Here is a 144,179-nt window from a genome sequence, read left to right as displayed (position 1 = left end):
TTTAAAATTAGAAGCATATAATAGCAAAAATAAAAAAATATGGGCAATTAATAACAATTAGGCATGCAATCACAATGTAAACCAATTAAGGAAAAGTAAGGGGTGGTGAAGGGATTCCCTCTTCACCCATCTCCTTCCCATTAAAAAACCCTAAAAATAAATAATAAAAACAAAACACGATTCTGTCCATTGGCTGGGCCAAAACAACATGGCTACAGAACTTTTTTTTTTTTTAATAACCATAGGGTTGTAAACCCATTAAGCAGGACCATTGATTCCCATAATGATGGCAGAATGATTAAAACCCTTTTGTTTTTTTGTTAAAAAAAAAAATCATTACACCCATAAAGATGGGTAATCATGAAATCCTTTTTTTTTTTCTTCTTTTTTCTTTTTTGTCTTTCTTCTTTTTTTTATTTTTGTGTTGCTTGGCAGCAGCTGCGTGGCTTAGTCAACAGTTACTACCATGAGCATGCCTCAACAGACCGCGGCCACGGCCCGCTGCTGCTGTTGTTGTTTGTGGCCAACGTATACGCACCATGCACACACCCGCGACAGCCACTGGCCGCGGCCTACTGCTGTTGTGGCCATGCGCCATGGGCAGCGTGGCATGGGGAAGAAAAAAATAAAGAGGGGAAAGAGAGAAATAGGGGAGAAGCATGAGCTGTGCTCCATGGGTAGCGCTCATGCTCCTTCCAAACCAGAAAACCGTAATTCCAAAATCCAAAAAATAATAATCTCTTCACCATCAAGGCAAACCATAAACCAATAGCTCTGATACCATTGTTAGTTCACATACATCAAGATCTAAATAAGCTAGGGTTTGGATCATACCTGAATGTGTACGGAAACACAACGGAAGAAGGATTAATAGCCAAGCTTATGGTTTCGAGCTCACGAACAAAGCTCCACGATCTCTACAGGTTTCTCCCTAGAGAAATCCACACCACAAATCCCTGGGCAACAGGGATGGAAACCCAAAAGAAAAACACAGAACTTGAAGAGAGGGAGAGAATAATTTCTTATGCACTGCTCTAGGGTTTTGAGCTATCTTAGATATATAAAGCCAAAACCCTAGACCACCCCTTTTAGATCCCCACTGGGACTCTAACAGAGAGGGGGGAGAGGAGTTGGTCACTTAAGTGACCACCTCCCTCTCCCCTATGCGGGTTTGGCCGGTCTACCCCTTGTGGGTGGTCTGGACCGAGCCCGTGGCCCATATCATTTTACATAATAGAACATAAGGAGACAACGAGATTTCCTCTGTGCACTACATAGATGGGATAAGTAAGGCTTAGTAGACAGTCCTGTCTACTCTCCATAAACCTAAGTGGATCTGTTGCGATGAAGTCTGAACTGTCGCCCACTTGGCCAAACTGATCTACACAGGTAAACAACACAAGGCAAAAGAGTGCCGACCTGAGTCGGTTAGTACACTTTGATGCCTAAGTCAAGACCTTTGTAATAGATAAATTCTCAAATCCAAAGAGTTTGAAAGTGAGAGTCCCCCTTAACTAGAATAGGAGTCACTATATATAGGTTTAAGTTGCTAGATTGATATGGGAATCATCTGTTCGTGGAAAATAATTCGGGTCTCGCGTAGTCGTAGGTGTCATTCTCAGGATTCGACATCTGTCAGATTGGGAGTCACGCAGAAAGCATGACCTTGACCAGACTTGGATCACGGTTAACTTATTTAGCCATATGAGTTTAGGCATTTAGAGTTCTGGGTCCGATCTAAGTAGATCAGGCCGATCCTATACTCGACTCAACGACCGATTCACTATTTCGAGCAAGTCTATTTTGTCACCAGGTTATTGGGCCGGTTCTTCCCGTTGATTGGTCCTTTATGCATCGTCATGGTCCGATTCGGGTTCATTGTTTGGTTCGGCCATAGGCCGGTCTGCAACATGTCATCTTTTGATTGGTTGACCCCAATTATGGTTCATCAGGATCAATCATTTTAACTTCTAATCTGAACAATTAACCATAGGTGATTCTAGTTGAATCATCCTTAATTCCCAATTATCGTACTGATGATGCAGAGCCAAAATTACAAACTTCAAAATATCTCACAATAGATTGATCATCCAAACAACAACAACTAGTAAATACATAATAAGGAGCATAACAGAGGCAAGTGATAACACATAGCTCATTTAATCAATCCATATCATATAATCCATCATTCATAGACCAAACATCTTCGATCTAAAGGAGTATTATCACTGGGTACATAATCCTCAGAACAACAGAATAATACCATCAGTTCATATTTGCCTGAACAAACTCCATCTACTCCATTAATCATACCCAGAATAATTAAGGTTCATGCTTGATACAATCAAAATATTACTCTCTCAGATAGGATCACTAGAATCTCTTCCATTTTTCTTTTATTCACCCCACCAATTTCTACTCTAATCTAAGCGAAAAAAATACCTTGTTGCAAAGTTGAATGAGAGTTCCTCCCCTCTTTTTTGTTTGTCAAACTCAGAATATTGATTGAAACCACAGCATTAAAGACCTGGGAAAATAATTTTGTTCAACAAAACTCCACAACTTTCTGGTTCACAATTCCCTAGTTCAATTTCCTTTCATCGAAACTGGGAAGAAACACTGGGAGCCCCTTTTGAGGCCTGATGCGTGGTCTGGTTCAATTTCCTCTCTCTCTCTCTCTCTCTCTCTCTCTCTCTCTCTCTCTCTCTATATATATATATATATATATATATATATATATATATATATATATATATAGTTAACTTTGCTTTTGGAAAAGCAGAACTGTAATAGCTATTTTTGGAAGATTAGAGCCATCAATAAAGAAATTTTCATTTCAACTAATGTTCAAACTAATACATGCAAGTCTCAACCAAGTCTCAAATACTAAGAATAAGCTTGATTAAAAAATTTATGGCTTTAGTATAGACTTACAAAAGATTCACTGAATCAAGAGGAATTTGATGCATGGTTGTTATGTATATCTTATTTAATATTTAATTAATATTAAGTAGTTAATTAGTAGTAGTAAGTTTATTTAATATTAAGTAGTTAATTAGTAGTAAGTATGTAATTAGTTATTAGTAATCGAACGAGTTGAAAAGAAAATGTAGGAGAAGTTGTAGGAGTGGGAAGTGGGAAGTTGTGATAACCAATTATTCTACGTGTATTTATTTGTGAATGGTGAAATAGCAATTAGACTTGGAAAATTAAAACTAATCTTGAGTTTATCTTGAGAGAGGCCGGCTACCACCCAACAAGTCAGACGCCATTGGTTCGTCTGTAAAGCAAAACTCTATTCCAAATTTATCTCTCTTCCTCCCTTTCTATCCCTATTATTTCTCTTTTATTTTATTTTATTTTCAGATTATCTCGCACATAACAAATGGCATCAGAGTCAGGCACCATGGAGGAAATCAACCGTCCCTGGTCTATACGAGTATATCTTCCTTTGTTCAACGGCTGGATGAAAGTGATTCGTTCAATAGAGATTGATCGTCTCGAGTCCGTACAAGATTTTCATCAGGTTCTTCAAATCTTGTTGGACCGACGAGTTTGTGGGTGTAACATTTTCAATCGACGGAAACAACTTCGGAATTACCCCAACAAGATTTGGGATCCGGGTGGAATTATTTTAATTTTATTTGTAATTTAGTGGTCATGAGGACAAGACCAAATTTAGGGGGAAGCATTGTTACTTATATCTTATTTAATATTTAATTAATATTAAGTAGTTAATTAGTAGTAGTAAGTTTATTTAATATTAAGTAGTCAATTAGTAATAAGTGTGTAATTAGTTATTAGTAACCGGATGAGTTGAAGAGAAAATGTAGGAGAAGTTGTAGGAGTGGGAAGTGGGAAGTTGTGAAAACCAATTATTCTACGTGTATTTATTTGTGAATGGTGAAATAGAAATTAGACTTGAAGGGAAACCATCCGGTCCAAGGGATTTGAGAGGCGCCATAGAAAAAAGGGCGGCACGAATCTCCTCCATCGTTGGAACCAAACATAGTGCTTGAAGAAATAATTGATGGTTTCTTGAGTCTTTGGAGAGAGAATTGTGTTCCCTTTCTTTTATTGGTCTTTCCTGCATTTACGAAAGGTGTTTATTTTTTCAATTTTCTTTCTTTGAACCAAATAACCAATGGTTATTATTCCAAAGCATCAGGCAGTTAGTTTGTTTCTCCTATCATGGATGAGTTGAATATTTGCTTACTAGATGGATGAACAGTGAATTTTATATTGATTTAGAGGGTCTATTAAAAGCTTTGGAAGTGATTCATTGAGTTCAAGATAGCAGTCGCACATGTCGATCGTTAATCATTTGTAACAGAAATAAAGAGTAAAAATTATTTCATAGACCATCTATTATGTCTATTGGTTACCAAACAATTTTTATGCTTTGATAGAAAATGGTTTTCATTAATGATTTTTATTAAATAGACAAAAATCAAAAATAAATATGATACCAAAGAGAGCCTTCAACTATAATTCCAATGCCCCAATCCTGGGATAAGGGATAGGTGCAGCCCTCACAAGTGTTGGTCATATGCCCATATTAATTTACATAATTTATACACAATTAACCCTTTACTTTCATCATTAACAACAATTAACATTTAATGATCCTTCACAATTACATCAGCGTACTCTACGTAGCGGAAAGAAATAAACCTTATAATAAAATATGGTCCTCTCAACAATTTACATACACCCATTCCTACCCCTACTTGAACTTACGCTCTCATTCCTGGCGGCAACTCTACTAGGTACTGTATAGTCTCAACCACAATAAATATAAAATGATAATACGCCATTTACCAAGCGACAACAACTCCTACGATAACCTTGCAAAACCTGAAAAGAGGAGTCCCTAAAGGGGTAAACTACCACAACCTAGTGATATAAATCTACTATGAGACTCTCTCACCAACCACATTACAACAATTAAATAATAATGATTAACAATTAAGTCTCATTTGCATACTCTCAATGTTACACGCGTACCCCAAACCTTATTAATCTAATAACATATGATTGTTTACACCTGTCGCATTGCACCTAGTGATACCCATTTATGATCTCCACATGTGTATGAACACCCTTAGACCCCACCCCAATTGGAGCCCAAAAATGCACAAAATACTTCCAGTGGATCATGCCTAGGAAGTCTGTGGACGATGTGTATGATCCACAGACCCATCGTCCGCAGGGGCTAGAAATAACCTGGTTTTACATTTTTGACTTGCGCTTGAGCCCAAGGCCAAACCCTAGCCTAACCTAGGGTTATTTATGTCCTAATGGACCTAGCAAAACCCTAAGACCAATACCCTACACCCTATTTGGAACCACATGTGTTTAAAACATATTTTGGACATTAAAACACCCTCAAACCAAACACACAATAAGTCACGTAGCTAAGTTAGGATAAGACCCTATCTCTTCATCATGTCATCTCATTTCATGCATAGTTGATTGTTCTACATTTGTGTCAGGTACTATTTCCATTGCATCTATGGATACTTCACACTCTTTTGTGTCTCTCTCTTTCGCCAAGAAGATGGAGATTGCCCTTAAGAGTCTAGCTCGGGGATTGGCCGTTAGCATACCCACTGGGAGTGTGGTCGGCTTGGATGTGGTTTATGAGCCATGCCTCGTATGAATATGTGGACGGCATATGATTGCACACCTTGTTGAGTTGAACATGAAGGATTTCGATGCGATACTGAGTATCGATTGGTTGGCAGCCTACAGGGCCAATCTTGCTTGTGCAAAACAGTAAATTTTTGGGAGATAGAAGGAAGCAGTCCAAGAAGCTTATTATGTTATCTCTCCAAGCCAAGAAGCTCATGGATTAAGGGTGTGAGTGCTATTTGGCCTCGGTAACTCATATGGAAGCCCAAGTGAAATCCTTGGAGGAGTTGAGGATTGTGGAGTTCCTTGATGTTTTCCCAGATGACTTGATAGAGTTACCTCCTGACCAGGAAACTAAGTTTGTTATAGATTTGTTACTTAGGGTTGCATCAGTGTCTAAAGCACCATACCGGATTGCACCGACTGAGTTGAAGGAAATACAAGTTCAACTTCAAGACCTACTAAAGAAGGGATTTATTAGACCTATTGTGTCTCCTTGGGGAGTACCTGTGCTCTTCGTCAAGAAGAAAGATGGAAGCATGTGGATGTGTATTGACTACAGAGAGCTCAACAAGTTAACTATCAAGAACAAGTACACGATGCTGATGATTGATGACTTGTTTGATCAGCTTCAGGGAGCCAAGGTGTTCTCCAAGATTGATTTGAGGTCAGGGTATCACCAGCTGAAGATCAAGGAGGGCGACATTAGCAAGACCGCGTTTAGATCGCACTATGGTCATTATAAGTTTCCAGTGATGTCTTTTGGTTTGACAATTGCCCCGGCGGCATTCATGGAGTGATGAACCGAGTCTTCCAAGATGTCCTAGATAAGTTCGTGATAGTATTTATCGATGATATTCTGATTTACTCTAAATCAAAGGCAGAGCATACAGTGCACCTCAGGATGGTGTTACAGAGTCTGAGAGAGAAGAATTTGTATACTAAGTTTAGTAAATGTGAGTTTTGGCTCACACAGGTTGCCTTCTTGGGTCACGTAGTTTCAACAGAGGGAATCAAAGTTGACCCCGGGAAGGTGAAAGCTATAATGGAGTGGGAATCCCCCAAGAATGTGGGGGAAATTCGTAGCTTCTTGGGATTGGCAGGTTACTATCGGCGCTTCATTGAAAACTTCTCACTAATATCATCTTCGATGACCAAGTTGACCCGAACGGGAGTGAAATTTGTTTGATCTGAAGAATGTGACAAGAGCTTCCAAGAATTGCATCAGAAGTTTGGCACAACCCCAGTTCTAACCCTGCCTGATGGCATTGGAGGAATGACAGTCTACAATGATGCTTCAAGGTTAGGACTAGGATGTGTGTTGATGCAGAATGGGAAGGTAGTGGCCTATGCTTCAAGGTAGTTGAAGGACTATGAGAAGAACTACCCCACTCACGATCTTGAGTTGACGACAGTAGTCTTTGCTTTGAAAATATGGCATCACTATTTATATGGGGAGAAGAGTGAGATCTACAGTGACCATAAGAACCTGAAATACTTCTTCACACAGAAGGAGTTGAACATGAGATAGAGGCAGTGGTTGGAACTGATGAAGGATTATGATTGCACGATCCATTACCACCCAGGCAAGGCAAATGTGGTAGTGGATGCCCTCAGTAGGAAGTCCCAAACTGTATCTTTAGCGGCATTGACTTCATGCAAGAGGTTGATTAAGGAAGCTCGACGAATGGATTTGGAGGTGTTGGTTGATGATACTATCTCGTTCTTGGCAACCCTCACTGTACAACCATCTTTGATTGAGAGAATCAAGGAGACCCAACCCACTGATCCAGAGTTACAGGAGTTGATGGATAGAGTTCGGACCCGTGATCAGCCGGATCCAGATTTCACCATATCCGAGGATGGTATACTTAGATTCTAGGGCAGGATTTGCTTACCCAATGATGAGGATTGAGGAAGGAGGTGTTGAGCGAGGCCCATAGTTCATCGTACTCTGTATACCTTGGTGGTACCAAGATGTACAAGGATCCGAAGAAGTATTATTGGTGGAGCGGCATGAAGACAGATGTGGCCATTCATGTTTCAAGGTGCCTTACTTGTCAGCAAGTCAAGGCAAAGAGGCAGCGACCGCATGGGTTCCTAGAGTGGAAGTGGGATAACATTACCATGGATTTTATTACTGGCTTGCCCAATACAGCCAGGGGTATGGATTCCATTTGAGTAATAGTCGATCGGCTGACCAAGGCAGCGTCTTTTATCCCCATGAATTTGACATTCACCATGGACAAATTAGCCAAGCTTTATGTTGATAATGTTGTTCACCTACATGGAGTACTAGTTAGGATTATTTTAGACCAAGACCCGAAGTTCACATCAAGGTTTTGGGAGGGTTTCTAGAATGCTATGGGCTCTTTGTTGAACTTTAGCACGACCTTCCACCCACAGATTGATGGGCAATCAAAGCGTACTATTTAGACTGTGGAGGATATGCTTCGGGTATGTGCCATAGACATGCAAGGGAGTTGGGATGAGCATATCTCGCTCATTAAATTTTCCTACAATAACAGCTACCAAGCATCCATTGGCATGGCACCATTCAAGGCTCAATATGGTAGGAAATGTTGTATGCCACTATATTGGGATGAGGTAGGCAAGCGATGCATCTTGGGGCCAGAAATAATCCAAGCTACTTGTGAGAAGGCAGACTTGATATAGGAGCGTATCAAGGTGGTTCAGTCAAGGCAGAAGAGCTATGCCGATGCTCAGTGAAAGGATTTAGAGTTCGCAGTTGGAGACAAGGTCTTCCTTTGTGTGTCACCCACTAAAGGGGTGATGAGGTTCGGGAAGAAAGGGAAATTGAGTCTGAGATTCATTAGGCCATATGAGATCTTGGCGCATATTTGATAGGTGGCTTACAGATAGGCACTGCCTCAAACATTAGCGAGAGTACACGATGTGTTTCATGTGTCAATGTTGAGGAAGTACATCCCTGATCCAACACATGTCCTATCTCAAGAGCTACCTGAGCTTGGTGAAGATATGACTTATGAGGAGAAACCTATAGAGATCTTGGAGCATAAGGAGTACCATCTCTGCAACTGCACCATCACATATGTCAAGGTGCGTGGGAGCAACCATTCCGAGCAAGAAGCATCTTGGGAGCTCGAGAGCAAGCTGAAAGTAAAACATCCTCACTTATTCAAATTATCAGGTAAGGAAATTTTGAGGACGAAGTTCTTATAAGGTGGGGGGAATGTTACACCCATACCCCAAACCATACTAATCTAGCAACATATGATTGTTTACACATGTGGCATTGCACCTAGTGATACCCATTTATGTTCCCCACATGTATATGAACACCCTTGAGAAGACCCCACCCCAATTGGAGCCCAAACATGCACATAATACTTCATGCGGATCATGACTGGGAAGTCTACGGACGATGTGCATGATCCGCAGATCCATCATCTGTAGGGACTAAAAACAACCTGGTTTTACATTTTTTACTTGGGCTTGAGCCCAGGGCCAAACCCCAGCCTAACCTAGGGTTATTTATGTCCTAATGGACCTAGCAAAACCCTAAGACCAATACCTACACTCTATTTGGAACCACATATGTTTAAAACATATTTTGGACATTAAAACACCCCCAAACCAAACACACCCTAAGTCACTTAGCTAAGTTAGGACAAGACCCTATCTCTTCCTCATTCTCTCATTTCCAAACCCTAGAGAAGAGAGAAAATGTGGGAAGCAAGAAAGGAAGGAGAAAAAGGAGGAGAAAGGAAGAACAAGAAGATTGAAGGGAGGACTCCATCCTCCATTTGAGCTACACTTGAGCTCACAACACTCCCCCTAGCCGGCTGCCCTCTATTCTTGGACTTGGAGCTCATGGGAATAGTGGATTGGAGCTCAAACTTAGCTTAGAAGGCCTATCCTTGGCTGTCCTAGCCAATGCCTTGGTAAGCCCTTTAACCTATATGATTTCTAAGACTAATTCTACCTGGGTTTGATTAGAATCTATTCAATCTCCTACCAAACCATGGGGTTTTTTATTCTAAATGATTTAATCATCTAAATGGATGCTAGAGGCATCAATTGATACCCTAGAAGTGATCCATTGTCAGCCCTATGCCATAGATGTCTTAAAAACCCCCATTATTGAACTCCAACTTGGAGATTCTTGTAGTTTGGAACCCAATACCCATTATGGAATCTTATTGAATTGAATGCTTGTGATTGTCAACATCTTAGAAGGCCAATTGCACTCCCCAAATAACCTCTCTACTGTCCCATGGCCTTGAGCCAAGGCTGGACTCAATCCATGCTGTAAAACAGCCACAGCGAGCCAGCGAACGATAGGTATCATCTGCTGACCCATCGTCTGCTAAGGCCAAAATGGTGCAGGAATGTTGTATCCTGCGGACGATGTGCATCATCCACTGACCCATTGTCTGTTGTGAACAGAAACAGAACTGTAATTGGATTTGGCCTTGGGACTTAGTTCCAAAACCTGTCTCACCTATTGTACACCTATGGAATGATTTGTTAGGATAATCTACAGTGGTTATGGCAGCGTGCACGTGCACAGGACCCAAGGATACACGTTACGATGATTGTGAGTGGATTGAACACTTGAAATATTTTATGGAATATTTTTCATTAGGCATGTAATTAGGATATGCATAATAATGTGGTGTGATTACTATGCATGATATGTCTTGAGGAATAATGCGATGATGATGAGATATATTTATGCTAGTTAATTCTAGGCTGAAATTCTATTTCGAATTTATGTGATTGATGATATGAATGAAATGGAATGTGACTATGTGTTACAGAATGAGTGATGGGATCCAAGTGTCGTGAGTGGGCACCGGACTTGTGATTGCTATGAGAGTGATGTGAGGAGAATTATGTGAATAAAGAATGATTGTGATGTGTATATGATGGATTGATAGCCGGTGGTGATCGGCCGACCGGTATATCCGTATCACACCCGCCATATTATTATCTTGTGTGTGGGTGTAAGCTAGAGGGGACAAGAGGATAGCCAGGCCACCGTGTTTGACACTATGGACTTGACCTTTAGGCTACACTGACACACACTTTTGCATTGCAGTAGTTGTTTGCTTGCTAGGTTGTAACTTACCTAGTACTACGACCCTTACCGATAGGGGTTTAGGTGTCAGGCAAACCCATAGGTCTCGACCATGTTTTAGGGTAGCCCACCGTGAAGTTTAGATGCCGATCGTATTTTGGGTTGAACACCAAGATGGGGTTTGTATCGGAGGTTTGCGGACAACCTGGTGAGGGGTCCAATCTCGCAAGCTTCCAATGTAGCATGGGTTTGACATTGTCGGAATGCCATCCAGACTTGGGCATTGTTTGCCGATGATGCTACCTGTGTTATAGTAGTACTTGACCCGACATAGAATCTTGTTGTTAGGGGAAAAATGAACAAATGCATTCATGCATCATATGTGATGAGCATACTTTAGCATGCACTATTGATGTATCTATTGTTGTATGATTGTGTATGGTTTAATCGCTTGTTGGGCTTGTGGAAGCTCATCCCTCAAGAACCTTTGTTTTTAGATGATGGTACAGGTACTGCCATGGAAACTGATGAGCAATCCCACTGGCCGTACTTGGCTGGAATTGATGTTTGGGGATATCCTCGATGGACACTCATGCCCGATGATTGCGTTCTTGAGAGACACACCGAGAAAGGACATGATGGCGATCAAACTTGCGAGATGGATGCACACGAAGAGTAGTAGTTTGGGGCTAGAGACCCTATGGTCATGAACATTATGTTATTTTATCTTGAGAGCACTTCGTGGATAACTGTAACTAATGATGAGTTATACTTTGCAACCTTCCTTTATATTTTATTTTGTCTACATGGTAGATGGTACTTGTTGATATTGTGGATATTTGAGATCAATTGCTACTTATATACATATATGATATCATCTTTAGAACTCTTATTCCATGAGATATTAATATTCCTTATTTCTTTCGCTGCGACTCTAGATTTAATTCTTGATCTTTGACTCATGAATGGCGACCATGACATTGCAAAGTGTCGATCCTGTGGTTTAGTGTGGAATATAGGGGTATTCCCATCACAATGCCCTTGTTTCGGGATGGGGGTGTGACACTCAAAGTTATAACTGAATTATTTCCTCCGATACCAATCAAGCTCTTTCAAACATATATTATCTCTTTACGATCTGTATTATCTCCACACTCATGGTGAGGTGGTCTGTCACACCCGTATCCCGACAAGGGATAAAATACAATATCAGGGTATGATTGGGGTGACACGCGTCATCCCACCTCACCGCCAGGATCTCGATGCAGTGGCCAACTCACAGTCATAAACCAATATTACAATACAATAATATCAGAGTGCGAAAGACAAAGGAATATTACATTCCAAGATAGGTCAGAGTTTGTGAAAGCGTAAAAGAAATAACTATAAGATGTTCATTGGCTAATGATAATAAGTAACATAGTTACAAAATTCCTATGACCATCAAGTAGCTACCAAAAAGGTAAAACATAAAAGTTTATACAAAACACAATGCTCAAAAATAATAAAACGGGAACGATCCCAAGTAACAGTATAGCCCGTAGGCACAATCATCATGGGCAACCATCGCCATGATCCTTAGTCACGGTCTCTGGCTCCACAGTATCATCTGCATCCAAATCTAAAAAGAATGTGTACACGGGGGTTAGCTCCACCGAGCTAGTGAGAGAGAAAAGGGGATGCACAATCACACAATCACAAATAGTCAATGGTGCATGCTATTATTAATTCATTTACCACCTAACACACAATGCTAAGTCAATGGGTATATGCTACTGCAATAACTCGAGAAGACATTATGGATCCTTCCATTCTCACCACAATGCCACCTCAATTATTACTATGGAGCCCGCGCCGATCGTAGTCATCACCACCCAGAGGCAGACCCCGATAACCATTACTACCCCTGGCCTGGCCTCTCTAACTCTCCACAGGCAGCAGGTGCTCTAGCTACCCAACACCTAAACCCCTGTTGGTAAGGGTCGTAGCATAGGGAACTGAGCCTAACCACAGATATACTACATGAATCCTATCGTGTTGAGAGGTACATCCGGGTGTGTCAACGTCCCATTCCATCTAACCCCCGGGTACCAGCACAACACGGCGCATACAGGTAAGAATGAGATGCAATATACAATTCCACATAATTCGGGGGTTCCGATGCCAGTACTTCCCGGCACCGTAACCCAACACAAATCCATATCATCCAAATCATCATCATCGAATAAGAATAAATGCAAATATGCAATCATGCTTTAATGATAATGTCACAATATAATTCATAAATGCATGAATAAGCAATAGTAAACAAGCTCAAACAGTCACCCAAACCCACTCACCAATTACTTCAAATGGAATTTGTATAAGCGCAACGATTCCCGCTCAAAATCACCCCATTGCACATATGTTGGCACCTATGGAAGTGAATAAGAGTGTGAGAGAGTGTAGGGGAGGCCTCAATGAGAAACCCCACAGTTTACATAAGTTATAAGCCTTAAAAACTGCATCGGAGGCAACGTCGGACTCAGCAGGCTTGCCTCCGACCTTGCCTCCGACCTTCCTGCAGGCTCAGGCCATATCGGAGGCAAACATCAGACTCACGCAGCCTTGCCTCCGACTTTGCCTCCGACCTTCCCTGCAGGCTCAGGACACATCGGAGGCAAACATCGGACTCACGCAGTCTTGCCTCCGATGCAACCCAAGTGTGATTTCAAGGTCTTTAAAAGCCCAGGGTTGTCCCATTTGGTTCTCTAAGCCTCAAGGGACAAGGGAGGGGTGTCTTGGAGTCTATTTGGGTCTTAGAAACACCCAACATTCAAAGATTTAAGGGGGTTTAACGGATCAAAAGCTCAAAAATCCAGATTTGGGGTTTTCTTTGGTGGTTGAAGCTTTAGAATCAAATAGATTCAGCAAGAGGTCAAAATAGAGGTCTTTATAGGATTGTAATGAAAATAGGAAAGCATCCTACAAGGGGAAACTACACATGACTCGAGCTAACCCTTTGGGTTTCAAAAAGAAATCCCCATCTTGGGGCTGCAACCAAAGAACCACCCAAGCTCAAACGAGCAAGGGGGAAAGAGAGAAAAAGGGGGGGAAAAGGGGCACTTGGCTTACCTGGTCTGAGATACACAAGATGTGCCCTCTTTAAAGCTCCAAACCCAGCAGCCATTTCCTTCTTCTTCTTCCCTTCCTTCTCCTTCTTCTCCTCCTTGCCGCCTCCTCTCTTCAAAGCTCTCCTCCTTTTCACGATTAGGTTAGGAAAGAAAAGAAAAGAAAGACTAAGGAATAGTCTTACCCCTCTCTCTCATATAGAAAATCACTTTTAATGGCCTGTTTGGATAAGGCCTCATAAGTGTAACCTAGGGTCTATTTGGGTAGGGTCAAACATGGCAGGACACCCATAGCACCTTAGCCATAGGGTCTCACCCACAAGAGTCCTTGTCGCGACATTGGATGCGGGGTCGGAGGCAGCCAGTAACCTTGCATCCGATGCGAGTAGGAAGGTGGTTCCCACCATAAGAGGTCAGGGCCTTTGGACCACACTTCGAGGGCTTTGAGAGGGCGTAAGCACACAATAAAATTTGGTCAACTACTTACCCCGACACGTCAAGGGCAACCTCCATGGTCCCGACTAGTTTCCACACAGGCAACCTCGTACTATGGTCAATATAGCTGGGTTTGACCACCAGTGAGAACAACTCACCGGCATACGTGGTAGTGATAACTACACGTCACGGGGAAGAATTAATAATTAATTATACTCCCGGGGTGCGGGTATAACATTCTCCCCACCTTACAAGAAATTTCGTCCCCGAAATTTGAGGCAGCTAGGGTCTCAAGTGATAAGGGTTGTTGGATAACAACATCCCAAGTCACCCACATCTTAAACTAAGTCAAAGGTCGGGTCAAGATGAGGCAGTGCCTAAATGTCACAGCAAGTCAGGTTCCACAACTCTCTTTTTCTTACAGGGTCACATTACCACAGGGGTGTGGTTCACAATAACCCTAGGAAAACAGGGTTCCAACTACTAAGTTAAGTCTCAAGGAACAAAGGTTCCCTAGATCTTCCAGATCGGGTGATACCACTCTAGCCTTCAGTACTCTGGTCATTCTTGGGTTACAGGATTTAACCTGTCCATGACCCAACATAGGGTTTACATTCTGAAGGCTTTCACATCTGGTTGTCTCATTACCTAACCCAACTTTAGAATGATTTGGAATATTGATGGAATCTCCTATTGTTCACTCCTAGTACGGAGGGAACGCATTTGGTGATCCATTACCCCATTCATATCTGTCGTTGGAGAAGGTCTTGTTACATCCTTCAGTTTCAACTTTCGCAACATTTAAACCTACTACACAGTTATCCCACAAGGAAGAGTCCACATCAGTCCTCTTTCGAGAACCAATAACCCTTTAATAGTTTTGGTCCAAGTCAACTCTTCAAGCAGGTCTCAATAAATTAACCTACTCAGTCATTAAATTCATTATTCATTACCCTAAGGTTTGGTCAACCAAGGTCAGGGCTCCAACTAGTTTCACAGCAAGGTCGAGGTAAGTCATACTTATAGTACCAGAGAATCACTCTAGTCACACAAGTCCAAGGTTCTAAGGGATAACTATATATATATATCACACCAATATGTAGGCATAGATTCAATAATTACATTCAAATTCCTATGGACATATCTGTCATCTAGGTCAATCCACCAGAACAAGAAGTTCTCAGTGTACGGTTCGCTAAGTCCTTTCTTTGGAAAGTCGAATCACGGTGTAGGACTTTCTCTATTAGTCTAAACAAGGTTTGGATGGACCAAGTAAAGTCCAAATAGAGTCATCACTAGCTTGAGGTGTTATGAGTGACTTCCAAATACACGTGACCTTCATGGCTTACTCAAATAAACAGCCCAAACCAGCCTATTACTTTCCTTTCCTAGTACCTACCCACAGGTTTAGATTCTACGCACCCCCTTAAGGGTCTCTACCCGCATAGATTTAGGTTTCCCTATCCATAAGGTTTGAGTCCTTACATTCATAGGGTCTAAGGATCTTCATCCTCAAGAGTAACTCTTCTCCTTTTAGGTAAGAGAGGAGTCACAGCGGTTACCAATGCCTGCTAGTTCTTATTAGCTGGCCCAGTCGGGTACAAGTCCTAACCTCTTTCAATTTCAAGGTATTAACTAGACTTATGTGGTCCCCACAAATGGGTCACACAACAGGGGTGTCCGATCTAGGGTATAGGCACATGATCATCACATATAGGTGTGGTCAAAAGGTCTCCAAAATAGGCTCAAAATCTTAAAAGAAAGATCGGGTGGACTCACGAGCGACGTCAGCACTCCGGGTGCATTCGTGGCTCCTCCGTGAAAATAGGTAGAGTGGACTAACGAGCGGATGTGGAATGCAAATCCGTTCGTTCGTTCGGTCTCGGAAGTCTCAAAGGCCGAGAGAGTTGAAGTCAAATGGATCTACGGATGGACGCATGAGTGTGGATCCATTCGTTGATCCGCACAGTTTTAAAATGATAATTTCAAGTTTTGTGCGGAGCGGATTCACAACAAGTGGATCCGTTCGTTCGTTTGTTCGTAGAATTTTAACAAAACAGAGCCACGAGTTTTAAAACGTATTTTTGGCTCCAAAGAAAAGGACATAACCGCAAGGAGAAAAAGCTCTACAGGGACTTTCGTTCAAGCTCCCCTTAGGTGGTTTTCTTGTAATCTTAAGCCTCAAGGTTCAACTCTTACTTGTACATGATATGACTTTCTTCTCATTCCTACTTTCTCTTTCTTGGATTTGGGATGAATCATCTCAAGTTGTGATCATGTCTTGATTTTGCTTGTAATCCCATGGTCATGTACACCAAATTCATATCAAACCGATTGGTCGGAACTAGGGTTTTTAGGTGTAAATCAAGCCCTATTTGATCGATGACACTAAGTTGTTGGATCCTTGTTTGATTATTGCATTTTTTATAAATTTTCAAGTCTTTGCAAGCATTTTAGAGATTGTTGCTATGTTTATTAAGTCTAGTTGAATTTTACTAGGATTATGTTCAGGTTTTGGTTGTGGTAAAGTCCTCAATTCACAATATTTTGGGAAAACTCTCCAAGTTCAAATCTAATTCTTTTTACATGCCATAAAATCTCATAGAAAATTATCACATTGTCTTATCTTCAAACATATTTTCTTGTATACATGATTGTTGATAAAATCCTTAGAATCTTTCCTCTTCTCTTTTGCCATATTTGATTCGGTCTTACTAGATAAGGCTTAGCTTACATTCTCTGAGTTGTCACAAACCATATTTACTTGTTTCCCAAGATTCAAACTTCCAACCACAAAATCTGAAAAATTTCTTTGAAGTTCAAGGCATGCTCCATGATTGAATAAACCTATTTCTTGCTTGAACCCACTGTTTTGTATAAAATATTACTTTCTAGGCATAATATGGCCATTAACCTATATCATGTATGAGTGCATTCACATAGTGGCCATGCATCCCCTTTTTCCCCAACTTCTTAGATCACAATTTGATAAAAAAATAAAAAATTTCTAGCCTAAGAATCCTGCTGTAATTTAATTTGCTTTGAAAGGGAAAATCAAGGGCTAGGTTTTAAACCTCATAACCTTACATTGATCATCTACTCAGGCCTTAGCATTCAAGGTATTAATTTGCTATCTACTTGGCTTTTGGCTGCAGGTTAAAACAATCAATGGCTCCAAGAACACGACGTGCATGCGTTGAACAAATTGCACCAACTGTCCTAGATCCACTATGGTTCCAAAAGATAGAGGACCAAGAGCTTTACCGAGACTACTTCCGCTTCAGAAATATAATGGAAGGGCGGGATGTAGTGTTGGATGATCTCAAGCTTACAAGGTGGGGCAGAGATTTGAGGCATTGGGGTGGACCAACATTCTCAACCTTCCTGAACCATACTACTTGAAACTCATTCGCCATTTCTATACAAATCTGGACACCGAGAACCCGGGCATACAAAATTATCGGGTTGTCTCATATGTCAAGGGGGTTCCTATAGCCTTCACTGCAGCACAGTTGGTCGGCGTTATCAACATGTCCATTGGAGGAGCAAAGACCTATTGTTCACCTAGAAGGAATCCCTATACCTTCATCAGGTGGGAGGTATTGACATTCTGACGACCATCAGGCGGCTGAACCTGCGAGTGGTGGATGGCTTCGATGAGGTCACGAAGCAACTCTTCGACCAGACTCGGCGCCTAGAGGGTATCGAGAGAGGGGTAGATGACATCAACACCTTTCTTGGTTGCGATGGTGGCGGTGGTGCAAATGACTATCCCAACTTTCTTTCAACAAATTGAAGTTATCCCGGATCAGTTCGTCTAGTTCTTGTCTTAGGATGAACAACTGGAAACTTTTAGAAATGGTAGACTTGTATAATTAATCTGAGATAACCAGAATCAAAAGTTTCGAATTGGAACAAATGGGGTCTTGCATTCTGAGTTGGAAAAGGCATAGTTATGCCCAAACAGAGAATCTGAAACAATTACAGTGTTTAGATTGGTATCTTTTGATTGAGCAGGATGGAGTCATATGTTTTTGTTGGAATGGATAAAATCATGAATGTTGAAATGGGAAGGATATGATTGCCTCCCAAGAAGATTTGGAACAATTAGATATTTGTAATTAATCTTATAAGTATCTCGATGTATTTGCTTAATTCTCTCTTGTTTAAATCATTGTTGATATTTGTACTTGGTTATGATTGATTCATTATTGTTTATGAATTTTAACATATAGTTGCTCATTTATGACCTACTTAAGACTCAACCAAGCAATTACTTAGTTGTAGCTTAACAGCCTATGGTTCAAGTCCTAAGTTTCATGTTGCCTATTATCTTCTAAGTTCTTGTTTCACCACAATCAGTCTTCTCCTATGTCTGCACATAATCATTTATGTTCTTGAAGATTTTTTAGTTTAGAACCTAATTGTGGAGAGTAAATTAAGAGTCCGCGAGACTATGGTTGGTGCAGAGCATCATTGCTCTGATACCATGTTGTCACACCCGTATCCCGACAAGGGATAAAATACAATATCAGGGTATGATTGGGGTGACACGCGTCATCCCACCTCACCGCCAGGATCTCGATGCAGTGGCCAACTCACAGTCATAAACCAATATTACAATACAATAATATCAGAGTGCGAAAGACAAAGGAATATTACATTCCAAGATAGGTCAGAGTTTGTGAAAGCGTAAAAGAAATAACTATAAGATGTTCATTGGCTAATGATAATAAGTAACATAGTTACTAAATTCCTATGACCATCAAGTAGCTACCAAAAAGGTAAAACATAAAAGTTTATACAAAACACAATGCTCAAAAATAATAAAACGGGAATGATCCCAAGTAACAGTATAGCCCGTAGGCACAATCATCATGGGCAACCATCGCCATGATCCTTAGTCACGGTCTCTGGCTCCACAGTATCATCTGCATCCAAATCTAAAAAGAATGTGTACACGGGGGTTAGCTCCACCAAGCTAGTGAGAGAGAAAAGGGGATGCACAATCACACAATCACAAATAGTCCATGGTGCATGCTATTATTAATTCATTTACCACCTAACACACAATGCTAAGTCAATGGATATATGCTACTGCAATAACTCGAGAAGACATTATGGATCCTTCCATTCTCACCACAATGCCACCTCAATTATTACTATGGAGCCCGCAGTCGTAGTCATCACCACCCGAGCGAGACCCGATAACCATTACTACCCCCTGGCCTGGCCTCTCTAACTCTCCACAGCAGCAGGTGCTCGGCTACCCAACACCTAAACCCCTGTTGGTAAGGGTCGTAGCATAGGGAACTGAGCCTAACCACAGATATACTACATGAATCCTATCGTGTTGAGAGGTACATCCGGGTGTGTCAACGTCCCATTCCATCTAACCCCCGGGTACCAGCACAACACGGCGCATACAGGTAAGAATGAGATGCAATATACAATTCCACGTAATCCGGGGGTTCCGGTGCCAGTACTTCCCGGCACCGTAACCCAACACAAATCCATATCATCCAAATCATCATCATCGAATAAGAATAAATGCAAATATGCAATCATGCTTTAATGATAATGTCACAATATAATTCATAAATGCATGAATAAGCAATAGTAAACAAGCTCAAACAGTCACCCAAACCCACTCACCAATTACTTCAAATGGAATTTGTATAAGCGCAACGATTCCCGCTCAAAATCACCCCATTGCACATATGTTGGCACCTATGGAAGTGAATAAGAGTGTGAGAGAGTGTAGGGGAGGCCTCAATGAGAAACCCCACAGTTTACATAAGTTATAAGCCTTAAAAACTGCATCAGAGGCAACGTCAGACTCAGCAGGCTTGCCTCCGACCTTGCCTCCGACCTTCCTGCAGGCTCAGGCCACAACGGAGGCAAACATCGGACTCACGCAGTCTTGCCTCCGACCTTGCCTCCGACCTTCCCTGCAGGCTCAGGACACATCGGAGGCAAACATCGGACTCACGCAGTCTTGCCTCCGACCTTCCCTGCAGGCTCAGGACACATCGGAGGCAAACATCGGACTCACGCAGTCTTGCCTCCGATGCAACCCAAGTGTGATTTCAAGGTCTTTAAAAGCCCAGGGTTGTCCCATTTGGTTCTCTAAGCCTCAAGGGACAAGGGAGGGGTGTCTTGGAGTCTATTTGGGTCTTAGAAACACCCAACATTCAAAGATTTAAGGGGGTTTAACGGATCAAAAGCTCAAAAATCCAGATTTGGGGTTTTCTTTGGTGGTTGAAGCTTTAGAATCAAATAGATTCAGCAAGAGGTCAAAATAGAGGTCTTTATAGGATTGTAATGAAAATAGGAAAGCATCCTACAAGGGGAAACTACACATGACTCGAGCTAACCCTTTGGGTTTCAAAAAGAAATCCCCATCTTGGGGCTGCAACCAAAGAACCACCCAAGCTCAAACGAGCAAGGGGGAAAGAGAGAAAAAGGGGGGAAAAGGGGCACTTGGCTTACCTGGTCTGAGATACACAAGATGTGCCCTCTTTAAAGCTCCAAACCCAGCAGCCATTTCCTTCTTCTTCTCCCTTCCTTCTCCTTCTTCTCCTCCTTGCCGCCTCCTCTCTTCAAAGCTCTCCTCCTTTTCACGATTAGGTTAGGAAAGAAAAGAAAAAAAAGACTAAGGAATAGTCTTACCCCTCTCTCTCATATAGAAAATCACTTTTAATGGCCTGTTTGGATAAGGCCTCATAAGTGTAACCTAGGGTCTATTTGGGTAGGGTCAAACATGGCAGGACACCCATAGCACCTTAGCCATAGGGTCTCACCCACAAGAGTCCTTGTCAGCAGCATTGGATGCAGGGTCGGAGGCAGCCAGTAACCTTGCATCCGATGCGAGTAGGAAGGTGGTTCCCACCATAAGAGGTCAGGGCCTTTGGACCACACTTCGAGGGCTTTGAGAGGGCAGTAAGCACACAATAAAATTTGGTCAACTACTTACCCCTGACACGTCAAGGGGCAACCTCCATGGTCCCGACTAGTTTCCACAGGCAACCTCGTACTATGGTCAATATAGCTGGGTTTGACCACCAGTGAGAACAACTCACCGGCATACGTGGTAGTGATAACTACACGTCACGGGGAAGAATTAATAATTAATTATACTCCCGGGGTGCGGGTATAACATGGTCCCACATTATAACTACACACACATTACTTTTTACAATAACAATGACCCAATTAGTTGTCATTCCCACACCTCCCAGTGGAATGGTGTGACAATAACATCAGATTGATGACCAGCCATTACTATACTCACTCTCTGGGCGAGATGGAGCGGTGATGGCATCCAAAACAACATTCATCGAGACCATACATTATTGTACTCTCCACACGTGAGGTACACCAAAATTCTCTCTTGTTACACTTCTCATCTCATATCGACGATCATGCAACCATGTACCATTGTATCCTCCATCCCATAACTTTCCCCGATGGATGAGGTATACCCTGAATACCATCCCCTCCCATAGCTTCCCCCGCTGGATGAGGTAATCTACCATACTCTCTCTCTCTCTCTCTCTCTCTCTCTCATCCCAAAACATCCCCCGTTGGATGAGGAAACCACACGACTATTTCTCATATACATTTCCTACCATTGTCGTATTCACTTCTTGAGTGAAATGGCCTACAACGACATTCATAAAAATAATTATGATCAACACATTTAAATAGCACATGCAAGTAATCTCACATCACATATGTTATAAATAGAAATCACATTGATCATCATACTTAGTCAGTTCTCACCCCTTTCACGTCAATCTCATAGCAATATTCATAATTGTAACTTAACCCAATTGTTCCACACCATGGTCTCATACCATTCATATTTCACATTTCATTTTAACATACTATTCTTACAATGCATGCCATTCAAACCATCTCATGTCCCATGTCCCTACATTTGTTATCCCAGTAATTCACATTATAAATTCCATCATAAATCACTTTATTATTATATTATAACAATATTTATACCAACATGTATACGCACAAGATTGGAAAGATAGTATCAAAGTAGGATCCACTCACATTGGTCTCATTGAAATATTCTCATCATGTTCATCTGTCCACAAAAGGGATTTGAATAAGTTAGTGTCCTCATAGTTATAATCCAACCTTCCTATTGGATCTGCCTGTGAAAATAGGCATAACTAGCTTTCTAAGGCTATCAGACTCGTCGATTCCTTATCGGATTGACTTTCGGACTTGCCAGTTGGCGATCCGATAGTCGTGGATTCATTTTAGAAAAAAGGCTTTATGATTTTAGGGGCTAACGAAGGTCATTGGTACCTATCAGATTCCTTTCCAGACTCGTCGATTAGCTATCTTGTAGTCTCGGTACCAAAAGATGAAAATAGACTTTTACTTTTAGAGCTTACGGAGACATCTGATAAATCAATCAAATCGTCGATTTAGCTATTGGACTCATTGATAACGAATCTGGGTTTGTTCTTCCCTACGGAAGTTCATCCAAACTTTGGGGATATTTTGGAGTTTTCACTCTTGACACCAACTCTTGTTCATGCAACCTAATATAGGGTATAACTTCACCTCCTAGGTGATTTGCACCATATTAAACTAAGAGAACTACCTCTATTCCACAAAATCCATCAAACTCTTTCTTACCTTGAGGATTTTCCCCATTTCAAACCCTAGGTCGAGCTCACCTTCGACTCTTACGTTTCTTCCTCAATAGGAGTTGGAATAGAGTAGTATGTTGTAGACACTGAATTTCGTCACCACCCCCGACAATGATGACAATCGAACACGAACGACTGATGACGTCCCCCAAAGGACTTTTTCCCCTGTACACGAGCCATATCACCCCCTCCATATCCCTAAAAAAAATTTCCAAAACCCTTTTACTTAGTGTTGAAGGAGGTACTACTCACCTTCCCCAGCCCCCATGCAACGCTGCACGACAGCGCCATAAATTCATGCAGCGCCGCAAGGCAGTGCCGCACCTTACGGGGAAAATTTCCCTACGGCACCGCGGGATCCAAAAAATGTTTTTGTTCCACCCAGTGACAATGCCAGATGCAATTTTTTCCTATAAATAACCCCCTCCACCCCTCATTTCCACATTCCAAGTTCCCAAGAGAGGGGGAGCTCCTAGGCTCTAAACCTCTACTCGTTTCCCTTCCCGAAGCCCTACTTTCCTTATCCCGGGGTTCTGCCCCCCCAACTCCTAGCTTTCGAGCTAAGCCTAATCCCTCTGTTTGAAGTCCATCAGCCCAAGCCCAAGTTTCCAACCCTCTGCACTCAATCCCAGAAAAGTCCTTATAGCCTAGTTATTCTGCCCGAGAGCAGAGTGTCCCACTCCCATAACTATCAAAGTAGTTTCCCATTTCACTACCCGACATTGTTACTTTGCTGAAGTAGTTTCCCATTTCACTACCCGACGTTGTTACTCTGCTAAAGTAGTTTTCCATTTCACTACCCGACGCCGTTACTGTCAATCATCGTAAGCCGTTACTCTGTCCGATAAAGGATAAAGTCAGTCGTTTGTCTCCATCTGAGCTAGGGGACGTTGCCCATACTGCACTTCTCATAATCACATTCGTTTAAAGCGTACAAGTATACATTTCTATCGTTAATATTTTATTTCAGCACAATGTAGTCCTTTCAGTATTCTTACGTAGTATACAGTAGTTAGTATAAATTAGTTTAATTTTAATTAAGTAGTTTGTGCATCATTTTAGCATTGCCTGTTGGTATAGGATATTCATAAGGGAGAATATTCAAAAACTAGCATCTTGTAGAAAGATTGGTTTACCCGGGCGAGGTGGGTTCCTAACACCTTCCCACTCTCGTATGGGTCCTAGGCCCTAATCGTAGGTGGTGACTCCATTTCATTTAATTGTATGACCCCCATCCTCCGATAAATCATAACCTTCGAGAAAATGCATTCTTTCTCTCTCCAACTAAGGAGTATAATCCAAACCCCATCCGAACCAAGCGTTAGGGAACGCGCGGTAATGCACGGTTCTGGGAACGGATCTCACACATGTAAGCTAGCCATCTCATACAAGTACTAAATTAGACTCTAGATCTCAAACTTAGAAGTAACCTGGGATTTGGTGGTGATTTTCCTCTAATTCCTCCCACCTTCGAAATGTGACGTGAAGGTTCATCCTACTCCTTAGTGTGGTAGGGAGCTTCTCCCTTCCTAATTCTTGGCTCAAGATGCCAACCACCTTCATGGTTCCTCCCTTATCTAGGTTGTCTTCTCTTTTCTCCTTCTCGTCTTCCTCTCTCTTTTCTCTCCTCTCAAAACCTTCCATTTTGGTGACTAAAAGAAAAGTGAATCCATCTCACCCTTCCTAAGCCTTAAATGGTTAAACATTGGGTCACCATTGAACCGACCCTTACCCATGGTTCAATACAATTCTCATATCTACACTTAATTAGGCACAAGGGTGTGCGAATACAATATTGTTAAAATACCCTTGACATCTAAGGTCCTCCACAAGTTTTCCAGAATATGAAATCTGGGGTCTCACAATAATGAAACCCAATGCCCACTACTTACCAAATTTCTTCACCAATCAATTCACTCGGGCCATTAACTGAATAAAGGTAGTGCATACTAATGCACATATGTGGCATCTTAATCTGCTCAATACATTCCTATCTTCTGTACATAACCATTGTCTACTGACTACTGGTGGTGGTACATTCCTTTGAAATTCACAGTTGCTAGACAAAGCACCAAGGACTATAGGAAGATAAAATTTTAGTTTTTCAAAGGAAACCATAGGGTTCTGATGAAATTGAGGGTGAAGTGTAATAACATAAAGAAAGTAAATGGTTCTTGAAGAACCTAAACAGTTGATATAGAATCTGCATTGTAGTTCCATGGAGATTAAGAAAGTCAAACAATTTCATGGTTATTTGGACTCCAAGAGGAAAGAGCCTATTTAGATCCCATTTAGAGTTAAACGGCTCACTAGCCTGTCTTAGGCCTATTTGGCCCGATTATGGGTGGCCCGACCAACCAAAATTAAATAGGACCACGCCCGCCCAACGCAAACCTAAATGCTTAAATGGTCGAGCACGGTGCAACCTACAAATTTGGTAATGCCCAGCTAGGCCCGACCGAACCCGACGGTTGACACCTGTAACCCAAACTATCCAAAATTAGCTAAAAGTGTATTTGCAATAGAAATGTCCACTCAATAAATGTTACAAATAAAAAAATATTCCAATTAATTTTACAGGAGACACTATGGAAAGAATAAAAATCCTCTAGGCCCTATTTGTTTAGAGGGGAAGGTGGAGTGGGATTGTTGGGAAGATGGGACCCACATGTTGGTGGGGTTTTGTTGGGGTGGAAATGTTGAGGTAAAGTTAATTTTTCCGTGAACAATAACCTTTGGTGGGACTTTTTATAGCAAAGGCTTAGGATCTTGAAGTGCCACATTAGCAGGCAAAGTAATTAATGATGTCCCCTAAGTTTTTGTAAGTTTACCACCCCAAATTAACCAAATAAGGTTGGGGTGGGATTTTGAAGCGCCACATCCGCATTTTCCCACCCACCTAAGTCCCCTCTAAACAAATGGGGCCCTAGGAAATTTTACGTAGAGGTTGTTCATAACAATTATCTTGTCCATGGTAGGCTTCTGTTGCATACACACTTCAATGTAGCTATCCCCACCTTTGAACATGCTATAAAAGTGGATGATCCTTCCAATATAGGTGATAAATTTGATGCACATGAACCATGTCATTGTGAATGTTGTACCTAACAATGGCAATGTATCAATAACGTTAGATATAGATAATGGGAGGTGAAAAAAATGTAATTTTGCATCTAAACAACAAACATAATGCTATCAATTCCATAATATGAAAACAAATTGATAAGGGATAGAATCACCTCACCAATCAGATGCTGCCACCTGGCCGAGCCGAGGTCAATCCGAGGACCAACCTGAACCGAGAGAAGTCGGGCGGACCCAATCCCTGAGAGATCACACGGCCGAGCTGAGCACCACGGCTCAGCCAACAAAGCACCCCCAAATCAGCCATCGACCCCGAGCCGACCTCACACCAGTCAGTCAAGGCCGAGGCCGAGCTCTGAGGCCGACCACTGTGGCCGAGCTTCGAGGCTGAGCCCTCCACAAAAGCCTTTGTAACGGCTCGCCGAGAATCACAGAGCCACGCCAGCACAATCCGAGAATCATGAGATAAGGATCGAGCCACAATCCTACCGCGATACAGAATCACACTTAAATATGAACTCTTACCTTAACAAGAGTCCGACCCCAAAAATAACTCTCTACTTCGCTCTACGTGAGAGAGCCTTCCAAGAGAAGAACTCCTACCATACTAGGACTCTCCCAACCGCCTCACCTCACTCTATAAATACTCAAGTATGGAGCTCAAATGGTCATCTCACTTTTAATAAGCTATTACGTTGTTGCACTTGAAACCTGACTTGAGTGTCGGAGATTCCTAAGCCGGAGCCACACCAGCTCTCTTGCGCTCATCCATCTTTTTGTAGGCTCATCCGTGGGAGAACCGGGCAACGAAGGTTTTCACACGCAACAGATTTGGCATCGTCTATGGGAACGACGTCAGCAAGCCATCGTTGTTTCTACCAACTTCAAGAGCAGGAACAATAGTGCAAACAAGATCAAGACAGCAAGGCTCCGCCTCCCGCGAGGATGAGCCGCAACCTGATAGGCAAGAGAGATGTTCGCCACCCCCTGAGGCATCACAGCAAGGCGCGATCGGAAGACCCCCTCGGGCAAGGGGTGTTCAGCCCAACATGGGCACCGCGGCCAATCCAATTCCCCTGCCTGAGGGTGGGAATGGTGGAAGTGTGCTGGACACACCAGCGGCTGACCAGACACAGGTCGAGCCAAACTTGAACGGGCTGAGCCTACCACCGCTGCCACCCTTATCGAAGAATTTGGATCCGGAAGCCCTAGCGAATAACCGGCAAGTTATGGATTTGCAGCTGCAGATACTCCACACCAATGAGATGCTACGTACTTTCATGGCCCAGATGGCCCGGGGTGGGCTAATGTGTCAACCACTGGTCGCGCCCCCTCCAGTCCCGGTACGCGTAGAGGAAAACTTACAGTAGAATGGTAGCCGGCATCGGGCCGAGCAGGATCGTCACATCCACCTCATCAGAAAACTCCTCCTCCGCGTCCCGATAGGAGCGCTCAACGGGATGAGCAGGAGCATTGTCAGAGCCCGAGGACCGGGCAAGAGATCGAACCAGTGGCATCGGTAGCTAGGAGATCGGTATTTTAGGGTCGACTCAGAGAAGACAGACGGCCAAGGGCACACCGAGAACAACAGGAGGTAGCCCCCCGGCGTCAAAGCCCACTGCCTCTCTGAGAAGAGCAGTCGAGGAGCCCCCGTGGGTCCAACTCCCAGATGGAAATAAGAATAAGGAGGGGTGATGCTGACCGAGCCGACCAGAATGATCGACCTCAATGGGATGACCAAGTGAACCGATCTCGTGCTGAAGGACAAAATTACTTCAATGTCCTCCATAAATTTATAGGAACACGTATCATTTTTCTCTCTCCTTTCCCTTGGGATATTGAAAACCTAAATTTTGTTGTTCTTTTCAAGAAACAAGAACCCAAAAATATCTTCCTTTTCATCCCATGAAAACAAGAAACCTAATCTTTTCTCATAGTGATAAAATATCCTATAGTTTGAAAAAACTAGAAATTTTTGCATACATAACAAATAAATCTTGCTAGCAATAGAATGATAATCATGGGTGGGAAAGTGTGACTTTAATACCACATTGTTGGTGGGATCTCAAGAATCAAGGTTTGTTTGATTAAAATTTTCAAGAAAAAATTACCAAACAAAAGTTTCATTAATAAAATCAAATAGATTTGCTAACTTGTAGAGCCTCAAGTGTTGCCCCTCCTCCAGATAATGGTTCTTCCTCAAACAAACACAATGGGAAAAAATTCATGATCAATTCGCTTTGTTGTAATGAAAGATCTTCAAGTCAACCACCAATATTCCCACGGATATCAAATCCATTAACTCCAAGACTAGGGTTCATCAATCCCAATAAATTCTCAAGATCCCAGAGCAACAAGCAAGAGAACAAGAGAAGAGAGCAAGAGAGGAGATAGAGAATTCGACCAATGGGGAGGGAAGCCATCCAGAGTCATGCAAACGTGACTCCCTCCCCTAGGCGTGGTTTTTTATGAGTGTGGGACTTTTTTGGTCCCCACTAAAAAAAGACCATACCCACTGCACAAGGCTCCCACATTTAGCAGGGTCTAGGGAGGGTCAGATGTACTTAATTGGTTCCCACTCCTTGTGAGAATTTGATTCGCTCTCCTCATGTCGACTTGAGTTCTAGTTCCTGTCCCTATGCGCATCAAATTAGGGAAGAATCATAATCTAAAAGGGAAAGATTATAAAATGATTATTTATTTAATTTTTTTTTTTGGATAGACAGACCCCAAGGAGATTTGAACTCATAACCTCTTAATTATGAGGTGTTGATCTTTGACAACCGAGCTACACCTTGGGGTTATTTATTTAATTTTAATGGACTATTAAATAATTACACCAAATTCATTAAATAAAATAAATCAATTATTTCAATTAGAAAATTCAAATAATAACACTTTATTATGTACCAAACCTCCACTAATCAACATCATCGTTATGGAATCTAGTACATGTATGTAAATACCGTCAAAACCCCATTCCATTGTACATGTCAATGTTAGAGCGTCTGTATACGTGATCGGAATCAACAAAACATGATTAAACATTTTTTATCAATACGTTATGTGAAAATAAGTTTTGCAAAACATTTCCAAAACTGCACAGGATCTTGATTCTTTTCCGACCATCCACAGATATTCTCTCTCTTGGAGTTCCCCAATCGGGCAATGGAGACCTTATTGAGTGACTCTTTCACTCATAAAATGCTCATACATTTCTAGCATATCGGCTTTTGTCCATAGGACCTCAGTCATTGATGTATCAAAGTTCGTGTTCCTATCTTACAGTGACAAGGCCTTCTCATTACTGGGTCTCGGTGACACGTGTCCATCCCAAACCTATATCTAACAACACATGAGGGAATCGACACATAGATTCTCTACCAACATACATCCATATGTATGCTCGCATTTTTACTCTGACATCAACATATCTAGGCGTACCCAATGCGACGACCATATGATAAGGGTGCCCAGCCTAAACCCTAATCATGACTACTATTTAAAGTATTAACTTTAATACACATAATGCTCAAAAAGTTTATATTGCATGTGATAATATTAAACCAAAATAAATAAACGCTTCAATTCAAAATAAACTGGGTTTGATGGACACATAAATCCAGCATAAACCATGATTGAGAGAGTACATTTAAGGTTGTTAAGAATCGTAGAGATCTGTTCCCATCAGTTTTCCATTAAGAAGCTCACTTCTTTCAGATCTAGATCCAGTGTTTTCAATGAAAACTTTGTTCAGAAGCATTGAGTTCTGCCCCCATCAGTTTCCAATGAGAAGCTCACTTCTTCCAAATCCAGTGTTTTCAATGAAAACCCTACTTTTCTCAGTTACGCATGAGAAATTCATGTATATATAAAAGAAGCGAGGGATTAGGGATGTAAGTCCCATAGTCGAAAGTGAAAAAAACATGTTTGCTAGTGTTGTATATGATGGAGAGAGGGAAGTTGAGTGTGGCTTAGCCAAAGAGGGACTATGAGCAGGGAACATTTCAAGCAAGGTTTTCAAAATTAATTGAAAGCGAAGAAGAAAGATTTCGCGAGACTCAGCTTGGTAAATTGGACACGATTATTTGGGGAGGAATAGCCCGAAGGGACTGTTGTGGGAGGTGTTGTTTCACTCGATATGGTTTTGAACAAAAAAATGTGTGGAAGAATAAGTAGCTAATCATCTTCTAATTACAAATAATGCATACCCTTGCTTAGGAAGCTAACCTTACGGTTATCCTAGCATTCCTCCATTTTGAAATCGACATTAATATTTTGTATGATATCTGGTGTAGCTTTGGGGTACTCTTTAGAGAATGAACTTCAATGATGAACTTTACTTTGATCCCTTCGCTCCATTTGTCTCAGTTGTTGGCACAAAATGAGAGAAAAATGATTCCTTGGGAATTTTTTTTAAAAATGATTGTATTGCAAGCCACAAAAAATTTGTAGGAAAAAATAATAATAATGATTTCATTGAAATATAAACAAAAATCGGAAAGCAAGTTATAATTAAAAATTGAATTTTTAGAAAAAAAAATTTATTGAAATAAACGAAACCCATGGAAAATATTTTACAAGAATTGTCTCAAAAACAAAGGAATATGTATAGGCAAAGAAAGAAACATTAATAATTTTAATGATGAAATCTTTTTTTATTGAAATAAATGAAGCCTACGGAAAATATTTTACAAGAATTGTCTCAAAAACAAAAAGGAGAATGTATAGGTAAAGAAAGAAACATTAATAATTTTAAGGGAAAATTATGTGTACACCCCTGTACTTTACCTAAAACAATAATAAGCCTGAGGTTTCCAATAACCACCTTCTACACCCCTTCAATTTAAAAAAAAAAACAAAAAAACATAAAAAAAATGGAATATACTTTGGACATGAAATAACCCTTATACCCTTTCATAACACCCTTAACAAATCCTACAACCATCGTCTTCCCTAAACCTCACCCATTTTCCCTGTCTCCATGCAAAGATACAAGCGAAAGAGAGATTCCTAAGAGCTGATGAAGCCAGAAACTGATGCAAAATCACTCACTGGAAATCTAATCGATCTCTTTCTCAAGATACAGGCAAAAAGTCTTTATACTTGTTTTGCTGGCTAAAAGGAGAAATGAGTCAGAATAAGAAGAATGGATTAACTAAATTGACAAAAAATTTAAGAGTCTTAAACTTTTGGTAAATCTGCTCTGTTCCTACAGCAATTGAAGAGATACACATCACCAACAACAAAAAATCTCATAAAATCTTGGTTGTAATCTCGAAGGATGATACCACCACCTCTAACCTTTGGCAACAATATAAATATGTTAAAAAAATAACCAATCTCGCGTATTGACTATAATCTTAAAGGACGAGACCACCACTTAACTTGTTCCAGCAACCAAAACACTTGCGCATTCTCTCCGTGTCTCTGTGGCCTTGATCTCTCTCATTCATCATTCTACGGTTCTATCCATTCCAATAGCACCTCTTCCATCTTCATCACTGTTGAGAATATTCCCGTTTTCTAGCCGTTGGGCTATTGTGTATAAATAATTGTAGTGTGTGTGTGTGTTACTTCTTATGAATGAAACTCTCCTTTTCCCTCTGTGGATGTAGGTTTAATACCGAACCACGTTAATCTCCCTGTGCCACTTACTCTTCTCAAAATCTATAATCACCTTCAAGCGCTCAACCTATTTGGTAACCAATTTTCAGGACGAATTCTATCACAAATATCACAGCTCACAAATTTGGTTTCTCTTGATCTTTCTTTCAACTGATTTGGGGGCCAAATCCCACCTAAAATATCACAACTGACCAAGCTGGTTTTCGTTGACCTCTCTAACTACAGGTTTTCCCCATTTGAAATCTGTAGAGTCTGGTTTTCCCAACTTAAAATCCCTAATCTAAGAGAATTTGTTCAAAACCTTTCTTGCTTAAGGAATAGGGATGAGAAACAAGGATAGTAACCCTAGTTGGGGAGGACGACGACACAGAGAGAATATGCAAGAGGTCTTCTCTCTGACGGAGGAGGAACAGGGCTGGTTCACCTCCAAAGTATACTCCACGCCATCACTTAACGTTGAGTTTCTAACGGATTGTGTTTTTTTTTTAAAAAGAACGAGGGGATGTACAAGGTGGTTATTAGAAACCACAGGTTTATTATTGTTTTAGGCAAAGTACACGTAATTTTCCCTAATTTTAATGATGCGAAAATGAAATTTCTAATTTCTAATTAGACTTTATGGGTGTTTTAAGTTTTAATAAGACAAAAAAAAATAAGGAAAATTACAATCTACCACCCATGGGTTTTCAAACAATTACAACTACCACCCCTAGGGTTTCATCTATTTCATAAACCACTCCTATATTTTGAAAGATTCTTACAAACGTATCTCTTAGCTGAGAACAGTTAAGTGATGATGTCAACTCCCAAATATTAACTAAATGCCCAGAATACTCTTAATGAAGGTGGTTTTACATCTTTACCCCCATTTGTTTGAAACACTATCATCTCAAAAGAAAAAGAAATTCCCGAACACAAAACTCGCCATCACCATCACTAAACACAGAGAGCTTCTCTGACGGTCTCTGCAAGCACGTTGCCAATGTTTCTCTCTCCAAAAACCCTCCAAAACCCCTTATTGTCTCCTAAAACGTCCTGTTCTCAATACCACTCACATACTCAAGCATACTTTTAAGCTCTCTTCCTAGAATCCCATCTCAGATTTAATCTCTTAACAAAACCTAGATGGGCAGTAATAGGAAAGTGAAACATGTAAAGGAGAAGTGATTAGTGATCCTATGTGTCTTCAGTTTAATTGATTAGTTTAATCTCAGATTTAATCTCTTCAATTTATTAGTTTAAGGTGGAGGCTAAACTTATTTCCCAAATAACCCATGATTCCTCTTCTGACGCAAGAGACCTTCAAATTGGTGATGTGCCAGTTCAGATCAGCTCGCATGCACACGGATAGGACCCCACCATCTGCTTGCTTGCTGCCAAGCAATGACAACCCCCCATTCGATTCCTATTTTCATCCCTAACTCTGTTGCTGCTGCTGCTGCTACTACTGCTCTACCTTCTCCGCGAACCTAGTCAGGATGGGGGGGATGTAGAGATTTATGTGGAGACTTTACTGACGTGTAGCGATGATTTGAAGAAGAGATTGATGAAAGCAGACATTCAGATGGTTTCCTCTTCCTTCTCTCCCTCCAACTTCAAATGATGAAAGAGATTGATGAAGAACGCAAGTAACGACAAAGGAAGAAACTGTAAGAGAAGCTAAAGATTTTGGGAGGTTTATAAGCTACATACGCTATGCCTCTCCGTCTGCAACGCTCTTACCTGTCCACAAAACCTCATTTCCCTAAAAAAATTTCCCTTCTCCATCTGCTATGCCTCAATGTCTGCAACTGTCTTCCCTTCTTCCCTGTTTTGTGTTGCAGGTCGGACAAGAACTCTCAAAAAATTCTCAAAGTGGTGGCAGTCTGCTTGCGGTGGAAAAGGAACGATAGTTATGGGATGTTTTAAATTGAAGATTACAAAAAGGGCAGCATTGTAAGAAATAAGAAAGGGCAAAATTATCATTTCCTTCCAAAACTATTAGAGTTAATACTTAGGGATACGGACATAATTTTTGAAGCCCCATGAGTGACAGACGTAATTGTTTGAAACCTCGGGGGTGGTAGACTTAATTTTCCAAAAAAAATAAAAAGGTTGCGGTAACTTGGGCAATCATACAAATTGGCACTCATGGAGGACACAACCCCAAATGGCCAAATTCTTTTCCTTAATCAAACATACCCAATATGCAAAATGGCAAGGGAATATAGAATAAGTTTTAAAAATAAATTTTAACTTCCAAGAAATGATTTTTCAGATTCAAACAAATTGAACCTAAGAATATTCAATTGAGTAAATGCCTTCATTGCCACCTTGGTGATTTATCCACCTGGTCTAGTGTTGCCCAGAAATAAGAACACAAGATGGATCCTGTTATGCTAAAACAGAAAAGCAAGAACCCATCTAAAAGATCAATTTTCGGCATCCTAAAGAAAATGAGAGAAAATATATAAACACAAATACATAAACTGAAACAGTAAAGAATACAACAACCGTCTGCTCACTCAAAAAATATTGGGGCATAGATGTGGCTATTCCTTTTCCTTGTCCGCAAATCAAAATTTAGTAAAAGTTGATGGAATACACAAGTGGAAACTAAGAATATCGTACAAGGAAGCAATCACCAAAATAAAACAAGCTCTACCTAATTCTACAAAGAACCCCAAGAATATGGAAGATGGATATTGCTGAATATGAAGGAGGAATGGAAGAAGAAGAAGAGAATAGAAAAATACGATAGGAAGGAATCTGATATGCAATTCAAACGCTCAAATGGTTCAACTAACAGATGAATAAAAGTTGCACCCACAAAAGGAAGAAAGCTCTACGAAGAATGAGAACGAAATAAACATGAAGACTGTATAAAAATTGGCCAGAAAATGTAGAATGGGAAGCAGAGGATCAAACTATGATAGAGAAAGTCAACCATATCAAGATTGACTGACATAGAGGACAGGAACCAAACCACCCATTTTTCCATCCCTTCCAGGACGTTTCTTCCTTACCTGCAATTTGCAAAATGTCAATGCATCAGGCATGTTTATTCCAAATTAGACATCATGATATTGACAAATTGCTCAAATGGCATTGTTTCTTTTTCCATTTTTATACTCACATAGTACCAACCATCCACCTCATCCTCAATTTCGACCTCCTCTCCTGCTGTCAGGTTTAGCTGCAAAGAAAAAAACCAAACCAATCATCTCTAAACGTACCTTAAATCATTCAGTTAACCTTTACAGAGGGAAAACTTACTGCAATGACCACATCAACTGTGAATGGTATCCAACAGTGTGTGCATAAGTGGTTCAAGTACAAAGATTCCTAAGTAGCCACTAATTATGAAGGGAATTATGGTAACAGACTGAAACAGGCAAAGGATTTGAAAATGTTGGAAAAAATTCCTTGGCTTTCAAACTAAAGCTAATCTAAAAGAAAACACCACCCCCCCCAAAAAAAAAAAAAAAAAAAAGAAAAGAAAGAAAAGAAAGAAGAAATAGAGTTAACTTGCCTCATCATCACCGCCAGCAGTGAAATCATAGAGTGCCTTTCCAAACTGTGGATTGTCAGAAGCTGGTTCTTCTTCCTGTGATTCAAAACTCTGGGTCCCATAGCTGGCCATAGGGTTCTCAAATGACTCATATCTCTGCATAACAGATGCTGAATATGATGGAGGATCTTCTCTTACCTGAACAGGCTTTAATAATTAGGACTCTAGAAGTTCTAATCAAATTAGGATATACAAAATTAGCTGGATACAGAAAGAATATAATCTCTAACCGGAGAACCATGACTATCAATTGACGAAGAAGCACCAATAGAAGGGCTTCTAAATCTGCTTGCAGATGGTGCTGACGACTTCTCCTGTTATAGTCAATTGCAGTAGTAAGAACAATTTCTCTTTTAAACCCGATGAACCATATGATAAAAGTTCAATAATGACAATGTCAAATAAGGAGGCTATTACCAATTTGTTCTACCACAGAAGAAATTCAGTCTTAGTGGCAAAATAAAAGGGTATGATATGCAGTTATAAGAGAATCAGAAAGCAAACAGGCATACATGTAAAATTGTGCCATATTGGGAAACATACATACTGCCATAGCTTATAACTTTACACTTCGTATATTAATATGTATTTGAATGAAACTAAAAAATATGTAATATATTACTAAAGTATATAGATTATAGCATTAATCATTTTTTTCTTTGACAGTCCAAAAACAGAATTAGATGAGAGCAAGCTATGACATGAGAAAGCAACAGCATTTGAAGTTGAAATTCTAGGTGTTAACTCATCATTGTAATGGTTGTACATGGCAACAGCACAGTGGCTATTTTGCTCTATTTTTTCTCACTTTTATTCTGAAAGTTCTTACATTTTACTGTTTGACCTGAACAAGAATATTTATCATTTTTTTATATTTTTTTATTATTAATTTTTTCGTTGAATACATTAGTATAAGAAGAATATTTATCATCAAAGTAATAATAGACCAAGATGAATCTGAAATGAAGCAATTACAGTATAGGCCATCATCTTTCCAGCATAATTTAGCAACGTAACAAAAACTGGTTTACCCCACTTACCCACTATAATGTTGGTATTAACTTTGTAACAACAACAAAATTTTTAGAAAAATAGTGAATTACAATAAAAGATAAAAAACTGCTACATTATCAAAAGATTGATAAGTGATCCTAGATGTAGAGTAGGAGGGATTTAAACACAAATTCTTCTTGCACCTCAACACACTTCTATATGGACTACAGACAGCTCAAAGTGTAGAATTTGAGCTCAACCATATTACAATCAAGTAGCTTTGAAAGTTGAAAGAAGAGCGAGCAATTTCAAAGTGCATGCAATCAAATACCGATGATTGTGATCCCCCATAGGCAGGTCGTGAACCAAACAAGGAAGGGTAGTTCATGCCACCAAAGTGTGATGATATGGAACTCTCAACAGATCTTGCAGATCCTGGAGAAGATGATCCAGATGACCTTGCATCATCTTCCTGCAAAATTAAGGGAAATGTCAGACTCTCCAGTCACTAGCTAGAGGCAATTATACATTTGAATTATGTTACTTTCTGCTGTATCCAGCACCTAATAGAAGGATACTGTGGCAGCACACACATACCTCAGCATCAGAAGTTTCCAGAAGTGTCTTTGCCCACATATCATCATAACCAACTGACGGTCTAGAGGTAATGTTCTCCTCCTCAACATCTGGGGCATCAGGTCCCGCACCAGCAAGAAATTCATTAACCTACAATGAAGTGGAGAAAGATTAAACTGCATCAGAATTCTGTAAGATAAAATAGGTAAACCATTAATGATGCGCAAAGCTCATATTTATTATAGTACGAGAAGTGAAAAATTAGCTTGAACACTAGTCCAACTTAAAGTCCAGATCCCAGATATTAAAAAAAAAAAAATAGCAAAGCAGAAGTAGCAAGAAAGGATATTTAACTGATTCTTAAAAACTAAAGAAAAAAGTTTAACAGTTATTGTTGAATGATCTAGACAATAATTTCAAGTAGTCAAATTGACCAACTCAACGTGATAAATAATTTCATTGAGAAATAATAGTTAGTGAACAAAAAAGGGAGATGGCTATTGAGTTGCCTGCACCTTGAAGATACCCAGGCTAAAAAAGTGAGCAAGTGGATGACCCTAACCATACAGCCTCCCTAAAAATATCATGGATGGTGCTCCACATTCCCCAAACCCAATCCAAAAAAGGGGGAAAAAAATCTACCTTGAATCATCAAAATGATCCAAACAGGATGCTCTTCATGGTAACCATTAAAAGGAGGATCCAATAGAACAGCACACATGCTCCTATGACTATTGTTAGATTTGAGGACATCATAAGTTTGACATCATGTTCTCCAGTCCATAATTCAAAAGAAAACTAATACAAACAACAGAACTGTAAAAAATTTATGTGCTAAATGATTAGATTTCTTACCCGGTTCATTGCCATCGCATTGTTTCCCAACAAACTATCATCACCTAGGTTTGCTGCCCATGCATTTACTAGGTCATCATCAAGTGCATCTGGTTCAGCAGGTGTTGTCTTCGATTCATAAACAAGGTCAGAAATCCCAGTAGCAACGGCTGGATCATTGAGACCACTTGATGCACTTATATTATGCCGGGTCCGATAGATGTCTATAAGTTTTGCACTGTTACAAGAATTTAGAATATTACCAAGTGGGACTAGAAAATCAATCTCTGAAAGTCCAGATTACCTAATGGACTAGTAACAGCATAAATGAATACAGCATATGTCAAGGATCCACAATAAAATTTGGTTCACAGACAAACAATGTCATTGAAGCTAAGAAAATTATGAGGGAAACAGAAAAGTAGCATAAATGAAGTAAGGAAACAATTTCAAAATCAAAATGGCTTCTTAATGGAACCGAACTAAAAATGTTGCAGAAATTCCTTTCACCTAATTAAGCTAATTCTAAACAAGGTTTTAAGGATTGGCTGATATATGTCTGGATTACCCAATCTGGATCGGGATTTACTGAGACCAATCCAAGTTTAACTTCAGCTAGAATTGGCCAATCTTAGTTAACCTCAGTAGATGAGCAGTCAAGGGTAGGTGGATCCACTGATTGGATTGACTGAACCAAATTGGGATATATCATCCATAGGTACCAATACAATCCCTTCTCCAATCCTTTGACCCTTGAATTTCATCAAAGCAGATTACAAGATGGAAGGAACAGGTAACGGTGAAACCAAGTCTTGGATGAGACCATATACCTGAGATGCAATTGAAGTCATACAAACACATCCCCACTAGCGCAAGGGTGGGTTAAATTCATTAGAAGTAATCCTTCCAACATTAATTGTTGAAAGTTCGTGTTATGCAAGGGAAATAAATTAAGATGAGCTGATTTTCTAGGAGGTTCCACCCTGTCAATAGGTTTACCATTATTCTCCTGTATTCCTCCATGATTCAATTATGCACTTGTTAGAGGGATGCTGTTTGGTAGAGAATTTCATTTCCAGAATTGTAACATACAGGTTTGCCAGACCCTAAATTAATATGACCTATATAAAAACATACTTCCACATACTTGCATGCTTGTGCACAGAGAGATATGTATGGAATGTTGTATGCAAAATGTACATATGTAGATGTAATGTATATAAAGTTATAAATATTCAAATGTGGCAGATTTAATCCAACCGCCATCTTGGGTAATATCATTTTTCAAACAATGTCCAAATGCTTGACCAAAACAGAAGTCGACTAGTTTTCGTACATGCTCCAAGATTTAATTCAGTGAAAAAATCACCTTAAGGCCCAATAACAGAGGAGTGCAGTTTCATACCTGAATCACAAATTTGACTCTGGTTATTAGACAAATGAAATCACTAGAACGTTTTCTTTTCTAGTCCAACTGTACAGACCAGAGGAAAGATACCGGAATTTTATGAATGCCCATTACTAATACAGTTATAATTGTGCAATTGGGCATAGAAAGACTTTATTTTGGCACATGGATGGGTTCTATAGGCCTTGGGCTTCTTATTTTTGAGTTTATTAATGTAATGGACCTCCTTTATAAGCTCATATTTGGGGTTTTAATCCTGTACACGGAATTAAGTATATGGATAAGATTATGTAGGGTCCATTAGTTATTAGTTAGAAGCTTATTTTATTTTAAAAATGTTTTACATAGCAGTCACTAGAAGTCTAAATTTATTTATTTTTTTGATAGGTAAGGTTGTGTATTAAAAGAAAAAGAAAAAAAAATACAAGAAAAAAAAGCAACCCCTAAGAACCCTCATTGGAAGGGGAAAGAGGCTCCTAATCTAGGTAAGACAGGCCCTACCAATCACAATCCGAACAGAAAGAATAAGAAAAGAAAATTACATTCGGACAAATGACATAAAAAAAACTCTCAAATTAAGAGCTCTAAGAAATTATGATGTCACGATCAGTCATCACCTCAAGATCCCCTCTGGATTAATCAAGATTCGCGAGGTCTTTCAAATTGGATTTACTCTTGTCCGGCCTAACCCCATAACCTGGACCAGGCAACCAGCCTTCAGCCTATTCAAATGATTTCTCATCTCATAAAAAAAATGGGAGAACAATTGGAGCTCTCTCCATTTTTTTTAAGAGCCAATTGAGTGTTATTCTCATTCTCCATTGCACTAGTCTTCAAGAGAGCATCATAAGAGACTTTTTTAATCTCACCAACTTGACTTACCCCCTTAGAATTGAGATCCTTCACTTTCAAAGGCCCATTATGAGACAAACTAATGTCATTATTGACAATAGTGCATGGGGCCTTATCGAAAAAGGCCTTGTCCCCTGTGCTCAATACGAGCTTCCTCTCCACCAGTCAATAAAAAATTACTAACTTCTTCACGAGGAAAAGTCTCCTCCATCAAATGGGTACCACCCTCCATCATACCTTCAACTTCCACTCTCTCAAAAGTGTCATCTTTAAGATTTTGTAAAGTAGGCATCGGAATCTGGTTGAAAGGCTCATTTCCTTTTGAATTGCTACTACCATCTTTTAGATTCAATTTTTTAATCTGGTCACCTTGTTCAATAAAGAAATTCTTTTCTCTCTCTAATCACTTCCATAGATTCCTTTTCTATGTTAGAAAGTAGACTGAAAGAATTAGAAATAGCAGCCACTTTGTCTTTACCTTTATTCACTTTATTGCAAGTTGACAAGCCTTTTGAATTTTGAATTCGTTCAAACTGAGGCACCCACTCACCACCAAGATTTGACTTTTTTGCAATTTGCGAATTTGAATTTAAAGTCTGAACTGTAGGTGCAAGAGTAGATTCCACGCAAATTCCTTTAGTACCAACCTTCTCTTTTCCGGTGGCAGCTCCTCCCAAAGTTATAGCTCCTCCTCTAAAGTTACTTATATAATTTGCCACCGTCTTCTTTCCCCATTCCTTGCGCATCAGCTTCTCTTCATTTGGGCTACAGCTAGCAAGAGAATATCTGAATACCTTACAATGAGTACATTGAACAGGTTTCCAATCATAAAGAACCTCTTGTTGAATCATAGCCCCTTCATCATCATAAATTGATATTTTGTTGGGCAGCTCTCTCCCTACATAAACTTCAACACACATTTGAGCAAAAGAATCGCTTCATTGTCATAGTCCTTTGGTCAGTTGTAATGGGATTGCCAATTACACTACCAATGATGCACAAAGCATCAATAGACCAATATTGGAATGGCAGATTGGGTCGACTCACCCAAACAGGGATAAAGCTCAAATCAATTTTCCCAAGTGGAGAAGATGGATTCCAAGGACAAAGAATTAAAGGCTTCTTTTGAACATATCAAGGCCCTCCTTCCAAGACTCTGATTTTATCTTCCTCCATGTTGAATCGAAAGATAAATACCCCTTATCAAGAAGATTAAAATCAAGATGACCCATTATGTTCCATTGCTTTAGAAGAATCTCCTTAGTGAAACTAAACGAGGCTCTTCTGCCAATAAAATGTCCAACTAATGTATTTTTCCATCTTTAAATTTCAATTTGTAAATTCGAGCCGGACATCTTGCAATTGCAACTCCATCAACAAGCTCAGGATCAACGAATTTTAGAGTCATACCTTTTGCTTTGGAGGCTGAACAAGATTAGGGAGAAGATAAAAGTAATGTCCAAGACACCACCTTCGAACCTTCAACAGTAGCACCTTCAAGTGCACCTCCTTGACCATTTGGGATTTGCAACCCCCACATCTCCAATATTTTTCTGACTTGCAGCATCTCTAACAGCTTCGTCAGAATCAAAAGACAAAGGTCCAATAGCCCACGATACTCCTTTACGTGAGGCATTGGCATCAGCATCCTTACAAATATTTGCATCTCTAGAAAATGCATCTTCACCCACTTGAGTATCAGAAGATATACTTCAAGCCTAACGAGTTACCAGTAGCTATAGTAGAGGAAGCACCACCAATACTCGAGCTACCAGTACCAAAACCAGCATTCAAAGCCGAACTAGCAAGAAAATCTCCTCCAGAACCTCTAGGAACTTCTCCTCCCAAGCAAGCCCCAACCTAAGCCCTGGTATCAATCACAACATCACGACCAATAGCGGAAGCTATTGGCTTGGCTGCCATGAAGATGGAAAGGAACTCCTCACCCCTCTCTACGGATCTTTTTCTCTGTACCTTGAGATGGAGAAGATATTTTTTCATGAAGATGGAAAAGAACTCCTCACCCCCTCTCTATCGAGCTCTATCCTTGTTTGGGCGAGTCTACCCAATCTCACATTCCAATATTGGTCTGTTGATGCTTTGAGCATCATTGATAGTGTAATTGGCAATCCCATTACAACTGACCAAAGGACTATGATGATGGAGCAATTATCTTTTGCTCAAATGTTCATTAAAGTTTATGCAGGGAGAGAACTTCCCAACAAAATATCAATTTATGACGATGAAGGGGCTGTGATTCAACAAGAGGTTCTTTATGATTGGAAACCTATTCAATGTACTCATTGTAAAGTATTCGGATATTCTCCTGCTAGTTGTAGCCCCAATGAAGAGAAGCTGATGCGCAAAGAATGGAGAAAGAAGACCGTGGCAAATTATGCAAGTAACTTTGGAGAAGGAGCTACAACTTTGGGAGGAGAAGCCACTAGAAAAGAGAAGGCTGGTACTGAAGGAATTTGCGTAGAATCTACTTCTGCACCTCCAGTTCAAACTTCAAATTCAAATTCAAATTCGCAAATTGCAGAGAAGTCAAATCTTGGTAGTGAGTGGTTGCCTCAATTTGAATGAATTCAAAATTCAAAAGGCTTATCAACTTGCAATAAAGTGAATAAAGGTAAAGACAAAGTGGCTGCTATTTCTAATTCTTTCAGTCTACTATCTGACATAGAGGAGGAATCTATGGAAGTGATTGGAGAGAGAAGAGTTCTTTATTGAACAAGGTGACCAGATTCAAAATTTGAGACTCTACACTAGTGACTGGTTTTAGACAGCCAATTCACATCAGGCAGAATACAGGGTGATGGCACAGGGGGTTTGTGAAATCATGTGGTTAAAGAAACTCCTCCAAGATTTAAAAATAGCTCTGGAAGGGCCTATGAGACTCTACTGTGACAACAAGACTGCAATCAGTATAGCTTATAACCCTGTTCAGCATGTAGAACCACACATGTTGAAATTGGCCGTCACGTCATCAAGGAGAAGATTGAAGATGGTCTGATTTGCACTCCATTTGTTACTACTGAGAACCAACTGGCCGATGTGTTCACTAAAGGCTTAACAGTTAAAACCTTTCATCCTATTGTTTCCAAGTTGGGCATGCATAATATCTATGCACCAACTTGAGGGCGAGTGTTGAAGATTGGTTTGGTTCGGTTTTCTTCTGGTTTGGTTCTCTTGGTAAAGTATGTAACGTAACTAGGTACACTAGAGTGTCAAGATTCATTATGCACATGTGTAATGTGTTAATTGTGTGATTGTAAAATCATACCATATTTGTAATATTGTCAAGATTATAAATAAAGTGGTGACCTCTGTCTCATTGACAAGCCAAATCATTTTCTCTTTTCACTCAACTTGGTATCAGAGCGCAATCCCTTTAGAGATTTTTTTTTTAAAATCCGCCGTCACTACCGCCATCGCCACCACTACTGCCACCGCAGAGGCTTTGGCCTCTTGGTTCAGCATGGTTGATTGAACATGTCGCACCATGGTAAACATTGTTGACCACTAACCACAACCATGCTACCCGTCGTTGTGGCCCTACCATATACCGTTGCCCCCTCTATCGATGCCCTTTTTGCCCTCCTTTAGGACATCCTTTTCTGCACCGATCACATTGGTCTCCCATTGCCACCGCCTACTAGCCCTTCTTAGGCCACCACCAGCCACCGTCGGCCTCTCTGGCCACCTGCCACCCTCCTCTAACTACCACCTGCCACCATCAATGGTTTCTATTACCTTTTAAGGCCCTGCCTGCTTGCTGCCACATCTTCCTGGGCCTCTCCAGCTTTTTCCGGTACATCTCCAGTCCTTGTTGGTGCTGACGTGACAACATCAAATTTTCTAAAAACAATATTAACCAAATGTGAGACTAGGTATACCTGAAAATGAGCAATTCCAAGAACATATAAACCAAATGTGTGTTTTGATTGTTTCACACATATAACTGATATATTAAAAAAATAATATCGGAACGTTATTTAAGCCGCTTAGGCACCGCCAAAGCGCTTAGGGAGGACCTCGAATGCCTTGGTTCGCCTAGCACCTTGACAACTATGGCCCCACTAAGTTGAATGAAACAAGTTACTTAGCTTGGTCTCGTGCATGCCTCCTTACCATTCGTGGAAATCACTTTTTGGGGTATATTAATGGTGACACCCCAATGCCTACTGAAAACAATGCCCTGGTCATGTCGTTCTTTTTGAACTCCATGGAGTCATCCATTAGTTCTAGTTTTGTCCTCCTTAATTCAGCTAAGGAGTTATGGGTTACTGCGAAGCACACTTATGGTCAAGCCAACAACTATGCCCAAATATATGAAATTCGTCGTCAAGCTCAGGAAACTAAATAGAAGGAACTTTTTGTTCTGCCTATAATTTTGTCCTGACGACATTATGGCAACAATTGGACTTCTACCATCCTATCACTATGACTAGCCCAATTGATGCTGCTACATTTGCAAAGGAACGTGGAATGGAACGAGTTTATGCTTTCCTTACTAGCCTTAATCCAGAGTATGATCAGATACGCATTCAAGTTCTCAATAGGAGTACCTTTCCTACTTTACTTGAAGCCTATAATATGATTCAGCATGAGGATCACCGCCGTTCTGTTATGATGCCTCCTACTGCACCTTCCTCGGTTTGCTCTTGTTACTACACCACAGACTTCTTTACCTGTGGACAGTGCTGGTTTAGTCAGTAAAACTAGTTCTACTCGTCCTCCAGTACAATGTGACTAATGTGGCCGCCCTCGTCATACTAGGGAGACTTGCTAGAAATCACATGGCCGCCCCAAGAGGGGCGAAGAGGGAGGAAGAGCTGGTTGTGCTCGTCCTTAGTCTCAAGCTAACTTGAGCGAAACTCTTGCGGTTACTAGTACTTCATCTATGTCTATAGAATAACTTGTGACTCAGCTCTAACATATAATGTCTTAAATGGATACTACATCTTCTACTGTAGCACCTTCCACTTCACCTACCTCCCATCTTGCCCAATCAAGTATATTTCTAGCCTCATCCTAATATAGCTCTTCATGGCTTCCTGATTCTAGAGCCTTAGACCATATGACCGGCTCCACTTACTTGTTTTCTTCTTATCTCCCTTGTTCGGGTAAGGACAAGGTCCGAGAGGCTAATGGTTCTCTCTCAGCTATTTCTGATTAAAGGCTCTATTTCTTAAACCCCAACCATTTCCCTGTCCTCTGTTTTGCATGTCTACTTCACCTACCTACCATCTTGCCCAATCAGGTATATTTCTAGCCTCCTCCTAATATAGCTCTTCATGGCTTTTTGATTCTGGAGCCTTTGACCATATGATCGGCTCCTCTTACCTGTTTTCTTCTTATCTCCCTTGTTCAAGTAAGGATAAGGTCCGAGTGGTTGATGGTTCTCTCTCAGCTATTTCTGATTAAGGGCTCTATTTCTTAAACTCCACCCATTTTCCTGTCCTCCGTTTTGCATGTCCCTAATCTCTATACCAACTTACTTTCTATACATCGTCTTACCACTGATTTAATTGTTCTGTTTACTTTTTTTTCTACTCATTGTGTTTTTTAGGACCTAGAAACGGGGGTAACGATTGGATATGGTAGAGTGCGGGATGGTCTTTACTATTTGGATCCTAGTCTCACTACAACTCCCTCACCAGTTTCAGCTCATATTACTCGAGAAGCAAGTGTTCTCCGACAATTGCATCATGAACACCGCCGTCTTGGTCATCCATCCTTTTATATTTTGCGTCTTTTGTTTCCTTCTTTGGTTAAACAATGTAACTTGGATCATATTAATTGTGATGTTTGTGAGCTTGCTAAGCACACACACTCTTCCTATTTTCCAAAGCCATTCCCTGTTTCTCCCTCCTGTATTTTTTGCTGGAATGACATTGAGGATATCGAACACCTTTTCTTCTCTTGCACCTTTACCTCCACTATCTGGAAAAAAGCCCTTAGTTCCATTTGGCCCAGTTGTAGGAGAGCTCTCCCCTCCACTCGGGAATAGCTTTGGTTGGACATCACTTTTTTTGGTAGCTCTATCTGTGATACAATTGGTAAGCTTGTGTTCGGGGCTGCTTTATCTCACATTTGGATGGAGAGGAATCATAGAAGAATGGACTCCAACTCTCGCTCTTTCGACTTGATTTGGAAAGCCATCTTTTTTAATGTCTCCTCTAAGCTCCATATGCTCCCTCATGGTCCCCTTATTGATACCCCAAGGAATAGGTTCATTGTTGTTTCATGGGGATTAGATGTCTCCCTTTTTAGGTCTTCTAGCCCTCCTTCCTAGGGCTTGAGGCTTGTTTTGCTCCCCCCCCCCTTTTTTTTCCTTCTCTCCTTCGGGAGTTTTGGTAATAAATTTTTTATTGACCAAAAGAAATCTTGAAGAAACAGGGATGCTTGGGTGTAAACCTATTGACTCTGCCATCATAGTTCTAAAACTCGTCTCGACTCGGCGAGATCTCGGCTCTCGTCTCGGTTTTCTGATAAACCGAGACAAGACGGCATACAGTACATAAAAGTGCAATATCTCGTCAATATCTCGGATATCGAGTCGAGATCTCAGGTTGACCCATGGAAATGACCCTTCTACTATGTATGTACTTACCTAACTCGACAGAACTCGACATATCTCGACAAGATCTTTGATCTCGGGTCGAGATCTCGAGTTGACCCATCTACTATGTATTTACTTACCTAACTCGACAGAACTCTTATATGCTTGCTGTGGAGCACTATATGCAATATTATAGCAACACTATGTCAAGGGAAGACTATGTGACACTAGCGAGGATTGAATACTTGATTCAAAGTCATTTTATGTGATGATAGTTGTAACACTGTTAAACAGTTTGATGTATCACTTAAACATTTCTAATTCTTATTTAAGTTGTTTAGCTATTAATTGAATGTTTTGCTTGCTTTCTATTACTAAATTATGTGTAGAGTAGGGTATTTTAGTACGTCATCGCCTACCAACCTATGGTCCGAATTGAAACTCAGATTTGGACTTTGTTTTTGCAAAATCTGATAGTGACATTGTGTTTAAATGGCCTAAAATAGACTGAATACCAAGTTTCAGACCCAAACTAGGTCTAAGACCCACCGAGTTGAGGCTTCGAGTCGAAAAAAAAAATGCACCAACTCGGCAAGATCTCGACTCGACTCGGTTTTTCCAAGGGCCGAGTTGGTACCGAGACCCGAGTTTTAGTACCTTGTCTGCCATTGAAGTTAACCACCAACATGGCAGCCCAGGTGGTGACTCTGTCGACAAAGTGAGGTACCAGCGCCTCGTTGAAAGACTTGTCTATCTCTCCCACAGCAAACCAGACATTGCCTATGCTGTGGGGGTCATTAGTAAGTTTCTTTATGATTCGAAGACCACTCACCTTGAAGCAGTATATAGGATTCTTCGGTTCTTAAAGTCGGCCCCAAGGAAAGGAATCCTGCTCTCAAACAATGGAAGTCTAAAGTTGGATTCCTTTACTGATGCTGACTGGGCTGGCTTTGTTGATGACCGACGATCTACTTCAGGTTACCGTACATTCCTTGGAGGGAATTTGGTGACTAGAGGAGCAAGAAACAATCTATAGTTTCCAGATCCAGTGCTAAGGCAATAATGTAATTCTAGATGGCTACAATACAAACTAGAACCAATAACCAGGATCTGATAAAGGTTGGAGGAATCGACTAGGTTAAAATAGGTGAAATTCTGAAATTAGGGTTAGGGTTAGGGTTAGATGGGATCCAGGGTTTGAAGGTAGGGTTAAGTTAGTTTGGTAAAGGGAAGTCTTCCCGTGAAGGTCCTGAGATGTTTTATGGAAGCTAGGTATGTAAACAAAGTTGATTACTAAATTAGGGTTTGGGAAGGCGATCGAAACTGGAAAGATGGGATTTTGATGAGTGGTTTGGGTTGGATAGGTTTTAGTAGGGGTGCAAGTTTGGCTCTGTTGGCCTGAACCCGCCCTGAGCCCGAACAAGGCCTGGGCTAAAGATTTCTAGCCCTGAGGGTGGGTTAGGATCAGAATTGCCTGGCCCTGAGTCAGGGTCGCGTCGGGTCGGGTCCGGGTTGAGGCCTCTGGCTCAGCCCGACCCTGATTTTGGCTCTGATTTTTTGCTCTGATTTTTTACCCTGAGTTTGGCCCTGATTTTGGCCCTGATTTTGACCCTAAACTTGGCCCTGAACTTGACCCTGATTTTGACCTTGATTTTGACCCTGATCTTGGCCCTGATCTTTGCCCTGATGATGACCCTGATCTTGACCCTGATTTTGAACCTGATTATGTATAATGATAATATGATATTATATTATAGAATAAATTATTAATGTAACAAATAACAACTAACAAGGGTTCATAAATTAGACTTTTAAGTACATTATATATACATATTATATAATCTATAATCAAGATTGGGAAGGATTAATGTGTAAAATGTAACAAATAACAACTAACAAGGTTCATAAATTAGACTTTTAAGTACATTATATATATTATATAATCTATAATCAGGATTGGGAAGGATTAAAGTGTAAATTCATTGAACAAATAAAAGGCTGAGAGAGTGAGTGACTGAGAGGTATTAGAGGTCAGAGAGGGACACAAGAAAAAATTTGACCTCTTAAGTACAAATGCAAAGCAACATCACAATGCAAAGCAAAAACTAAATTAATTAATTCATTATTTGATTGTTATAGTTATAGTTATAAAAGTATTAGCAGTTGGAGTTTGGTTTACTTTCATTAAATTTGTTTTTCTATACCAGTTAACAGGTAATGCATTTTGTTATTTGATAATGAAAAATGTATAACTTTATATCATAAAATGAGAGAGTGCTACCTGCTTGTGTGAAAGCATGCGTGGTCATGGCTTATAGATGTAGTCTGTTTGCACTCTATACAATGAAAGCATATAGTCTATCAGGGCAGGGTCAGGGTCAGGGTCAGGGTCAGGGTCAAGGCCAGGGCCAGGGCTAGGGTCAGGGTCAGGGTCAGGGTTAGGGTCAAGGCCAGGGCCAGGGTCAGGGCCAGGGTCAGGGTTAGTATGTCAAGCCCAGCCCAATCAGGGCCAATCAGGGCGGGCTTGGGCTAGGCTTGGCCCGTCAGGGTTGGGGTCAGGGTCAGGGTTTTTAGGCCCTGAGTCAGGGTCAGGGCGGGTCTGGGCCGAGCTAAGGGGACTCAGGGTTGGGCTAGGGTTTTAAAAAACCCGACCCAACCCGACCCTGTTGCAGCCCTAGGTTTTAGGGTATGGGTCATGAAGTTCGGGTATGGGGGGATGTTAGGGTTAGGTTTTAGAGGATTAGAAGAAGGGTTTGGGATGGGGATATGGACTTACTTGTTAGCTTAGGTATCCTTGAACCTTGAAGCAGAAAACAGAAAATTGATTTAGATCTTCAACTATCGGCTATGGCAGACTTGAATTAGCTTGAACACTTGAGTGCAGATCGATGGAGAGAGAGAGATAGGTAGTGAAGGCTATCTCAGCCTGGGCATCCCACCCTCATAGCCTATCCCAGGACAATGTTGTTTGCAAAACAACTTTTATTTCATTAAATCGTGGGAGGCTCTCAAGAGCTCTTACATATATATAGCTTTAAGGCTGGACAGAATTCAAACTCTAACTATGACTAACTTAACTAGGACTCATAATTGAACTAGGAATACTAACTAGGATTCAAATTTGCATTAGGAATACCAATTAGAATTACAATTCAAATAAAGACTTGACTAAACAAAATAACAAATTAAAAATCCACGATTTTAACTGCTGGTGTAGGGATTCCCCTACACCTACCCGATGGCTACTCATGCCGGTGTGGGAAGAATCTCTACACCTGCGACTGGTTTTAGACAGCCAATTTACATCGGGCAGAATACAGGGTGATGGCACATGGGTTTGTGAACTCACATGGTTAAAGAAACTCCTCCAAGATTTAAAAATAGTTCCTGAAGGGCCTATGAGACTCTACTGTGCCAACAAGACTGCAATCAGTACAGCTCATAACCCTATTCAGCATGATAGAACAACACACGTTGAAATTGACCGTTACTTCATCAAGGAGAAGATTGAAGATGGTCTGATTTGCACTCCATTTGTTACTACTGAGAACCAACTGGCCAATGTGTCCACTAAAGGCTTAACAGTTAAAACCTTTCATCCTATTGTTTCCAAGTTGGGCATGCATGATATCTATGCACCAACTTGAGGGCAAGTGTTGAAGATTGGTTCGGTTCGATTTTCTTTTGGTTTGGTTCTCTTGGTAAAGTGTGTAATATAACTAGGTACATTAGAGTGTCTAGATTCATTATACACATGTTTAATGTGTTAATTGTGTGATTGTAAAATCATACCATATTTGTAATATTGTCAAGATTATCAATAAAGTGGTGGCCTCTGTCTCATTGACAAGCCAAATCATTCTCTCTTTTCTCTATTTCTCTCAACTGATTACAAGATCCAACTTCCAACCATTTGGTCTGCCGGCATCTGAGATCAATAATCTGGATTTTCAGATTGCATTTTTTACTGCCTTTATTCCTACTCAGTCAAATCTGAATAATAGTGTACTCCATACAACCAATCAACCATACTTCCAGTATATTGAAGCATGAGTCCTGAGTTGGTTGGTGAAACACTGACCATCAAAAGGTCTACCATGGTGCAACACGAAAAACCCTCCATAGAAGCAAAATGAAAACTTGGCACATCTTCTCCATTCATCAATTCTTTTGTCATTTCTTGTTGACATCCCATGCAACCCAAATTCCCCCCTAATACCTCACCCATTCAATTCAACCTGAATATCAGCTATCCAGAACGGTCAACCAGGTTCCCTTGCTCTGCTTATCCCCTGTAACACCTCAAGGAAATCTAGAAACCTAGGGCCGAAATTCTTGACCTAACAACCCCAGTGTGGCAATTCAGGGTTCAGGCTGTTACTTTCAGCAGGTACATGATAAACGGTCAGGCTTGGGTTCATTGCTCAGCTTTGGACTTTGACAGTACCCAGCCTAATCCACCCACCCTGACACTTTACTAAAGGACCGGTCAAACAGAACCCAAACCAATCACTTCTTTCCCCGCAATTTGGAGATGGTTTTCTCAATTAATTGGCAGGTTGGGTTCTCGTAGAATGCTCAGCAGTTAACTTTGATGATGAATGCAAACTGATCCATTGCTAATTCTACACTAAACCAAATGAAATATACCAGTTTTATTCTCACACATTAAATTCTTATTCAAGTATATATATGAGAAAAAACCCTGATTCCCAACACCCTGGCTCATCCACGCATCTGTCCCAGATCAATTACCCCACATCAAATCCATATAAAAGAGAAGGAAAGTCTGACTACACAAAACCATGATGAACACATAAATGGACCAAACGCTTCTTTTAACTTTGTGTATCCAGTATATACATATATATACATATGGGAAGTGCCTCATCCAAGGCAACTTCAAATGCAAAGTCCAGTTTTAAGTATCCAGTTGCTGTGTTTCAATCAGAACAAATATTAATAATCATGTAAAACAGCAGAAAAATACAAAGCTAGGACTGAACCTTGAAATTCGAACTGTTAGCCATTGTTTTAGTAATCGGTATCAGATCAGCCGATTCGTATCAGTATCGGCAGAGACTGATACTGATCCCATACCGATTTTTACCTATTATTTATTTATTTTTCAATCCATAATGCCACGTGTTGCTTCCCTATTGACTATACTGATCCGGATCTGTATTGTCAGAGAACGATACCGATTTTTCCTATTTTTTATTTATATTTTAATCCCTAATGCCACATGTTGCTTTCCTATTGACTGTACCATCGATCCGGATTGGTATTGGATCGGTATCGGTTGAGACCGATACTGATCCCGATACAAATTAGTAAAATACTGCTGTTAGCTCCTTAAAGAAGAACCTTGTTAGGAGTGACAAAGTTGGTATACATGGTATCTGAATGAGCCATAGTGATTCTAAAGAATTGAATTGTGCCACAAGATTTGGCCAAACAGGATTTTTCTATAGCAGGGTATGGAGGACAAGACAAGTTGGATCATAGGGATAGATGGGTGGGAAAATAAGGGAAAAGAAGAACAAATATTAAATAAAACCTAAAACTATACTTAAAATTTTCAAATGCCTTAAAAGAATAATAGGATATCTGAAATACTCCACCATAATCTTTTTAAATGACTACATAGTCTTGTCAATTTTAATGCCAACCAATTATCCCTACACTTATACTAACAGTTCCACAGTTTGTACTTTTTAATCCTTGATCAAATTCTCAAATGTTATCCAATTGAAGTACCCTCAAGTAACAACTAGTGACTTTAAACAACTAAGGTACCACAACATGATTGCACCATAGACAAGCTTTAATTTTGAATAAATAAAATTCATCATACAGCCCAAAAATGATCATTGCAATAGAACAGAAAATGTGACACGAGTCATCACAGGACCTTTTCATGGTCCCAGAAGGCTGCCTGCTGGTCTTTGGGATCTTGGGTTAGCAATCCATAATGGTATAGCCTTTTAAAGCCACTGCAAAGAAACTGCATCATCTAGTTTGCCTTGTCTTGCAAAATAGAGCTCAAAGCACCTTAAAGGAAGTGACCCTCATCTTCTTGAAAGTAATATAATCTTGTCACAAGATCTATACCTTTCTTGGCATTCATTACCATTTAGAACTGTCTGTCTCCCAGGGTATCATACAGTCAGAAAGGACACAAATGCCAACATATTTCTCAAATTTTCATCTCTGGGGTACCATCCACACAGGAAACCTAGGCATATGCCCAAAACAATTTCCTTTTACATTAATTACAACAAAGCATGCAGTGTGTTTACAACAAACTTTAGAAAGTAACCCTCAGAAGAAACAACTAAATCCAACAGAAGCATAAATAATTCAAAGAGTTATACTGTGTCCAAAAGAAGCGAAAATTATTCAAGTAGTTATACTAAGACTATCTTCTTCAAATAGAAACAGAGTACAGTTATCAGCATAAAGAAATAATTAGACAAGTTCAATCCGCAGAAAACCATCACTTCAATATGGAACTCTTAGAGGACCACAAAGACATTCAATCTCTTTTACAGGAAGCTCCAGAACATCAAACTTCACGAAGAAGTTAATGACATATCTCCATGTTGAAAGCAATTTATACATGCGAGGAAAATGTACAGAAGAAGAATTTTTCTTTTCAGTTTTTGGAGAAGGGTTGGGGGGGGGGGGGGGGAAGAAACATTGAAAAAGAACTTTCATTAGGAATAAAAGAACTGTACATATACAGAGGTGAACCAGAGAATTAACCATAAGAGAAAAGAAGGGTGGGGAAAGAAAACAAATGAATCCAATGGAATTTGTACCAAACACAACTTAGTCAATTTGGAAAAGCATTCCCATCTCCAGGCAATTTATAGATGTTGAAGACTGAAATAACTAAATGTTTAAATGGAGGAGAGATAAACCAGGTTATCAAGTTCTCTAATTTAGGATAAATTTTAAGGTTTATCCAGTCATTGGGAGATGCATCTATTCATCAAAAGCAAAGGTGGATATAGTCACAATGTCTCGTCAAAAGAGGAATACATGCAATTTCAAGAAAGCATACCTGATAGGCCCTATGGGTAGATATTTTGCTCTTGGAACATAACAAAACAAGGAAACCAGATCAAGCAGCTTCTCATGGGTCTCATAAAGTTTCTTAAGTTCATCATCTGTCCACTCCTTTTTTGCATTATCGTGATTCCGTATTTCCCTGAATATCAGATATTGAATACATTGAAGGGTTAGACCATCAGATTGAAATTAAATATCTTCGATGTAAAGAAGTTACCAAAGCTCTTACTTAATCAGATCATCTTGCGCTTTGTACATTTCATCAAGAACCTTTAACATAGGACTGATTAAGGATCCAAGACCGGTACCACTGGCCCCCTGATCTTCTCCATTACTAAGATGCATTTCTGAAAATTGAGATTGCACCCCACCTTGCGCTAAAGCATGCAAGAATTCATAGATCTGGAGTCTAAAAGGTTCACCAGACCTGATAGCCATGGTAGCAAGCGCTTGAACAGAAACTATGCGAACCTGAGTTGGCATCCATGGAAGAAAAGGATTTATAACCCTTGAAAATAATAAATAAGACTTAGGCTTACTGTTAAAAGGCACAATCAGAAGTCATTCCACCAAATCAACTACGAGAAGTCATGTACAGTTCAATTAGAACTAAAACTAATTGCATGTCGTCGAAATCATCATCTTGTCAAGGATTAAATTTCAGTCCAATCCGACTTCGCAATGTGGCTAAATAATACTTCACTTTTTTAAAACAACTTTGTTGTAAAAATTGAGCTGTTGGTAATGCAGTTCAATGTTCTAGAAGGAATCTGGAGCCTAAAAAACTGCTGTTAGTCAAGGATCGAAGTTGAATCAATAGAACTAAATGTAGGAGCAGAATAGAAGAGTGGTACGAGAAATTAAATAATTCTCAAACTAGTGGTCAGAATAGTCTATAATTCTGGTTGAGTTTAAGAGTTTGACAGCCCAATCCATCACTATTGCTCTTGAAAATCACAGATCAAGAAGAGTTGAAACCTAGGTAGCTTAAATTTCAAGCCACAAATAAGAACTGAGAGAACACTGCATAAATTGATGATCAGATCTGGTAACACAGTTGTAAAAGTTCAGCAAATCAGAAGTAGTAATCATCAAGTATGGTAGAAGAAATTAGATAATGATAGTAGGTACTACAGAAGAAATCAACAGATCAATGGAAGAATAAGGAGGAGACTTAGAGCCCGATAGCAGCAGTCAAACTAAGAAGAATAAGGAGAAATGTAGAGGAAATACCACACCTGATAAGAGCACATCAAAAGAAGGAAAGAAGAAATCAGATTTGGAATACTAATCTCTTATGCAAAGTTCAACAACTCCAAAACTCTTAACTCAATTTTTTTAACTAAAATCATGCTTAATCTCTTATAGCCCTTTGAAATTCCTAATTCCAATCATATTTTGGACTCCAGATTACTCTAACACATTAAATAAAGTAAATAGACTCAAAACAAAACTCTTTCTACTAATAAGTATCCTAATCTAATTCAAAATCTCGTAACTACTAATCTCATGTATTGACCTCGATCCCACTTAATGGGCTTATGAACTCGTGTATTGACCTTGCCCCCACTTTATGGGCTTATGAACTCCCATATTTTAGGTTCGAAATTTTGAATTTCAATAAAAATATTTCAGTTTCGACAAAGGGTCAAAATGAAATGACTAGTGAAACTTACATGTCAAAATTTCTGAAATTACCGAAGTTTTGACTGAAATATTTCAGTTTCAACAAGGGTCTAAATCCCATCGAAATCTGAATATTTAAAGTTGTTCAAAAGCAGGGGGAGTAGATGAAGAGGTAGAACAATAAATCAAGGGGAGATGGAAATTGAAAGAGGAAATGAGAAGAAGAAGCTGTTAGTATAGTTGAAAGGCAAAGAAGACCTGCCAACAGTTCTCTTCAAATCCTCATCCTCCTATTTCAGGTATTACACTATATACATCTGATTTCAATGTTCAAGGTTTCGCCGAAATTTCACAAAATATTTCGGTTTCGCAAGATGTCGAAACAAAACTCCACGGTATATGTAAAAAATAAAAGGTTTCGGTCGAAATATTGACGGTATGTATGGTTCAGTATCGTTTCGACATTTGATAAGCATGAAATGGTTTATAATTTAATTTTTATTCATTTCTAAAGCATATTTCAGTTGTTTTAGTTGAATTATGTGTTCAAGTACTAAATTTTGTGTTGAATAAGCCATAGTAAAGAATGCATACAACAGTGTACAGTGTATACTAGTACTACCAACCTAGGATCCAAAGTCAAACTACCATTTTGGGTGTGTGTTTTGACCTAAGGGTTCCACTATGTTTACAGAGCCTAAAATAGGGTTTGGGCCTCGAAACCATCTAACAAATCCTTCCAGGTATTGACCGAAATTTCGAGGTTTTGACCAAAATTTCGAGGTTTCGCAAAATATTTCGGTTTTGAGCCTGGTTGAAACCAACTACGAAAACGAAACAATTTGAGTCTTCCATTGTTGGGAGAAAAAAAAAAAAAATTTTCTTGTACAAATCATTCTATTTCCATTTGTTTCCTATGATTCTATTTCTCTACAGATCTTGTGTACATAGTTGCCTTATCCTCCATTCCTATTCCTAAGAGCGTCTCTGAGGCTATGGCTGATCCAAACTGAAAGGAAGCTATAAATTAAATATCATTAGATGGCACCATTGAAAGATATAAAGCTAGACTGGTAGCAAAAGGGTACAACCAGGTATATGTGGTTGATTACCAAGAGGATTTTGCTCCAACATCTAAGTTGAACTCTATAAGAGTTCTTTTGTCCTTGATAACAAATCAGGAGGTGCCCCCTTTACTAGTTTGATGTGAAAAATGCATTTCTTCATGGAGTTAGAAGAGGAAGTGAACATGCAAACTTCCGGATTAAGATTTCCTGCAGCTGAAGGAAAGGTGTGTCAACTCAAAAGGACTCTCTATGGTTTAAAACAATCATCAATAGCTTGGTTTGACCGATTCAAACAAGCCGTGTTGGGAAATGAATATACAAAGTCAATCCTCTCACACTCTGTTGATCAAAAGGGACAATAACAAACTTACAACTCTCATTGTTTATGTACATATATTGTGGTGACTAGAAATGATCGAAGCGGAAGTAAAGAAATTTTAAGGCCTATTTAGCGAATTAGCACAACAATCTGAGATTAAAGATCTTGGTACCCTCAAATACTTCATGGGAATTGAAGTATCAAGATCTAATAAGGGAATCCATATAGTCAGAAGAACTATGTTTTGGATCTCTTGGGTGACAGGGACGTCAGATTACAAATCCAAAGATTCCCCTATTGATCAGAACCACAAATTGGGTGAAGAAAGTGGACATCCCATTATTGATGCAGATTGTTATCAGAGACTTGAGGGAAATTCATTTATCTCTCCCTCTCTTCTAGATATAGAAAATGTTATTGGTGTAGTTAGTTGGTTTATGCATGCCCCCAAAACTAGCTACATGGAAGCAATGTATCAACATTCTAAGGTATCTAAAATCAAGTCCAATGAAAAGTTTGTCATTCACCAAAAAAAAATCACTTGAGGATAGAGGCATATACAGATGCAAAATGGGCTAGATCGGTTATCGACAATAGATCAACATTGAGGTATTGCACCTTTGTGGGTGAAAACTACTTGGAGCAAGAAACAGTCTGTTGTTGCCTGATCAAGTGCCATGGCTCATAGAGTTAATGAGCGATTGTGACTGAAGGGATTAATCCAAGAGTTGGGTTTTGAGCACATGGTTCTATGGGTTATATTGTGTAACAAGGCTTCTATTAGCATATCTCACATTCTCACAATCCTATCCAACATGATCACACCAAGCATATCGAAGTTGACCGTCACTTGAGTCAAGGAAAATTTTCAGTCTGGATATATCTGCACACCCTATGTGAAAACAGAACAGTTGACTGATATATTGACAAAGGAATTAATTCCACACATTTTCATACTTTGTTAGGCAAGCTAGGCATATGTGATATGGACATAGAGGAGTGTTGGAATGCTAAATATAGGTACTTTGGTGAGTGTATATCTAACTTAACATGTGGGACAATATGTTAGCTTTACAGGGATAAAAAAGTACTTTCATTTTTGAGTTATTAATAATAGGGTAAATTACAAGGACCTCCCCTGTACTATGTCCCATACTCACAACACCCCCCTTGCGATGTAGATCCAAGCCTCCTCGAGTTGAAGAAGACACCCTAAGCATAGGGTCACATAGTAGGAGCCGTAGTATAGTCTTATACTTAGTTTATTTCAGTTCTATACTTAGTTTTACTTTTGTGTTTTTAATTGAACCGGTTCAAATTGGTTGCATCCAATTGGTTCAATTTAAGTTGGTCTAATCTAAGTGATTTTAATTAGGTGTCTTTTGTTTTAAATTATTAGGGTTAAATTGGTCTTTTAACCTTTTAAAATTTTAAGTTGTTTTAATTAGGTCCCCCCTCCACGCTTTAAGTGAGGGAAGACTTAGATTTGTAATAGGATTGGGCCATTGGCCTCTTACTAATAAATAGAAAACGTGGGAGGCTCCCCCACATTATTCAGAGTTTAAAATTTTCGTTTGTGATTGCTGCCTTTGCTGATGCTGCCATTGCTCCCCTTGTGTGAGTGCTGCCTTGTGGATGAAGGGTTGGTGGATTCCAGTGACTCCTTGCATCTGTTCATGATCGGGAGGTCTTCTTCAATCAACTTTCAAGCTACTGCTGCTGCTGTTCTTCTTCCCAGTAAGTTATTTACAGAATTCTGCAACTCCCTTTTTCTCCTAATCTTCTACAACCTACCCTACAGCCCCACTTTTATTTTTATTTGAATTTCCTGAACCCTAGTTCACTTACAGCCTTAACCATCCATTAAAATCCTTCCATAATTAAATCACAGCACTCCCTCACCAATCCCAATACTCAACTCCAACTTCTGGCCTCTCCCGACAACCAAACCTTAATCCCCCCTCGATCTCCAATAAAACCCAAATCCTAAATTACAGATCAGCCCCTTCCAGCCATCACTTAGACCTTAAACTTTGGCCAAGTGACCTCCTCTGCCATTGGGAGACTCGGCCTAAATCCGTGCCCATAATTCCTAAACTAAACCCTTGATTCCTCCATATTCATCTTCTCCCAAAACCCAAAACCCTAACCCTAGAAATTGCAGAATTTCAAAGCTCATTAAAACCAAATAAAACCTAGTTCAATACACTCCTTGAGACCTGCCTTACTTTATGGTTTATCACAATCACCCATTCCATTCATCTTAACCCTAGTTTTGCCCTAATTTCCCTAATTCTGCCCATTCGAACCAGCAGCCCCTTTTTGATCCTGTTGCTTGGCCTCTAATAGGATCCTCTCCTATTTAGAGCTACATTTCCTTGATTATCAAAAATCACTTCCGTCCCCCTTTTTTAAAGTAACGGCGTTAACTTAAAACACTCAAAAAAAAATGAAAAGACAATTTTAACCTCAACTCATTCCCTGATATAACATCCCTTTCCATAGGTTTTGACACCCATTTACCGTTGGCTGAAGTGAACCCCAGTAAGACATTGAAGACCTGCAAATTGGAGCAGCAAGGGCCTTCTTCTCCTCCAACGGTGACCTGAACAGCTATGGTAAGACCTCCTCTTCTCTCCATTCGATCTGGGTTGAGATGAAGAACCCAACGGCACAATGCACCTGCCTGTACCCCATGTTTCTTCCTCCTAACCCAGCCTCTACAACCCTCTGCATCAGCGCCCCCACCCCTCATGGGATATTTGCAACCTTGATTACCTTTGGAATGAATTGCATTTTGTGAGGCCTGGTGAAGAGATTTTGGATTCATCAAAGAACAAAGTTGAGAAGCAGGTGAGGCCTCGGGGAAACTGAACAAAGTTAAGAAGTACAACTCCTACCAATTGGAATAAAGATTGGAATATAGCATGTCCAATGTTGGCTCACAGCAGAAGGCAATCAAAGAAGAAGATGAACCCAACTGGAAAAAGTTGTTCTTAACTGGAATGAGGATAGAGAAAAGATTCTATTGGTAAGTAGTCCTAGATAGGAGAAATCCCACTAGGAACCAAGGGAATAAGGTTATGTAATAGAGTTGGCCGAATGGGCAGATTTGGTTAATTAGGGCAAAAGTTAGGGTTAGGGTTAGGGTTTCAAACTAGGGTTTATTTGGTAAAGATGTGCAGGTTTTTAGGAGTCTAATGGTGTAGGTTTGGATGGATTTGGATGAAATTGGAAATCTAGGGTTTCGGGTAGGAGGCCTTATGAAAATGGACTGTTTGTAAAATCTAGGGTTTAGGGGCAGATTTTAGGAAAGGGGCTTATAGGGTTTTAATATGCAGGTTTAGGGGATCCTAATGATGTAAAGAGATTAGGGTTTGAAGGGGTTGTAAAATTCTGCTGTTGGGGCAGAATCGGTTGCAGGTTTTAGGGTTTAATGGACTGAGGGAATGGAGGGGTTAGAAGAAGAAATTGGGTGTCAAACTTACTGGAAATTCCACTGGCAGCAGCTAGAACAGATATGAAGGATAGAGCCACCTTCGAATTGAAGAAGATCCTCTCAGCCATCACGGCGTAAGGAGTCAACCGGATTCCACCAGTCCCTTTCCACCTTGATAGAACCATAAGGATGCACACTCACAAGGAGCAACACTCAACAGAGCAGGGCAGCAGCAATGGCAGCAAACAAAAGCTTTTCATTAATCAAATTCGTGTCTAATGCTGGCCTCCCTTACAAACTTATATAGAAGACTCAAAAATAGACTTAGACACTAAAAAGGAATGGCCTAATCCTATCCTTAACCTTATTAGGTAATTTAAATTGACTAGGAAACTAAAATACTAAAAGAAATAGACTCAAAACATGGTTGGACTTATAGAGTCCTAATCCAGCCCAACTTACATCACATGACCACTTAAGTTGTCACATGACCACTTAACCAAGTCACATGATCACTTAAATTGAACCAATTGGATGCAACCAATTTGAACCGGTTCAATTAAAAAACATAAAAATAAACTAAGTATTGGGCTAATCCCGTATGTAACCTATTTACCCTTAATTTAGGCTCATTAAAGTGGCCTATTACATAGAAAACCCTTGGGAACAAAGGCCCAACATGTATATAACCAAACCCTAGACTTATTCCTAAGAAAAGAAGCCCAGTTTGGTAATAAATCTACATCAACTCTCCCCAGCTTGAAAAAATTCGTCCTCGAATTTTGTAATGATAAGGGGGAAGCAACATGTGAGTAGCAACTTTGACCATTCCCCAGCAAAATTCTTGTTGCTTGTAGACTTTAAGGATGTAGTCTTCAAGGTGTGGAGCTTTCTCTTCAAAGACCCATGGTTGCATAACATACTCTATGTGTTCGACCTTTGAATCAATATCAACTGTGTCTGTCGTGTTCATAGAGTCTTCAACATTAATAACCTTCTCATCTAAAACTTGAGGCACAAGCTGTACCTCTTCAAGAACAGCATCTTGAATGCCAACGATTTCCTGTGGAGTATTGTCAACCACCTCTTCATCTTCTGCTGTTTCAGCTTTGTCTACTTTGTTTTCTTCAACAATGACCGCTTTAGTAGAATCTTCTGTTGGTGCATCAGCTGTTGATGAAACTTCAAACACAGTCGATGCCACTTGCGTTTGAGTTGACATGTTTGGCATTCCCTGTGGTTGTACAGTCGATGTGGTCACCTTTGGTTGTAACCCTTTTAGAATAAAACAATGGTATAGACGGTGTCGATCAGGTAGGACACACGAGTTGTTTTCAGGTTCAATCCAACCTTATCACTCGTCCAACCAATTACAACCTACTGCAATAACGCTCCTTGGAGATGGTACCGGCTTACACCAGACACCATCATGGTATGAAGAACACCCAAATTCAACAAAGACTTTACCTGTAGGCATGATGCAAATCTCTCCTGATTGGGACAACATATCCACCACGGATTGTGAAATAATATTTTTACGTCGCCTCTCATCAACAACTAATATGGCTGTACTCCCATTGGGTAGACAAACTCGGGTCTTGAAAACAAAGGGAGGTGGGTCTTTCGAGGCTTGGTTGGAGCTTCCCTCCGCCATAGCTCTGATACCAATTTAATGTAGTCCTAGATAGGAGAAATCCCAGTAGAAACCAGGGGAATAGGGTTATGTAATAGGGTTGGCCGAATGGGAAGATTTGGTTAATTAGGGCAAAAGTTAGGGTTAGGGTTAGGGTTTCAAACTAGGGTTTATTTGGTAAAGATGTGCAGGTTTTTAGGAGTCTAATGGTGTAGGTTTGGATGGATTTGGATGAAATTGGAAATCTAGGGTTTCGGGTAGGAGGCCTTATGAAAATGGACTGTTTGTAAAATCTAGGGTTTAGGGGCAGATTTTAGGAAAGGGGCTTATAGGGTTTTAATATGCAGGTTTAGGGGATCCTAATGATGTAAAGAGATTAGGATTTGAAGGGGTTGCAAAATTCTGCTGTTGGGGCAGAATCGGTTGCAGGTTTTAGGGTTTAATGGAGTGAGGGAATGGAAGGGTTAGAAGAAGAAATTGGGTGTCAAACTTACTAGAGATTCCACTGGCAGCAGCTTGAACAGATGTGAAGGATAGAGCCACCTTCGAATTGAAGAAGATCCTCCCAGCCGCCACGGTGTAAGGAGTCAACCGGATTCCACCAGTCCCTTTCCATCTTGATAGAACCACAAGGATGCACACTCACAAGGAGCAACACTCAACAGAGCAGGGCAGCAGCAATGGCAGCAAACAAAAGTTTTTCATTAATCAAATTCGTGTCCAATACTGGCCTCCCTTACAAACTTATATAGAAGACTCAAAAATAGACTTAGACACTAAAAAAGAATGGCATAATCCTATCCCTAACCTATTAGGTAATTTAAATTGACTAGGAAACTAAAATACTAAAAGAAATAAACTCAAAACATGGCTGGACTTATAGAGTCCTAATCCAGCCCAACTTACATCACATGACCACTTAAGTTGTCACCTGACCACTTAACCAAGTCACATGATCACTTAAATTGAACAAATTGGATGCAACCAATTCGAACCGGTTCAATTAAAAAACATAAAAATAAACTAAGTATTGGGCTAATCCCGTATGCAACCTATGTACCCCTAATTTAAGTTCATTAAAGTGGCCTATTACATAGAAAACCCTTGGGAACAAAAGCCCAACATGTATATAACCAAACCCTAGACTTATTCCTAAGAAAAGAAGCCCAGTTTGGTAATAAATCTGCATCAATTGGTACACTACACTTCAATTCTTTGGAATTATAAGGATGCAAAGAAGAAGCATGCTGAGATAGAGAAGAAAAACCAGGAAAATGCCTTTGAAACAATGGTGCAACTAAGGGACCTGAAGCGTGCTAATGCCATCAAGGATGATGAGATTACATCTTTACGTCAGAAACTACGCTTTCTGCAGACAAGTTTTGAAGGACATCTGGATACCAACATTTCAGAATTTAAAGACACACAACAGGGAAGGCCCCATGGTGACATGACAGAAAAATCAAACTCCCATGTTTCCAATCTCCCGGCTACAAACTCAGACCAGCAGCCAATTTTCAATTTCTTAGATGATCAAAATGTTGGAAATGCAGTAAGAGCCAACAAATCTATTGCAAATCATGGAAACTTACCCAACAGCAGCAGAAGATGAAGAAGAAGAGACCAAGGTGATTCTTTTTAATGAACCTCATGTTTCAACCATTGAAGAGAACTTCCGAAGGGACATTAATGAGCTGTTAGAAGAGAACCTGGAGTTCTAATTAAGGTTCAGCACATTATTCCATCAGATACAGAAATTTGAAACTCCAATCCAGGATCTACAAGCTGAAACCCCAAAATTGAAGGAAGAAGGTTGAAATCAAGGGTTTGCAGAAGGTTGAATCACGGTAGTTCAACTCATTGCAGAAGGGTTGACAAGGATCTACGATTCTTCGCCAATGATTGAAGCAGCAGGTCAGTCGGAGATTGAAGCTTCAGGTCCAGGTCATGCGGAGATTGAAGCTGCAGGTCGGTTGAAGATGGAAGCAGCAGGTCGGTCTTCAGAGCACTTCCTTACCAAGAACGTGAATGGAGTTTTGGGTTTTTTTGATACAACGGTAAAACAGTAAGTACCCTTGTCTGAGGGTAGTTTAGGCATTTAAAAAAATGAACTTGAGACATCATCACTTAACCATAGACAACTAACAGAGTGGACCATTGTGTAATAAACCCCTTTAAGTAGGAGAGGTCCAAGTGATTTTTGATAATGATTTTTGATAATCAAGGGGTTGTTGTTAGTATGGGGCATAGTACAAGGGAGGTCAGTGTAATTTACCCTTAATAATATTAGAGAAAAGAATCGGTCTTCCCTCTCAAGCATTCTCCCATCTTTCTCTCCTTCACTTCTTCACTTCTCCTTCCATCTTCTCTTCTTTTTCTCAGTCTGCTTACTCACTTGTTTCACTCATTCTCCACTGATTACTAACGAACTTAATTGTATGCGCATTCTAGGGGATCTGACTAGTACTTAATACTTATGTATGAGATGGATGAGCAACAAAACAATAAATGATAAGACAAAAATGAAAACACATAGAAAAGAGAAAGATAGAGCAGCTAAGTGGAAATGCATACCTCCCAGCTCCCACTGAAAGCACACCTCTGAAGCCGAGTTAATGCACCTGCTAGAGTAGGATTACGAGAGCTGGCTGCAGCCACCATTTTGTCAGCATCTAACATCATTAATGCAGTACCAGGAGGGGTTGCAGATTCCCAAGCATATTCAGATGCAGCATAGTTTGCATTTTCTCCAAGGAACCATACCTGCAAGTATAGTCACTATAAGATTGAATAAAGTCATAAACACTTCATATGAATACTACCCGACACAAGATTTCTTTTCAGATGTTCTCCTAAATACACAAGAACAAAAAAATAGTGAAGATTATGCTTACAGCTGCCTGCACTAATCTCTGCAATGCTAGTGCTGATTTTGGATCAGATGCATATACCCTATCTACAGATGTAAGTCCTGACATTGATCCAGGCTGTGGTGGTGGTAAATCAAGAACAATTGTGACTGCTTCCAAGGCCGTGTGTTTCCCATCTGGTCCAGCTCCAACAAGGCATGTCTGGAATATAGATTCATGTATAAGATCCATATAAACAAAAAGTCATATGAGCAGTATCAACATCAACAGGTTATAACATTATAACGGAGCACATTTCCTATAAATTATCCTAATATCCTTCATTTATGGAACTTCCAATTTGACAAATTAACCAACTAAAAAATCAATCACAAGAAGAATCTGAGACTTGAAGGTTTAGCAAGGTTGGAAAGAGAACTATAAACGAAAAAGAAAATTAGGACAGGGTCAAGATTGGTGTGCAGCTGCAATTAGATTATCTACCCTTCAGCTAAATAGTCCCAATATTACGAACAATTCATAGCTCGATTACAAATCGTCACACGATATGGGTTGATTTTCTTGAACTTCAGATACATAATACATTCACATAGTAATTGAAATTAAAAAGAGATGCAAATTCCCAGCATGATTCCAAAACACCCAAAAATAAGAAGTTTCTCAAGGAAATTTCAAAAAAAAATGCAGAGATTCAGGTAATAAAGGAAGAAAATATTTTCTTTTTTAAGATCAGCAAAGTCTATGTTAAACACTAAAATAGAATACAGGATTAACATCCTGGCAGGCGCAAACAATCACAAAAAGACTTGATTCCTTCTTCCACCTTCGGCATTGCCATCAGCAGAAGAAAGAACCAACTCATAAATAAATAAAAAAACCCATCAGGGAATCAAGAAAACCAAAACCAATGTCTGCCAGTAGTGTCCCACACAATCTCATTACAACAGAATAAAGGAGGAGAATTCCAAGTCAACAACGCTCTACATTGAGCACAATTTTTAGCTAATAGATCTGGCACCATATTGACCTCCCTATAGCATTTAGAAATCCTCCAAGAAATTAAGCCCAAAACACCATGGAATATTCTGATTTGAATGCTAGTCACCACTGAGATAGAGTCACTTTCAATCCACAGACAATCCCAACCATCATCTTTTGCAATTTTAATCCCTTCAAAGAAAGCAAGAAATTCCGCAGTACATACAAAGAGAATCCTTGAATAGCACCCCTTGAGAAGAACGGAAAATACCACTTGTGCCTAAGTGACCTAGATTTCCAATAGAACACACATCTATATTAAATTTAATCTAGGTCATTGGTTTCTCCCAAAATTCCTCTTTAATATGATCTACAGATGTCATGTTGGATGCTCCTAAGTGCCAAAGGCTAGGACTAACACCATTCCCCCTGTCCCAGCAACCGCAAATGGGATTGTACCGTGTTATGGCATTTTCTCATTAACAAGCTCGCTCAAAGTTTTGTGCTCCCACTCTACTAGTCTCCTCATCGCACACTTCATTAGAAAGCTTTTCAAAACATCCCTCAACAGAAGTGAATTAGCTTCCTTATTACCACCAGTTTTTTCTTATTGTGATTTAGCACTTCAACCTCGGATTTAGAAAATTGCACAAAAAGTTACTCCGAGGAATTGATTTGTTGCACTTTGTCCATAATAAGGCATGGTTGGAAGGAACTTGGAATAATCAACCTTTTCCTTCCTCAATCTAATACCATCCCAGAACTACTTGAAAAGCATCCAAAATAGCAATATTGCACTTGGAATCATTGTGGTCACTTTCATTTGTAAACTGAATAACAAAGCCTTCTTCAAACTATCCACAGTATATGTGATCTAGGGCATCACATACAAGATCTTACTAGATAAATTCATAGGATTCAGATTCCCTTCATGCCTGTCACAGATAGAACTTTAATTGCCTTACCAGATGGTAAAAAAATCTAGCTACAAACATGGTTCAAGATTTCGCGAAATATCACCGATATATCGGGATATTTCGGAAATCTCGACAATACCGAGACGAAATGGCAAGGCGAAATGGAAAAAGTTCATATTTCGGTGATATTTCGGGATATTTCGGGATATTTAGTGATATTTCGGGATATTTTGGCGATATTTCGTGATATTTCTTGCGAGTCTTGCACTCTTGTGAGTTGTGAACTTGTGACTTTGTGTATTGACTATTGAGTAATGAGTATTGACTATGGAGTATTGAACTATTGACTGTTATAGAGTTTATGAGTTATGACTTGTGACTTATGAGTTCTTTTTGTTTCATTACTTTGTTTAAATTTCTTATATGTCTTTTAATACCTAATCAATGTGTATTTAACTATTTATACATCAGGGTCGGCGGCGGTATACTGCCAATCAAGGGTGCAAACTCAAAACCACTTTGAGTTCATTTTTTTTGCAATATGAAGGTTTAAATGTGTTTATTTAGCTTAAATAAGGGTGTACATGAAATATTAGGCCTTAATATGGCCAAAAATCCACCGAGATGGAGTGCCGAAATATAGCAGAAAAAATACCATATTTCGGCGATATTCAATATATTTCGGATATTTCAGCCATCTCGACCAGCCCGAGATACTGAGATATCGCGAGATTTTAAACTATGGCTACAAAGTCAACAACCATATTCTTAGCTCCGCTCTAATACCAATTGAAGTGGGAATATAGGGTACAAAAATAGAAGAGAATGCATATTCTTTCTATAATTAAAAAATACTGTTAAAAACTTATTTATCCACCCGTGTCTCCCTTTGGATAGTCCGCCGTATTAGAGCTCCTGTATGATATACATATTGTTTCTTCCCTTTCCTACAAGGTCGGTTTTTTAGAGGAAGTGGTTCCAACGGTATCAGAGCAGGCAGGGGTCACGGTATAGAGTGCCCCTTGGAGTGGGCAGGTGTTAAAAAATTATATATCCACCCGTGTCCCCCTTTGGATAGTCCGCCGTGTTAGAGCTCCTGTATGATATACATATTGTTTCCTCCCTTTCCTACAAGGTCGGCCTTTTAGAGGAAGCGGTTCCAACAAATACAAACTTAAAAGGGAGCTCAATAAGAAAAATATCGAAGTTAACATGAATTTAAAGAAGAAGGGGAGATAATTATAGGGTCTACAACTCAGATAAGGTTTAAATCAAGTAACAACTTGCACCAGAAACTCAAGGACTAGAACCATAATAGCAGAAAGAAGAGCAATAAGTCCACTTAAATTCACTAAAACAATCTCAATACACTATTTTTTGAAGACTGATGCTCCCACATCACATACAATTCGTACTATTTAATTAATACATTCATTCTTCCCAGTACCACAACCTTAATAAACATAATTATTCTTCCCAGTATCACAACCACCCAGCCACACCTTATATATTATCTACTTCACTCCTTCAAACCCTTATATAAGTTATTAAGACCCCAGCCCTATAATTCCGACTTCTCTCTCATTATAAACCTTAGTTCTGACCTAATTTTCTCAAGTACAAATTAATTTTCCAGCTGGCCTCTGTAGAATAGTGTAACTAAATCAGGTGTTTCATAAATTGACCCCTCCAGATTCTCTATTGTGTAGGCTAAACCAAATTGAGGTATCATGAATTGATGCAACTAGAGATTCTTGCATGAGAGGAGAGAATAAGAAAACAGAAGCGCTTCAGAAAGACGGACACAAGGAGAAAAGGGAAGGAATCCTATGCTGATTTAAGGTTAATTAAATATTCAGTTTGCTACTTTAAAAAGAACATGGTAACATTTTTAGGCTGAAGATTGTCTATAGAAACATGTACTTGCATGAATAAAAAACAAAGCTACATGACCAAACAAAGTGTCACATCGTCTACTTTCCTCTGACCTTTCAAACACTTTCCATGTCCTCATTCGATAGCTAATAAGAATTTGAATGTTAATCTTTTATTTTCTTGATAGCCAGGCCTAATTATCTAAAAAAAGAAAATTTTTCAATATTATAAAAGCCAGAAAAGATGCAAACTATAAACTTTTTCAGCCAGCATATACAACTTGTAGACATCAGTACAAGACCCTAGGAGGAAAAATTATCAATTGCAATTACTAATAAAATTTGAAAATTTGGTATACCCGAAACACCAAATATAGACTAACTGTAGGACAATCAATAATACATAAACACAAAGGAGATAGAAAGTAAACATATTCTCTTAGGTTTGGAGTGAGAATATACACTTACTTTCCACAGAAGCTGTAACACATCTGCATCAATCTTTCCAGGAACCTTGGTTGCAAAAATTCTTGCAATTTCAAGAAGAGTGACGGCCATATCTGGAGTAGCCTGATTAACCAGACACGAACACAATTTAGTAAAGGAAATGCAGCACATTCTAAAGACTTTACATAGAAGTGGTACATATAAATACATGGAAGTTAACTTTACCCATAAAGGCAGGCATAGGAAGATTATCTAAAAGTGATGGGAAAAAGAACTGTCCAGGAGTGTGTGCCTCCTCCCAGACACAGAGGGGGTGAAATAACCACCCTGCCCCCCATGACAGGCAGGAAATGACCACCTTTATGCTTCCACACGCGCTCCCATTGGCCCCCGCCCACATGCAAGGGCCACACTCCCTCACAGAGAACTCTTACTCAAAAATTATTTACATTCTATTAGCAATTACCTTTTCTTATAATTCCTCACTCTCTAAAGGTCAAGTTGGATTATGTCCCAACAATCCAAAAAAAAGACAAATTATTGAACCCTTGGCTCTACTCTACCTAGGGATAGGATTTTCCCATCTGGCACATTCACCATTCTCATAGTAACAATAACATTGATATGACTTTTGCTGGATCTTCTATATGCGACACAGTTGAAAAGTGGCTTTTTGTGCAGTCGTCAGTCATATCAGGATGGAGCGTAACTTAAGGAAATGGACCTCCAAATCTTGGTCTCATGAGCAGATTTGGGACTCCATTTCCTTTGAAATCAAAGCTAGGCTCTCTTCGGCTGCTCCCTCTTTTTGTAATGACACCCCAAGGAACAGATTTATTGTTGTCTCCTGGGGTCTCTCTTCCATCTCCTTCCAAGCCTCCCTAGTTTGAGGCTTTGGTTGTTCTTTTTCTGTTTTCCTCTTTTGCCCCTAAGGGGGCTGCTGTAGTTCTCTCTCTTTGGTAATGAATTTTTTATTCACCAAAAAAAAAAAAAAACATTCATCAATTCAAAATATATATTCTCACGTGAGAACTAATACTGAACAGGAATAGGACAGAAAATGAATGGACATTGAATATATAATAAACAGCAAGGCATATATTTCTGTGCACATACTTATGTACATGCATGCATAACTACACACACACACACATCTCAACTACAGGAGGAAAAGGAAACATTTTTGACTCATGTGGAATACCTTAAACCGAGCATGTAGAGTTAGTAAGACATCATTCAATAGGGTTGATGGCCATGCTGGATCAGAGAGCTCAGATGCGATGATGGATTTTAATTCTTCAAAAGATTCATGTGGACTTTGCATCCAGATCAAAGCCTTAATTACCATCCCTCGAACATAAACACATTCACATGCAACAGTAGTTCGCACTATTTCCATTAAAGAAGCTAGTAGACTTGCAATTGTGTCCTTCCCACCTGTCCCATTAGATAATGTAGAAGTCTTTCTGCTAGCTACACAGAGAGAAAAAATGTTATGAAGAAGACTATGTCTCAAGATAAAATGCATGAAATGCTCCTACATTTTGTACTTGCATTAAAAAATTACTCAGCTTAGAAATGGATGCAGAAAGGATACCTAAAGCTACAATTAATTTGTGGAACGGAAGTTAATCGTCATAAACAATTTATGGGATCACTTAAGATCAACCACCTATTTTTTGAGTGCCTCTTCACCTCCTCTATTTGGTCTGGCATCCTCGCCAAATGCTGGCCTAGAAGTAGAAGGAATCTTCCATTTCACCGTGAATGACTTTGGGTTGACTCGGCTTTTGCAGGGAATATTGTCTGTGATGTAATTGGAAAACTTGCCTTCAAAGCTGCAATCTCTCATATTTGGATGGAGGGCAATCTCAGGAAATGAACCTCCAACTCTAGATCATTTAGTCAGATTTGGGTTTCCATGTTCTTTGAAGTATTAAGCAAAATTTTTAAGTTTTCCCCATGCTATAATCCCACCCCAAGGAACATGCATATTGTTGTATCCTGGGGCCTCCCTCCTCCCCCCTCCCCCCTCCCCCCTTCCTCGTAAGAGGTGCTTTCCCTTGTATTCTTTCATTGTTTCCCCTTCGGGGGGTTTCTTGTCTTTCTCTTTTGGTAATGAATATCTATTCACCCAAAAAGAAAGATCAAGAGGCAATATCATAGCAACATTTCTTGCTTCTTCAATTCCAGGTTTGCAACAATAACCATATTAGGACTTTCTTCTAATTCAGCATCTCAAGAAAATAGCATTCTGACACGGATTCATGAAACAAATTGTGCAAAAAAAATAGTAGAGGTAACAAATTGATGCAGATAAGTCTCCTAGAAGGCTTATTTTAGTGGAAATAAATCTTGGATTGAGTTATGTATACAATGAGCCTTTGATTCTATGCGTTTATTGTAATAGGCCAATTTAGTGAGCCTAAAATATGGGTAGAAAGTAGGAAAAGGGGATTTACTTCATTAGTTAGAGTCCTGTTTTGAGTTTATTTTCTTTAAAATTTCACTTTCCTAGTCAAATTAGGTTACTTTATTAGTTAAGGATTGGGTTAGACCTTTCTATTTTAGTGTTTGAGTCTGTTTATGAGTCTTCTATGTGAGTTTATAAGGGGCTACAGCCTTGTAGACGAATTTGATTAATGAAATTGAGAGAAAAAAAACCATAGTCTTTGTGCTTTGCTCTGTGAGAGAGTATGGTGAGATGCCATTCCATGATCTGCTACAAGTTCTTCAACTGTTGCCTAGCATATTTGAAGACCAAATCAGCATTAAACTTTATTCAAGAAGATCCTGCCTGGGGCTAGGTCCTTCGTGATCCAGCCTTACATTACAAATGAAAAAACACAAATCATTTTCCACAACCAAAACAAGGAATTGTGATGCAATTTGGGGTTCCAAAAACCCAGTTCGGATCGTTTCCCCCCCCCCCATCCAAAAATAAAACTGTTAAACAACTCAAACAATGAGGCTAATGGCAGTTCTGTAATTAACCAGAATTTAAAGGCTTACTTAAGAGGATAAAGAAGGAAAGGATAGAGGAGGGATTACAAATTAAAGAAGAATGGCAATCTAGGCATTAACAAAGAAATAACGACAAAGCAGGAATAAGGATAAAGGGGAGGGTATTCTTGAAAAACAGGGAGACATGGTGACAGTTGAAAGACAAAGAGAGAAGATTTTGGCTTGTCAAGATGACAGAGGCCACCACTTTATTTATAATCTAGTATTATTACAAATATGGAAGATTTACTCAGCACAATTAACATATGCAACATGTGCATAATGAATCTAGACACTCTACTGTACCTAATTACATTACACACTTCAACAAGGGAACTACAGAGAACCGAACCGAACCGAATTGGGTCAATCCCAAATCCTTCAACACTCCCCCTCAAGTTGGTGCATGGATGAAACGCATGCCCAACATGGAAATAATAGAATGGAAGGTCTTCATGGACAAGCAATTAGTAAAGACATCTGCCAATTGGTTCTCTGTAGTAACAAAAGGAGTGCATATCAGACCAGCTTTGATTTTCTCCTAGATAAAATGTCGATCAATTTCAACATGTTTGGTCCTGTAATATTGAACCGGGTTATGGGCTATATTGATTGCAGTTTTGTTGTCGCAGTAGAGCCTCATAGGTCCCTCGGGAGCTATCTTTAGATCACTGAGAAGCATTTTCAGCCAAATAAGTTCACATACTCCTTGAGCCATAGCCCTGTAGTCAGCCTTGGCACTGGATTTGGAAACTACAGTGATGCAGATCCAAGCATCCACGAGCCACCCTAATCATAGGGTCTTAGCTAGGAGCCTTAGTTATTTTAGCCTTAGTTTATTTTCTGTTTTCTATACTTAGTTTTTTTTCAATTCAATTGTAAACTTTAATTGAACCGGTTCATATTTGGTTCAATTTAAGTGAAATGATCCTATTGGCTGTTAGGATTTAAAATCCTATTAGTTACTTAGGAATCTTCTTAGTTTAAGTGTTTTAATTGTTTTTAAGTTGTTTATTCCTACCTCTCCATGATTTCTGAAAGGAGAAAGAATCAGATTTGTATTAGGAATCAGGCCTTAAGCCTATTATTTATAATAAAACGTGGGAGGCTCCCCCACAGAATTTTCAGACTTAAAAATCGAATTTTATTACTGCTGCTTGCTCTTTGAGAGTGTTCCTTGTGGGTAATATCAAGGAGGCCTTGTGAGTCATATCAAGGTGGAAGGGATTGGTGGACTCCGATCGACTCCTTGCATCTGTTAAGATCGGGAGGCCCTGCTCAAGCTCATCTTCAAGCTGCCATTGAAGAACCTACAATCCAGTAAGTTATTTTACTGTTTTAGCATTCCCCTTCTTCTTCTAACCTTCCAACCTAAGCTTCCATTAAAACCCATCGATCCCCATTAAACCCTAGATCATCTAAAGTCTGTCCAGCACAATTCCTTCATTAGAATCCTCCCAAAACTGGATCACAGCTCTCTTACACCACACCCTACACTCGACCTAGCTCCAAGCCCCATCTATCCATAAAAATCCTAATTTCCCCTCACCATCATTGAAACCCAAAACCCTAAAACCTGCCCAGACCTAACCAGCCTTCAGAATTCAACCATATCACGCTCAAACCTTCCCCATACTGCCCTTACCACTCAGCGAGAAGCCCTGTCCAGAATTCCCCCCTCCAAACCCTAAATTCATCTCTTTTCCTAATTTTCAAAACCCGAAACCCTATCCCTAATTTTCTGGAATTTCAATTTCACTTAAACCTAATAAAACCTATATCATTAGCTTCCCCTAGACCTGCCTAGCTTTATCATCTATCACACACATCCATTACCATAACCCTAACCCTAAATCTGACCTAATTCCCCAAGTCTGCCCATTCGGCCAGCTGTTTAGGGAGATCCTGGATCACTTGGTTCCTAGTAGATCTTCTATCTATCTAGAACTACATTATACAGACTGTTTTTTACTTCTCCAGGTGATTAGGTTTCCTCCAACGAATGTGCAGTAACTAGAGGTGGAGTGGCGGTCATCAATGGATCCAGCCCAATCAGTATTAGTAAAGGATTTTTACTTCAGACTTTCATTGTTTGAGAATAGAATACCCTTTCCAGGAGCTGACTTTAAGTACTGTAGAAGTACGTACTGCCTCAAGGTGAATAATCTTCGGATCTTGTAGGAAACAACTAACAATTCCCATAACATAGGCAATGTCCGGCATGGTGTGAGACAAATATATAAGTCTTCCTATGAGACGTTGATATCGCTCTTTATCCACAAACTCACCATTGGTGCTGTTGAGTTGGTGGTTAACTTCAATGGGAGAATTAGCAGGTTTACAACCAAACATCCCAGTTTCCTCAAGAAGATCTAGAACGTACTTCTTTGGGAGATGAAGATCCTTGTATTGGATCTGGCTACTTTGATTCCCAAGAAGTACTTGAGATGTCCTAGGTCTTTAGTTTCGAACTCGATTGCCAGTCGAGTCTTTAAAAGAGAGATTTCTTCCTCATCATCTCCAACGATCACTATATCATCCACGTAAACAATAAGTGTTGCGACCTTGCCAATTCTGTGTTTGATAAACAGGGTATGATCAGCATTACTTTGTTTGAAGCCGAACTTTTGCATAGCCTTCTGAAATCTGCCAAACCAGGCATGGGGGGGCTGTTTCAACTCATAGAGTCATTTTCGAAGTCTACAAACTTTGCCAACTGTAGCAGATGATTCAAAGCCAAGAGGAATGTCCATGTAAACTTCTTCTTCAAGGCCACCAATGAGGAAGGCATTCTTCACATCCAACTGCTGAAGATCCCATCCCATGTTTGCAGCACAAGACAACAAGGTTTAAACAGAGTTCATTTTTGCCACTAGGGCAAATGTTTTTTGGTAATCGATGCAATAGGTCTGAGTGAATCTCTTGGCAACCAGTCTGGCCTTATAGTGAGCAATGGTTCCATCTACATTCTGCTTTATTGTGAATACCCACTTGCATTCAACTGTCTTCTTTCCGTTAGGACAAGGTACAAGCTCCCAAGTATCATTTTTCTTCACGGCCTACAATTCTTCTACTATGACATTCTTCCGTTTTGGGTTTCTGATAGCTTTCATCCAACTCTGTGGAATAGACATAGAATACAGAGAAGAAACAAAGGCATGGTAGGAGGGCACAAGGACTCGTAAGAGATAAAGTTAGAAATAGGGTGTTTGGTGCAAGCCCTTACTCCTTTTCTAAGAGCAATAAGGCAATCATCAAGATCACGAGGAGATTCATTACCTATTGCTTGGATCGATAGAACCTGCTCGGGGGGGGGGGGGGGGGTAGATGAACATGGTATGTTTGGGATAGTCTTTTTCTTATGGAGAGAATAGGTGATGAGATCCTTTTGTTTAGTGACAACATCAATCTCATCTGCTTGCTCGCCTAAAGACGAACAATATCAATGATAAAAGGAGATAAAGGATACTCTTCTTCTAGAGTCTCCCCTTGAAGAGAAGACTGGTAATAAGTTTCATCTTGGTGAAAATTCATATCCAAAACTGAGGGGCTTAATCCTAATTAGTCAATTCTGCCCTTTCTTCAACCTCACGACAAGGCAGCAACCAGCAGAGGAGCGATCTTAATTTCGAGTATTAGTCTCCCGTATTAACTCCTATAGATCTGAAACTTTGAAGGAAGGTCACAAATCCATTAAACTACAGAATCCAAACAATAAATACCCAAAACTGATATAAGAAAAACCACATAAAAGGCTGCAACAGACCCCGGGCAGTTCTTGTAAGTTTAACTCTGAATTATGTTTGATATCACAGAGCACATATGCTTGTAGGAAACAATACTCTAGGTTTTGTCCTGCCTTAGAGGAGAGGATTACCTACAAAAATCTCTGATCAAAGGGTGTGTAAATCAGATAGATCTATCAACTTCTTCCCAGCACAGAGTAAAGCCAACAGCAGGGAAAGGGGATTAGTAGCAGAATATAAGAAGACAGCACTCCAGCAGTGAAGAAGGAGATAACTCTTCAGTAAAGAGAGCAATAGTATATCACATCATGCAGCAACTGACAAGAAACCAGCAGAATTTCATGCGGAAAACAGGGGTGCCACATCCTCAAGCCAATTCAAATAATAACCAGCAAGAACACTTTGTGCTCAGGTAAGAACAACATATTCACCAAAAGACAGTAACTCATATATCACAGCAGAGCAAGGCACCATCAAAAAAACAGAAACTCTTGTTCTTCTTCATATTGGATTAACTAGGATTTCATATATATATATATATATATATATATATATATATATATATATATATGACCATCAGATCCTTGTTATATTTTTAAATGCTGACCTACATTCCAAGGCCTTCCTTCAACCTGAGTTGAAGCTTCATCCATTGTTCCTTTCGACTGTGACAGTAAGCTTTTGTTTTTAGAAACTGCTTTCTATTTTCTGGTCTAGCCCATATCTTCAAATTCAGCCATCAGTTGGCTGAGATATTTGGAGGACTATATTCTTTACTTTAGTCCTATAACTGATCCAAATTGAAGGTCATTGTTGAAGTTGTGGTGATGCTTTAATGTTATTGGTGACATTTATAATTTGTGTTAGTTTTTAGATTTATGTTAATATTCAATGGTGTTGTTAGAAAGTGTGGTGATGTTTAAGTTAGGCGATAAAGTAAGGGTATTTGTGTCATTTTAATAGATTAGGGTTATTATTAATACATGCTACTACTCATGGTTGGACAATAAAGCCAAACTGTGAGCCACTTTTCTCCCTATCTTATCAGTTCCATACAACCAAATCTAGGAGATGGTTATTTGTTACTTGAAACTCCTGCCCAAATATGGTCTGCTGCCAAAGAGACCTATGAACATATAGGGAATGATGCCCAGGTATATGAAATTAGAAAGAAAAGTCATTACACCACTCAGAAAGAGATGTCTGTGTCTCAATATTATGCTACTTTCGGAGTCTATGGCAACAATTGGACCACTACTCTGATATCCAACTTGAACATCCCAAAGATATTGCTACATACAAGAAGAATGTGGACAAGGTTCGAGTATATGATTTCTTAGCTGGCCTGAATGATGAATACGATCAGATCCGTGTTCAAATATTAAGCAGATCTCCCTTCCCTACTCTGAACAATTGAATGCCTTAGTTCACTCTGAAGAAACCAAAAGGGCTGCTATGATGAACAAGACTCCTTCTGATCGATCTTCTCTTCAAGCTACTACCAAAACTGCTCCCATCACTGAAGCACCTTCTAATCAAGGTGATTCCTCCAAGGCTACAATCAGGTGTGAGCATTGCAACAAACCTTACCATACCAAAGCAACCTGTTGGAAAATTCATGGTAAGCCTGCTGATTTTGAAGCAGAGAGCTGCCCATGGAAAATCTAAAAACAAAGCCAATCACACTGAAAGTCTTCTTACTGCACCAGCTAATGAAAATGGTTTTTCTCAAGATGAGTTTCAAGCACTCAGGCATATGATACAGTCTTCCGCTGCAATCACGGGTCCTGCAGTTCTTCCACATCATCAGGTTCATACTTTGCCCAATCAGGTATTGCTTTTTTCAATCACTGTGCATCGGTGGCTTCCACTCCATGGATCATAGACTCTAGCACCACTGATCACATGACAGGTTCTTCTAACCTTTACCATCGTATTTCTCCCACTTCTGGGAAAGACAAAGTCCGAGTAGCAGATGGTTCCCTCTCATCTGTATCTGGGAAGGGATCCATCAGTTGCTCTCCTTCTCTAGCCTTATCTAATGTCTAACATATTCCAATTTTTACCACTAATCTTCTTTCCATTAGTTTTCTGACTCGTGATTTGAATTGTAAAGTCACTTTCTTTCCTTCCCATTGTGTTTTTTAGGAACTAGCAATGGGAAAGACGATTGGATGTGGTACAGTGCATGATGGATTGTATCTGCTTGACGATGGATGTCTTCCAGCTGCATTACCTTCTCCCAATCAAGCATCTACAAACTTTTTTGAACTTCAACAATGGCATGACCGATTGGGTCACCCACCTTGAGGAACTTTATCTACATTATTTCCTAGTTTAGTCAAAAAATCTGATAAACCTAATTTTTTTTGTGAGGCATGTGTTTTAGCCAAACAAACTCGTGTCTCTTATTCAATCTCTAATAAATATAGTTTAATTCCTTTTGAATTAATTCATACTGATGTTTGGGGTCCTACCCAGAAACCGTCTATTTCTGGCCATCGCCGTTTGTTTCCTTTATTGATTGCAAATCCAAGAATACTTTGTTATACCTTTTGCATATCAAGAATGAGGTTTTTTCCTGTTTTCAACACTTCCACCATATGGTTCAGACCCAGTTTAGTGTCACTCTCAAAATATTGAGTGACAATGGGAAGGAATATATGGAAGGAAACTTCCAAAGCTACCTTGCCTCCCATGGGATCCGTCACCAGAATAATTGTGTTGACACCCCAGCCCAAAATGGAGTTGCAAAAAGGAAGAATCGCCACTAGCTAGAGGTGGCCAGAGCAATTATGTTCGCTCGTCATGTTCCTTCCCAATATTGGGGGGATGGTGTTCTTACTGCTGCATACCTAATTGATAGGATGCCCACTAAAACCCTTGACAACCGCTGCCTGGCTGAGATTTTACTTGGCCATAACTCTTTTGTGGTCCCACCTAGAGTGTTTGGTTCTACATGCTATGCGAGGGATACTCACAACCCTGGTAAACTTCAACCCCGTACCAGACGCACTATGGTCATTATGGATGTTACCAGCAACCCAGAAAGGGTACAAGTGTTACCACCCTCCTACCAGACGCACTATGGTCAGTATGGATGTTACCTTTAATGAGAACAGTCCATTTTATTTCTCCCCACCTCTTCAGGGGGAGAATACTAGTGAAGAGATGTTCACTATTGATTATCCTTTACAACTTAGCCCATCAGAGACCGAAAATTCCCCTCAGGGGAGAACATGGAAACTGAAGAAAATTCTCCTTAGGGGTCGAACAGAGAAAACAAAAATTCCCCTCAGGAGGAGAATATGGAAAATAATGAAGATATTGTTCCTATTCAAGGGGAACTTACTCCGGTCCAAAAGACCATTGAGGAATTTCAGAAGAAAAAAAAGTAATGATTCCAATCTGAGAATATATCAGCGGGCACCAAAACATAGCAGCTTTCATCCACCAGAGCACCAGTACTGATCCAAGTGCCATTCCCAAAGCCAGAACCTACTGATAGTGCTCCTTCACCAGACCTTCCCATTGCTATTCAGAAAGGTATAAGAACCTATACTCAACACCCCATTATCTCATGTTGTCTCTTATAACTCTCTTTCTCCATCCTTTCGTGCATTTATTTCTTCTCTTTCTTCTGTTTGTATTCCTCAGAATTGGCAGGAAGCATTGAAAGATGAAAAGTGGAAAGCAGCTATGATAGAAGAAATGAGTGCCCTAAAGAAGAATGAAACATGGGAATTTGTCAATGGTCCTCCAGGAAAAAAACCGGTTGGATGTAAATGAGTGTTTGTGGTAAAACAGAAGGTTGATGGCACTGTGGATAGATACAAAGCACGGCTTGTGGCGAAAGGATTTACTCAGACCTATGGGATCAACTATCAGGAGACATTTGCCCCAGTTGCAAAGTTTAACACTGTCAAAGTTCTATTACCATGTGCGATGAACATGGGATGGGAATTGCAGCAGCTTGATGTGAAGAATGCATTTCTCAATGGAGAACTCGATAAAGAAGTATACATGGACATACCACCAAGATTCTCGTCTGACCAGACCCAAGGTAAAGTGTGCAGATTGAAAAGAGCACTTTATGAGCTGGAGCAATCTCCACGTGCATGGTTTGGGAGGATTCACAAAGCTATGATCTTTGTAGAGTATAAACAAAGTAATGTTGATCACACTCTGTTCATAAAGAGGGCTGGTGATAAGATTACTATACTCATAGTCTAAGTGAATGATATTTGGAATGATACTGGTGAGATCAATCAGCTGAAGAAATTTCTTGGGCAGGAATTTGAAATCAAGGATCTAGGGACGTTAAAGTACTTTCTTGGAATTGAAGTTGCCAGATCAGAAAAAGTCATCTTTCTTTCTCAAAGGAAGTATATCCTAGACCTATTATCTGAAACCGGAATGTTAGGAGGTCATCCTTCGGAATCTATGAACCCCAATGGCAAGTTCAAGGAGAAAGAGGGAGAAGGGTTGATAAAGGTCGATATCAAAGACTTGTAGGCAAGTTAATCTACTTATCTCAAACTCGGCCTAACATTGTTGTTGGTGTGAGTCTAATTAGCCAGTTCATGCATGATCCTTATTCCTCTCATATGGAAGTAGTTCTTCGTATTCTTCGTTACTTGAAGTCTGCTCCAAGAAAAGGAATTCTTTTGTCTCCTCATAACCATTTGCGAGTAGAGGCATATACTGATGTTGATTGGGCAGGATCTCCAAACAGAAAATCTACACCAGATATCGTACCTTTGTGGGAGGTAATCTTGTTACTTGGTGCAGTAAGAAACAAAATGTAGTGGCTAGATCAAGTGTTGAAGCTGAGTTTCGCGCTACGGCACAAGGTATTTGTGAGTTACTTTGGTTGAAAGGTTTGTTGCAAGATCTTGGAATGCCTATTCGACTTCCTATGATGTTATATTGTGACAACAAGGCTGCCATCAGCATTGCTCATAACCCTGTACAGCATGACCGTACAAAGCATGTTGAAGTAGACAAACATTTCATCAAGGAGAAGTTGGAAGAAGGCTTAATTTGTGTTCCTTTTGTGAAGTCTGCAGAACAGTTAGCTGATATCTCCACCAAAGGACTACCAGGAAAGACATTTCACCCTAATTTAGTCAAGTTGGGCATGTTTGATATATATGTGCCAACGTGAGGGGGAGTGCTGAGTTTAGAACTTATACCCGATAGGGGTATTTTTGTCTTTTTGTCCTTTCCTGTAATACCAGAATACCGTGGGGGTATTCTGGTCTTTCTTCCTTTATTTATTTAATTTCTATTTTCCGACATGTAAACCAGAATTTGTGGGGAATTCTGGTATGGGTAGACTTTTATAAGTCTTGTAATCTAACTTGGAGTATGAGATATAGGCTTAGTAGGATTCCTACTTAGAGTAGGATTTCCTTCATCGTTTCTTAGTTTGATTGTTCTTTTCCTTCAATAATAAATAGAGGCTTGCGGTGAGACTATTCTCATCCAAACATTAAGTTCTCTAATTTCTGTTAACAAGTATCAGAGCCATGAAGAATATATATATATATATATATACATATACCAGGAGATATGATAAAAAGATGAATTCTACAGAAAAACAACCAGTAGCTTGTAACCGCATGGTGCAGACTATAAAAGGGATGACTCTAGCAGCACTCTATATCACCAACAGTAGTTCCTTCCACAATAGAACAGAAGAACAATGATTAAAGCTTCAATGACAGGTACTGGACAATAGGCCCAAATTTGCAGAAAAGTTAAAATAGAAAACAAGGAAGAAAAAGGAAGAATAGGGAATATGACCAAGGCTCTCACCTGTGGCCTTCGTCAGTATCCCACTACCCCAATGGCATCTCACCACTCACCATTTCTCACAGAAACTAAGGCACAAAAATCCAAGCTTTCTTCATTCAATAAATCGTTAGAGTGGCTTAAAGCCTTACACTTGCTTATATGGATGTTGCCTACTTCTAGAAAATAGAAGAAACAAACTAAAATAAAAACTAGTAGCAACTAATAGGAACCTTCTCATGGTAGACAGAGAGGTTTCTTTTTTACATAAGCAACCTTAGAAATAGAAAGCTCCTAATCTGAACAACAGAAACAACTAAAATTGAAACTAATTTCTATTTTTGCATAGGCCATAAATCCCTAATGTTTGGGCTTATACAATTGGGCCATTAAAATAGAAAACTCAAAATTACTTAGCTCATGACCCATACAACCTATTAACGACTTAAACTTGGGCTTCTTATTAGTTTGTGGGTTCGATTTGACCCAAAAAACGGAATCAAACCCAAATCCGAAAATTCTTCTTTTTCTTCCATGGGTTGTAATCTGCATCACCAAGACATAGGGGAGGGCTATGATTGATTTTAAATTTAAATTTTGACAAGTGGATAATCTAGACCATGCCCTATCAATCACAGTTGAAATTTCCACATCACCTTGGCATGCGGCAAAAGTAGGTGGGCCGTGAAAAGGACCTTTTTCCCTACTAAATACATTTAAAATTTCTGGTGTCACTTGAAAGGTCACTTAGCTAACTTTCCAATGAGAGCAATGTCTCTCAAATCTGATTTAATTGAGTTGGCCGAAATTATAACAAGGCATCCTTTTTTATTTCTTTTTTTTTTTTCTCCTCCTTTTGAGTTTTAAAATAGGAACTCAGGATAGACTTCTACAGGGGGGGAAAAAGGGATGTATCCATCCCTTCCCTTTACAATTAGGACATATTATTGTTACAAAAAAGGAAAATTTTATGACTTGAGAAAATAACTATTTTCCCCATTAATTTCCAGATATTGGAGGTGGATTCAATTATCACTTACAGTGGATTCTAGAGATACATAGGTGAATTCCACTGCAAAAACATGACCTCTCCCCCCCCCCCCCGATAGTTTCCATTCGCAAATTATTAAGTATTCTATTTTCTCCAGCAAGATTTATACATATTTACATCCCAGCCAATTTCTCTACCCTGCAGTCACCAGCCTTTTGTTTTCAAAATCCCTAAATCCCCATTTCTTCTCCAAATAACGACTCTAGATTCCATTGCTTCTGTCCTAACCGTCCAAATAGTTTCCCCTATAAATATTACCTTAAGTTTCTTTTAGTTCTTCACTTCAAATGATCAAATGTTAAATTACAATCACACTACTCTTATCCCGTGTCCCAAAAAAAGCAATTAAAAAGGAAAAAGAGAAAACCAGTTTAGTTTCTGTTAGGAGTAAGGGGGAGTAAAGGGGAATCGTGAATAGGCTGACGCTAGCCTATTCACGATTTCTCTATATTTGGGGGTAGTTTTGTCTTTGTGTATTTTTTGGTTTTAACCTATTAATATTATGTTTGGGGGGCAGTAAGGGTTACGGCTGCAACCCCAATTGTGCAGTTTCTCTTCTTCCTTCTCCTCTCTTCTTCTCTTCTTCTCTTCTTCTTTCTTCTTCTTCTTATTTAAATTACATGGTATCAGAGCAAGGATAGACAATGCTACAGCATTCGTGAATCTCCTGTCTCCTTCCTACAGCCTACAATTGAAGATTGACAAGTTTTGAAGATTTGAAGGACTCTCGGCTTCTCTTTTTTTTCTGTTGAGGGGGGTGCAGCACCCTATGCTGTATTTTTTTGGGACTATTTGAAGACTAGTTCATGGCATAAATTAAGAACTAGGTCTTTTTCTCTTGTTTGTGGGTGTGTTTGAAGGAATTGGATGAAGTGAAGACTGTTTTGGTCTCGGTTTTGTGGTTTAATTTTTGGTATGTGCCAAGGGTGAGATCGATTCTGGTTTTGTGAGTTTCTTGACTGGAGGTTGGTTATTACTTGCTGCTGGCTCGGGTCTGTTGAGTGTGGCTGCCCTGTTTATAATTTCAGAAGTGTTTGCTGTCCATAATTTCAGAAGTATATGCTGTCCATAATTTCAGAAGTATTTGCTGTCCTTAATTTCAGAAGTGTTTGCTGTCCATTTATTTCAATCTGTCCGAGACTTCTCAGTGAAGATTTATCGTGTGTAGTGAAGCATGGGTGATGCAAAGACCACTGTGACTGAGTTGTATTCCTCTTCTCATCGTATTACCGAAAGGAGACTTGAAGGGATTTCTAATTTTCAACAATGGAAAAAGGTGGTTCGATTGGCCTTGACGGGGCGTGATCAACAGGATCATCTCACAAAGCCAAAGCCTGAGGGAGATGCGACATGGGATACAGTGGATGCAAGAATATTGAGTCAGATGTTGAACTCAATGGATAATCAGATTGCAGACCTGGTTACTCACATTGACACAGTAAAGGAGTTATGGGACTACTTGAATGTCCTCTATTCTGGGAAGGACAACTTGTCTCGGATTTATGACCTATCCCAAGCTTTTTATAAAGTGGATCAAAAGACCCTGACTGTAACCCAATATTTTGCTGAATTCAAATGACTATATGAGGAGCTGAATTCTATTCTTCCTATCACATCTGATGTGAAAGAGATGCAGCAACAGCGAGAGCAGCTGGCTGTTATGGTATTTTTGGGTGGACTTCGAAAAGAATTTGAGCCCGTACGGTCTCAAATCCTCGGTAGGGATAAAGTCACTACACTTTCAGAAGCTTTTTCAAGACTTTTACGAGTTTCTCGTGAGAACAGCCAAGATTCCTCTCATGGTAATGAGAGTTCAGCCCTTGCAGCCTTTCCCAACCGTGGGTCCAGTGGTGGGACAGGTACGGGCAGCAGTGGTGGTAGCTGTGGTCGTGGGTCAGAGAACAGTAAAGCACCCACACCTGGTACTTCAGAGACTTCAGGACAGGTGCGCACTTGTCATCATTGTGGCAGAGCTGGTCACATTCAGCGCTTTTGTTGGAAGCTTCATGGTAAACCACCTCAGTTTGCAAATTCAGCCAGTAGTGATCCGGTGGTTACCCCTCCTTCTAAGCCTGAGGGTAAAACAGTGACTATGTCTGATGAAGACTATCAGCGGTTTACTCAATTTCAGAATTCACAGTCATCTCAGTTCTCCACTGCTACCCTAGTTCAGCCAGGTAATGCTATTGCATGTCTATCATCTACTTCTCGTCCCTGGATCATTGATTCGGGTGCTTCGGACCATATGACTGGAGCATTAGGTATTTTTTCTTCATTTCATGAATCTTCTTCCAATGTTGTGTTAGCCGATGGGTCTCTTGCTAAGGTTCGGGGTACAGGCACTGTGTATGTTACCCCCTCTTTGTCATTGTCTTCGGTTTCTTACTTGCCCAAATTTCCTTTCAATTTATTATCTGTTCGCAAATTTACCACAGCTAACAATTGTTCGGTTACCTTTTTTCCTGATTATTGTGAGTTTCCGGATCTCCAGTCGAGGAAGACGATTGGTAGAGGTCGCGTACCTGGGGAACTGTATCTGTTTGACGACGCATCCACTGTGGCATGTTCGAGTGTGGCACTTCCTCATCAGATTCATTGTCGTTTGGGTCATCCTTCATTGCAGAGTTTGAAGATTTTAGATAGTCGGTTTCAGTCTTTGTCTAGTTTGCAGTGTGAGTCTTGTCAGTTTGGGAAACTTCACCGTGTAAGTTATCCCCCTCGAGTCAGTAACAGGGCTGTCCAACCCTTTTCTTTAGTTCATTCTGATGTGTGGGGTCCGTGTCCTATTACTTCTATGTTGGGTTTTCGCTACTTTGTCACTTTTGTAGATGACTTTTCTAGAGTTACCTGGATTTATTTAATAAAGGATTGTTCTGAATTATTTTCCATTTTCTGTACTTTTGTGCTTGAAATTCAGAATCAATTTACTACTTCCTTGAAAGTTCTTCGAAGTGACAATGCAAAAGAATATTTTTCTGCTTCCTTTAATGAGTTTATGGTTCAACATGGGATCATTCATCAGTCCTCTTGTGCGGATACACCTCAAAAAAATGGTGTAGCCGAGAGGAAGAACAGACATTTGATGGAAGTTACTCGATCTATTTTATTTGAGATGAAATTGGCTAAGGTTTTTTGGGCTGATGCTGTTTTGACTGCGTGTTACCTTATTAACCGCATCCTTCTTTTGTTTTGGGTGGTGGCATTCCATATTCTTTGTTGCTCCCTTCCCATCCATTGTTTGTCTTACCACCACGTGTTTTTGGGTGTGTTTGTTTTATTCAGGATCATCGTCCTGGTCGCTCTAAGTTGGATCCTAGAGCTCTTAAATGTCTTTTCGTGGGATATTCTAAAACCCAAAAGGGTTACCGGTGTTATTCTTTTGATTTGCGAAAGTACTTTGTTACCGCTGATGTCTCCTTCTTTGAATCTACTCCATTTGTTGCATCCTCGCTGCCTACTTCGGAGATGGACGATGATCTCCCTCTTTACGTTGTCGATACTCGTTCTCCTATGCAAGATCCTGTGCCTCCGGTGCCACCTCCAGCCAAACCACTGAATGTTTTTTGTCGTCGCCCGCCTGATGCACCGACACATCGCATTACACCTATGGAGCAATACAGTACCCAGGCAGCACCATCTACCACGTTATCCTCGCCTTCAGATCCCACTTTAGGTACTTCCTCCTCTGTTACTGTTCCTCCTATTTCTGATCTTGATGCTCCTATTGCTACCCGAAAGGGGGTACGTAGTTGTACCCAACACCCTATTGATCGTTTTGTGTCCTATGCTCGTATGTCCTCTTCTTTTGTTGCTTGTCTGTCTACTATTGACAGTTATCCTATTCCTAAGTCGGTGGTAGAGGCCTTGGCTCATCCTGGGTGGAGGGCTGCCATGACCGAGGAGTTATCCGCTCTGAAGGACAATCAGACATGGGATCTTGTTTCTTTACCCTCTAGTAAGTCTGCTATTGGTTGTCGCTGGATATTTGTGGTGAAGGTTAATCCAGATGAGTCTGTGGCTCGGTTGAAGGCCCGTCTTGTCGCTAAGGGCTATGCCCAAGTATATGGTGTGGACTATTTGGATACTTTCTCTCCCGTTGCAAAGCTTACTTCTGTCCGCATTTTGATTTCTTTAGCTGCTATACATCACTGGCCGTTATTTCAGCTAGACGTCAAGAATGCGTTCTTGCATGGGGACCTCCTTGAGGAGGTGTATATGGAGCAACCTCCTGGTTTTGTTGCTCAGGGGGAGTCTGGTAAGGTGTGTAAGCTGAGGAAATCTTTGTATGGGCTGAAACAGTCACCGCAAGCTTGGTTTGGCCGCTTTACAGATGTTGTGCTGGAGTTTGGTTTGACTCAGTCTGATAGTGATCACTCAGTGTTTTTCAGGCAGTCAAATGCAGGGAAGATATTTTTGGTGGTTTATGTAGATATTGTTATTACAGGGAATGACTCTTCAGGTATTGAGTACTTGAAGACATATTTGGGACAACAATTTCAGACTAAGGATCTGGGACGACTGAAGTACTTCTTGGGTATTGAGGTAGCTCAATCAAGGAAAGGGATTTCGCTCTCACAGCGAAAATATGTACTTGATTTACTCTCAGAGACAGGGTTACTAGGATCTAGGCCTTTGGATACTCCGATGGATCCAAATGTGAAACTCATGGCAGAGGATGGGGATGTTCTGGATGATCCAGAAAAGTAGCGAAGGCTTGTAGGGAAACTCAACTATTTGACTGTGACTAGACCCGACATCTCTTTCTCTGTCAGTGTGCTGAGTCAGTTTATGTCCTCCCCTAGGACAGCTCATTGGGAGGCAGTTATAAGGGTGTTGCGATATGTTAAGAAGGATCCAGGGTGTGGTCTCTTGTATTCTAATCATGGTCATAGAAGGATTGAAGGGTTTACTGATGCGGATTGGGCAGGATCTCCTATTGATCGAAAGTCTACTTCAGGCTACTGTGTCTTTGTTGGAGGGAACCTAGTTTCATGGAAGAGCAAGAAACAGACTGTAGTAGCTAAGTCTAGTGCAGATTCGGAATATTGGGCCATGGCTCATGGCACTTGTGAACTAATGTGGATTCAACAGTTGATGACTGAACTTGGATTTGGTGATGGTTCTCCTATGCTGTTGTGGTGTGACAGTCAGGCTGCCATTCATATTTTTGAGAATCCGGTGTTTCATGAGAGAACGAAACACATTGAGATCGATTGTCATTTTGTCCGTGAGAAGCTGCAAAAAGGGATTATTTCTCCTCGCCATATTCGCACTAGGGAGCAGCTTGCTGACTTATTCACCAAGTCTTTGGGAAGTATGAGAGTGAATTACATTTGTACCAAGCTGGGGATGATTAACATCTATGCTCCAGCTTGAGGGGGAGTGTTAGGAGTAAGGGGGAGTAAAGGGGAATCGTGAATAAGCTGACGCTAGCCTATTCACGATTTCTCTATATTTGGGGGTAGTTTTGTCTTTGTGTATTTTTTGGTTTTAACCTATTAATATTATGTTTTGGGGGCAGTAAGGGTTACGGCTGCTACCCCAATTGTGCAGTTTCTCTTCTTCCTTCTCCTCTCTTCTTCTCTTCTTCTTTCTTCTTCTTCTTATTTAAATTACAGTTTCCAATGCTTTAGCACATAATCATTAAGACCTATTCAGTTTCCAAAGCTTTTACCATATAATCATAATCAACTATATGCCTATTTACAACTTACACGGTGTCAAATTCGAGTCATATTTATCAATTTTGTTTATGTGCATCTATGACTAATGCATTGTTTTTTTCTCCCCCTTTGTAGCTAGTTGTCACAATAATATTTTTTATTTTGGCATCCTCATTAAAAGATTAAACAGACTCCCACTAAACCTAACTTACCCTAACAATTTCTTCTACAAATATTAGCATCTCTTAGTGACAAGGATTACATAAATTTAAGTACCCTAATTAAGGATCACTATTTGCATAACTGATATTGATATTTTAAAACATGATGATAAAAATGCCCACTTGAGAGATCCAAGAATTTCCTATAAGTCGCATCAGAACATTTACTGGGCCAATGCATAAAAAAGGCAACTACCTTCAGAAGAGGTCTCATTGATATCTGAATCAACTGAATCAATATTTTCGGAATATACATTAAGATGAGCTGCTTCATCAATATCCTGCACGCCTAATGCAAATGCTGCAGCCCGACTTTTTCCCATCTCCTGAACAACTCTTGCTGCTGCATGAAGCACTGGCCTGGAGAAGCTGCGGAAAGCACTCTCCAATCTAAAAATAATGAATGCATAAACTAGGTTAGAAAAATTATCAAAACAAATGGCAACAAGTACATGTAACTGAGAACTCTTTAATAATACAACTTTTTCGCTTGTTTTATTGATCAACAAAATACTACTCAAACAAATAAAGCATAAGACAAAAGGAGGAAGGGAAATGAACTCCATCAACCTTCTCATCACAAGTTTGATAAGAGGCTGAGGACGCCTTGTTTTTTGTGATTTATCTTTGGCAGACTTTGGTGGGAGGCCATCCTTCAAGTCTACATTAGAATCCTTTGATGATATAGATGGTGCGTCTGGCATCTTAAGAATCTCTCTGGTCAGTCGATACCACCCAGCGGCCCGCTCTTCAGTTCTACAAAAATTGAATGTCAGATTCGAATAATTGATAGGAAGACAAATTATAATAACAAATCCACAATCTTGAAATGGCTTGAAAATCTATCACAAAGAAAACAAAAATAAACAACTAAATAAATACACATAAGAAGAAAAAGAGAAGAATACCTCTCCGTGTTATCAAATTTTCCCAATATACAGAGTACTGCCTCAAAACAAACTCTTTCACTCCCATCCAGAAGAAGTTGATAAAGCACAGATGTAAACTGAGATTTAATGTCAGGCCTTTCTGTAAATACAAAATTTTAGGTTGCATCAACAAAAATATTCTTTGCATACACATGTACCAGTTTGAAATTACAAACAATAAAACATAAATTTACCATCTAATACACGAGCTCTAGATATTGTATGGCACAATCTAGCAAGAGAAACTCTAGCAAGAACATCATCCATGGATATAACATCGTACAAAGCCCCTGAGTCACATAACATCAGTCAGTTATTTATCACAAAAAAAAAAAAGAGTTGGTTATTAGCAACGGTAACCAGAAAACACTATTATTACATATTTAGATGTATATAAACAGAAACACCATAAAAGCCAATATTTGCATCATAGTCGTCAAGGCAACACCTTGGCATCAAGGCGAGTTGTCAAAGTCTGGCAATTTATACTCCTTATTGGTTCGCACGCTTTCTTTTTTTTTTTTGCTAATATAAAATCAATCCTTTTTCTAATGTTTCGATTGGGTTGTTGATAGCGTTTACATACAACAACAACAACAACAAACTCAGCCTTATCTCAACTTAATGGGGTCGGCTACATGGATCCAAACAAAACAAAGTAAGGAAAACTGGGTTCTAACCAAAAAAGGGAAGGAAAAGATGGGAAAAGACGGATGGGGGAAGAGAAGAGCAATGAAAATGGAAAATGAGAAATGGAAAAAAGGAAATAGATAGAAAAATGAAATATGCAATATGAAATACTAAAAATAGTTTATCAATATGACACTTCTTAACTACCCAGCATTTGCCCCATACATCATAGCCAGTCGTACCACGGTCCTATTTTTCCTTTGAGCTTTAACTGAATAAGTCAATCACACAGCACTCCGGACGCACCTCTCCACTTCATCCAACCCACTTTAATTCTTTGTGAAACATCATCCTCTATATCACCTTCTTTACTTATGATCGACCCCAGATATCTAAAATAGTCACTTTACGGTATCTCTCTGTCCTCAATTCGCATCATATCAGTATCCATCATAGTGTGACTAAAATTACACATCAAATACTCCGTCTTCGTTCTACTAATCTTAAAGCTTCTTGTTTCCAATGTTGGCCTCCAAAGCTCTAACTTGGAGTTAATCTCTTATCCTTTCTCATGCACCAAAACGATATCATCAGCAAAGAGCATACACCACGAGACCTCGTCTTGAATGTTCAATCATCCATGATAAGCACAAATAAGTAAGTGCTTAAGGCTGATCCCTGGTTTATCCCAATCGTAATTGGGAATTCCTTTCCCTGGCCTCCCATAGATCTCATACTAGTCACCAATTCACCATGCCCTCATACATATCTTTAATAACATCCACATACTTACTCGAAACTCCTCTCCTCACTAGAACTTGTCAGACTAAATCTCTAGGGACTCGGTCATAAGCTTTTTCCAAGCCAATAAAGACCATATGGAGATCCTTCTTGCTAGCTCTATATCTTTCCATGAGCCTCCTCAATAGGTAGATAGCTTCTGTTGCGGATCTACCTGCCATAAAGCCAAATTGGTTCACCAAGATATGAGTCTTTCTTCTCAAACGGGCTTCAACAACCTTCTCCAAAAGTTTCATAGTTTCATAGAGATGCACAGGATCATGCCCCTTATAAAAAGAGAGAGAGATAGAGAGAGAAAAGGAAATAAAGAAATCGTGGAAGCTTGTTGTTGAGGGTGAAACCAAGTCTGCTGCTATTGCTTTGGGCATTCGAAAAAAAAGAGAAGAATAATCGAGAGAGAAGAAGAAGCAAGAGGATTGATTATAGAGAAGAAGAATTGAGAAGGAGAAGACATACCTGTCACAAGGACTCCACCTGTGTGAAGGGCTGAAGTACCCCCACTTTTCACTTATACCCCCCACTTTACACATACTCCCCACTTTATATGATAGTTTACATATATACACCCATTTTGTCCCCTATTTTACTCATTTAACCCCCTTTAGCTCCACTGCATATGACAGTTTACACATATATTCTCACTTTACATGATAACGCCTAGGCTGACGCCCTATAACCTAAGTGCTTAGCGACTCCCCAACACCTTGGATCGCCTAGGCACCGGGACAACTATGATTTGCATGGCAAAGACCAGAAAAAAGAATAATGAAAATCCCTATCTCCCCCCTCCCCAACCTATTTCTTTTGATATTATTTTTAAGGGAGTCACTTTACACAGCCCATCAAGGAAAACTTGCCTTGACGGCCCACTTTTTTCCATTGACATGGAGCGTTCCTCTCGTCTAACTGACCGCTGGATGTGGAGTACACTCTTGGATTACCCATGGGTCAAGTTTCAGGTCCCATCGCCACCATATGACCCACATAGGATTGAATGTTTACCATTGTATTTTCAATACTTGAACCAATGTTTCCAAAGTAGAATTTTGACCAATTTTCAAAGCTTTATCTTGCCACATGGGAAAGTACCTTTTGGCTGAAACTTTCCATATGGACAGATGATGACATGGACAACATGTACAAAAAATTTGAGTGTTCAGTAAGTCGCCACATGGCAGATATTTGGGCAATCAAAGAAAGCTTAACCTTTTATGAAAAGGTATAAATTAAGAACTAATAACAGAAAAAGGGACAAGGAAAACCCCACCATAATTATGTAAACTAAAGCATCTTCACCATAATGCTAAACCACTAAATACTATCCAGAAATACTGATGAGATTATGGGAATCGATAAACTGAAATTATTAAAGACTACAGAAAAGCCCAAGAAACTCGGGTTCCCCAATCGTCCAATAAGGTGAAGTACAACCAGAGATATTGGGTGCAGCTAGACCATGAAGGATCTCCGTGTAGTATGGTTACCAAAATCCAGTTCCTAGAGAAGAGTAGAATGATGCCTAGACTGGCTTGACTAGTTTGACAATACAGCTGCATATATTATCTTTAGTTTGTTTAATTGTCTTTAAGAGAGTCTAGACAGTCTCTATTGCATAGTTCAAGATCTCGGCGAGATCTCGCTTTTAACTCGATCTCATAGGATCTCCAGACGAAACGCCATACGATACACAAATATGTCATTATCTCGCTTGAGATCTCGGTATATCGCCGAGATCTCAAGCTATTTCTCGTTTTGGTTCAACTCGGTAGAACCAGAAAGCTCATAATACACCATAAGTCGATGAGATCTCGACTCGCTCTCCCCTGTCTCACCTCTGTGAACGGGAAACTCCATCTTTGGGTCATTTTTTTCATTTCTTTTGGCAAATCACATCTCCAACACCTCATCAAAGTGTGATTCATTGAAGATTGAAGCTGCTAATCTCCTCCAAGCTGCATCTCAAGAACCTAAGGTAACTATTCATCTCAAAAACTATGTTTTTCATAGAAACATGAACTAAACTTGTAGACTACCAACTTAGGGTCCGTAGTCAAAGTAGCATTTTGGGTTTGAATTTGTAAAAACTAAGGGTTCCACTGTGTTTAAAAGGCCTAAAATAGGGGGAATGTCAAGTTTCAGCCCCTATCTTGGCCATATGGCCACCGAAACCTACCATTGAGTTCAGGAAAAAAAATACATGATCTCGCCGAGATCTAGGTTTCGTGGCCTCGTGGCGAAACTGAGACCTAAAACCTTGCTCTATTGATTCTCTACTACATGTTTGGAAGTCTATATTCTGTTGTATTGAAGGTGTTAGTATTGGTGTCAAGTGGGTCTGTCCTTTTATACATAAGCTCCTAGTCAGTTAATAACTTGAAGAGAACCAGTTCAATGTTTGAAGACCAGATAGCAGGTTATCTTTTGAGCCACAATGCTGTAGGATTATAGGAGAACATTAAAGGGGGTATTTAATTTTACAGGAACCGGGCATTTGGGTGTGGGACTGGAAAACCAGAGGACTAAATCAGAACAGAAGGTGTGGAAATAATATGAGATTGACTAGGGCTTAATGTCAGATGAAAGAATAAGAGAAAAAGCATTGTGCTATTAAGTTAGAACAGGCTTTTAACTGAAATTTTATGGCTTGATAAGAATAAGGAAACAATTGGAGACAATTGATTTCTCTCTAGAGGATAGGCAATAAGGAGGGTTACGATTTAGTAGTTGAGGATTGAAATGAAAATTAAATCAAATCATTTGATCTGATTTTCATAGAGACAAACATGAGCAGAATAGAAATAGTAGAGAAGGAAGAATTAAAGACGGGGAATATACCCCAATGGTCCAAAGCCTTAACACATAACTGGATCCAGGGCTTCAAGGATCAGTACAAGATTTTTCTAATGGACAGCCATATATAGCAAACATAGAGTTAAATGCATTATTAGAAGATCTTGGGACACCTTTTTCATTTGGGAGGGGGTGAAGGCATTCAATGAACAAAAATAAGGATATTTACAATTGTTAGTATATCCAAACGCAAACCCCTACCCAAGCACTAGAAAAAGCATGATCTGTACACGAAGATGTAGTCTATCAACAGCAAGACAAACTCAAAAGATGTTATTCAAACAGAAAGAAGTAAAAGCATACCTATGAATGGTTCTAAATCTCGGTCGAAACCGAGACAAAACTGATATGCAGTACTAATTTGTACCTGGTTTAGAGATGTTTCGGCCATATTTCAGTAGTTTCGCAAATTTTGACCCGAACCACCCATATAAATTCAATTATCTTGACGAAACCTTGGAGTTTCAACCTGAACCTGGTTGAAACACCTTATTTATGCCAGGCCATATTTCGGTAGTTTCGCAAGTTTTGACCTTAACCACCCATATAAATTCACCTATCCCCATCGAACCTTGACGAAACCTGGGAGTTTCAACCTGAAATTAGTTGGACCACCTTATTTATGTCAAATATCATGTAAATGTTTTTATATTTGTTATTTCATTTACTTAAGATATTATTCATAAATAAGAAAATACCGCCCCCCCCCCCACTTGAATCCAAAAAAATAGCTAGAAAATCAAATTCTGAAAGGATAAAAAGTCAATCCCTTAGTTCAAGAACAAAAACGGGATTTTCGGTGGTAGGTGAAATTTTCAACATTCTAATACTGGGGGTTTTCTCAAATCTAAAAATTCCATAAATCTTAATATGATAAAACATTCTAAGAACCAAAGGAGTGGTAAAATAATCATTTGTTTTGATACTTAAAAAAATATTTTCATTCAGAACGATTTCGACAGCATTCACGCACAACAAACAAGTTTGACCGAAACATTAATCGGCGTATTTGGCTCCGCTGTTGCAGCTCCTCGGGTGGGCTCTAGGCTTGTAGCCAATATGTTCAGAGCTAAGGCCCATCGCCGAGAAGGTCACTGCATGGTGGCGTTCGGCACGGGACAACTACTTGCTTTCTATGGTTCCTGGCCATTATTCACTCTTACCACATTCTAGTTATGTTCAAGCCAAACTTTGTTTGTTGTGCGTGAATGCTGTCGAAATCGGTCTGAATGAAAATATATTTTTAGGTATCAAAACAAATGATTATTTTACCGCTCCTTTGGTTCTTATAATGTTTTATCTTATTAAGATTTATGGAATTTTTAGATTTGAGAAAATATTCAAGCATTAGAATGTTGAAAATTTCACCCACCACCGAAAATCCCGTTTTTGTTCTTGAACTGGGAGGTTGACTTTTTATCCTTTTGGAATTTGATTTCTAACTATTTTTATTGGATTCAAATGGAGAGGGGAGGCATTTGCTTATTTATGAATAATATCTTAAGTAACTGAAATAACTTTACTTAAATAATATCTTAAGTAAATGAAATAACTTTACTTAAATGACTGGGCTGGTGCTGATGGTGACAGAAGGTCTACGACAGGGTTTTGTACCTTTGTGGGTGGTAATCTAGTCACTTGGCATAGCAAGAAGCAAACCACAGTGGTTAGATCTAGTTGATTAGTACTAAGACTGATATAGAGCTATGGCTCATACTGCAGCTGAGTTGATGTGGTTAAAATCTTTACTTCAAGAGTTGGGTTTTCCAATCACCCAACCTATGAAGATGTTCTATGACAGCCAAGCTGCTATCTACATCACTAACAACCCTGTTTTTCATGAAAGGACAAACAACATCGAAGTTGATTGTCATTTTGTGCGGAGAGCTGTCATGAAGAAGCTCAATCGTTACTCCTTTTGTTTCCTCTACTGATCAACACGGTGATATGTTTACCAAGCCTCTTTTTGGACCTGCCTTCCGTAAGAACTGTTCCAAGCTGGGCATGGATAACCTATATGCTCCAGCTTGAGAGGGAGTGTTAAGTTACCAATTTATGTTGTAAGGGATACATTACCCATATGTACCATGGGGGTATATATGGGTCATGGACACTGCTGGCGCTAACTTGTGTTACTGCTTTTTTTCCTTATTAGTCTCCTAGGTGGTTTATGTTTCTATTTCTATGTGCATGTTAGTTTCCTATTGTAACTAAGATAGGAAGCTTCTAGTTTGTTGGCTGTAATCTCTTATTATTTAAGTAAACTATTGTGGGTGAATCGCTCACTCACCGTTTCTGTTTTTACATTACAGAAACTCTCTTCTTCCTCCATTGTGTTCTTCCTCTTCTCTTCTTCCTTCTGCAGCACTGCTGGTTTACTAAAATTGATACTGTCACACTAGCAACTTCCAATTTTATTATCTGTAATAAGTCAAAAAGTTCATATATATGCTAGAAGTGATTTCTACCATCTCTAGTAAGTTCTTGTACGGAGTCATATTGTGATTTCTAGTTAGAAGTTGGTTTTTGAGTCCTACTAGTTTTAAAAGTTGGTTTCATTTCCTTTTCCAAGTTGTAATTACAATGGGTTATGTGGAGTAGAAAGTCAAACTATCACAATCCATGAAGAAGCCTTTCAGGAGTTTTTTGAGTTTGACTAGGAATTGGAATGAAGCAATCTAGTTGTTACTTATATGCATGTAATTCAGTTCTATGGTCTGGATTTTCCATGGGTAAGAGATGGGTTCTCTGCCTTTGTACAGCATTTTGAGTACAAAGTTGCCTTTTATTGCTCATAGTAATACAATTCTCCCCTTTTTCCTCCAAAACAAAAACACTGGCACCACATGTACAATTACAATAGGGACCAACCAGTGAACCAATTAGCTGTGTTTTGGGATTAACCAAACACTGATCGAGTCTTGACAAAGTACAACAAATAGATACTGCACCTACATCTTAATTGCAGGAAAGGGTTTCTGATAACATGGCTTACCCACTAATGTTTGCTAACCCTATGAAAATGGTGTGAAAAAGCATCTCCAGGCCAGCTTTACTAATGCATGGGGATTAATTGTCACAAACCTACCCATTTGATGCCTGTTTCACACCCCTTTGAGGGTAATAGGAACATTAGTGGGCAATAGATCTAGCAGAGGATCCTTTCGTCTCATTTGACGAGTTTACCACAGCCAAATGCATGACCAGTGTATTCTCCTCTGTCGGAGTGTGCATCCTCACATTACACCAAACCATGAAATACAATGTTATATTCCTCAAGTGAAGCATAAATTTGACTGGAGAAAACACAATAGGAAACAATGAAATAACGATATACCTCCAGGAAGCGCAGCCTTCCCTGCACATACATGAGAGAAAAATGTCAGTACATGAAGCCAGAAACCAAAGCATTACTTAGGGCCTGCATGATAACACTTCTGGGACATGATTCTATTCCAGAAATGACTTTTTGTACTTCTGTTACTGGGCTATATTTTTGGGCAAAAAAACATTTTTGGTAACGCATAATAATTTCTATTTCTTGGCCAGAAAAGAAAAAGAAACATGTTTGTTATGCACAATCATTTCTGTTTCTAGAATTTCTATAAAATTTAAAAAATGCCATTAAATACCCAAAAAATAAGTTGAGGTTGACGTGGTGGCGGTGTTGGTGGAGATGGTAGCAGTGACAGTGGCGGAGGTGGAGGTGGAGGAGATGGCGGTGGCAATGGCGGAGGTGGAGGCGGTGGTGGTGGTGGTGGTGGTGGTGGTGGTGGTGGTGGAGGTGGCAGCGGTGGTGGTGGAGGTAGTGGTGGCGGTGGTGGTGGAGGTAGTGGTGGCGGTGGTGGTGGTGGCAGTTGTGAAGGTGAAGGTGGTGGTGGTAGAGGTGATAGTAATGGTGGAGATGGTGTTAACGTCAGTGGTGGTGGTGGTGGTAGCGGTAGTGGTGGCAGAGGCGGTCACGGTCGCGGTCGCTGTCGTGGTGGCGGCGGCGGCGGTGGCGGTGGCGGTGGAGGTAGTGGTGGCGGTGATGGTGGCAGTGGTGGAGGTGGTAGAGGTGGCGGTGGTGGTGGTGGTGGTGGTGGTGATGGTGGTAGTAGTGACGGTGGCAGAGGTGCGGTGGCGATGGAGGTGGTGGCGGAGGTGGAGGTGGAGGTGGAGGTGGTGGTGGTGGTGGTGGTGGTGGCGGTGGAGGTGGAGACACTGGAGGTAGTGGTGGTGGTGGCAGTGGGGGCAGTGGTGGAGGTGGAGATGGCAGTAGTGATGGAGGTGGTGGTGGTGGTTGAAGTTGCATTGATGGTGGTGTTTTATTTTGAACATGAAATTACTGCTTTGCCCATCAAATTAAGCATGTGCTCATTAAAGAGCAACTCCCCCCTTATGTCTTCCTTTTATTTCTTGGACAGAGAAGCTTCAAATTGGAGCTTCTTTTTTTCTATTTCTGAGCAACTTTTTTGTCCCGATTCATTCCCAGGAACAAAAAAATGAACCGGTGTTAACAAACGGATTTCTATTATTTTTTTGTTCCCAGGAACAAAAACATAGAGAAATAGAGAAACAGAAGTGTTATCATGCAGGCCCTTACTGCTTTGAAAATTAAAACATCACACACACACACTCTTTCTCTCTCCTACCCTTTTATTGAAATATCCATATGCTAGGGAGATCGAGTCATCCTACTTTTTCCCCCTTTCAGAATGGAAATTTAGTCATTCACATCTCCACCCCACCCTCCAAAATAATAGTTAGTCATTCACCATGACTTGAAGGATTTGAATGAGAATATTTTTCTCGAGATTGTTCTGATGTACGATCTAAAAGTTCCGCAAAGATATATGAGGGACTTAAAAATACACTTCTTTTTTTCAGTATAGGTGACTTCAGCATACGTATGCATATTTAGGTAGAATTTATCGAGGATAGCAAAAAGCCTACTGAACACAACAGAATAGAACATGTTAAATTAAGCAACACACCTAGATCCATTGCAACGGAAGCGGGGTCCATTGTCGCTAATTCGGAAAGAATTCCAAGAGAATGTCTTACAGCAATGGGATCAGTAAATGAAACCCTGTAATAAGAGATCAAAATCTGTAGTTTACTGTTTACCAACTAATAATGCAACAAAAAACCAGCTACCAACAACACCCTAGTTCTTTTTCTTTTAGAGGAGGGGAAGAGAAGGAAATCACACAAATAGTCATTAGACCTTTATAGAGAAATGAAGATATTATCTGTTGTTGCTGATCTCCCAACTCCCCCCCCCCCCCCCCAAAAAAAAATAAAGGATACAATGGACAAACCAAACAACCTACTGAAAGATACGAAGATGAAAACAATCTTTTTTAATATCAGCAACAGAAAATTTACATTGGTTTCTCAAAAAGGATAACAGCAAACAAACCAAACAACCTACAGAAAGATACGAAGATGAAAACAATCTTTCTTAATATCAGCAACAGCAAATTACATTGATTTCTCAGAAAGGATAACAGCAATTGATACAATATTCCCCACCCCAAAAAATATTATACAAGCAATACACCATAAGTACAGTTATAAGTCAAGTTATGCTGGAAAGTTGACCTCTACCACCAGTCTATCCAATAGGCTTGCCACACATCAATCACAAAATCTATCAACTATAAGTCAATGAAAGACTCCAATGAAAAGATTTAATCCCTGCATTGTATTATAGCCATTCTTTCTGTTATTAGTAAAACTATTATTTATGAAAAGAAATTTTCAAAAAAATCTTTCAAAAGTAACTTTTACTATAAATAAAAGAAAATGTATGGTTTTAACTCTTAAAATTGACCAAATATAAATTTATGAATCAATAAAAATTCCACATAAACTAAGTAATTGTTTCAAACTTGCTTTAGCCATTTTCTTGTCTCAAAAAGAATTGTACAAGACCAAATCAAATAGGTTCTCAACTCATAAATTGATACAATTCTCGGCATGAGAACTCAATGAGAATATCAACTCCATCCAATACATGAGCAACTGTCCGGAAACTAAAGTAACAAACTTACCCTTGGACAGCGCGATAACGGAATGCTTGATTCCCTGGATCCAAAGGAAGTCTTCTCAAAGCACTCATGGCAGCATACTGCAAATTACTCTTGATAATAGACTGCAGATATTTGTCAATCAATCATGATTTAGAATCACTGCTCCTTTGAAATAGAAAATAATTAAATTATAACTTTTATAATAGAATATCAGTAAAAGTGCAATAAAATGAAACGCAACATATCATATAAGTCCATATGTCAGTAAATGTACAATAATCCAAGAAAAGATAAAAGAAATGATATCTGATGAAAGAAAATATAAGCAATTAAATAGTTTGTATCAATTGACCCTGCCAAACACATATAGAATAATAGTAGGAGTTATTACGGCATAAAGTATAAATTCAAAGTCAATCTATTAAAACTAAAAAATTGGAAGAAAATAAAAGTATATAAAGGATTAATTAAACTTCACTTCCATAATCCATGCGAGTCCGTCAACTTGCTTAATAAGTAGTGGAAGTGATCAGGTACCAAATCCTCAGTAATCAACTAATCATAAATTCATAGTTACGAACTTACATAGACAACAGGAAAAGGTTGATGAAAATAACACCCAAGGGTACACATTGACCTTCAGAAAAAAGGAGGGGGGACCTTTTCCTGGATAAAGTGGTGATTAATCAAAATATCCATAGTGTTGGAAAGAAACTTGGGATGAGCAGACCTATCTGGAAACTTTTCTTTGAGATTCAGAAATCTAACTTGGAATGGGCCCAAAGTCTGATAGAATCTCTTTCTGATGTCTTCTTTCACAAGGTACAACCAAGAAAAAGCTTTGGATATTAAACAGCGATGTAAACATTACTTTCAAAGCTCTCCTTTATTGCCAAGCATAAAAAACTTTTGCAGATCATCCAGATAAACTTAAACGTCTTATCCCTTATAAGATGCTGAATACCATGTATCATTAAGATGCCAAGCTTCAGGGTGGGAGAGAATGTTTAAGATTTCAGTCAAAAAAACCAAAATCTCACAAATTATTTCGATTTTGAGAAGATCAAAATGAAATGGCCTGCAACTCTATAGGTTTACAATACTTCGACCGAAACCTGAGAGTTTTCGGTCGAAATTTTGGTAGGTTTCTGGTTTTGGGTTCATACCGACCGAAATGCAAAATGTTTTTATTTAAAAAGCCACATTTTAATCAAAATGATTGAACATTTCCCCTGCTTTCACCTGGATGCAACAGAAATTGCTAGAAAACCCCAGCTTTTTAGTTCTTTGGCCAAATCACTTGCAAATCTTGGTGGAACGACATGTTGGAAACTACTACAACACATATACAATGACAACTTGATGCATTTAAGTGATATTTGTTGAAGATTCAAACTTTGAGGTATATCCTTTTTCTCTAAAGTATATTTTTGAAAAGAAAAGGTATATATTTAATGGTTGGCCTTTAATTTTTTTTATAAGTTATCATAGGCTGATCTATGTCTTCATTGAGTCGGATTTAATTGTCTTAAAATTAATTTTTCAATTTTTTGTTTTAAAAAATTGGTTTTTTTTAAAAAAAAAAAGTTAATAAATATTGGTTAGGGCTCAATTTTATATATGTTTGACACCATTGGCTAATGAGATTATCAGGCTGCTTTGTGGACTTTGAGCATTTCTTTAGACATAGCATGACATGGTCTTCTTTTGTGATAGAGTCAGAGGAACAATTTCATCTGCGGCAGCAATCTTTCACATCTTTCGAGCCTGCTCGGAACTTTACGTGGTACTGACACAGAGTAAGAGGAACTGCTTTGTAGGGGTCTTTTTTGTTTCATATTGATTGATGGTTGTACATTTATAGTTGTAACACTTATACACTTGTACGTTTACTTGTAAGTTGTAAGTTGTAACACTTTGACATTTAACAATATTAAATTATTTTTTTTTCATTTGTAAATTGTAATGCATATTTTAGCTGTTTCATTGAATTTTATGTGTCATAGTATTAAATTATGTGGAGCATAGACTATATTTGAAAAAGTATACAGCCAAGGACACTGCCAACCTAGTGTACAAAACAAAACTAGCATTTTGGGTATGTTTTTTTTAACAATCTAAAGGTTCCATTATGTTTAGATATGCTTAATTAGGGTCTCCCAGAAGTTTCGGGCCAAAATATGCCCATTTAACCATCAAAATGGTCAAACGAAACCAACCACTGAAACATGCAGGGTCTCAACCAGGTTTCGGTCGAAACAAGAAATATTTCAGTCTCGAACCTTAGTGTGAGATTGCTCATATGTACCAAAAGAGGAATATGAGGTGCTACTTTTCTTTCAGAAAATGTCAGATTGTATTAAGAAAAGTGAATGGGGTAAAGCATCCACCAAAGGGAATGAACCCAAATAATAGAAAATGTACAAAAGGAAGGTTCGCCAGCTAGACAAAAAAAATTATAGACCAGTGTTGTAATCTGCCCACAATTCTACATTCTCTAGTGTTTGAAGTTCAAGAAATCAGAGTTCTAAGGATATACATAACCAGTTGCTCTGCCGTAATCCTTCATAACTTCTGGTATAGTTTCTTCCCAAAAAGACCAACAGACCACTACTGAAATAAGGTTCCACAGCATTCCTTGTTCTACTCAAATCATGGTTCCTCCTAGAAAGTATCAGATTCAGTACGTCCCTCAGGCTTGCCCAAAATTGATTGAACTTCACACTTTACCATATATACTCCAAGAAATCGAACAGTCTAAACAGATGGTTAACTGACTCCACCTCTACCTCACATAAGGTGCATCCGCTAGCAATTTGCCACCCTCTGATCAGAGATGATCCAGGCTGAGGATTTGTCCTTGACAACAGTCCAGTGACAAAACTTCAATTTCCTAGGCACCTTCATCTTAGATATCTTCTTGAACCACATGGGCCTTTTCCCATCCCACCTACTCTTCAGATCCAGATGGCCATAAATTGGATAGTGAACTGAACTCTCTTGGAGGCTAGGAGCTATCCATATGGGATGGCACCTCCTTCCTCATGCTTGTCTTATGTGCAAGGAGGAGAATAAGTTGACCACGTATTTTCTTTATCATACACTAAGCAAACTGTAAACCTCTTCCTGACATGTTCAGATGACATAGGCTTCTGCTGAGGACATTGTCAAACTTACTTGGTGTGTTGGCACTTTGCAGTTAGCCCCCCTTTGGGAAAGGGCAAAGCTTTTGTGGAGAGAAAGATATATTGAATAAACTGCGAAGCCTTCATTTCTCAAAGCATCAAAATCCTACTTCTCATACAAAATACAAAATCTGACCAATTTCAACAGAAAGATCACAAGAGGAGCACTGAAAAAGCAATTTGCAGAATTATTTTCAATAGCTTGGAAGGATACCACACAAGACAAATATATGAAGAAAACTGAAGGCCAAAGAGTAAGGACCCCATTATTCCAATGGAAATAAAAGTGTCCTCAGTTTGGAGTATTTCAGTAATATAAGCTATGAAACTGGGGACAGTTTTAAATTGTTTTGTCTTCTGTTTGAAGTGTCATTAGTACTACTAGTGGAGCCATTAGACATTAGTTTAGGAGTTATTTTATTTTAAATTACATTAGCATGGGATTTTGTGGGGCCCTCTTCATAGCTGTCAATGTATTTTGTCTTGTTAAGCAAGTAAATATCTAAAAAAGTCATTTCTAGTTTCTAAGTGTAGTTATTTTAGGAAGTTAACTAATAGAAGGTTTTTATATTTTATTATCTTTTGAGTCTTTAAATAGCCATGTAAAAATCTATCAATCGGATTGAGATGAACGAAGATTTGTTCTTAGTGTGAGGCCTGTGCAAGCCAAGCATAGTTGTCAAGGCGTCGCTTAGGCGTCCAAATTTTTAAAGGGCCTGGCGTGGTCCGCCATACTGTATCTACAAATGGCGAGCGCCTAGGACGCCTAATTAACATAGCCAGTCGCTTAATGTGTCTTTTTTTTTTTGTGTGTGTGTGTGTGTGTGTGTGTAATAATCAATGACTATTTATTCTTTTTATTTGTATTCCATTGGCTTGTGTACAGATTGTTATTTTAGTGAGATACATTGGATCATAAGGTAAAAAAACACAAAACAAGAGAAGAAGTTGAAAAGTTTAGAAGAATAGAAAGTGAAAAGAAGTTGAAACGAATAGAAAGTGAAAAGAAGAAAAAAAGTTGAAGACGGTGAAAACTTAAGTCGCGTTTTTCTTCTTCCCAAAGCTGCCGACAGTGTCTACTCTTCAGCCTTCTTCCTGTGTAAAGGTAAGTTTTTTTTTTTTCTGTTCCTCTAACTTCTGCAACACTTCTTCTCTCGTTCTCTGTTCACCTCCTTTGTTTTTGTTTCTGTTCCTATTCCATCTTCAGCACTTCTTCCCCCCTTTTTTTTACCGTCTCCCACTCTCCCTCTCTGTTTCTCTTCGACCCCCACCCCTGTTTTTTCTTTCTGTTGAAAGTTGAAACTTCTTAACCTTCTTCTTCTGCAACACTTCTTCTTCCTCCTCTTTTTTTTTTTTTACCGTCGCCCACTCTCCCTCTCTGTTTCTCTTCGACCCCCACCCCCTGTTTTTTTTTCCTGTTGAAACTTCTTAACCTTCACCCATCTGTTTCTCTTCGACTCCTAACCCCTTTTTTTTCCCAGTTGAAACTTCTTAACCTTCTCCGCTCTGTTTTTTTTTCATATTCCTTCCTCTTCTGCAGTTCTGCAACACTTCTTCTTCCTCCCTTTTTTTTTCTGTTGAACACTTGAACAAGAACAACTTGAAACTTCTGTCTCCCTCTCTGGTTTTTTATTTTTTTCTGTTCCTATTTCTTCTTCTTTTTTAACGGTCTCCCACTCTCCCTCTCTGTTTCTTCAACTAAGTAAGCTAAAACTTCTTAGGGCGTCTTTGGTATAGTTTTTATTTTTGATTTTTGCCTTAAAAAACGTTTTTGATTGTGTTTGGTATAGTTTATGGAGCCTGTTTCTATTTAAAAAGGATTGAAAGAAACCAAAAACTAAAAATAGATCGAAAGCTGTTTATTTTTTTTTGTTGAAAATCACTTTAGGTCATTTATGCGGGGACTTTAATGAGCACGTGCTCATAGGTCTCAAAATTGAAGGGTAAAAATGTCATTTACTTGTTTAATTAGAAATATCAACCTTCCTCCTCCAACTTCTTCTTCTTCTTCGTCCTCCACCCCATCCATCACTTCCCATTCTTCTTATTTTTCCTGCAACTCCACCCGTCCCCTCATCTTCTTGTTCCTGCGACCCCATTCGCCAAGTCCACAATCTATAGGTTGAACAATGATCGTCTTCTCCTTCTTGAGCAGAAGTGAATAACCCACTGTGTTGATATCGTTAAAAATGGGTCTGGCAAAGATGTAAGCATCAGCAGATTCAATGATTTCAGCACAGAAAGCAGTGGTTACAGCACCCCAGTAAGTGCCAATGAACCTGAGGTGGTGCTCCGGCACTAACCCTTTTGCGGATGGCATCACAACAACGGCATAACCATAGGCATCTGCAAGCTCTACAAAGGCTTCACAGGCCTTTGCCACTCTGAGTTTTGGACCACCCACCATGACTGGCTTGATGGCCTTGTTCAAGAACTCCACGGTAGCCTCAAAGGCTGCTTCTAGACCCATTTGATTACTCAATCTGAATCAAGCAAATCGAAAAAAAAAACTCAATAAATAAATAAATAACCTAATTGACTGATGAGATCACCAAAAGAAATCAAGAAATTACTGGGGAGAAAGGCAGAACGACACGGGTTCTATGCTAAAGGTAGGATGAGGAATAGACGTTAAGTTACAGATGATGCTAATATAAACAGGCTTGCTCGTTACAACAGCCAATGAGGTTGAGGCCAGGCTCTGCGATGAGGTGGTTGAGCAGGATTAAGTTGAAGTCACCAGGGACGGAGAAGACGTTAGTGGCATCGATCTCAACGAGTCGACGTGCTAGATAGCAACCGAGTGTGGCCTCGGAAGCGGCGACCAGAGACGGAGCCTCCAGGTTTTCGATGACAAAAACCCCAAAGGAAGGGATGCTGCCCACGGCGTCGCATGCGGGCTGAATCAAATAGGTTGAAGATGGGTAAAGGTGGCATCTCTCCACCCACCCACTTCAAAAAACTATTATGCACATAGGTATGCCAAACATGTTTCTTTGTGTATATTCTATTCTGTGTAGTGGTTACCAAACGATTTTTATATTTTGACCAAAAATGGTTTTCACAAATGATTTTTGTTAGATAGGCAAAAATAAAAAATAAAAAGCATACCAAAGAGAGCCTTAACCTTCTTCTTCCCTGTTTTTTTTTTTTTTTTCTGTTGAAACTTCTTGCAGACTCTTGCTCCATTTCCCCACTTCTATTATGTAATTCTATTTTTAACCTTTTTTTTCTGTAATTCTGTTTTTCTATTCTTTCTCGTGCTTAAGTGCTTAAGTGCTGTAAATATTATGTGCTTAATATAGGTCTTCATTTCTTAGTAAATGTTATTGTGCCTTTTATTTTGTTTTTTTTTTTAATGAATAATTGAATATACACTTCTTTATATATTATATATTTTGTTCAATCATTTGTTGAGTTTCTCATTTTAGCAAATAAGTATAATGTCATTTTGCATTGATATGGCTATTACGTTGATTCTTGTCTCTTGATGTTTCTTAAAGTGTCCATTTTTGTCTCTTAATGTTACTTTTAGTATTGATTCTTGATAAAAAAAAATTTATTATATCATTACTGTACAAGTCTATCAGATATATTAGATATATTAAAATAATACTAGGGTGCTTAGACCGCCTAGGCGGACAACTAGGCGCCTAAGCGCTTAGACAGACCTCCAACGCCGTGGTTCGCCTAGGCGCCGTGACAACTATGAAGCCAAGTAAAGGCTCCTCCCTCACTTCTCCCCCCCCCCATTGCGGCTGTGTCTCTTCTCTCCTTAGACAGCATGATTGATGATACCCTCTTTCCCTTTCCTTCTTTCTCCCATTGGTCCCTATGTCTCTCCTTCCTAACTCTTCTCTTATTGTCCCTCTTTGCTCTCCCTCTTGTTGCTTCTTATCTTTCTCTTTTCTTCTTTTTTAGCAGAGAATCCAGCAAGCCCCTTTTCTGTATTTTGTCTTGTAATCTAGGACTGCATAGTGCCATTCAATACCCTAAATTCGAATTTGTGATCTAGGTTTGGCTGGCTACATCAGGTTGACACAGATACCACTAAACATTATGGAAAGGGGTGTTGTGACTATCTTGGTATCTTGAGTTTCTCCTTCATCACTATTGTCGACAATTCAAGAATAGAAGCACGAACTTGTTAAGAGCAGAATGAAGGTAGTTTGAAAGATATTTTCTTTCGCCTTGTGTTTGTGTATGTTTGGAAGGAAAGGAATGCAAAGACTTTTGACCAAGGTTCAAAATTTCACCGAAATTACCGAAATAACGAAATGAGTATTGCAATTTATATGCGAAATTTACAGAAACTTCACCACAATATTTTGGTTTCAGTATTGGGTGAAATCCGAAATTTTGATCCCTGCTTTTGACAACATAACTGTCTGTAAAGAAAGTACTTAAGAGAATGAAGTGGATAGCTTCTAATTGGATAACAGTGAGACCTGATGATGCAGGTCCAAGCACTAGGAAGAAGAGAAGCCTTGACTTTGGTTGCTGCGTTTTGTTTTTTCGTTCGAGCCTTTCCCAAACTTAGTTTTTATTTGTTTAAGTTATTAGGGGCAAATCTGTCTTTTCCCCTTTTAATTGTTTTAGTTGTTTTATTTACTTTTACTTCCCCTCCACGATTTTCATTAGGAGGCTAGCTTTTGTTTTGTAATCAGATTTGGATTACAAGTCTGTTGATCTGTTTGTAATTAGGATTCAGATTGGGATTACAAGTCCTAGTCTGAGTAGGATTTGGCTTAAAGCCTTGATTAATAAATAAGCACATACGTGGGAGGCTCCCCCATAGTTCAATTATTCAATTTTTGCTTCTTCACTTACTGCCATTGCTGCTGAATGCTCTCTGAGTGTTGCATCTTTGTGGATCTCAAGGTAGATAGGGTGGGTGGACTCCTGCGACTCCTTGCATCGTGAAGATCAGGAGGTTATTCTCAATCACTCAAACTGCAATCTTTGGATACCCTTCAAACCAGTAAGTTTGATTTAATTTTCTGTTGACACCTTCTTCTCCTCATCCTCCAACCCAAACCTCCATTATCTGTCCAGCATTCCCCCCACTCAACCTAGCCTACAATCCCATCCATCCACTAAATCATAATCTCCATTAAACCGCAACTACCCCATACGAACCATAGCTTGGTTTTCAAGCAACCACCTTCCAGCCATCTGATCCCCTCCAAACTTCCATCGAGTTCTTTACTCATCCCCCCCCCCCAACACTCGATCCAACTTATAGCCATTCATTACACCTCTAACCCCCTCATCCCACACTCCATTAAAACCCAAAACCCAGAGATCAATAGGTCAATTCTGCCCTAATCTTGCAGAATTTTCAAACTCATCCAAACCCTAATATTCTTATACCATAATAAACCCCTAGACCTGCCAATTACAACCATATAAACCTTATTGTCATTACCTCACCCTAACCCTAGTTTTACCCTAAATTATCCATCCCTATTCCAATCGGCAAGCACTGTTAGAGATCCTCTTCCACTAGTTCCTAGTGGGAATTAATCCTACCTGGACTACATTAAATTGGTATCAGAGCCATGGATGAACATGGCAATCCAACTGTAAACACCAATCTGCCTCCCCCACCTGATCTCATGGCTGCAATCATGGATATGCCCCACAAGCTCTCGGCAGATCAGCAAGTCGATTGTTAGTGATGGAACAAAGGCAGTCTACACCTCTTAGGGACAACAACCTGCCCTTAGAAGTGGACAGATTTTAAGTAACTTCTGAGGTACATGGAACTCTGGGAAGGAATGAACATCATAGAGATCATTCCAGAAGTCATAGGGACCACATAGATCATTCCAGAAACCCTAGAGATCACAGAGATAGACGAAGGTATGACAAAGATGACTACAGAGAAGACAGGGGCAGAAACAGAGAAGAACCTCGAAGAACTAACTTTGAGGAATATCTGAGATCTTATTTCACTACTGATGAAGCTACTAACAGAAGGTTAAACTTGAGCTGAAAGAGTTTGATGGAACTCATGAACCTCAAGTATTCTATGACTGGCTTGCTTCCCTGGATGGCTACTTCGACTGGTATGACTTGCCTGAAGATAGAAAGATGAGATTGGCACGTACCACGCTGGTAGGCCCTGCCCGGGAATGGTGGCAAAATGCAAAGAGGGACATGAAACTTGATAGCCATGCACCTACTACCTGGGAAGACATGAGGTATGATTTGAAAGAGAAGTATTTGCCCATGCATTACAGAGTTCATATGCAGGATCAGTTCAACTCCCTACGTCAAGGGACTATGACTGTAGCTGAGTACATGCAGAAGTTTGATGCTCTTTCTTCTCGTACTGGCACTAGGGAAGGAGCAACTCAGATGTTATCTCGATTTCGGCTGGGATTGAGATCAGATATTGTTAGGGCTATTGGAGTTGCGGATGTTAGAGACATCAAGGACTGTTTTGAGAAAGCCCATAAGGCTGAAGACCTATTGAGTACCAATAGAAGGTTTGGTTCCTCTGCTGTCGACACCAAGAAATCTTTTCCAGCATCCAAACCTACTAGTGGTTACAATAGAGGAAACACTTCCACTGCAGGTCCTACAAGATCGGGTTACTCTACTGGCAGCTCTTCGCGTCCTACACCCCCTTCACGTGTAGACAGCAAGGGAAAAGTTCCCATGACCAGCAATGAACCTCATTCATGTTACTATTGCAATGAAAAGGGCCATTATGCCAAGGATTGTCCCCAAAAGCATAAGCAAGTTCATGTGGCTGAAAAAGAAGATGATAACCCTGATGATGATGATGAACAGGGTTTCTCTGCTTATCCCCCAAATGACTGCGATGATGGGGCTGATTACTTTGAAGACTTGGGTGATGATTATGAAGATACCCAAGGTGTTCATGTTGTAGCTCGCATATTGATGGCTGAAACCGATTGGCGACATCATTGTATTTTCTACACTCGTATGCGCACTGGAGAACGCACTACCCAGGTTATTATTGATAGTGGTAGCTGTGTTTGTTGAAATCCTTGAATAATGGCTTATCCATGAGACAGTGGCCATGCCTTTATTTATAATCTTAAAATATTACAAATATGGAAAAATTGCTTAACATTCAACTAGCACATTTAACATGTGCATAATGAACCTAAATACTATAGGTACAAGGTCGATATTACCCCTAAACCCATATTACAACACTCCCCCTCAAGTTGGTGCATACATATCAAACATGCCCAACTTGCTAACAATAGAACAAAATAATTTACTACCAATTCCCTTAGTAAGAATATCAACCACTTGATCACTAGACTGCACAAACAGAATACAAATGACTCCTTGCTCCAGCTTCTCCTTGATAAAGTGCCGATCAACCTCAACATGTTTGGTGCGGTCATGTTGGACTGGATTATGGGCAATGCTGATTGCAGATTTACACAATAGAGTCTCATGGGAAGATCAACTGACATTCCAAGATCTTGAAGAAGCCCCTTGAGCTAGAGAAGTTCGCACGCTGGCTCCAAACTCAGCTTCTGCACTTGACCGAGCTACCACTGCCTGCTTCTTTCTTCTCTAAGTAGTTGAGTTACTTCCAACATAGGTGCAATATCCAAAAGTGGACCTTCTATCATCAGGGTTGCCTGCCCAATCTACATCAGTATAAGCTTCCAATCGGAGATGACTATGTGAGGAATATAGAACTCCTTTACCAGAAAGGACTTCAGGTACCTAGAATCTGGTATGCTGCTTCCAAGTGAGAAGAGTGAGGATCATGCATAAACTGGCTGACTACCCGCACTACAAATGCAATATCTGGTCGGGTATATGACAAATATATCGATCTCCCAACCAATCTCTGATAACTTCCCTTATCCACAGGGTCAACTCCCTTACTTTTCAAATGTGTGTTGGGTACTTGGGTTCCAGAGGTGTATCAACAGGTTTACACCCAAGCATCCCAGTGTCACTCAATAAATCAAGAGTATACTTTCTCTAGGAAAGAGATATACCTTTGGCTGAATAGACAACCTCTATTCCCAAGAAATATCGCAATCTGCCCAAGTCTTTGACCTCAAACTCAGTACCCAAGCAGGTCTTCAACTTCTGAATTTCTTGTGTATCACTTCCGGTAATCACTATATCATCTACATAGACAATCAAAATAGTGATATGCTGGCCCACTCTTTTAACAAACAATGTGTGGTCAGCATTGCTCTACTTATATCCATTGGCAACCATGGCTTTATGGAACCGACCAAATCAGGCCCTGGGAGACTGCTTTAAGCCGTATAATGCCTTCTTCAACTTACACAACTTTCCCTTGGTGTTTGGTGAGGCAAATCCAAGAGGTATCTCCATATAGACATCTTCTTCCAACTCTCCATGTAGGAAGGCAATCTTCACATCAAGTTGTTGAAGATCCCAACCTTGATTCACAGCACAAGAAATGATGACTCTCACTGTATTCATCTTTGCCACAGGAGCAAAGGTCTCTTGATAGCATGGTTTAAAGTATCGACCGATACGATACGTATCGGTATCGGTCGATACCGACACGTCTCCTTTTTTTTTTTAAATGAACTATCTCGAATTGTATCGAAATGTATCGACCGATACAGGCCGATACGATACGATACAACCGATATGTGTCGATACCATCGATACGTCCAGTAAAGGGTTCAGTGGGTGGTTTAATACGTATCGATATGTATCGATACGTATCGGCCGATACAGCTCGATACATACCGATACGTACCGATACCATCGATATATTCCATAAAAAAAGCCATTTTCACACATAGACTCAATACAATTCCTAATCTAACGAAAAAATGAAGGAAAACTCTCAATCAAGAGTCTAAAATCTTGCATTTAATCTTGGTTTTTCACACTTTTAAACTAAAAACGAATCAAGGAGAACTACAACATCATCCTTTGCATCATCCAATACTCTTCATGGCTATAGACGATTACAACATGTGAGAAACTTCATCTTTTATAACAATTTCAATTTAATGCACTTGTTTAGTAATACATTATTCACCATTTTAGGTTTTATGCATGTCACTTATAATATGTTGCTTACTTATATTGTTTTTGGTTCCAAAAGTGTATTTCCATGTGTATCTTGACCATTTCTATGCGTATTTGTATTGTTCGATACGTATCACCGAAACGATACAATATGATACGATACGTCTCTTAAAATCACCCGACCGATACGATACCCGATACCGATACATTAAACCTTGCTTGATAGTCGATTCCTTGGGTTTGAGTGAACCCTTTGGCAACCAACCTTGCTTTATACCTTTCTACTGAACCGTCGGACTTGTGCTTCACAACAAAGACCCATTTGCAGCCAACGGGTTTCTTCCCTGGAGGAGGAATCACCAAATCCCATGTCTGATTTTTCTCTAGGGCACGCATTTCTTCATTCATCGCATCTTTCCATTTTGGTTCTGCTACTGCTTCCAGCCAATTGATAGAATAGTAACAGAGGATAATGAAGACACAAAGGCATGGAAAGAAGGAGTTAGAGAGTTGTATGACACAAAATTGGAAATTGGATGTTGTGTACAACTCCGCTTTGGTTTCCGAATAGCAATAGGTAAATCCAAACTAGGATCAGAAGGAAGCTTACCAGAAGAGTGAGTGGGATGACTCGGAGCAGGTGCAACTTGAGTAGGATTAGTGGTGGTGTTCTCTTTGTACAAAGGTCCTTGAGAAGGAAAAGATGTTCCTTGAGAATAGCTCTTCAAACTTGTCTCCCCCTGGACTGGTTGCTGCTCAATATGTCTCATTTCTTGTTCTTGACTTGTAATCCCATCTTCCAGTTCCACAGAAGAATCCTCTATAGTAGATATATGAACATCCAAAGGAACAATTAGTGGGACCTCTGAATCACTTGGAATCTCCTGCAAAGATACCAGTGATTTAAAGTAGGCCTCTGATTCGCGAAACATCCATGGTAATAAAGAATTTTCTAGTGGGAGGATGATAGCATTTGTATCCCTTCTGAGTAGCCGAGTAGCCTAGAAAAATGCACCGAAGCCCTTTGGGGTCGAACTTTCCGTGAACATGGTGGTTTCCAGCAAACACCACACATCCAAATACTTTGGGGGGCACCACAAAGGTAGAAGAACCCAACAGTATATCCAACGAGCAGCGACCTCCTAAGACTCGGGAAGGAAGCCGATTGATAAGGTAAGTGGCTGTAAGAACTACATCACCCCAAAATCGAGGCGGAACAGCCATAACAAACATCAAAGATCAAGCAACCTCGAGCAAATGCCGCTTCTTGCGTTTAGCTACGCCATTTTTGGGTAGGAGTATCCACACAAGAAGTCTGATGTAGAATCCCATGGTTATCCAAGTATGACCGAAAGGCACCATCCATATATTCCTTGCCATTGTCAGACCGAAGAATTTTTATTTTGGCATCGAACTGGGTGTGAACCAATTTATGAAACAGGGGAAAACAGGGGAAAACATCACTCTTATTATGCATCAAGTAGACCCAAGTAGTCTGACTATAACAGTCAATGAAGGTGACAAACCATCGGAAGCCAGAAGTAGAAACACACTGGGCAGGGCCCCAAACATCAGAATGTATTAAACCAAAAGGAGATAAATTCCTATAATCAGAAATGGGATATATTGTTCAAGTCTGCTTGGCTAAAATGCAAGCATCACAAGAAAGATTATATTTATTACATCTTTTAACTAAGCTAGGAAAAAGATCAGATAAAACCCTCATCGGGGGATGGCCCAAACGACGATGCCAATTATTTAACTCTAAAATAGCAGAATCAGATTCAGTAGACGAAGGTTGAGATGTCAAGGCTGCCAGTGAACCATCAAGTACATAGAGACCACCAACCACTTTACCACATGCAATCATACGACCCGTCTCCAAGTCTGAAACAAACAATGGTCAGGGAAAAAAGTCACTTTGCAATTTAAATCTCTGGTAATACTACTAATTGAGAGTAAATTAGTAGAGAATTTTGGAACATGCAAGACAGAGGACAGGCAAAGAGAGGATGTGCACTGTACAAATCCCTTTCCCAAGATAGGAGAAAGAGATCCGTCAACCACACAAACTTTAGTATGACCCGATAAAGGAAAATACTTGAAAAAAAGAGAGGAAGAACCTGTCATATGGTTGGTTACTCCAGAGTCAATCACCCAAGAATCGGGTATGACCGAGGAGCAGTTCCTACCAAATGAAATACTTGGGGAACGATTGGTATGAGTGGCAGAAGGCACAGAAACAGCCGAGGCAGCCAATGAAGAAGATGCAAATGTTGAAGAAGACGTGTCCAAATGAGTCATCATATCACTGAGATTTTGTAGTTCAGCCACAATATGAGAAAGAGATTGCTCGGGCTGCTCTTTAGTGGAGGCCCGATGTGCACAGGTACTATTGGACCGATTGGAACCACCTCTCCCCCGGCCCCGAGTATCAGTAGGGCGACCATGTAGCTTCCAACAGGGGTCCTTTGTATGCCACTCCTTCTCACAGTGATCACATTTAATAGGAGGGCGACCCCCATATGGATGAACACTAGTAACAGAACGTGAAGTATTGCCACGGGTAGAGGATGGAGCACCAGAGAGAAGAGCCGATCTTTCCTGATTAACAGGATTAACCATTGTTGTACGTCGGCTGTCCTCAGCAGAAAGAATCGCATATGCCTGCTCAAGAGTGGGCAGAGGATCACAATTCAGAATGTGTGCCCGGATCTGATCAAACTCAATATTGAGGTTGGCCAAGAAATCAAAAACACGGAGACCATCTTCCCACTTCCGAAAAGCCGTAGCATCAACATCACAAGTTGCAGTGAAGGTGCCCAGAAAATCCAACTGCTGCCACATAGTGCACATGGTGTTATAATATTGAGAAAGTGACAACTCCAACTGCTTGGTAGAGTGAATCTTGTGACGCAGCTCATAGCACTGGGCTGCATTCCCAACCTGAGAATACATGTCCTTGGCCGTTTTCCATATCTTGGCCGCTGAATCAAGAAGAAGATATCGACCGGCAATCTCTTGCTGACTTGCTCCATGGAATTCACCAAATAGGACATAACCAAGAAGTTAAAATTCATCCACCGATCTTGGGCATGACCAGTCTCAATAGACCTGACAAAAGTCCCTGTGATGTAGCCAGAGAGACCACGAGAACCAATAGCAAACAAACAAGAACGAGACCACAGTAGGTAATTGGTCCCATTTAATTTTATAGGACTGGCTGGAAAAGGAAAAAAATCACGCTACGATGTGCCGTCAGGGCTAATGGGAGCAGACGTAATCTCAGAGGAGTCAGGCATTGTGGCTGGTCATAGAAAAAATCTCAATAACAAAGAAGAAAAAAAATGCAGAATTGTTCACTGCATAGGGAAAAAAAATGGGCACAAAAAAGAGCCCTTGGTGGGAGTTAACTCAACACCAAAGGATGGTTTAAAATAATCGCAAGGTGGCTGGAAGGCCTCCAGCGGAAAAAAATGGGAGGAAGGGTCGCGGGAGGGTGGCGGTGGTGTGAGAAGGTGGTAGGAGGCTGGCTGAAGGCTGGTGGAGAGCTGGTGGTGGTGTGGAGGGGCTGGCGGTGGTGATTAGGTGCTAGCGGAAGGCTAGTGGAGGTGGTGGCTCCTGGCAGAAGTGGCTGCTGGCGGTGGTGCTGCTAGGATGAAATCACGATGGAGAGAAGAGAGAAAAAAAAAGGAAAGAGATTTTAAGTCCATATTCTTGGATTTTTGGCGCTAATACCATGTTGAAATCCTTGAATAATGGCTTATCCATGAGACAGTGGCCATGCCTTTATATATAATCTTAGAATATTACAAATATGGAAGACTTGCTTAACACTCAACAAGCACATTTAACATGTGCATAATGAACCTAGACACTATAGGTACAAGGACGATATTACCCCTGAACCCATATTACAATAGTGTTAATGTGATTTCTGACGGCTTTGTGAAGAAAGCTAATCAGAAGTTCGAGAAGCACCCATCACCTTACAAAGTCTCTTTGCTGAATGGTAACAAATTAGAGGTAAATAAGAGATGTAATGTCCCTTTACAGCTGCAAGCTTACAAAGAAGAGGTATAGTATGACATTATCCCAATAAAGATGACCGATGTTTTATTGGGAAGACCTTGGTTATATGATAATGATGTTGCTATCCTTGGGAAGAAGAACCAGTGTGTGTTCCAACACAAGGGCCAGCAAGTTATTTTTAACCCTCTTCATCTACCCTTAGAGATGCGCAAACGCCAATCAATGCGTACCAACCAAAAGGGGACAGATTGTGAGAGTAAAATACTAGCTGTTGCGGAAAAGGAGTTGCAATAGACCAGCCATGATTCAGGTCTGGTTCTAGCCGTGGTGACTCAAGAAGTTGCTGCCCAGACAGAAGTGAAGCTTACAGCCCATTAAGGACTTGTTACACGATTTCTCAGAAGTGGTGCCAGAGGAACTGCCTAATGAGCTTCCCCCAACCCCCATTGAGAGATATTCAGCATGCAATTGATTTGGTGCCTGGTTCTATTTTGCCAAATCTGCCCGCCTACAGAATGAGTCCAACAGAGCATGAAGAGCTCAAGAAGTAAGTTGGAGAGCTGCTCCAAAAGGGATTCATTGAAGAGAGTCTAAGTCCTTGTGCTGTTCCAGCCTTATTGACTCCAAAGAAAGATGGTTCATGGCGTATGTGCGTGGATAGCAGAGCCATCAACAAGATTACCATCAAGTATAGGTTTCCAATTCCTAGTCAAAGAAAGATGGTTCATGGCGTGTGTGTGTGGATAGCAGAGCCATCAACAAGATTACCATCAAGTATAGGTTTCCAATTCCTAGGCTTGATGATATGTTAGACATGTTGTCCGGCTCTATGATCTTCTCTAAGATCGATCTACGAAGTGGTTACCATCAGATTTGTATCCGGCCTAGAGACGAATGGAAGACAGCCTTCAAGACCAAGGATCTGTTCGAATGGAGGGTTATGCCCTTTAGTCTGACGAATGCACCTAGCACATTCATGAGAGTCATGACTCAGGTACTTCGTCCCTTTATTGGTAAATTTCAGGTTGTTTATTTTGATGACATTTTGGCGTATAGCAAGCATCCAGATGACCACATTGACCACTTGAAGCAAGTTCTTAGAGTACTCAGATAGGAGAAATGATATATCAGCTTGAAGAAGTGCTCTTTCATGCTGCCCAAGGTTGTTTTTCTTGGTTTTATTATATCTTCAAAAGGTGTAGAGGCTGATCTGGAAAAGGTCAGAAGTATTGTTGATTGGCCTACTCCGAGGACATTTACAGAAGTAAGAAGCTTCCATGGTTTGGCATCTTTTTATAGGCGATTTGTTTGCAATTTTAGTGCCATCATGGCACCCATTACTGAGTGCACCAAACAAAGCAAGGGAAAGTTCGAATGGACAGCAGCTGCCCATAAATCTTTCCAAGTGATCAAGAAGAGGATGACTAAAGCTCCAATGTTACGCCTCCCAAACTTTGACCACATATTCGAAATTGTCACTGGTGCTTCCCATATTGGTCTAGGAGGAGTTCCTATGCAGAATGGGCACCCTATTGCCTTCTACAGTGAAAAGTTTAATGATGCCAAAACCAGGTAATCTACTTATGACATCAAGCTCTATGTTATTGTTCAGGTGTTGTGGCATTGGTGGCACTATCTTATTGGCAAAGAATTTGTCCTGTACACGGATCATGAGGCACTCAAGCACCTCCACTCCCTGAAGCATAGTTTGAAATCTTGCGATATCTCGCCATCTCGGACTGGTCGAGATTTCCGAAATATACCAAAATTTCGCTGAAATATGGTATTTTTTCTGCCTTATTTCGGCACTCCATCTTGGTGGGTTTTTGGCCATGTTAAGGCCTAATACTTCATTGACACCCTTATTTAAGCTAAACAAACACATTTATACCTTCATATTGCAAAAAAATGAACTAAAAGTGGTGTTGTGAGTTTGCACCCTTGATTGACAGTATACAGTCGTTGACCCTGATGTATAAATAGTTAAATACACATTGATTAGGTACTAAAAGACATAAGAAATGTAAACAAAGTAATGAAACAAAAATAACTCATAAGTCATAACTCATAACTCATAAACTCCATAATAGTCAATAGTTCAATATTCAATAGTCAATACTCATTACTCAATAGTCAATACACAAGTTCACAACTCACAAGAGTGCAAGACTCACAAGTCACAACTGGCATAAAAGGATAAAACAAATCCTAGTAATAATTGCTATGCCTTCTTGGATCGACCCCACTCATGCTCCGTTGGAGTCGCCGTCATTGCTCTCTGTCTGAAGGACATACGTGGACCACGGTATAGATTGGGTGAAGAAACGAATGTAGTCATTCACAATTGTCATGTAAATGGAGTTATCAACATACTGAAGGTAACAATCCGTCAAAAATGATGAAGAACAATGCTTGAATGAGGCTTGGAAGAGTGGAAGAAAACCACAAATGAAGAAGCAAAGAGAGCTCCATGTAGATCTCGGTCGAAATTTCGACCAAGACTTGCGAGATTCTGTATGTAAACTCAGAGTCACGTGAGGCTTTAAGTGATTGTAACAAATTTCGGCGATATTTCGATAATATACCAAAATATCACGAAATCTCGCTGATATCTGTACATTTTCCATTTCACCTGGCCATCTCGTCTCGGTACTCTCAAGATATCTGAAATTTATCGATATATAGGCAAAATTTCGCGAAATCTTGAACCATGCCCAAAAGTCCATTAGCGCCAGGCATGCTAAATAGGTTGCTTATCTACAGGAATTTAATTTTGCCCTCAAGTACAAGTCAGGAAAGGAGAACACAGTGGCTGATGCACTAAGCAAAAAAATCCTGACTTCGAACACATTCTCTGCCCATGCACTTAGCATCGAGCAGATCAGAGAAGAGTATGCTAGTGACAAGGACTTTCATGTCCTATATACTGATTTGAAGCAGGGTGGACAGCACCCTAAGTATTCTTTACATGATGGTTATTTGTTCATTGGAACATGACTCTGCATTCCCGACTCGTCCCTATGCCATCACATCATTATTAGGGAGTTACATGGAGGAGGCCCAGGAGGAAACTTTGGAAAGGACAAAACCATCTTGCAAGTGACTGATCGGTACTATTGGCCTCACTTGGCCAAAGATGTTGAGCATGTAATCAGGAGAGGCCGAGTTTGCCAGTTAGCTAAGGGTGCCAAGCAGAACACGGGTCTCTATTCACCATTGTCGATCCCTCACCAGCCCTAGGTTGACATCAGTATGGATTTTGTACTTGGGCTGCCCCCTACTAGAGAGAGCTTCGATTCCATCATGGTGGTTGTTGACAGATTCACCAGGATGGCTCATTTTATCCCCTCCCGAAAAACACTTGATGCTTCCCACATTGCCAAGTTGTTTTTCAAGGAGATAGTTCGTATACATGGGCTGCCAAGTACTATAGTCTCTGATCGGGATGTGAAGTTTATGAGCTACTTCTAGAAGACTTTATGGCTGAAGACAAACACCAAGCTTATGTTCTCTACTGCATTCCACCCACAGACTGACGGGCAAACAAAGGTGGTAAACAGGAGCCTCAGTAACCTACTAAGATATTTGGTCAAAGATTATGAGAAGACATGGCCCTCCATTCTTGACATTCTTGATTTTGCATACAACAGTTCTGTAAACAGAACCACTGGACGTACTCCTTTCGATCTCCTTGGGATACAGCCCAAACGTCCCATTGATCTAGTCCCTTTACCCCCTCAAGCTAGGGCAAGTGTGGAAGCAGATGAGTTCCTCCGCCACATCATCGAGGTGCACGCTGATGTTCGTAGGAAGATAGCACTCAGCACTGATCATTATAAGGCTACTGCTGATAAGCATTGCCGGTTTGTTGAATTCAAGCCTAGGGATATGGTCATGGTCAGTGTGAACCCAAAGAAACACCAGCCAGGTGTCAATAGTAAGCTCCATCCGAAGAAGAAGGGTTTATACAAGGTGCTGAAACGTATTGGACCCAATGCTTATGTTCTGGAATTGCCTGTTGATATGGGCATAAGCAATGTTTTTAATGTGGCTGATCTTTACTTGTATACGGGACATCACTCAGACAATGGTGATTCGGAGCATATGTTGAGGCTGCCCCAACTCAAGCCACCCACTGAAGATGTGATCGAGGAGGTCCTAGATGACATGCATAAGACCACTCGACATGGCACCGGCTACCATTCTTTCCTTGTCAAATGAAAAGGTCGTCCACGCCAGGATAGTACTTGGATCTATGCAGATGACTTCAAGAAGCTTGATCCCGAGTTGTATGATCGATACATGGCCTTCACCCACTCATCGGAAATTAATGTTTCTAAGCCGGGGAGAGCTGATGTAGGTCCAAGCACTAGGAAGAAGAAGAATCCTTGACTTTGGCTGCTGTGTTTTGTTTTTTCGTTGGAGCCTTTCCCAAACTTAGTTTTTATTTGTTTAAGTTATTAGGGGCAAATCTGTCTTTTCCCTTTTTAATTGTTTAGTTGTTTTATTTTCTTTTACTTCCCCTCCACGATTTTCATTAAGAGGCTAGCTTTTGTTTTATAATCAGATTTGGATTACAAGTCAGTTGATCTGTTTGTCTGAGTAGGATTTGGCTTAAAGCCTTGATTAATAAATATGCACAATCGTGGGAGGCTCCCCCACAGTTCAATTATTCAATTTTTGCTTCTTAGCTTGCTGCCATTGCTGCTGAATGCTCTCTGAGTGTTGCATCCTTGTGGATCTCAAGGTGGATAGGGTGGGTGGACTCCTGCGACTCCTTGCATCGTGAAGATCAGGAGGTTATTCTCAATCACTCAAGCTGCTGCCTTTGGATACCCTTCAAACCAGTAAGTTTAATTAAATTTTCTGTTTACACCTTCTTCTCATCCTCCAACCCAAACCTCCATTATCTGTCCAGCATTCCCCCCACTCGACCTAGCCTACAATCCCATCCATCCACTAAATCATAATCTCCATTAAACCTGCAACTATCCCATGCGAACCATAGCTTGATTTTCAAGGAACCACCTTCCAGCCATCTGATCCCCTCCAAACTTCCATTGAGTTCTTTACTCATCTTTGGCGCCCCCCCCCCCCCACACACTCGATCCAACTTATAGCCATTCATTCCACCTCCAACCAGGGGTGTAAATGAATAGCCGAAATCCGTTTCCGTATTCATGTCCGTATCCGTTTAGCACTATCCGAATCCGTCCGAAAGCTAAACGGATATGGATACGGATAGGCTATAGCTATCCGAAAAGCTATATTTACATGTAAATGGATAAAATATTCAATCCGTATCCGTGTCCGTATCTGTTTAGCACTATCCAAATCCGTCCGAAAGCTAATCGGATGCGGATGCGGATATAGCACTATCCGAGCCGAATCCGATCCATATCCATCCCTACCTCTAACCCCCTCATCCCCACACTCCATTAAAACCCAAAACCTAGAGATCAATAGGTCAATTCTGCCCTAATCTTGCAGAATTTTCAAACTCATCCAAACCTTAATATTCTTATACCATAATAACCCCCTAGACCTGCCTATTACAACCATATAAACCTTATTGTCATTACCTCACCCTAACCCTAGTTTTATCCTAAATTACCCATCCCTGTTCCAATAGGCCAGCACTGTTAGAGATCCTCTTCCACTGGTTCCTAGTGGGAATTAATCCTACCTGGACTACATTACCTGACTTTAGGCTAGGGGAACTCAATAATTTTGCAAGATGAAGTTAGTCAGATTAAATCTTTATGGGGTTCATGGGTCAATACAGAGTGTGCAGAAGACCAAGTTGTGTGGGAAGCTTATACTTACTTCAAGTGTATAACTCTTTTGCGAAGTCCTTTTACTGAGTTATTAATATTATAATACATTGCTTTTTAATTGATGCTGATAAATTATACTCCAAACAGTACCATCGCAAGAAGGGAGAAACCAGGCCTAAACTAAATTCAGTTGGTTCAGGCCAGATCCTCCAGTCCTAAATATTCTAGCCCAAGTTTCAGTTAACTCCAGTCAAAATAGTTCAAGAGTAATTAATGCATGTGTGCTGGAAAAGAGATCAATTAATTCCAGTCCAAGAGTTAGTCAAGAAGTTTCAAGAGTAACATGTGTTGAAAAAGAAAAGCATTAACTAGTTAGTTGTAACTAGATCTAAAATAGAAAAGTCCTATTTCAGTCAATAGGTCAGTTTCCTTGCTAGTTGTGAAAGACCTTGAAAATGTAAATTTCATTAATTGGTCAAAAAGTCTAGGAGGAAGTCCCTATAAGAATCTAAACCCTCCTAGCCAATCTATGTAAGGAGTTGCTTGTAAGTTAATGGAAGAATAGAATTTGAATGAAATCTTGTCTTTGCCAACATAACTGTGAGATACAGAGTTGCTTGGTGAGATTCCTTGTTTTGGGTTGGTAAGATTCTAATCAAGGTCTGGGTGAGAAGCCTTGGTCATATCCCTCTTATCTTTTCCTTGTTCCTGTAACTTTTGAGTTATTCACATATTTGTTCCGGAAGGTGTTGGTTGCAGATCACAAGGAACGAATGGCGCAGAAGCTGGTGTCAATTTTACTGTTCTCACTTCCTTACGATCCTATCTAGCAAGGATTCTGACTCTGTCGCCAGGACCTCATCATTAATCTATCTTAAAAAATTGTAAAAAAAATGTTTTAAGGGAATAACTCAAAGTATAGGCAATACCAGGAAGGATAATATTCCAAGGGCACAATTCTCTGTCCAAAAGACCCATAAACGTACAATTTCCGGCATGTGCCACCGTGTATGGCTGTACGCAACCAACAGAATTGTTCATGAACTCTGGGTCCATTAGATATGGGTCTCAAACTGCTATTCATATTTAATCTTTCTGTGATATCACATGCAAATTAACTGTCCTTTTTTTTTATAAGCATTACCTGCATTCTTTCTAACATTCTGACACATTATGGCCACAGAAAAAGGAAAGAAACAAGGGTTTAAATTTTATACTACATGGTTCACAATGGTTACTTAATACAATTACCTCTTTGTCACCACCTTTGAAAATTCCTTTCCTACGTTTTTGCTTTGTATCGGCTACCTGCAATTCAGAACAAAAATGCAAGTTTAGGAACTACTCCTCTAAAGGTGATAAAACTACTACAGCTAACAAATAAAAAAATATAACTATGGAGTAATGCCAATTGCTAGTGGGCGAGCCTTGGCGCAACGGTTAAGTTGCACTATTGCAACCTGTTGGTTGCAGGTTCAAAACTTGGAAACAGCCTCTCCTGCGAAACAGGAGGTAGGGCTGCGTGCATTTGCCCCTCCCAGACCCTGCAGTAGTGGGAGCCTCGTGCACTGGGTAGCTCTTTTAGAGTAACTGATTCCTTCGGTTTTTGAAAGTGGATCTTAAATGTAGAAAATTACCACTAGTTCTGCTGCTATTGGCTAATAGTTCGCAGATAGAACAAACCTTATCTAGAATGGTAAACACAATTTCATATAATTTGGCCAAAATTTCATTGTTGCTTGAGGGAGCAAACGTAAGGGCCTTCAAAGCAGCAATCCTCCGCGCATGAACTTCAAAAGACCAATAAACAAAACAAAAATTATTTCAGACCTTATCAAGACGAATAAAAACCCCTATGGCATCAAATTTACTACTATTGTCTAATTTATAGGGACCAACATTTGATTATTTGAAAATTCAACTGAAAAAGTATGGAACATAAGCAGAACAATAAGATCCAAGTACCTTCCAGGTAGAGGTTTTATGTAAGGTGGGAAGAAACAAAGTCACCAAAGTGAGAAGCAGAAGCAAGATGCAAGGAGAAAAAAAATAGCACATAATTGAAAACAAAGAAGTGATAACCTCCCCAAAATTATAGGCAAAAATGTCTCTATGAGGCTAATTGGTTCGAGTCCGGATTGTCTGTGATTTGTGCCACAGGGTAGCCCTGTAGCAAGCCAATTCAAATGAGATCATAAGGACTATGTATTGGCATTCATGTGTTCCTCCCTCTTTGTATAGTTAACGACTTAACGGACGTCAGCAAAGAGCAATAGATTGCGCATCCTCTTTCACTCTTGTCCCTCAATTCTTAAACCTTCTCCCATTCCCATCCAATAACAATGATTGGTAAATGAAGAACTGGGGCAGCAACAACTGTTCAACAGGCACTATATCAGCTACTTTTTGACCTCCCCTAGCCCCTAGCGAAACTACAACACCAAATTCCAATGTATCCATAAATGTGATTGGTGACAATCATGAAAAAGCAAGCAGAATGTTAGATACTTGAGCTTCAAATGAAGATTGAACTTCTACAGAAACTGTTAAGACTATGAGTACTTTAAATTCTAAATTCAAGTGATTCACCTGTACTCTGGTTTTGAATTTGAACTTTAAACCTATGTTCGTAATTTCTACCTCTTCTTCTCTTGAGGATTGTTTAACTAGATTGGAGGATCATCCCGTTGGTTCATGCTGACTGCCAGATTTATTCACTACTCAATAAAGAGGTACAGAAAATGACATAAACAGATGAAAGAACAGATTGAATCTCTAAAGGAAGAATGTTTTTGTATGCCTACCCATAAACTTACTCTTGCTCTTGGTAACATTGCCTGGATGACTTCTCATAAACCAACCATATAGCAATTGTACAGCATCCACATTGTACAGATTTTGACATGTAAAAGAGAGGGGGGGGGGGGGGAGGGGATGGTGTTTGTAATTTGTAGTGGCTCATATTAATAGACCTCCAACTTCAAACTTAATCCAATCCTCCAAGAACCTCTGTACAAATCAACCAGCAAGCAAACCTTAATCCTCAATACCCGTAGACTTCAAAATTTGAACTCCCATAGAACTTAATTCCCTACCATGGAACCTAACTTTAGTTCTCTAACTGAGAACCTTGTTTACAATTTGAGCAGTCAAGCTCTGACCCTAGTTACTAATTTGGAGCAGAGCTGTATTCTTTTAATTGGTCCTTCATCAAAAGTCCAAACCAATACAAAACTAAGGTAATCCAACTACACGGTTCATTACCAAAAAAAACTACACGGTACCATAAATCTATGTTTCCAAATACTTATGTTCCGCTAACTGGAAAATATTAAAATAAAGCACAAATGCAGAGCTAGAAAACCAAATCATAGACTCGGCTATGATTCCAGGAAAACATGGAGAGGTCTAAAAACATTTTTTTGTCTTCAGGCACGAAAAAACTGGAAAATTTTAAATGAGTAGGCTTGCACATCAATTCTAGAACAGTTTAACATTTATCATGTCCCAAGTTACAAGTTTAAAATTCTTAGTTCCACCTTTATGAAGATAGAGTGTAAATATATGGTGCACCATGAATTTTGAATGGAGCTGGCTCGAGATAGGGAGAGAATTATGTTCTACATCTATAATCCATAGTCCATTGAATAGCTTTCCAAAGTAAACCAACACCAGCTACCCTCCAAGTGCTTTCAATATTTTTATTAGGTTAGAATACAATGACAACACCACCACCAATCATAAAGGATTGGGGACACTCAGTAGGGACTACACAATGGTGATGGCCACAGGCCCTCAAGTACAAAGAATTACTAGAATCACCAGAATTGGCCAACTCATGAGCTAGAGAATTGGCTGGAAGGAAAAATTCATGTCAAGGAAATCCATTGAGCCTGAAAATATTTTTTTTCCTTTTAGGTGGGATTACTACACCGACTCTGCTGCAGTTCTACTTCAATTTCATGTTTCATTCAAAAAATAACCACTATAAATCATAAAATCAAGAAACAATCAGTATCACTAAAAAGCAAGGTCCAGTGGTTAGCAACAGAATATAGATATATTAAAATAAACCCCGCATAATGCAGTAACCACTTTACATTCTACATCAGCATTTAAGGCCTCTTTTGTAAGCTGATCAACTATTCGAGGTACAACATCTGCTCTAGTCACCCCTCCAACAGCATCAATGTCAGCAAGAGCATCCCAATTTGGTGTGGGAATCCCACCACCTGAAGCTAAACCTTGAGCACCGGTGTCTGATAAAATCCGAGCTAAGTAGTAGTACACATAACGTAGGATACTCCTGTCCTCACATTGCTGATGAAGCTGGAAAGCAGAAAATGCTGAACAGAGTGAGACTCATTATATTAGACCCCTCCAGCTCCTGAATCTAGACCTTATAGCAACCAGAGCCATAAGATACAGGAGCACATCGAAAGCAGAGAATGGAAGAAATTTCAACTGCAATGAGAAGTAATATCTAAAACAACAAAATGTGCTAAAGCATAAACTAATCTTGATATAAAACTCGTAGGATTTCCACCATTTTCTGCTTCTGTGAGTTCAACAACAGGAACATTTAAAAATATGAATATTGAAAGCATCAATTATGCATTTGCTGGATTGTAAGTAATAATTATTTGCAAGAGAGAATTTACCCAAACGGGAGGGGGAAAAAAAGGGGGAAGTTAAACTAATAATATTGTATCAAGACAGGAACTGAAATTCCAAAGAGGAAACACGAGGAATAGAGCGTAAGAGAGTCATACCATGAGAAGAGATGGAGCCAAAGAAGGATCAACAGAATTGTAAACAGCAAGTTTTGGGAATACATGAACCACTAACTGCTTCTGGGAGTTTTTCTACAGAAATAGGGGTGAGGGAAAGGGTTAAAATTCATCACAATTATATCACACCTGTTACAAAAACTGGAGGAAGACTACCAATTTACCTGATCACATGTGGCAGCAAGTTCGTGAATACTCCTGGCTAATTGCGAATACGAAACCGGCTGCAACAAAATCATGTTTTCTCATTGAGACAAAATATCAATATAAGGGAAAATTGTTGACCTTTGTATGTAGTAATGGAGGACAAAACAAATTGATTGTAATGAGAGAGAAAAACCTTTCTCTTGACTTGCTTCTGAGGCATATTTCGGACGGGATTCAAAGCTTTGGCGACCGAAATGGTATCGGATTGGATCTGCATCAGAGTGCTTCTCTTGCCCTTACGATCTGATGGGGCTGACGGTTTACCTAGGGTCGAAGGAGGAGGCACTGCTGCTGAATTGGTAGTGGAGGAGGTGGTGGTGGTGGAAGAAACGGCTGAAGCAGTTGAGGGATCGGAGGTTATCAGATCCATGAGTGTTGCACCTGACGAATCCATCCTCTCCAAACCAGAAGCTCCTCGAGCAATGAAATAGTCTGGTTAAGAGGAAACTTGGTTCGTTAGGGCTTCTTCTTTTCTTCGTCTTCTTTGCATTGATTCGTGCTTGCTGTTCCGTTCCTGCAAGTGCGATCTGTTAACTGGAAGTATCTACCAAGAATGTTAGGGAGGAACCATAAAATTAAAACGGGAATGGCAGAAAGGCAACCAAAAAAAAAAAAAAAACTTTGTTGTACCCTTGGGTTTTAAGCCGGGGTTGTTTTTACCAAAAACAAATGTCGGGGTAGTTTACCTTACCCCTAAAGCAAATAATAAATTGGGGGGTTGGGCGGTCATTTCGCCCCTACTGTGTATAAGCGTGACCGCCTCTGTGTCCTCACAGAAAACTTTTTTTTTCTTTTCTTTTAAATTATTTGAAAGCGCATCTCTCAAGTCTAAACGCGAGTATACTACTTTTTATTTTTTGATTTTTGGTTAAAACGCGAGTATGCTACCTGTTTTACATTTTCATTCAACAAATAAAATGTGTTTAACTGAAAAAATTAAATATAAATAAAAGGACGTTGTCTGGTGGCGTGCAACTTGTGCCTACATACAGCCCCCTACAGAATGAAAATCGCCCTGATTTATGCCTCTGTGCGTTCCCCATTACAATAAAATGTATTAAATAAAGAGAATAAAAAAATATATATACAAATTATTTGACTTGATGCCAATAAGAAAATCCTTTGTCCACTATAACATGTTTAAAATAGTTTAGAATTTAGACGGACTGGTCAAAATTGGTCAAATATTTCAATAAAAAATTACATTAAAATCCTCTGCAGTACTCAACGGGGCGACGGTGCCCATCTGGCAGCACAGCAGAGTACATGTGTGCCATGTGTGCCGCGTGGCCTTTGTTGTGCCATTGGATGTGTACTGCCGGCCCACCGGTACTACAGAGGATCTTGGTCCTAAAAAATTAGAGAAAAATACGGGTTTTCAGCATTTAAATTCAAAAAATTGAAGAAAAAAAAACTGCAATATATACATATATAAATTAAAGAGTTATAATTACCAAAAAAAACTAAAGAGTTATTACCTAATATATGAACTTTTCACTTTCCAATTATTGTAAGTAGGGGTGTCAACCGGTCGGGCTGGGTCGGGTTCGGTTGGGCCTAGGCAGGCCTCACCAATTGTGCAGATTGCACCGTGTCCGACCATTTTAGTATTCGGTTCGGGCCATGTCGGGCTCGATCGGGGTTCGATCGGTGTCAGATTTTTAATCGAGTACTAAAATCGGGCTTTAATCGGGTCTTAACCGGGTTGTGGGCCTGTTTAACTCTTCATTGGGCCTTACCCAAATCTTAATTGGGCCTTTACAGAATTAAATTCCTACTTGTAAAAATAAAGAGAAAAGAAATGGGTTTCGACCAAAACACATTCAAGACCCAAATCCAAACCCAAATTTTCAAACCATAATCTTTTCCTAAACTTATGTTTACTAGTTTCTACCAAAAAAAATGAAGAACTTATGTTTATTAGTTTTTATTTACTGATTTGTTTCTTTTTATAATTATAATTAACTCAAATTTATGAAGGGCTTATGCTTATCAGCTCAATCACCATTGACGGTACTGGGTTCGTCCTGCTATTTGTTTTCTCTTTGGAGCAAGAACACCCCCAGCCCTTTTTGTATATGTCTAGTTCTAATTCTATGAAATGAGAAGCTTAATGGAGAAGAATATAAACATTTTTCTGAGTTAAGGAAACCCATCAATTGAATTGCCCATTAATTTGGGCTTAATGGGCTAATCATTTTAAGGAGTTAAATAGGAAAAGAGAGAGGGTTATTAGGTGGGCTAAATGGATTAATGGAGGGTGGTTTGCTTAAAGGGTCGAGCTAGGACGGGCTGTAGCTGGGCGAGCTAGGTCGGGCTTGAAAACGGTCGGTTCGGTTGGGTGCCCGACGAGCTAGGACCCCACACCGGGACCGCCCTATTATTAAACATGTCGGGCTTAAGCCCGACACATTTAAGAATCGGTCCGGTACGAGTCGGGCTTTAACCGAGCGGGCTCGGTCGAGCCTGCCGGGCCGGGCCTGGAATTGACACCCCTAATTGTAAGTGGCTCATCCATCCTATTTGGAGCACAATATTAACATTGACTCAACGATCCTGTTTGGAGCACAAAAGCCAAGATACAATAAGCATGGTGATAAACCAAAAATACACAGGCTAGTCCTGAGATGCCACATGTCCTAACCCAAAGGAGAGGTTGGCCCAAGCCGGACCACGACAGAACCCATTTGGCAAATCCAAGAGGAATAGACCCAAGAAGTCATCCAGAGACCAAGTCTTCCATGCAAGCCAACAAGGTCTAACTGTATCATGACGTCACCGCCAAGATCTACGTCATCTTATCATTAGAAGGATGTTAACCCAAAGAGATGTGATCCTATCCGGACAAATACATCAAGGATCATTATCCAACACTTGAAGAACACACATATCTATCTATTTGGGAACCTCTTCCCTACCAGGACTCTACGTCTCATAAAGTGACACCCTACTATGTGATAAACTCTTCCACGAAGAATACTTATCACCAACAGGGACTCTCCACACCGCCACACTCAACTATAAATACTTAAGTATTATAACCCATTATTCATCCTGAATTCCAATAATTCATCTGTTGCTAAGAGAGATCTAACTTAGGCATCGGAGAGTCCTAGGCCGAAACCACACCGGTTCTCCCTTGTCCCTGACATCCTTTTGCAGGTTGCGGCACCCGAAGGACCTACTTGAGATTTCCTGAGGCAACAGATTGGCGTAGTCGGTGGGAACGATGCTAGACAACATTTCTACTAGCTCGCTTCCTCAAGTACTCAATGGCACCGCGCTGCTCCCTCTACCAATGCTCCGAGGGAGAGGAACGAGACACCACCACCGGAGAGCTCTCGTTGAAGAACCGATCATCAAGGACTTCCAGAGACGGAGAACCCAGAGAACGTACACGTCGACGCAAGAGAGATAAATCTTGATGAAGAAATACCCAGGGAAGCAATAGCTGATCCAAACGCACCAGCAACAGTGGGTCAGATTAATGACTTGCAGAAACAAATTTTCTAGGACCAAAATCTTTTTCGGAATTATTTGAGACAGCGGGTGACTTCCCGTAGGAGGGTTATCACGCCCCTATCCCGATGTTAGATAATTTGCCATATAGGGGTATGACAGGGACAATCACATATCATCCCAATACCTACCAGGATCGCGAATGCAGTGTCCCGAGCCACAGTCCACCCTGTCATCACATCTTGATAATAGAAAGGAACGTATAATAAGGAAGAAACCGTTCCAAATACAAAGTTAGCGGAAGCAAAACTTAAAATAAATCATGTGAAATTATAGAGCATCGGTTCTGTAATGATAACACATACTACAATTATAACCATAAGTAACCAATCATTACTCTCCCTATACATAAACATACAGTTTCTACATAAAATGTGGGATGAAGACAAAAAGAATAATGAAATAACAAATAACTGCCCCAATGGCACCAATCTTGGGTGTACGACTACATCTAAGCCACAGCTGCTGTTCCCATTTGATTCGCATCCAACGATGCTCATCCAAGTAGTACCTCCTGCATAATCAACTAAAAAGGGTTGCGCAACGGGGTTAGCTACACTAACTAGTGAGGGAGCAAAGGGGAATGCACATACACCATACAACCAATATCAATGAGAATGATGCATGCTAATGTTAGATTCATTTTTCACCTAACACATAATTCTATCAGTCAAGTATATGCTACTGTGATAACTCGGGAAACACTGAGGGTCACTTATCCTATCGTCCCAATGAAACCTCAATTATCACGAAGGGACCTGCGCCGGTAGAAGCCATCATGACCACCCAATGGCAAACCCTGATAACCATCACTACCCCTGCCCTGGCCTCTCCCACCTCCACAGACCGCAGGTGCTCAGACTATTCAACACATAAACCCCTGTTGGCAAGGGTCGTAACATAAGGGAACAAGCATCCTAGCCACAGATATACTATATGAAGGGTCCTATCGTCCCGAGAGGTATTCCGGGTGCATCAACGTCCCATTCCATCTAGTACCCGGGTACCAGCACGGCACGACACGTACAGTTCAGGATGACACACAATAGTTTTCATAATTTATATAAATTGGGGTTTCGGCACCAGCACACCCGGCACCGTAGCCCGATACAATGGTGAGCATACTATAACATTCATAACAGATCATATTCAAGTAAAATGCAATGCGCACCATGCTTATAAATATACATAGCATGCTTATTATTAACAATTATATAATATTCAAACCCAACAAAGTCACTCAGAACCCACTCACCTAACACATGCGTTGCCATGTGTGGTTGACATGAATCTCACCAGAGCTCCCCGCCAACCATCGAGTTGGGTAGCCTAAGAATACAAAAACACTCATTTAAATCATGTACAGAAGGGTCCCATGATAGGCCCATAAGGTTAAAATCAGATTTCAACCGAGACAACACGAGCGGACTCAAGGACGATCTCAGCAGAGGTGAATCCGCCCCTGACTTCGTTCAGGGCAAAAGGTGAAAACAGAGCGAGCGGACCCATGAGCGAAACTTCTTACTTGAGTCTGGTGGTTGATCCGTTCGACACTTGAGACAATCATAAAAGGGAGCGGATCCATGGGCGGATGTGCTTCTTGGGTTTGCCCCTGCATTTGTTCGATTTCCTGAGACAGGACCCGAGAGCACAGGCCCCGGGCGGAGGCTAACAGAGTGAATCCATGCCTTCGTCCGCTCAGGCCAACACACAAGGTTTATACTGGGCGGACTGACGGGCTGTACCACGATAGATGGATCCGATCGTTCGTCCGTCGACAGTCTCTTCCGAGATTACAGAGGGCTTTTACTCCAGCTTGAAGCTTGGAGCTCCTTAGCACCTCAGGGACAAGGGGAAGGTGTCTAAGCCTTCCTAGGGTCACTAGGTCTTAGGCTCACCTCAAGGATCCATGATCCTACAAGGTTTGGGTCTCACATTGGTCCATGGGTTGGGATTCAAGGTTCAAACCAAGGGCTCATTGGCCATGGCTGCAATTGTAGCACTTAGAGGCCTAAGTCAGCATCCATTAGAGCTCCCCACTAGGGCCAAGCTTCACCTTGAGTCCCAAATGGAACCCTAGGTTAGCCCTAGCTCAAGAAACCAACAAAATGAAAGAGAAATGAGGGAGAGCTAGGTTGAGGGAGCTTACCTTGGTGAGCTTCCTTCCTCCAGCCACTCTCTCCATCTCTTCTCCTCCTCTTTCTCTTCTCCCTTGGATCTGGCCAGCTGGGGAGGAGGTGTGGGGATGCCAGCCATCTTGCCATGGCTTCCATCCTCTTCCCTTTCCCTCTTATTCCTCTTCTACTTCTCCTTCCTCTTCCTTCCTCGTCCTCCTTCTCTTTTCTCTTGTCTCTTCTCCTCCACGGTTTATGGGGGAGGGGGAGAGATGAGTGAATGAGAAGGGTTAGGGTATTCTTTAAGGGGTTAGATGGGCCTTAGGGTGTGTTTGGCTTAGCTATCCCCAATCACTTAGTGGCCCTAGGTCTTTAAATGGGTTTTAGTTTAGGTCTTAGGGCTTGTTTGGCTTTAGCCACACCCATTAGGTCTATTAGGTCTTGTTTGGGGTGCACCCTAAGTCCATAGGACTCAATTGTCCACTAGGGTCTGTTTGGTCTGGGTTAGGTTATCAAAACCCATTATTCACTTGAGTTTAGCCTTGTGGGTCCCACTTTCAAGGCCCACCTAACCAACCAAGGGTAAGGGTAGGGGTCCATATGGTCCAATGGTTCAATTAGGGTGTCTGGGACACGGGTATGTGGGTCCCACAGGAAAATAACCCAAAAAGGCAGATGACAACACGAGCGGATTATCGATCGGACTCACCAGTAGTGGATCCAGTCGTGACTCTGGTATTGCTGTCATGGCCCAAACTTCAAGGAAAGTTGAGGGGCTTTAGCCCACACTTTTAGGGCTTTAAGGGGATTTTTTCTATGGTATTTCCAGTTTAAGGTCATCAGGGTTGACCAGTGCCACCATGGCATTGGCTCTCAAGTAAAGGTCCAAATTGCCCCTGGTATAAGGGGATATCTAGGGTATGGGTGTAACATCCCCCCAACCTTATTAAAAATTTCATCCTCAAAATTTGAGGCAACCCGAGCCTCAAGGTATGAGGGTTCGCTGAGTTAACAACGCTTTGGATTACCCAATCTTAAACTAAGTTAAGGGTCAGGTCAAGGTAAGGCAGTGCCTACATGACACAGTAGGTCAGGTCATCCAATCCTATTTCCTCCTAGGGTCTCATCATCACAAGATGTGGTTTATAGTAACCCTAAGCTCCATTGGGTTAAGACTCGGTAGTCTCCGCATTCCAGAGGCAACCACACTGTCTTCTACACTAAACTGTGTCAAAATGAATAGGGAGTTCTTTAGATCTCCCAGATCAAGTGATACCATTCAGGTCTTTACTAATCTGGTCATCCTGGGGTTGCAGGGCTTAACCTACCTAGTTCCTATCATAGGGTCTAAATTCCGAATGCTTTCACTTTAGGTTATATCATTACCTACCCCAATTTCAAGATGATTTGGAGTATTGATGGGACCCCCATATGTGTTACTCCCAACACGGAGGGAACACATTGGCGACCCATTACTTCCTTCATGTCTGTTATTGAAAAAGGTCTTGGTAGATCCTTCAGTTTTAGCTTTCACAACCTTTAACCCTATCGCATGGTTATTCCACAGGGAAAAGTCCATACTTGTCCTCTTTCGAGAACCACACAATCAATTCATGGTCTGAGTCGGAGTCACTTCCTCAAACAGGTTCCATTACTAACCTACCCGATCATTAGTAAATTTACCCTCTACTAACTTAGGGTCTAGTGGTCCATGGTCAGGGTTAAACTAGCTATCATGGTAAGGTCAAGGCAGAGTCACACTCGTGGCTCAGGAGAACTAATCTACTACACACAATAATGAAAAGACACATTATTTTATTTATTACCACGCCAGTCATAAATATAAGTTTAATAATTACATTCACATCCCTATGGACATATCTATAACCTAGGTCGATCCATAGGAACACGGGTATCTTTGGGTATGGTATGCTAGGTCTCTTTTGGAAACCAAATCACAGTGTAGGACTACCTCTATAAGTCTATACAAGGTTTGGATGAACTAGGTAAAGTACAAATAGAGTCGTCACTAGCTTGAGGTGTTATGACTGATCTCCGAGCACACGCGGTCTCATGGCTTGTTCAGTTAAACCTACTCAAACCATCCTAGTGATTCCTTCCTGCAGGCCTGGCTAAGAGTTGGATCCTATGTACCCTTATAAGGGTCTCTACACTTCATAGGTTTAGGTTCAATCACTAACGGGGTCTACGGATTTGCATCCACAAAGGTAACTCACCTTTTCTCGCATAGGAGGGGAGTCACGGCGTACACTAATGCCTACCATCTCTTTGGCTAGCCCAGTCGGGTATAAGTCCTAACCCCTTTCAATTCGAGGCATTAGACAAGGTTGAGGTGGTCCCCACAAATGGGTCACACAACCGGGGTATCCAACCTAGGGTATAGGCATAAAATCATCATACATAGGTGAGGTCAAAAGGTCTCCAAAATATGGGTTCAAAAGCCTAAAATAACTTGGGCGGACTCACGAGCGGTGTCGGTACCCTGGGTCCGTTCATGGCTCCTTCGCGAAAATAAGGAGAGAGGACTAACGGGCGGATGCGAAACGTGAATCCGTTCGTTTGTCCGTTCTCAGAAGGTCAAAAGGCCGAGAGAAGATGAATCGATCGGATCTATGGGCGGACTCATAGCGGTGGATCTGTTCGTTGATCCGCTCAGGCTAAGTTTCTAAAATTTCAAGTTCTAAGCGGGACGGAGCGACGGGCGGAGTCACGATAAGTGGTTCCATTCGTTCGTCCGTTCGCGGAATAAACAAAACAGAGCCGTGAGTTTTAAAAACTCATTTTGGCTCCAAAGAGAGGAAATGAAACCGCAAGGGGAGAGGGCTCTACAAGGGTTCCCGGTTGGGCTTCCTAGCACTCCTTTGGGTGGATTCCTCGTGATCTCAAGCTTCAAAGTCCCTTCTCTCACTCTCAAGGTAACCTTTCTCTTTCCCATTCTCTTCCTCTTCTTCCATTGTAAGATTTGCTTGTCTCTACATATTCTTCTTCCATTATAGGACTTTGGCTTGTGTCTCTGTGTCTTTCTTTCTTTTCTTCATGGATTTGAGATGGTTAGCCTAGGTTGTGGTTGGAATTGATTTTGTTTACACTTTCATGGCCATGTATGCCAAGATCATGTTCAAAATCGATTTTAGGCTAGGGTTTTTGGGTGTAAATCAAGCCCTAATCGATCAATGGCACTATATGGTTAGATTCCTCGTTGTGCATTGTGTTTCTTATAAATTTTAAAGCCTTTGTAATCCTTTGGAGATTGTATGCTATGATTGTCAAGTGTAGTTGGATCTACTTGGATTGGTTCTAGGTTTTAGATTAGGGTAAAACCTCAATACTTCAATGATTAAAACAATCCTTCAAGATTGTGATTATATGCACTAGAATTTTATAGAAGTTATCTCATTGTCTTATCTCCAAACATCTCCTATTGTTTGTAAGATTATTGATAGAACTCTTAAAATCCATTCTTTATTTTCCAATAATTATTCACTTAATGTATCCTCAATGTATTACTCATCCTTGTGATTGTTTGCATAATTCTCAATGCTTACCCCCTTTTTTTCCTCTATTAACTAATCCTTGTCTCTTGTTGGGATACTCATTCAACATCTTACTTACTTGACATTGATTGAAATATATAATAATCAAAGCACATACATTGTTCACTTCTAAGCACACTAGGGATCTTATGTAGACTTCACACATGAATTTACCTGGTTTCTTTTCTCCTCATATATCTCAAATAGCATCCATATTCCATATTCCCCAATCTTATCATTTACATATGCATATGCATATTTGATTTCCTTATCATGCATAGCCTTCTTTTCAATTCATGCCCATATCACTTAAGCATTCCATATCTATAATTTAATTATCAATTATATATCACCATGTCAATTGGGTTTACATTTGCTGTCCTTTCTGGGTTGGTGCCTTGTGTGTAGGAAATTCAATCATGGCCCCAAAAAGAAGAAGAGACCTATCCATTGTAGCTTTTGCCCCTACAGCTTACAATGTGCACCGCTTCACCTCTGAGAAGACCGAAGGGATTTACCGAGAGCATCTCTTCAACAGGAAGATTCTCGTAGAGAGAGACGTCATTGTAGAGGACCTTCTAGCCCATAAGGTGGGGGCTAGGTTTAAGAGACTACAGTGGACCAACATGGTCATCCAACCGGACTTCTACTATCCCATATTGGTTCGGGAATTCTATGCAAATCTAGTCCTGACCAAGGAGGAAGATGATGAGTATAAGTTGACTTCCAATGTGAAGGGAGTTACCATTGGTTTCACAGCAACAGAGTTGGGGGTTCTTCTCAGCGTCTCTTCAGAAGGTGAACAAGTATACTACCCTCCCAGCAGTCATCCGGACCAGTGTCTTCCTCTGGATGAGAGGCGACAGCTATTTAAAATTCTCTCCAATGATAGATTCAAAGAGAATGAAGATCTCTCCAAATTTCGTCCTTCGCAGCGTGTTCTGATCTTTATAGCCAGGACCAATCTGGCTCCTTCTAAGGCTCACATCACAGCTACTCCTTTGATGTCTGCGGTTTTGGCTCATGCTCTATACACTGGCCTGCCCATTTGTTTACCTCACATGGTTATGCAGCACATGGCCCGCGCGGTGATAAATCCTGCTCGCAATAACATATTACCCTATGGTCGCTTGATTACTAGGATTTTCTTATTCCTTGGGGTTGATCTAGACCATGAACCCAAGGGAACGTGCACTAAGGGACCCATTGGCTTTAATGCACTGTAGAAAATGAACTTATATTATGATTATGACAGTGCAGGAGAGCAGGTGCAGTACGAGGGGGCAGAGGTGGCAGAGAGGAGGACGAGGAGGACAGTGATGATCTGGAGTTCATGGGCTCAGGACCTTCTGCAACAGGTACTTCTAGTGCACCCGGGGGAGGCAGCGACGTTATGATGGCCAATCAATGATTGATTTTGAGGGTGGCAGACGGCTTTAACGATGTCAAGAAGCAGCTCTATGATCAGGCTTAGCGCCTAGATGGCATCGAGAGAGAGGTGAAAGATCTAAATGCCTTCCTGGGTCGCGGTGGTAGAGGTGGTGTACATGCTTAGCTCGGTTCTCCTCCAGCAGTTCTTGGAGTTATATCATTTCAACTCTTGTTGATCTAGTCCTTGATGGATCTTTGTGGAACTCTTTATATTTTGCTCTTTTCCTTTAGTGTTCCTTTTTTCTCATTTTCTTTCTTTCTTTCTTCTGATTAGATGGTTGGGTGAACTATTTGAACTTTTAAGAACTTTCTAAATTGTGGTGGATGAATGTAATCTTAATTCTGGATGGAACAAATTAGATGGTTTGAGTTGGCACAGCTAAAATCTTGTGGTTTTGGGTCAAAAGGGGCAAGATCATGCCGAAGCAAGAAACCAAAACAATTGGGAATTTATAATTAATTATGTATATTCATATATATATATATATATATATATGTATGACTTAATTCCTCTTGTTCAGATCATTGTGGATTATTGTGGGTTGATTATATTTATTTCATTATAATGTGTGGATGATAGCATATATTTACCCGACAAATATCTACTTCGGACTCAACCAAACAACTATACAGTTATTACCCGACAACCTATGCTCCAACCTAAGTATCATGTTGCCTATTATTATCTAAGTTCTGGTTTTCACTCCAATCAGTCTTCTCCCTAAGTCTGCATACAACAGTTTATGTTCTTGAGATTTTTACTTTAGAACCTATTTGTGCAGAGTAAATCAAAAGGTTACACTAGACTGTGGTCGGTGCAGAGCATCACGCTCTGATACCACTCTGTCACGCCCCTATCCCGATGTCAGATAATTTACCACATAGGGTTATGACTGGGACAATCACAGATCATCCCAATACCTACCAGGATCGTGGATACAGTGTCCCGAGCCATAGTTTACCCTGTCATCACATCTTGATAACAGAAAAGAATGTACAATAAGGAAGAAACCGTTCCAGATACAGAGTTCGCGGAAGCAAAATTTAAAATAAATCATGTGCAATTATAGAGCATCGATTCTCTAATGATAATACATACTACAATTATAACCATAAGTAACCAATCATTACTCTCCATGTACATAAACATACATTTTCTACATAAATGTGGGATGAAGACAAAAAGAATAATAATATAACAAATAACTGCCCCAAGGGCACCAATCTTGGGTGTACGACTACATCCAAGCCACAGCTGCTGGTCCCACTTGATTCGCATCCAGTGGTGCTCATCCAAGTAGTACTTCCTGCATAATCAACTAAAAAGGGTTGCGCAACGGGGTTAGCTACACTAGCTAGTGAGGGAGCAAAGGGGAATGCACATACACCATACAACCAATATCAATCAGATTGATGCATGCTAATAATAGATTCATTTTCCACCTAACACATAATTCTATCGGTCAAGTATATACTACTGTGATAACTCGGGAAACACTGAGGGTCACTTATCCTATCGCCCCAGTAAGACCTCAATTATCACGAAGGGACCTGCGCCGGTAGAAGCCATCATGACCACCCAGTGGCAAACCCCGATAGCCATCACTACCCCTGCCCTGGCCTCTCCCACCTCCATAGACCACAGGTGCTCAGACTATCCAACACATAAACCCCTGTTGGCAAGGGTCGTAGCATAAGGGAACAAACATCCTAGCCACATATATACTATATGCAGGGTCCTATCGTCCTGAGAGGTATTCCGGGTGCATCAACGTCCCATTCCATCTAGTACCCGGGTACCAGCACGACATGACACATACAGTTCAGGACGACATACAATAGTTTTCATAATTTAAATAAATTGGGGTTCCGGCACCGGCACACCTGGCACCGTAGCTCGATACAATGGTGAGCATACTATAACATTCATAACAGATCATAGTCAAGTAAAATGCAATGTGCACCATGCTTATTATTAATAAGTATATAATATTCAAACCCAACAAAGTCACCCAGAACCCACTCACCTAACACAGGTGTCGCCATGTGTGGTTGACATGAATCTCACTAGAACTCCCTGCCAACCATCAAGTTAGGTAGCCTGGGAATACAAAAACACTCATTTAAATCATGTATAGAAGGGTCCTATGATAGGCCCATAAGGTTAAAATCAGATTTCAACCGAGACAGCACGAGCGGACTCACGGGCGATCTCAGTAGAGGTGAATCTGCCCCTGACTTCGTTCAGGCCAAAAGGTGAAAACAGAGCGAGCGAACCCACGAGCGGAACTTCTTACTTGAGTCCGGTGGTTGATCCATTCAACACCTGAGACAATCATAAAAGGGAGCGGATCCACGGGTGGATGTGCTTCTTGGGTCCGCCCCTGTATCCGTTCGATTTCCTGAGACAGGACCCGAGAGCACAGGCCTCGAGCGGAGGCAAACAGAGTGAATCCGTGCCTTCGTTCACTCAGGCCAACACACAGGGTTTATACTGGGCGGACTGACGTGCGGTACCACGATAGATGAATCCGGTCGTTCGTCCGCTGGTCGTCTCTTTCGAGATTGCAGAGGGCTTTTGCTTCAGCTTGAAGCTTGGAGCTCTTTAGCACCTCAGGGACAAAGGGAAGGTGTCTAAGCCTTCCTAGGGTTACTAGGTCCTAGGCTCACCTCAAGGATCCATGATCCTACAAGGTTTGCGTCTCATATTGGTCCATGGGTTGGGATTCAAGGTTCAAACCAAGGGTTAATTGGCCATGGCTGCAGTTGCCGCACTTAGAGGCCTAAGTCAGCATCCATTAGAGATCGTCACTAAGGCCGAGCTTCACCTTGAGTCCCAAATGGAACCCTAGGTTAACCCTAGTTCAAGAAACCAACAAAATGAAAGCGAAATGAGGGAGAGCTAGGTTGAGGGAGCTTACCTTGGTGAGCTTCCTTCCTCCAGCCACTCTCTCCATCTCTTCTCCTCCTCTTTCTCTTCTCCCTTGGATCCGGCCAGCTGGGGAGGAGGTGTGGGGATGCCAGCCATCTTGCCATGGCTTCCATCCTCTTCCCTTCCCCTCTTATTCCTGTTTTACTTCTCCTTCCTCTTCCTCCTTCTCTTTTCTCTTGTCTCTTCTCCTCCATGGTTTATGGGGGAGGGGGAGAGATGAGTGAATGAGAGGGGTTCGGGTATTCTTTAAGGGGTTAGATGGGCCTTAGGGTCCGTTTGGCTTAGGTATCCCCAATCACTTAGGGGCTCTAGGTCTTTAAATGGGTTTTAGTTTAGGTCTTAGGGCTTGTTTGGCTTTAGCCACACCCATTAGGTCCATTAGGTCTTGTTTGGGGTGCACCCTAAGTCCATAGGACTCAATTGTCCACTAGGGTCTATTTGGTCTGGGTTAGGTTATCAAAACCCATTATTCACTTGAGTTTGGCCACAATCCCACTTTCAAGGCCTACCTAACCAATCAAGGGTAAGTGTAGGGGTTCATATGGTCCAATGGTTCAATGGGTAGGGTGTTTGGGACACGGGTATGTGGGTCCCACAGGAAAATAACCCAAAAAGGCTGATGACAGCAAGAGTGGATTATCGATCAGACTCACCAGTAGTGGATCCGGTCGTGACTCCAGTGCTACTGTCATGGCCCAAACCTCAAGGAAAGTTGCGGGGCTTGAGCCCACACTTCCAGGGCTTCAAGGGGATTCTTTCTATGGTATTTCCAGTTCAAGGTCATCAGGGTTGACCAATGCCACCATGGCATTGACTCTAAGGTAAAGGTCCAAACTACCCCGGGTATAAGGGGATATCTGGGGTACGGGTGTAACAAGGGTGGTGCCACTGCCAAAGACAGAACCAATCCCTCTACAGGAACAAAACCCTAAGGGGTCATCCCCTGAAGGTGAAAGATCGGAGAGAGCTACGAGATGCACGAGTTCGGCCCATCCACAAGGAAATCCTTCATATCATCCCGTGAAAACTGCGGATCCGTCGATCTGATCAGAACGTGGGGCATCACAGACACATTGATCCGTGGAACCTAATCAGGATGGTTCAATCAGAAGATCGGTATTCTAGGGGCAATTAGGAGGCAGTCGTACACCAAGGCCAAGTTGGATGCATCGGGAAGAGAGTCCCTCACGTTCTCTTCAAGGCTCATCACGTCGTAACCTCTGACCATCACGTCAAAACTCACCACAAGAAGAAACATCAAGAAGGGGTCGGGAGCGGGTTCACAGTGAACGTGCACAACCAGGCGTGATGGACAGTCACGTGATGAGGAGTTAGATAAAAGACTTTGAGAATTGGACGAGAAGTTGGAAGGATTGAAGAAGAAGACAAAAGGCGAAACACACTCCATACCAAGCCAACATCCATTCTCGGCAGAAATCATGAGCGCATCTCTCCCCTTCAAATTCAAGTTACCTACCTTCGAACTCTACAGGAGAACCACGGACCCCAATGATCACATCAACTACTTTAATGGGATGATGACCCTGTATGGTGGATCAGAGGTAATCTCGTGCCGAGCTTTCCCGGCATCCCTTAAACGTGCGGCCACTTCGTGGTTCTCAAGGCTTACGCCTCGATCAATAAACACCTTCGCAGAACTCTGCGAACAGTTTGTCACCCGCTTCCAAAATAGCGTCAAATAGAAGAAAATCACAGTCAACTTATTGAACATGGTACAAAATCTAGGGGAGTCCCTCAGGGAGTATGTTATAAGATTTACGAAGGAATCCCTAGAGGTTAGAGACCTGGATAACCAAACTAAACATGCAGCCTTAGCTGGGGGCATAAGAAACCTAGACCTCATCAAGGACCTGGCACGGCACGAGACCAGGACAATGAGAGAACTACTGGAGCAGTGCAATGAGTTTGCCAACATGGCCAAAGTACTAAAAGCCCGGAAGAAAGTGATCAAAGCCAAACCACAAGAGAATAAGAGATCGACCCCGGATGATCGCAGAGAAAGCAAACTGACTAAAACTAAGCGCCGGCAAGAGAAGGGTGATCACCGATCGGAAAAAACTGAGCACCGCCAGAGAGGACTGATCGAGTAGAAGCCCCGACTACACTTCCCTGAACACCACAAGGTCACAGATCCTTATGCAGATTCAAGACCGTGGCTTGCTCCACTGGCTGCAACCTATGCTTATAGGACCCGAGAAGCAAAATCCAGATAAGTATTATCTGTTCCACAAAGACACAGGACACGACACAGAAGAGTGCATTCAGCTGAAGGGGGAGATTGAACAACTCATCAAAGCAGGGAACCTGAACAAGTACGTAAATGGAGGTCGTGAGGGTCAAGGAGATAGAGATCATGATCGGGGAAGAGAAGAGCCACGACCAGAGGAGAGGAGAACAAATCGTGATGAGGACAGAGGCCGCCACGAAGAAAGAAGGGATGCTCCAGGACCAAGCAATACTAGAGGAGCCCCAATCCATAGTATAGTGGGGGGGGACCAGGACAGGAGTCTACAAGAAAGGTAAAAGCCCATGCTCGGTTAGTAGGGGTAACAGTGATGCCGAACAAAGAAGCTAAGACAAAAACGATAATCTCCTTCTTGGACGCAGACCTAAAAGGAGTGAGCCTATCGCATGAAGATGCCCTCGTGGTGCAAGTGGAGATAGCCAATCGGGTTGTGCATAGGATGCTGGTTGACATCGAGGACTGAAGCCCTACAGGCAATTCGGGTTCAATGATGATAAGCTCAAACCGGAAGCAACCTACCTCCATAGGTTCTCAGGAGCCTCCTCTTCCATTAGAGGAACAATCAAATTGCCAGTCACCTTCGGAGACCACCCTCGGCAGGTTACAATCATGGTTACATTCATGGTAGTAAGGTTATTCGTATCCTTTAACGGCATCCTGGGATGACCAATCCTATCTGCCCTGAAGGGAATAATATCACCGATACACCTGAAGATGAAGTTCCCAACAGAGAATGACGTTGGCAAGATCAAGGGGAACCAGAAGAAAGCTAGGAAGTGTTATGCACTATTTGTCAAGAAGAATAACGACACCACTCAGGGGATGGCTCTATGCATAGAGAACCTCATCAGCGATCAGAGGGATGAGTTCACAGAACGAAGAGGAAAGCCGGTGAAAGACCTTATCCCATTCCCTCAGTTTGCAAGAAATAATTACCGCAAGCGTACGGATCAATCGTAGCTACGGGTCGAACACAAGGAGATGTATGCCTTTCTATCTTACTCACTTAAAAGCAATGCAAAGTCAACCAAATTAATTAAGGTGTTGGATTAAACTAATGATAATTAAACTAACGTATCCTAACTCACAAGCATCTATCGAATCGAATCTTAACACACATCCATCTAATGAAATTATGCATCTAACGAATTGAATTGGTGTCCTAACACACATCCATCTAATCTATCAAAACTAATGTGGATTGAAGGATTAAATAACCACAGCCACACACCATAAAGGAAAAATAAATCTAAGAGATTAAAGAAGTAGAACCCGAAAGTGCTTGAACCAAACTGAAATTGCTTGCTTTTCTCTACCACACTTGAAATGCTCCTACCAAATCTGAAAAAGAAAACAAAATTAATTAAATTAAAAGGTTAACATAATGCATGATGATGATAGTGAATAAAAAATAAAATTCCATAAGCATGGAAGAATTAGAGGGGATGAGAGTGAGATTAAAATGAAAATAATGAAAGAACTAAGAGATTAAGAAGAAGAAAATAAAAATAAAAACTTTGAACCAATACTCCCTTCTACCAAACTTGTGATTGCATGAATTGATTAGGCATTGAATGGATGTAGTTGATGAAACTTGAAAAACTTGAATGAACCTTGCATGACTTCCTCTTCCAACTCTCTAAGTCTTCTCATAAAAATTAGAAACTTAGACTAGAAAGCTTTAAAACTAGAACTATAATTAAGAGATTACATCCATATTAAAGATAATAATTGAATTAAAACTTGCATAAACTTATTACAACCATGCAAATCAAACTCATAAAATCAAACTAGAAGCTAAAAAGCCAAAAATTAGAGAGAGAAGAAGAAGAAATTTCACTAAAAATTGAACTAGAACTGAACTAGAATAACCACTTACAATCCCAAAAGCACTTGGGTATTTATAGGAGGAGGAGAAGAAGAGAGGAGAGGGAGGGAGCTCCACGGTTTTGGGAGGCTTTCTCCTTCTAAAA

The 144,179-nt window shown here is 40.3% G+C and overlaps 1 protein-coding gene across 1 annotated transcript; it reads right to left on the bottom strand.

Annotated features, from left to right (window-relative positions):
- Positions 1-34,149: 34,149 nt before the first annotated feature.
- LOC122664410 lies at positions 34,150-126,869 on the bottom strand. The gene is made up of 26 exons (XM_043860209.1): positions 126,524-126,869; positions 126,348-126,407; positions 126,166-126,258; positions 125,494-125,722; positions 123,077-123,183; positions 122,645-122,701; positions 99,394-99,494; positions 98,332-98,426; positions 96,693-96,713; positions 89,269-89,364; positions 89,054-89,174; positions 88,716-88,901; positions 88,342-88,535; positions 69,867-70,138; positions 68,687-68,788; positions 64,474-64,650; positions 64,154-64,342; positions 53,725-53,966; positions 53,488-53,634; positions 37,612-37,828; positions 36,778-36,906; positions 36,512-36,652; positions 35,418-35,501; positions 35,149-35,325; positions 34,753-34,812; positions 34,150-34,642 (listed from the first exon to the last, which is right to left on the bottom strand). Exons 1-26 carry the CDS (start codon positions 126,782-126,784, stop codon positions 34,568-34,570), a joined length of 3,633 nt encoding a protein of 1,210 aa, XP_043716144.1. The 5' UTR covers positions 126,785-126,869; the 3' UTR covers positions 34,150-34,567.
- Between the last annotated feature and the right edge of the window lie 17,310 nt (positions 126,870-144,179).

This window comes from Telopea speciosissima, chromosome 6 (genome assembly GCF_018873765.1).
Source record: "Telopea speciosissima isolate NSW1024214 ecotype Mountain lineage chromosome 6, Tspe_v1, whole genome shotgun sequence".
NCBI classification, from domain to species: domain Eukaryota; kingdom Viridiplantae; phylum Streptophyta; class Magnoliopsida; order Proteales; family Proteaceae; genus Telopea; species Telopea speciosissima.
The sequence above is the reverse complement of the archived record's forward strand: the minus strand, read 5'-3'. Positions and strand labels throughout refer to the sequence as shown.

What these genes read in the sequence shown, in the direction of transcription:
- LOC122664410 (XM_043860209.1), bottom strand. Translation starts at nt 126,784, where the DNA reads ATGGATTCGTCAGGTGCAACACTCATGGATCTGATAACCTCCGATCCC. An exon ending in TCAAAGGTGGTGACAAAGAG is followed by an intron (nt 99,495 to 122,644) that starts GTAATTGTATTA and finishes AAATATCTGCAG; the next exon opens with TCTATTATCAAGAGTAATTT. An exon ending in CTGCTGGCGGTGATGATGAG is followed by an intron (nt 34,813 to 35,148) that starts GCAAGTTAACTC and finishes TTTTCTTTGCAG; the next exon opens with CTAAACCTGACAGCAGGAGA.